This window comes from Patiria miniata, unplaced genomic scaffold (genome assembly GCF_015706575.1).
Source record: "Patiria miniata isolate m_02_andy unplaced genomic scaffold, ASM1570657v1 HiC_scaffold_13, whole genome shotgun sequence".
Classification (NCBI taxonomy): domain Eukaryota; kingdom Metazoa; phylum Echinodermata; class Asteroidea; order Valvatida; family Asterinidae; genus Patiria; species Patiria miniata.
Genome location: NW_024037051.1, coordinates 1,711,367 through 1,855,545, shown reverse-complemented (window position 1 = coordinate 1,855,545; position 144,179 = coordinate 1,711,367). Strand labels below are relative to the sequence as shown.

At 41.2% G+C, this 144,179-nt stretch overlaps 4 protein-coding genes and 1 pseudogene across 6 annotated transcripts; 3 read left to right on the top strand and 2 right to left on the bottom strand.

Moving 5' to 3' along the window:
• The first annotated feature begins 26,563 nt into the window (after nucleotides 1-26,563).
• LOC119719612 lies at nucleotides 26,564-40,512 on the top strand (annotated as a pseudogene).
• Nucleotides 40,513-56,802: 16,290 nt separating this feature from the next.
• LOC119719604 (rRNA-processing protein FCF1 homolog) lies at nucleotides 56,803-68,624 on the bottom strand. The gene is made up of 6 exons (XM_038189088.1): nucleotides 68,577-68,624; nucleotides 64,574-64,641; nucleotides 63,045-63,274; nucleotides 60,778-60,938; nucleotides 60,236-60,330; nucleotides 56,803-58,701 (listed from the first exon to the last, which is right to left on the bottom strand). Exons 1-6 carry the CDS (start codon nucleotides 68,577-68,579, stop codon nucleotides 58,653-58,655), a joined length of 606 nt encoding a protein of 201 aa, XP_038045016.1. The 5' UTR covers nucleotides 68,580-68,624; the 3' UTR covers nucleotides 56,803-58,652.
• A 401-nt stretch (nucleotides 68,625-69,025) lies between these two features.
• On the top strand, nucleotides 69,026-121,433 carry LOC119719582 (apoptosis-resistant E3 ubiquitin protein ligase 1-like). Of its 3 annotated transcripts, XM_038189061.1 has the most exons (19): nucleotides 69,026-69,075; nucleotides 73,425-73,586; nucleotides 77,817-78,033; nucleotides 79,258-79,472; nucleotides 95,839-96,059; nucleotides 98,510-98,738; nucleotides 99,921-100,105; nucleotides 101,136-101,310; nucleotides 101,898-102,106; nucleotides 103,674-103,815; nucleotides 104,582-104,703; nucleotides 105,184-105,259; nucleotides 106,486-106,595; nucleotides 108,476-108,658; nucleotides 109,587-109,712; nucleotides 112,069-112,198; nucleotides 114,089-114,234; nucleotides 118,651-118,826; nucleotides 120,712-121,433. In XM_038189061.1, exons 2-19 carry the CDS (start codon nucleotides 73,427-73,429, stop codon nucleotides 120,812-120,814), a joined length of 2,925 nt encoding a protein of 974 aa, XP_038044989.1. In that variant the 5' UTR covers nucleotides 69,026-69,075; nucleotides 73,425-73,426; the 3' UTR covers nucleotides 120,815-121,433. The 3 variants fall into 3 exon arrangements, with proteins under 3 accessions (XP_038044989.1, XP_038045006.1, XP_038044997.1); XM_038189078.1 differs by lacking the exons at nucleotides 69,026-69,075; nucleotides 73,425-73,586; nucleotides 77,817-78,033; nucleotides 79,258-79,472 and adding exons at nucleotides 92,485-92,502; nucleotides 93,178-93,344; XM_038189069.1 differs by lacking the exons at nucleotides 69,026-69,075; nucleotides 73,425-73,586; nucleotides 77,817-78,033; nucleotides 79,258-79,472 and adding an exon at nucleotides 93,083-93,344.
• Nucleotides 121,434-127,742: 6,309 nt separating this feature from the next.
• Nucleotides 127,743-129,827, bottom strand: LOC119721475 (neutral and basic amino acid transport protein rBAT-like). The gene has a single exon (XM_038191555.1). The coding sequence runs from the start codon at nucleotides 129,825-129,827 to the stop codon at nucleotides 128,064-128,066; it is 1,764 nt and encodes a 587-aa protein (XP_038047483.1). The 3' UTR covers nucleotides 127,743-128,063.
• A 604-nt stretch (nucleotides 129,828-130,431) lies between these two features.
• LOC119721474 (alpha-glucosidase-like) lies at nucleotides 130,432-132,198 on the top strand. The gene has a single exon (XM_038191554.1). The coding sequence runs from the start codon at nucleotides 130,432-130,434 to the stop codon at nucleotides 132,196-132,198; it is 1,767 nt and encodes a 588-aa protein (XP_038047482.1).
• The last annotated feature ends 11,981 nt before the right edge of the window (nucleotides 132,199-144,179 follow it).

Genomic DNA, 144,179 nt, shown 5'->3' with positions numbered 1-144,179 from the left:
GAGCCACGGCATATCAATAAAGGTACGGTAAACTAGATGTGATATGAGGCACCACTATGGGGTCGCGGCGGGGGGGGGGGGCACTTGCACCCGCTCCTACCAGGAAAAGCACTCAAAAAAGGAGAAACAAAAGGAGTCATTTTAATGTTAATTCAATGTATATTTAACGACGCCGAGTGATGTCTAGTACCCCTTCTCGATTTTTTCCACGGCCGGCCGGGTGCTTTCTCCCTTCGCTTCTGGCGAGTGATTTGCCCCACTCTAGGGAAAAAAATCCTGGCGACACCCATGGGTAATACCCCTGCATCTTCTAGGGTTGCTATAATTATGCTGAGCTTTGAGTAAAATTGGATGTTAACATAACACAGAGACTGATTTTCTGAATTTAGTATTCATATTTTTCTTTTCCGCGTAATTTCTTCGAACGGTGGGAGACACCGATCATTAGGGAGATATTTTCACGTCTCCTTAATGTCACAGCCCCCTTTAGATGATTTTTTTTCCTGTCACAATTAGGTTATTTTTGTTGCTCGTGGTCCAATTAGTAAACATACCGAAATTCGTGGAAAAAGGACAAGGGAATATTGGGTTAGGGCACATTTTGGTTTGAAAAATTTGCACAAGTCTATGGGGATGTCTCCCAAATGTCCAATCCAGGGTAATTATTAATATATATAATAATATTATTATTAATTATTATTATTATTATTTTTTTTTTTGGGGGGGGGGGTGAAAGGGGCTTTTAGACAGGGTTGGCGGTAATCAAACATTTTGTTTTTCTTGGGTCGGTAGCCCAAAATAGGGTCGGTCGGAAATGAGAACCAAAGGATAAAAACGGGACGCCCTTATCGGGATCTGAGGAACCAGACCTCAACCGAACTCACAAACGCAACAAAGGGCCGGGGGGGGGGGGTAAGGGGGTATTTACCCCCAAATATTTTGTAAAGACTGCCATTTTCCATTCAAATGCCCTTTTTTTCGCCAGCCCTTCCCCAAAAAATAATTTGTAAAGAGTGCCTTTTTTTTTTAAGAAGGACCCTTTTTCTGAACAAGTGCCCCCCCCCCCCCGCTTTTTGATTTTATGGAGGCCAAAAGTGCGGAGAAAACAACGTGTCTACTTTTCATCACGGATGTGCAAGTGCCCTTTTCAACTTTTTTTAACCCCCCCCCCAATACAAATGACCGTGCTACGCCACTACACATAAACTGTTAATCAATTGCGACTACAAAAATGTAGGTGTTTAAGTCACTATTCAAACGCAGTCGATCAATATTTAACCACCCAAAAATCTTGCGAAAGTCGGTTAACAAGTCTAGTACCATGCTCTTGATATTCTCCTTCACTTTTTTTTTTCAATCATGAATGCTGGGAAAATATTTTAAATTAGGCATATTTTTTCGTGAAAAGGTCTTCACTGTAAACAAACGAGATCCGAGAAACTTCTTGTTTTCGATCAATATACAGTGATTACAACCAAAATAATATTGATACCAAAATAACATCAATGGCAAACTGTACAGATAATCAGTGATCCTCGAATCGCTCAGCGATGCAAAATAATTAGCAGCCCTCATTACGTATGCAAATAACCCTCAGAATCCATGGGGCGCATTGGAAAAGTGCGGCTGAAACAGTACATGGGCCCTCAGACTTCACCCGTGACACAATCATTAAAAAATGATCGATGATGGAGGATTATTAAATTCATATGTTGAATATTATTGGCAAGAAATGAGGCGGAAAGCCTGCAGTGCGCGTGTGTTCCTTTGTGTATATTAATGTATTATAAATGACAACAAAGCACATGCAAAAAGGCTTTCAGTGGTTACGCATTTGGTGAGAATAATATATTCAGGGTGAGTATAAAAAAAAAACCCCGGAACCCAAATGTTGGGACCATTGTTTTAGTGAAGATCTGCATGTAGCAGTTTCAAAATCATATAAAAGCCCAATCATAAGCTTTCTTTTTGTACAAGAATTATTTAAAGGTATAGTCCATCATTTGTAATTTGTGCATTTTGTTCGTTTAAAGCAACAAAAGTACTCAAGATCTAAAGAAGGGTGCTAAACAACTAACCTGATGCAGTTTCAGCTCAGCTTTAGCTGTATATTTCGAGAAAAACAGCATTCTAAGATCTCAATTTCAAATCAAAAGTTGCTGAATCATGTTTTGAATTGTTTTGAATTGCAACTATACGCGACGTCGCGCACTGATCCGACGAATTATAACAACCGCGCGCGCGTGTGCGTCGTTCGAATACTTGTGCGCGCTTCGCTGAATAACAAAACGAACTACTAATTTAAATTTTCCTACGGTGCTTCTTAAGAATCACCGTTGGAAATGCCTTCTTTCGTTGATTACTTCAAAATGACAGCTTCCCAGAAAGAATAATTTCACAGGGAGTTTAGTCCCCTTACTATCTTTCAACCAAGTTAGTTTTTCAACAATAATTACGCCAGTTACTTTTCGGATGGCTGCAAATGATGGACTCTACCTTTAAATCACTCGTGTACTTTTCAAATTAAGGAGTTTTAAACACAACCGCCGTTTTAAGGTTCTGTCCACGGATCACAAACAAGTTCAGTGTTCTTTCAGCGAAAACAAATCACATATAGGAATGTGTGTAAATTGTTTTCGTTTTGCTGAAAGATACACCACCTTTTTTTATGATCCGTGGACAGAACTTTAAAACGGTGGTTGTATTTAAAACTCCGTAACTTGAAAAGTACATGAGTGATTTGACTGAGTCTTGTACTAAGGCCAAAAGAAAAAGTCTCTGGTTTCTGGTATGGAGCTTGCCCCAAAAGTGGTGCGGCGACGCGGCTTTTTTTTTTGTACCTGTTTTTTTTTTTTTTTTGGGCTTCAAATGTCGGCTGATGACTGCAAATGGTGCCCGACTAAACTTAGTGCAAATATATGGGAGTCCAGAGAGGCCACATAAAGCTTATTCTCGATCATAACCCCATCTAAAAACACGTTAAAATTGTGCAGCAGCAGAATTCCAGTCAAACCAGTCAGTTTGGCGGTTTGGAGACATCATCTTGTATTGAAAAAAAACTTTTTCATTTTGCCGACGCGCATGGCTACGGCGATGCGCGCGCATACCAGAAACCGGAGACTTTTTTTTTTGGGCCTAAAAGAAAGCTTTTGAATTGGACTTTCATATTTTAGATTTTGAAAGTGCTACATGAAGAACTTCACTAAAACAATGGTCCCGCCATTTGGGTTTCGTTTCTTTTTTTACTCACCCTGTATATTATCCTCGATAACTGAGTATACGCGACGGCAGCATGGGTGATCTTTTTCCGGACAATAATTCTCCGCGACATATTCAAACGGTCAACTTAAAACTTCGAATGAAAATCAACCCTTATACAGAGGTGATGTCATTATTATTAGATATAAGTCATTGTTATTAGATATAAATCAATACAACTATGACTTAATAATAAGTCATAAATATGAGATATAAGTTATAATTATGATTAACAATTACTAAGTCGTAATTATGAGATATATATCATAATTATGGCTTAATACTAAGCCATTATTATAAGATTTAAGACATCACTTTGACTTAATAATAAGTCATAATTATGACTTATTTTTTATTTTTTAGTTTGTATTATGCCCTTTAACGCTTCCGTACTGAGGGCTGATTGTGGAGGTTTTTATAGCGGCGTCTTGGCCAACCAAATTGCAATCCCCACTATCAACGTCTGAAGACTTTGATGAGAATGTAAAAATGCACATCTTCAATTTGATGAGGAGAGTCGGCTAGACTGTCGACATAGGCGTAGCCAGCGGGATAGGGGGGGGGGGGGTAAGGGGGTATTTAAACCCTCCCCCCTCCCAATTTTGTTTGTTCTTTTGTAAAGACTGCCCTTTTCCATTCAAATGCCCTTCTTTTCACCTGGGCTCCCCCGGGCCCCTCAATATTTGTAAATAGTGCCCTTCTTTTGTTAACAAGTGTCCTTTTTCGAACAAAAAAAGTCATGCCTCTTTGTGCCATTGGCCATTACAGGTTTTGAACAGCGCCCCCATCGATAGATGGCACCAGCCCCCCCCCCCTAAAAATAACCTTGCTACGCCCCTGGTCGAGAAATAATTTCGACACTTTTGTTTAGGTTTACGATTATACAATATATTATTAGTTACATTTTGTGAACTGTATTATTTTCCCAGCGACCATCTTTTATATGTCAATGTATCGTTCCAAGACCGGTAATTTTCACGAATATAAAACTGGATGGGCCATGAATTCAGTGACCGGTAAAAGCTGCATAGACATCAAAGAGTTTCAAGAAGTCATACAGGCAGGGCATATACCTATACGGCAACGGCCACCTTTCGGCCGGTTTTTTTTGGGGGGGGGGCTGTACAGGGCGACTCAAGAAAGGAAACCAAATGGCAGGACCTTTTTCTTAATAAAGTTCTGCATGTAACACTATCCAAATCTAGGATATGAAAGCCTGATTAATAAGGTTTTTTTTAGTACAAGAATTATTCATATCACTCATGTACTTTTCAAGTTATGTGGAAGTTTGTGAACACAAACACCGTTTTAAAGTTCTGTCCACTGATCACAAAAAAAGATGTGTTCTTTCAGCGAAACGAAAACAATTCTCACACATACTATGTGAATTGTTTTCGTTTTGCTGAACACTTACCTTCCTTCCTTTTTTTTGTATTCTAGATGCTCTGTGGTGCGATCTGAAGCATTTTCTGACCACTTTAACCAATTTTCTTTTTGAGGAAAAGATGGTGGTGTACGCAGTGCTTGTCTTTATTGCGACGTCACAAAATTGGGGTGTTTTTGGGTTTTTTTATGGGGGGGGGGGTCTATTGCCCCCGTTGCCCCCTCCCTGGATCCGCCCTGGTACCGATGAGGAAATAATCATTATAATAACGGCTATCATCATGGTGGCCACGTTGGATTTCTCTAGAATGATGCCAATTTGGCATCATCCAGTTTTTGAGTCAGCAGGTGTTAAAAGCCTAAAATCCATTTGAAAGAAAAGCTTTGACGGTAAAACTTGGTTATTGTCGGATCCGACAACTGGCAAGCATTGCTTGCTGGTACCGTACTCCTGTCAGAACCAGCTTAGGCCTATATAGCAGCTATTTTGGAAGCCGTATTAAAAGGAGGGAAACATGGATTCACTGACGGATCAACAAATCCACTTTGTTTCGGCCGTGTTATGTGTGAGCAAATTATTATACATGTATAGTTATTATGTAATGACAGCTATCTTGGTGCACGTGCCTAGTTATGTTGGATATCTAAATTTCTCCAAAGATACCAACTTGGCATCATCAAGAGGGCGTTCGCATTCTCGGGAACGCTAAGACTTCTGAGGTTAATTTCCCTTCAACCAGACCTTTGAAATAGGATAAGTAAACATTTAATCCAATACATAAAATATTCATGGGATTTCAGCAGTGTTGTAGTCGAGACCGGATAGTCCGAGACGGAGACCAAGACCGAGACCTGAAGTTGCGAGACCGAGACCGAGACCAAGACCAACCCCTTCAAGGCGGACCGAGACCGAGACCGAAATGGTCCGAGACCGAGACCGAGACCGAGATAATAAATAACATTAATCTAAATAAAAAAAAAAAAGTCACTACTTACAGCTGAACAGTCTGTCCTTGAGATGATGATGTTGATGGGGATGTGAAGGAAGTGATTGAAAGTTAGGAATCACTTGTATCTGCTTAATTGTGTCATGCGAGTGCTCTTCATGTTTGCTTCATACCATAAACTACAACATGGCAACAGAATTTGTTATTGTCACAATCAATTAAAAAAAGGGAAACAACCTAATTTAAAGAAGGGGAAAACCTAATTTGATGAACTTCATATATTGTTGCCACTTTTTTTAAAAGCATATTTTTTTAAATATAATATTGTTTAACTACTATAAAGTTTTAATCTGATGAAGAAACTCTAACTTAGGAGTACGGCAATTTGTACTAGTTTTTTGCGATGTTGAAACTTGACAAAAGTAAAAAGTTAAAGGTGGATGTTTCATCTGTTATAGGAACTAAACTAAACTGTTACAGGACCCAAAACTCCACAGCCACCCCTTGGTTTCAGCAATGACTACTAACGGATATTTAAAAGCAGCTTTAATTTTACATTGGACCTCCTTGTAAACCTGATTCAAAAAAAATTTGGAGCAAGAAAATATTGATTTATTTTTTTAAATTTCAGTCATAGAATATAGACTTGTACATGTAGACCCAAAAATTGAGAGGTGGTCGCCAGAGAGGCCTGGCTTAGGCTGAAATGTAATGCCACTTTATTTGTGCATAATGTCAATACCATGTTCAAATGTTCAAATTCTTCAGTAATGTACTTCCTCCAACTCTGCATAATCTTTTTCAGTTAAACAGATCTGTTCACAGTCATAATACCCGGTCTTCTTCTAAAGTTCACATTCCACTGGTTAAAACCACTCTCTCTCAACATTTTATTACGTTCTCAGGTCCTAAAAACTGGAATAGTCTTCCCTTACCACTTTCTGAATGTAAATCACTCGCTCTTTTCAAACACAAACTGAAGTCTTTGTTAATCCACCAGTCACCTCACTAATGCCCCACTTACTTTACTTTTCTGATCTTGGTTTATTATTTTTTTCTTATTGAATCATTCTTTTCTTATTTTAGTTGTCGTACACGTATACACACTGTTTGTGTTCTTGTTATAGGTGTTGTTATGTTTATTCGTTTATTGTGAAGCTGTTACTTTGTTTTGTTTTTTTTGTAAACAGGCTGTTCCTTGACAAGCCCCGCTTTTTTGGAACGTGCCTCCACATCTATATTTATTGTACTTTTCTTTATGATCATGTAGAAATAATGTTACTTTGAATTGAATTGAATTGAACTATTGAAGATTGATGAACCATATTTGCCTGATCTATCTTCTGTTAATCTGCCCGCTGTCATCATCGCCATTAACCTATTTGAGAATGAGGCCGACACAATAGAAGGGCCGCTTTGTGTCACTCTTGGTTATTGTGATGGCCGTAAACAGCATTTAGCGATTAATGGAACAAAAGTCTTCTCGACTAGCTCATGCAAACGCAACTGACATTTAGAAAGGAGACGAGGCAGGCAATTAGACTCTATTTTTGTGTGACTATGGCAGTAGCTCAATTTGTGTTTATCACAAATGAAAAGATGAATACATGGCAAGTCAAAAATAAAGTGACAGTATGATAAAAAATAATGGCACTCTCCATATTTGTAAAAGAAATATATAATTGGGATAAAGAACATGTTATTGAGTAGTAACTCTGAAAATTTGCATTCTCTATTCCCAAGTCGTGCCTATCTTAATAAAGAGATCACAAAATTCAGCTGTCCACCACTAATAGCAATTTAACGGTCTACGAATTGATGAATATCCATTAATAAATATAATGGGGAAAAAAACGTTTTCCCGCCTCCACGAATAAAGTAAAAATTGAAAAGGAAAATAGAAAAAAAATCACCAATATTTCTGGGGAAAAAGAGTTGAATTATTTCCCATATTCAAAACAAAAAATCTGACGGTAAAAATAATGCTTCAATCTTGATTCATAAGATTTTAATCTCAGTTGTATTTGGAATCAATGAGGATTGCTATGAAGTGCTTGTTTCAACAAACCATCCCACAATAAAAACAAGAAACAAGAAAAGGAGCAATGGTTGTTGGACTATATGCCTCACTCACTAGAAAGTGAAGAGAGACATGTCTATCAGCATAACACTGCAGTCACATTTGCCCTCAACTGATTCCCTACTTAATCCTAAACTGGGGCCGGGGCAAAATCCGCCCCCTCACTTTTTGGCTGGTCTCGACTCGAGACCAGCCAAAATATCGAGACCAAAGAGGACCGAGACCGAGACCAAGACCGAGACCACAGCTCCCGAGACCGAGACCGAGACCGAGACCAGCAAAAAGTGGTCTCGAGACCGAGACCGAGACCGGTCTCGAGACCTACAACGCTGGATTTCAGGCCGTAATATGCATTATTATGAAATCTTTTGAAGCATTTATTGGTTACTTTGTATTTCAGCAATATTACATGTATATTTTAGGACATATTGATAGGTACTGCCAACCCGTGGTTGGCAAAATTGGCCAAAACAAACAAATTAACCATGGGTTCATTACAAATCCCAGTTGGTGATAGCGCCCTCTTGTGTTGTTGATTGATCACCCAACAACGTCTTGAAGCAAGGCTAGTACGTACCTATACCCGGATATCCGGCCTGTCTGTATTGTTGTTGTACTAGTAGAACTTGAACTTATGAATTCGCCAATCCATTTATTTCTGAAAAGATCAAAGAAGTTCAAGTGAAAACCAAGGCCTGTCCGTCTAAAGGAAAGGCTGAGAGAGCTAGAGCCTCACCGTAGCGGTTCGTAGATTTTTCATTTCTGATTTATTTTTGATTTAAACTAGATAAAAATTACCAGGCTGATCTTGGCACGAAAATCGGGCCGGATTTTCGGCTGGCCGGATTTTCGGCTAGGCACTATTTTTACGGCGGCGAGCCGCCGTGAAGATTACCACTACGGTGGCCCTAAACAGCCATTGCAAATAAACTTTAGGAGAAAACGAATTATAAAGGAAGTTCAACTTCTTATCACGGTGGATTGCCTTAAATAACTGAAACTGTTGTTTATTCGACTCTAAAGTAAATCGTAATGAAAACTGAGGCAATTTATTTTCAGAATTGGGAATGTTAATGTTATAAATTTTAACGTTACTGAATAAAGGTTCTGCCTTATAGCCGAAAAGAGGGCGCTATATCCGCCAGACTGCCACTTAAGTAGTGGTGCGTTGCGGGAAGGACCGGGTCCCAGGCATGAGAATCCTATTTAAACAGGAAATCCTATTTGTTTTTTTGCCGAAATGTCCCGGGGGTGCCTCATTTTCACATTTTTCTTTCCTTTTTTTCATAAAAATTAATGCTCAAACGGCCCCGCCGCAATTTTCTTTTCCCAAACTACATGGTTGTTTAGCGCCCTCTACGATACTTTTATGACACGTACGTACGCAGGTATTATTAAATGTAAAATGATTCTGTACCCTCCTCAATGCCAGCAATTTCCCGTTCCAATTGCATACACGGGTTGAGGGACATCCAAAGTGTATTCTATTCGCGCCCCGAATAAATCAGTATTAAAACAGAGTCAGCCCAATGAAATTAACCATACAATTGATAATTACGATACAAAAGATCGGTTTTTGCAAAGAAAATACGGATATCCCATTTTGAAATGATTTTGTACCACCCTAAATGTCCGAAATGTCCCGTTCCAATTGCATACACGGGTTGAGGGACTCTCAAAGTGTATTCTATTCGCGCCCCGAATAAATCGGTATTGAAACATAGTCAGCCCAATTAAATTAATCCGACGATTGTTAATTACGATACAAAAGACCGGTTTTTGCAAAGAAAATACGGATATCCCATTTTGAAATGATTTTATACCATCCTAAATGTCCGAAATGTCCCGTTCCAATTGCATACACGGGTTAAGGGACATCCAAAGTGTATTCTATTCGCGCCACGAATAAATCAGTATTGAAACAGAGTCAGCCCAATTGAATTTATCCAACGATTGATAATTACGATACAAAAGACCGGTTTTTGCAAAGAAAATACGGATATCCCATTTTGAAATGATTTTGTACCATCCTAAATGTCCGAAATGTCCCGTTCCAATTGCATACACGGGTTGAGGGACATCCCAAGGGTATTCTATTCGCGCCCCGAATAAATCGGTATTGAAACAGAGTCAGCCCAATTAAATTAATCCGACGATTGATAATTAACATACAAAATAGCCGTTTTACAACGAAAATACGGATATCCTAATTTGAAATGATTTTGTACCATCCTAAATGTCCGAAATGTCCCGTTCCAATTGCATACACGGGTTAAGGGACATCCAAAGTGTATTCTATTCGCGCCCCGAATAAATCGGTATTGAAACAGAGTCAGCCTAATTAAATTAATCCGACGAATGTTAACTACGATACAAAAGACCGGTTTTTGCAAAGAAAATACGAATATCCCATTTTGAAATGATTTTGTACCATCCTAAATGTCCGAAATGTCCCGTTCCAATTGCATACACAGGTTGAGGGACATCCAAAGTGTATTCTATTCGCGCCCCGAATAAATCGGTGTTGAAACAGAGTCAGCCCAATTAAATTAATCCGACGATTGTTAATTACGATACAAAAGACCGGTTTTTGCAAAGAAAATACGGATATCCCATTTTGAAATGATTTTGTACCATCCTAAATGTCCGAAATGTTCCGTTCCAATTGCATACGCGGGTTAAAAGACATCCAAAGTGTATTCTATTCGCGCCCCGAATAAATCGGTATTGAAACAGAGTCAGCCCAAATAAATTAACCCAACGATTGATAATTAACGTATAAAACAGCCGTTTTCCTAAGAAAATACGGATATCCCATTTTGAAATGATTTTGTACCATCCTAAATGTCCGAAATGTCCCGTTCCAATTGCATACACGGGTTAAAGGACATCCAAAGTGTATTCTATTCGCGCCCCGAATAAATCGGTATTGAAACAGAGTCAGCCCAATTAAATTAATCCAACGATTGTTAATTACGATACAAAAGACCGGTTTTTGCAAAGAAAATACGGACATCCCATTTTGAAATGATTTTGTACCATCCTAAATGTCCGAAATGTACCGTTCCACTTGCATACACGGGTTAAGGGACTCTCAAAGTGTATTCTATTCGCGCCCCGAATAAATCGGTATTGAAACAGAGTCAGCCCAATTAAATTAATCCAACGATTGATAATTAACATACAAAATAGCCGTTTTACAACGAAAATACGGATATCCCAATTTGAAATGATTTTGTACCATCCTAAATGTCCGAAATGTTCCGTTCAAAATGCATACGCGGGTTAAAAGACATTCAAAGTATATTCTATTCGCGCCCCGAATAAATCGGTATTGAAACAGAGTCAGCCCAAATAAATTAACCCAACGATTGATAATTAACGTATAAAACAGCCGTTTTCCTAAGAAAATACGGATATCCCATTTTGAAATGATTTTGTACCATCCTAAATGTCCGAAATGTCCCGTTCCAATAGCATACACGGGTTAAAGGACATCCAAAGTGTATTCTATTCGCGCCCCGAATAAATCGGTATTGAAACAGAGTCAGCCCAATTAAATTAATCCAACGATTGTTAATTACGATACAAAAGACCGGTTTTTGCAAAGAAAATACGGATATCCCATTTTGAAATGATTTTGTACCATCCTAAATGTCCGAAATGTTCCGTTCAAAATGCATACGCGGGTTTAAAGGACATTCAAAGTGTATTCTATTCGCGCCCCGAATAAATCGGTATTGAAACAGAGTCAGCCCAATTAAATTAATCCAACGATTGATAATTAACGTATAAAACAGCCGTTTTCCTAAGAAAATACGGATATCCCATTTTGAAATGATTTTGTACCATCCTAAATGTCCGAAATGTCCCGTTCCAATTGCATACACGGGTTAAGGGACTCTCAAAGTGTATTCTATTCGCGCCCCGAATAAATCAGTATTAAAACAGAGTCAGCCCAATGAAATTAACCATACAATTGATAATTACGATACAAAAGATCGGTTTTTGCAAAGAAAATACGGATATCCCATTTTGAAATGATTTTGTACCACCCTAAATGTCCGAAATGTCCCGTTCCAATTGCATACACGGGTTGAGGGACTCTCAAAGTGTATTCTATTCGCGCCCCGAATAAATCGGTATTGAAACAGAGTCAGCCCAATTAAATTAATCCAACGATTGTTAATTACGATACAAAAGACCGGTTTTTGCAAAGAAAATACGGATATCCCATTTTGAAATGATTTTGTACCATCCTAAATGTCCGAAATGTTCCGTTCAAAATGCATACGCGGGTTTAAAGGACATTCAAAGTGTATTCTATTCGCGCCCCGAATAAATCGGTATTGAAACAGAGTCAGCCCAATTAAATTAATCCAACGATTGATAATTAACGTATAAAACAGCCGTTTTCCTAAGAAAATACGGATATCCCATTTTGAAATGATTTTGTACCATCCTAAATGTCCGAAATGTCCCGTTCCAATTGCATACACGGGTTAAGGGACTCTCAAAGTGTATTCTATTCGCGCCCCGAATAAATCAGTATTAAAACAGAGTCAGCCCAATGAAATTAACCATACAATTGATAATTACGATACAAAAGATCGGTTTTTGCAAAGAAAATACGGATATCCCATTTTGAAATGATTTTGTACCACCCTAAATGTCCGAAATGTCCCGTTCCAATTGCATACACGGGTTGAGGGACTCTCAAAGTGTATTCTATTCGCGCCCCGAATAAATCGGTATTGAAACATAGTCAGCCCAATTAAATTAATCCGACGATTGTTAATTACGATACAAAAGACCGGTTTTTGCAAAGAAAATACGGATATCCCATTTTGAAATGATTTTATACCATCCTAAATGTCCGAAATGTCCCGTTCCAATTGCATACACGGGTTAAGGGACATCCAAAGTGTATTCTATTCGCGCCACGAATAAATCAGTATTGAAACAGAGTCAGCCCAATTGAATTTATCCAACGATTGATAATTACGATACAAAAGACCGGTTTTTGCAAAGAAAATACGGACATCCCATTTTGAAATGATTTTGTACCATCCTAAATGTCCGAAATGTACCGTTCCACTTGCATACACGGGTTAAGGGACTCTCAAAGTGTATTCTATTCGCGCCCCGAATAAATCGGTATTGAAACAGAGTCAGCCCAATTAAATTAATCCAACGATTGATAATTAACATACAAAATAGCCGTTTTACAACGAAAATACGGATATCCCAATTTGAAATGATTTTGTACCATCCTAAATGTCCGAAATGTTCCGTTCAAAATGCATACGCGGGTTAAAAGACATTCAAAGTATATTCTATTCGCGCCCCGAATAAATCGGTATTGAAACAGAGTCAGCCCAAATAAATTAACCCAACGATTGATAATTAACGTATAAAACAGCCGTTTTCCTAAGAAAATACGGATATCCCATTTTGAAATGATTTTGTACCATCCTAAATGTCCGAAATGTCCCGTTCCAATAGCATACACGGGTTAAAGGACATCCAAAGTGTATTCTATTCGCGCCCCGAATAAATCGGTATTGAAACAGAGTCAGCCCAATTAAATTAATCCAACGATTGTTAATTACGATACAAAAGACCGGTTTTTGCAAAGAAAATACGGATATCCCATTTTGAAATGATTTTGTACCATCCTAAATGTCCGAAATGTTCCGTTCAAAATGCATACGCGGGTTTAAAGGACATTCAAAGTGTATTCTATTCGCGCCCCGAATAAATCGGTATTGAAACAGAGTCAGCCCAATTAAATTAATCCAACGATTGATAATTAACGTATAAAACAGCCGTTTTCCTAAGAAAATACGGATATCCCATTTTGAAATGATTTTGTACCATCCTAAATGTCCGAAATGTCCCGTTCCAATTGCATACACGGGTTAAGGGACTCTCAAAGTGTATTCTATTCGCGCCCCGAATAAATCAGTATTAAAACAGAGTCAGCCCAATGAAATTAACCATACAATTGATAATTACGATACAAAAGATCGGTTTTTGCAAAGAAAATACGGATATCCCATTTTGAAATGATTTTGTACCACCCTAAATGTCCGAAATGTCCCGTTCCAATTGCATACACGGGTTGAGGGACTCTCAAAGTGTATTCTATTCGCGCCCCGAATAAATCGGTATTGAAACAGAGTCAGCCCAATTAAATTAATCCAACGATTGTTAATTACGATACAAAAGACCGGTTTTTGCAAAGAAAATACGGATATCCCATTTTGAAATGATTTTGTACCATCCTAAATGTCCGAAATGTTCCGTTCAAAATGCATACGCGGGTTTAAAGGACATTCAAAGTGTATTCTATTCGCGCCCCGAATAAATCGGTATTGAAACAGAGTCAGCCCAATTAAATTAATCCAACGATTGATAATTAACGTATAAAACAGCCGTTTTCCTAAGAAAATACGGATATCCCATTTTGAAATGATTTTGTACCATCCTAAATGTCCGAAATGTCCCGTTCCAATTGCATACACGGGTTAAGGGACTCTCAAAGTGTATTCTATTCGCGCCCCGAATAAATCAGTATTAAAACAGAGTCAGCCCAATGAAATTAACCATACAATTGATAATTACGATACAAAAGATCGGTTTTTGCAAAGAAAATACGGATATCCCATTTTGAAATGATTTTGTACCACCCTAAATGTCCGAAATGTCCCGTTCCAATTGCATACACGGGTTGAGGGACTCTCAAAGTGTATTCTATTCGCGCCCCGAATAAATCGGTATTGAAACATAGTCAGCCCAATTAAATTAATCCGACGATTGTTAATTACGATACAAAAGACCGGTTTTTGCAAAGAAAATACGGATATCCCATTTTGAAATGATTTTATACCATCCTAAATGTCCGAAATGTCCCGTTCCAATTGCATACACGGGTTAAGGGACATCCAAAGTGTATTCTATTCGCGCCACGAATAAATCAGTATTGAAACAGAGTCAGCCCAATTGAATTTATCCAACGATTGATAATTACGATACAAAAGACCGGTTTTTGCAAAGAAAATACGGATATCCCATTTTGAAATGATTTTGTACCATCCTAAATGTCCGAAATGTCCCGTTCCAATTGCATACACGGGTTGAGGGACATCCCAAGGGTATTCTATTCGCGCCCCGAATAAATCGGTATTGAAACAGAGTCAGCCCAATTAAATTAATCCGACGATTGATAATTAACATACAAAATAGCCGTTTTACAACGAAAAAACGGATATCCTAATTTGAAATGATTTTGTACCATCCTAAATGTCCGAAATGTCCCGTTCCAATTGCATACACGGGTTAAGGGACATCCAAAGTGTATTCTATTCGCGCCCCGAATAAATCGGTATTGAAACAGAGTCAGCCTAATTAAATTAATCCGACGAATGTTAACTACGATACAAAAGACCGGTTTTTGCAAAGAAAATACGAATATCCCATTTTGAAATGATTTTGTACCATCCTAAATGTCCGAAATGTCCCGTTCCAATTGCATACACAGGTTGAGGGACATCCAAAGTGTATTCTATTCGCGCCCCGAATAAATCGGTGTTGAAACAGAGTCAGCCCAATTAAATTAATCCGACGATTGTTAATTACGATACAAAAGACCGGTTTTTGCAAAGAAAATACGGATATCCCATTTTGAAATGATTTTGTACCATCCTAAATGTCCGAAATGTCCCGTTCCAATTGCATACACGGGTTAAGGGACATCCAAAGTGTATTCTATTCGCGCCCCGAATAAATCGGTATTGAAACAGAGTCAGCCTAATTAAATTAATCCGACGAATGTTAACTACGATACAAAAGACCGGTTTTTGCAAAGAAAATACGGATATCCCATCTTGAAATGATTTTGTACCATCCTAAATGTCCGAAATGTTCCGTTCCAATTGCATACGCGGGTTAAAAGACATCCAAAGTGTATTCTATTCGCGCCCCGAATAAATCGGTATTGAAACAGAGTCAGCCCAAATAAATTAACCCAACGATTGATAATTAACGTATAAAACAGCCGTTTTCCTAAGAAAATACGGATATCCCATTTTGAAATGATTTTGTACCATCCTAAATGTCCGAAATGTCCCGTTCCAATTGCATACACGGGTTAAAGGACATCCAAAGTGTATTCTATTCGCGCCCCGAATAAATCGGTATTGAAACAGAGTCAGCCCAATTAAATTAATCCGACGAATGTTAACTACGATTCAAAAGACCGGTTTTTGCAAAGAAAATACGAATATCCCATTTTTAAATGATTTTGTACCATCCTAAATGTCCGAAATGTCCCATTCCAATTGCATACACAGGTTGAGGGACATCCAAAGTGTATGCTATTCGCGCCCCGAATAAATCGGTATTGAAACAGAGTCAGCCCAATTAAATTAATCCGACGATTGTTAATTACGATACAAAAGACCGGTTTTTGCAAAGAAAATACGGATATCCCATTTTGAAATGATTTTGTACCATCCTAAATGTCCGAAATGTCCCGTTCCAATTGCATACACGGGTTAAGGGACATCTAAAGTGTATTCTATTCGCGCCCCGAATAAATCGGTATTGAAACAGAGTCAGCCTAATTAAATTAATCCGACGAATGTTAACTACGATACAAAAGACCGGTTTTTGCAAAGAAAATACGAATATCCCATTTTGAAATGATTTTGTACCATCCTAAATGTCCAAAATGTCCCATTCCAATTGCATACACAGGTTGAGGGACATCCAAAGTGTATGCTATTCGCGCCCCGAATAAATCGGTATTGAAACAGAGTCAGCCCAATTAAATTAATCCGACGATTGTTAATTACGATACAAAAGACCGGTTTTTCCTAAGAAAATACGGATATCCCATTTTGAAATGATTTTGTACCATCCTAAATGTCCGAAATGTCCCGTTCCAATTGAATACACGGGTTAAAGGACATCCAAAGTGTATTCTATTCGCGCGCCGAATAAATCGGTATTGAAACAGAGTCAGCCCAATTAAATTAATCCAACGATTGATAATTACGATACAAAAGACCGGTTTTTGCAAAGAAAATACGGACATCCCGTTTTGAAATGATTTTGTACCATCCTAAATGTCCAAAATGTCCCGTTCCAATTGCATACACAGGTTGAGGGACATCCAAAGTGTATTCTATTCGCGCCCGAATAAATCGGTATTGAAACAGAGTCAGCCCAATTAAATTAATCCGAAAATTGTTAATTACGATACAAAAGACCGGTTTTTGCAAAGAAAATACGGATATCCCATTTTGAAACGATTTTGTACCATCCTAAATGTCCGAAATGTCCCGTTCCAATTGCATACACGGGTTGAAGGACATCCAAAGTGTATTCTATTCGCGCCCCGAATAAATCGGTATTGAAACAGAGTCAGCCCAATTAAATTAATCCATCGATTGATAATTACGATACAAAAGACCGGTTTTTGCAACGAAAATACGGATATCCCAATTTGAAATGATTTTGTACCATCCTAAATGTCCGAAATGTCCCGTTCCACTTGCCTACACGGGTTAAAGGATTCTCAAAGTGTATTCAGTTTCTATTCGCGCCCCGAATAAATCGGTATTGAAACAGAGTCAGCCCAATTAAATTAATCCGACGATTGATAATTAACGTACAAAATAGCCGTTTTACAACGAAAATACGGATATCCCATTTTGAAATGATTTTGTACTTTCCTAAATGTCCCAAATGTCCCGTTCCAATTGCACACACGGGTTAAGGGACATCCAAAGTGTATTCTATTCGCGCCCCGAATAACGCGGTATTGAAACAGTGTCAGCCCAATTAAATTAATCCGACGATTTGATAATTACGAAACAAAACAGCCATTTTCAAAAGAAGATACGGCTATCCAATTTTGAAATGATTTTGTACTTTCCCAAATGGCCGAAAAGTCCCGTTCCAATTGCATACAGGGTTAAAGGACATCCAAAGTGTATTCTATTCGCGCCCAGAATAAATAAGTATTGAAACAGTGTCAGCCCAATTAAATTAACCCGACAATATTATTGATATAAATTAACATATAAAACACCGGTTTTCCAAAGAAAATACGGATATCCCATTTTAAAATGATTTGCCTTCAAAGGGATAATCGAAAAATATTTCATATAAAGCGCCCCGAGAAAATCTGTTGATTGAAAAACCCAGCCCAATTTTTTTTTCTAATGCAGTTGGAGGAATTGGGCAGCCTTGTATAAGGACACACTGCAGACCTCACACCGGGAAACACTGTTCTATCAATCAACATGCAGATAAGATAATTGACCTCACAAATAAGTCCCCAGCGGCCAGCCTGGCCACTGCCTGCCACATGGTAGTAAAATTAATGGTTCCCGTGTGGATGGCCTGCTCGAGCTGAGGCGTATGTATCAGCCCATAGATCAGCCACCAGCCAATCCATATACAAGTAGTCTGGTTTCGCCCTATGGTATGGAGCGATTGTGTGCTGAAATATAGGTGGACAGTTTTTTTGGAACACAATACATACGGAGTATTAGTGTTTCCTTCCTAGGGTATACCACACTAATCCACAAACTGTCCCTGATTATGTTTTAATAAATCATGCTGAACAAGGCAAGGGCAAATTCACCAAAATGTTCCCTACTGTTCAGACATATTTCAGTACGATAATTTTATCTGCACGCTCATCAAAGTGTCAGGTTTATTTGGAGTGAGGAATGGCATTCATAATTATATTACAAGATAAGCGCCGGGGGGGGTGATTTTATCTATACTCATCAAAGTGTCGGGTTTATTTGGTATGGTGTGATGAATGCCATTTCACATACAAGATAATGAAAAGCGTATACGTGTATGTTTCTGTAATGTAAGTGATTTTATTTTCCATATTGAGCAACATGCAATTTTTAAAGTTGGCATATAATTGTAATTTCATTGATCTTATGGGTAAGATTGAAATACGAAATCTAGTAATTTACACCGCTATTGGTATTTACCCACATGAGTGAATTTGTCCATGTCCATGATTTGACCACACTGTAATGAAGTCAAACCCTATTTCTATCGACTATGTGCAACCTCTTCAACTATTAAAAGTGCAGGGGATGCATTTTGTTGTTCTGATAAACAAGATGGGAAATTGGACTGGGGTATATATATTTCGACTGACTTCTGATGCAGCTTATAAAAAATCAAATGGTCGAGGCCGATTGATGAATGACGGAACTTTCACGTTTAATCATTACATTTTGGTATCTTTCATTTGCTATCCGCTCCGTGCACAAGTACCCCATTAACCAGCCTCGACTCCAGGGGCGCGTGCTCGTTCCTTACAAACAACATGGCGCTGCAAGATCGTACCCACGGGGCACGAGGTTGCCCATTAACGGCCAGAAACTTAGGAGAGTTGGGGGTGATCTAGACTGGTTCCCTATCCATCCACTGCGTATTTCGAATGTCTCCAAAGTTATTGGAGGCAGAGATTAGTCTCAGAGACCCTTGCAAGTTGAATTCGAATGTATTCGCGCGCCGACGACGCCTGACGCTCTTGCGAAGACACGGTTGCTATAGCTTTTGCACACTCAGGAAGTCGTGCGTACTTTGCGCACGAACCAGTACATACAGTACGCGCACGCTGTGTCCCCCGTCCACGGAGGTCTCAAAAGAGGTAAAAACGCGACCTCTTTTAGTCGCGCACGGAGCCCATACTGGTGCTTCTTGGATTAATAAATTCAAGGTCATCCAACCCTTACATATTTTAAAAACAAATGGATATCAAAAACGGTAAAAGTAAAAGGGTGACAGAAGAGGAATTTTTGTCATTAACGATGGAACAAATTCATTCCAATTAAATCTAAAGCCGGAAATCCGTATTTCTGATGAAAAAATGTTTGTTTTGCCCGAATTTTAGCCTCGGTATGAAATTAATTGGGCTCGGAGACTGTTTCAATACCAATTTATTCGGGCGCTTATAAAATAAACTTTGAAAGTCATTTCACCCTCCTATCCATTCAGATCTGAATTCTTTTGTAATTAACGATGGAACAAAATCGTTTGAAAATACGGCTTTCCGTTTCAATCAATGTCAATGGATGGCAAAAAGCCTGATCTCCGTCTTATAATTAAATTAATTGGGCGGTGCTTTTTAACGAACAGATTTTCTCGGTGCGCTTATAAAATCTTTGTTGATCATCTCTTTGAAGGAGTGTTTAAACAAAAAATAGAATTTCTGTCATTAACGATGGAACAAATTCATTCCAAAGCCGGAAATCGGTATTTCTGATGAAAAATGGTTTTTGTTTTTTTTTGCCTGAATTTTGCCTAGGTATGAAATTAATTGGGCTGAAACTAATTCATCACCAATTAATTCGGGGCGCTTATAAAATAGACTTTGGAAGTCACTTTACCGATGTATCGAATTAGATCTGGAAATTTATGACATTTACGATCGAACAAAATCGTTTGAATATACGGTTTCCGTCTTACTTTTATCCCAATGGTGGGCCGCGTGCGCCTTTGATCACGGGGAGAAAGGGCTCAACGGTCGGCCGGCGCACAGCGGTCCGCGCCTGCTAGCGCCGGCCGGGCTGTCCCTGGGACAATTGGCCGCCGTACTCGGTCTTCCCTTCACCGCATTACAAACAACGAGTTGTGGGCAAAAAGCCTGCTCTCCGTCTCAAAATTTAATTAATTTGGCTAGGCTTTTGGAACGGGACATTTCGGACATTAAGGATGGTACAAAATCATTTCAAAATGGGATATCCGTATTTTCTTTGGAAAACCGGTCTTTTGTAACGTAATTATCAATTGTCGGATTAATTTAATTGGGCTGACTCTGTTTCAATACCAATTTATTCGGGGCGCAAAAAGAGTACACTTTAGATGTCCCTTAACCCGTGTATGCAATTTGAATCGGACTTTTGGGACATTTAGGGTGGTACAAAATCATTTCAAATTGGGATATCCGTATTTTCGTTGGAAAACGGCTGTTTTGTGCGTTAATTTTCAATCGTCGGATTAATTTCATTGGGCTGACTCTGTTTTAATACCAATTTATTCGGGGCGCGAATAGAATACACTTTGGATGTCCCTTAACCCGTGCATGCAATTGAAACGGGAAATTTCGGACATTCAATACGGTACAAAATCATTTACAAATGGGATATCCGTATTTTCTTTGCAAAAACCGGTCTTTTGTATCGTAATTATCAATCGTCGGATTAATTTTATTGGACTGACTTTGTTTCAATACCGATTTATTCGGGGCGCGAATAGAATACACTTTGGATGTTCCTCAACCCGTTTATGCAATGGAACGGGACATTTCGGACATTTAGGATGGTACAAAATCATTTCAAAATGGGATATCCGTATTTTCTTTGGAAAACGGCTATTTTGTACGTTAATTATCAATCGTCGGATTAATTATAATTGGGCTGACTCTGTTTCAAACCGATTTATTCGGGGCGCGAATAGAATACAGTTTTGATGTCCCTCAACCCATGTATGTAATTGGAACGGGACATTTCGGACATTTAGGATAGTACAAAATCTTTTCAAAATGGGATATCCGTATTTTCTTTGGAAAACGGCTGTTTTATACGTTAATTATCAATCGTTGGATTAATTTAATTGGGCTGACTCTGTTTTAATACCAATTTATTCGGGGCGCGAATAGAATACACTTAAGATGTCCCTTTACCCGTGTATGCAATTGGAACGGGACATTTCGGACATTCAATTCGGTACAAAATCATTTAAAAATGGGATATCCGTATTTTCTTTGCAAAAACCGGTCTTTTGTATCGTAATTATCAATTGTCGGATTAACTTAATTGGGCTGCATCTGTTTCAATACCGATTTATTCGGGGCGCGAATAGAATACACTTTGAGAGTCCCTCAACCCGTGTATGCAATTGGAACGGGACATTTCGGACATTTAGGATGGTACAAAATCATTTCAAAATGGGATATCCGTATTTTCTTTGCAAAAGCCGGTCTTTTGTATCGTAATTATCAATTGTCTGATTAACTTAATTGGGCTGCATCTGTTTCAATACCGATTTATTCGGGGCGCGAATAGAATACACTTTGAGAGTCCCTCAACCCGTGTATGCAATTGGAACGGGACATTTCGGACATTTAGGATGGTACAAAATCATTTCAAAATGGGATATCCGTATTTTCTTTGCAAAAGCCGGTCTTTTGTATCGTAATTATCAATTGTCTGATTAATTTAATTGGGCTGACTCTATTTCAATACCGATTTATTCGGGGCGCGAATAGAATACAATTTGGATGTCTCTTAACCCGTGTATGCAATTGGAACGGGACATTTCGGACATTTAGGATGGTACAAAATCATTTCAAATTGGGATATCCGTATTTTCGTTGGAAAACGGCTGTTTTGTGCGTTAATTTTCAATTGTCTGATTAATTTAATTGGGCTGACTCTGTTTCAATACCGATTTATTCGGGGCGCGAATAGAATACACTTTGAGAGTCCCTCAACCCGTGTATGCAATTGGAATGGGACATTTCGGACATTTAGGATGGTACAAAATCATTTCAAAATGGGATATCCGTATTTTCTTTGCAAAAACCGGTCTTTTGTATCGTAATTATCAATTGTCTGATTAATTTAATTGGGCTGACTCTGTTTCAATACCGATTTATTCGGGGCGCGAATAGAATACACTTTGGATGTCCCTTAACCCGTGTATGCAATTGGAATGGGACATTTCGGACATTTAGGATGGTACAAAATCATTTCAAAATGGGATATCCGTATTTTCTTTGGAAAACGGCTGTTTTATACGTTAATTATCAATCGTTGGATTAATTATAATTGGGCTGACTCTGTTTCAATACCGATTTATTCGGGGCGCGAATAGACTACAATTTGGATGTCCCTTAACCCGTGTATGCAATTGGAACGGGGCATTTCGGACATTTAGGATGGTACAAAATCATTTCAAAATGGGATATCCGTATTTTCTTTGGAAAACGGCTGTTTTATACGTTAATTATCAATCGTTGGATTAATTATAATTGGGCTGACTCTGTTTCAATACCGATTTATTCGGGGCGCGAATAAAATACAATTTGGATGTCTCTTAACCCGTGTATGCAATTGGAACGGGACATTTCGGACATTTAGGATGGTACAAAATCATTTCAAAATGGGATATCCGTATTTTCTTTGCAAAAACCGGTCTTTTCTATCGTAATTATCAATCGTTGGATTAATTTAATTCGGCTGACTCTGTTTCAATACCGATTTATTCGGGGCGCGAATAGAAAACACTTTGGATGTCCTTCAACCCGTGTATGCAATTTAAACGGGATATTTCGGACATTTAGAATGGTACAAAATCATTTCAAAATGGGATATCCGTATTTTCTTTGCAAAAACCGGTCTTTTCTATCGTAATTATCAATCGTTGGATTAATTTAATTAGGCTGACTCTGTTTCAATACCGATTTATTCGGGGCGCGAATAGAATACACTTTGGATGTCCTTCAACCCGTGTATGCAATTGGAACGGGACATTTCGGACATTTAGAATGGTACAAAATCATTTCAAAATGGGATATCCGTATTTTCTTTGCAAAAACCGGTCTTTTCTATCGTAATTATCAATCGTTGGATTAATTTAATTCGGCTGACTCTGTTTCAATACCGATTTATTCGGGGCGCGAATAGAATACACTTTGGATGTCCTTTAATCCGTGTATGCAATTGGAACGGGACATTTCGGACATTTAGGATGGTACAAAATCATTTTAAATTGGGATATCGGAATTTTCGTTGTAAAACGGCTATTTTGTACGTTAATTATCAATCGTTGGATTAATTTAATTGGGCTGACTATGTTTCAATACCGATTTATTCGGGGCGCGAATAGAATACACTTTGAGAGTCCCTTAACCCGTGTATGCAATTTAAACGGGATTTTTCGGACATTGAGGATGGTACAAAATCATTTCAAAATGGGATATCTGTATTTTCTTTGGAAAACGGCTGTTTTATACGTTAATTATCAATCGTTGGATTAATTATAATTGGGCTGACTCTGTTTCAATACCGATTTATTCGGGGCGCGAATAGAATACAATTTGGATGTCCCTTAACCCGTGTATGCAATTGGAACGGGGCATTTCGGACATTTAAGATGGTACAAAATCATTTCAAAATGGGATATCCGTATTTTCTTTGGAAAACGGCTGTTTTATACGTTAATTATCAATCGTTGGATTAATTTAATTGGGCTGACTCTGTTTCAATACCGATTTCTTCGGGGCGCGAATAGAATACAATTTGGATGTCTCTTAACCCGTGTATGCAATTGGAACGGGACATTTCGGACATTTTCGATGGTACAAAATCATTTCAAAATGGGATATCCGTATTTTCTTTGCAAAAACCGGTCTTCTGTATCGTAGTTAACATTCGTCGGATTAATTTAATTGGGCTGACTCTGTTTCAATACCGATTTATTCGGGGCGCGAATAGAATACACTTTGGATGTCCTTCAACCCGTGTATGCAATTGGAACGGGACATTTCGGACATTTAGAATGGTACAAAATCATTTCAAAATGGGATATCCGTATTTTCTTTGCAAAAACCGGTCTTTTCTATCGTAATTATCAATCGTTGGATTAATTTAATTCGGCTGACTCTGTTTCAATACCGATTTATTCGGGGCGCGAATAGAATACACTTTGGATGTCCTTTAATCCGTGTATGCAATTGGAACGGGACATTTCGGACATTTAGGATGGTACAAAATCATTTTAAATTGGGATATCGGAATTTTCGTTGTAAAACGGCTATTTTGTACGTTAATTATCAATCGTTGGATTAATTTAATTGGGCTGACTATGTTTCAATACCGATTTATTCGGGGCGCGAATAGAATACACTTTGAGAGTCCCTTAACCCGTGTATGCAATTTAAACGGGATTTTTCGGACATTGAGGATGGTACAAAATCATTTCAAAATGGGATATCTGTATTTTCTTTGGAAAACGGCTGTTTTATACGTTAATTATCAATCGTTGGATTAATTTAATTGGGCTGACTCTGTTTCAATACCGATTTATTCGGGGCGCGAATAGAATACACTTTGGATGTCCCTCAACCCGTGTATGCATCTGGAACGGGACATTTCGGACATTTAGGATGGTACAAAATCATTTCAAAATGGGATATCCGTAGTTTCTTTGCAAAAACCGGTCTTTCGTATCGTAATTATCAATTGTATGATTAATTTCATTTGGCTGACTCTGTTTCACTACCGATTTATTCGGGGCGCGAAAAGAATACCCTTTGGATATCCCTCAACCCGTGTATGCAAATGGAACTGGAAATTTCTGGCACTGAGGAGGGTACAGAATCATTTTACATTTAATAATACCTGCGTACGTACGTGTCATAAAAGTATCGTAGAGGGCGCTAAACAACCATGTAGTTTGGGAAAAGAAAATTGCGGCGGGGCCGTTTGAGCATTAATTTTTTGTAAGAAAAATGTGAAATGAGGCACCCCTGGGACATTTTGGCAAAAAACAAATAGGAATTCCTGTTTAAACAGGATTCTCATGCCTGGGACCCGGTCCTTCCCGCAACGCACCACTACTTAAGTGGCAGTCTGGCGGATATAGCGCCCTCTTTTCGGCTATAAGGCAGAACCTTTATTCAGTAACGTTAAAATTTATAACATTAACATTCCTAATTCTGAAAATAAATTGCCACAGTTTTCATTACGATTTACTTTAGAGTCGAATAAACAACAGTTTCAGTTAAGTGCTACGCTTTCATGCAATGCCGCACACAAGCATACCACAAAAGTTTTTTTCCCACAGACAATTGAAGACTGGAACGCGCTCCCAAACGAACTTATCCATCAAACATCATCATCCCAATTTAAGACATCGACAGCCCTAGGAAAACATCTTTCATCACAACCTTAATTTCACGCTTGCACAGTACCGGCGTGAAGTCTAACTGGATGATGATGCCTAGCGGCGATATCCAGTCAAGTTTCTGAGATTCTGAGATTCTAAGGTAATCCACCGTGATAAGAAGTTGAACTTCCTTTATAATTCGTTTTCTCCTAAGGTTTATTTGCAATGGCTGTTTAGGGCCACCGTAGTGGTAATCTTCACGGCGGCGCGCCGCCGTAAAAATAGTGCCTAGCCGAAAATCCGGCCAGCCGAAAATCCGGCCGGATTTTCGTGCCAAGATCAGCCTGGTATAAAAATTATGTTTGCAAAATGCAAATGCCCATGTTTTTGTTTGCAGCTACAGCTAGCAATGGCTAGGGGGCCTGCAGCTACAGCTAGCAATGGCTAGGGGGCCTAGCTATTTTACAAAGCTTTGTAGGAACGAAGTGGCTATCGTTACGGCAGCCGTTGTTTAGCGCCCTCTACGATACTTTTTTGATACGCACGCAGGTATACAATTATTTGTTTCCTAGCTGGAGTTACCCAGCCCTGAGTTTTATCATTGGGTTGTCATCTAGGGCTGGAGCGAGTTTTTCTCGTAACTTGTAGTATAGGGTTTACCACTCGCATCACAGCTTTGGTACTGGAACCGCAACCAATAGTGCATGAAACAGTCATCGGGTTTTACGCTTCCGCGTGACGTCATGCGCCAACAGCCAGCGCAGCCGGCAAAACCGAGTAGTTGACAGCGATCGCTCTCTGTGCCTGTTATTCGACCGCCATTCATTGTACACAATTTTTTTTGTGCACAAACCAATTGCAGTCCTGGCCATGCCTGAAAGGTTGTCAGGTTAGCGGTTATTCCTCCTGTTTTCACTGCAATTGTAGGCTGAATCTTCATCGTGGATCGTTTTTTACTTCAAGGACCTGTGTAATGGTTATTCCAGGCAAGTTTGGGGTGAGTTGCAGTTGCAATTAGTGTGTAACGGGGACAAAATTGAACATTTTCCAAAATGTTTTGCCTATACTACAAGTTACGAGAAAAACTCGCTCCAGCCCTAGATGACAACCCAATGATAAAACTCAGGGCTGGGTAACTCCAGCTATTTGTTTCCCCACATTTTAGCGAGCAGTGCAACAGTTCAGTCGATAGAGGGTAGGATTTTGCACCGCGAGGTTGCGGGTTTGCATCTCAGTTTTTTTTTCAATTTTTTTTCCTTTTCTAACCTGAGGCTTTGGAAGATTTTTTTTTAAAGGGAAAATAAAGTCCGAATTTCATAACGTTCAAATTCACTTTTTTCCTTCTAATTTTATATTTTCTTATAAAAGTTTTATAAAAGTTGCAGTACTACCGTAACGATAGAAAATTGGAAATGCGTTACGGCTGCCGTAACAATAGCCACTGCGTTGTAGGAAAGTAGGCTAGTCCGAGTAACTCGGACCCAACTTATCGCCTTTTTAAAATTCGGACATGGTCTGGCGTAGTCCCATAAATGTGACTGAAATACTTGACTACCTCCATATATATGGAAGTAGACCCGTGAACGTGGCGTTATATAGCCACGTTCACGGGTCCAATATGGAGGTAGTCAAGTATTTCAGTCACATTTATGGACTAGGTCTGGCGATAGGGTCCAAGCTAATCCGTATAGGCCTTGACCCAAAAACCCAACGTTGCCCAACAAAAACATCAGATTTCACCTTCAAAATGGCCTACAAATTACTAGATACACCACCTGAGGTACAAGTAGACATCGATGATTAAGATGGTTGTACTGAAGTTTACTTACGATCTGGATGAAAAGTGAAATTTCCCGTTCAATTCCGAGAGCTCCCTTCGTGATCGTGAACACGTTAAATTTCCGACTTGTGTTAATGTTTGAATGACGTGATGTGGTCTTCATGCCCAGCGTATATTTAAGGTCCCTGTATCCCGAGTGCGATTCCGTTACCGAGTGCGATGCATCGATTATGATAATGAGTAGACTGGATCTCATTTGTAAACACAAGTACATGTACATTTCGAACGATAATAGGGAGTCGGGAACTAGGGCAGCTTTTAAGGGCGGAAACCAGTTCAAGCTAGTTCCCAACTCCCTTTTGCCATTCAAAATGCACTTGTGTTTACAAACGTGATCCAGTCTACTTATTATCATAATCGATGCATCGCGTGCGCTCGGTAACGGAATCGCACTCAGGATACGGGGACCATCGAATGAACGCTGGGCATGAAGACCACATCGCAATTCAAACAGAATCGGAAATTTAATGTGTTCATGATCGCGAGGGGAGTTCATGGAATAGAACGGGAAATTTCACTTTTCATCCAGATCGTAAGTAAACTTCAGTACAACCATCTTATTTATAGATGTCTACTTGTACCTCAGGCGGCGTATCTAGTAATTTGGAGGCCGTTTTGAGGGTAAATCTGATGTTTTTGTTGGGCAATGTTGGGTTTTTGGGTCAATGACAGAATTGTGTTGCTCGGCATATAAAATTATAAGGATAAGCTTGGACCCTACAATCGCCAGACCATGTCCGAATATTAAAGAGGCGATAAGTTGGGTTACTCGGACTACCTCTAAAGAGGGTGAGTAGGCCCTATGCTTCTAAAGCAAAAACAAACTACAAACTAAGCCTAAATGTGAAAATCAAAATTTGACAACGTTCTAGCTAGGGCCTACATGTTTTTGTACATGTATGTTCCAAGTGTGGTCTTTATTACGGAGGTAGTCCAGTAAATTGGCCACATTTATGGGGCTAGGTCAGTACATACACATAAAGCAGTAAAAGGGTGAATAAAAGTGAATCCCGTTAACACTTAGGCCTATAGCCCATATTACTAAGGGAATAAATGTGTGCTTCGGAGGTTTTTATCACTCTGTTTAAGGCCACTTAGAGTCTGGGTGCTGGCGAGGGTAATTATCAGCACCCAGACTCTAAGTGGTCTTAAACAGAGTGATAAATACCGACGGAGCACATATTTATTCCCATTCATAAATACCTTTTCGGTAAGAAAAAATCATATAATTTGTTCAAAACATCCCGATTTTGTTCAACAAATTCACTTTATGCTGTTTGAAACATCCCTCTTGCAAAATAATGGAGTGTTCAGCTGGCGAGTAAGATGTAAACAACCCTTTTATGGAGATTGACGCGCGCGTATCATGTTCTGCGCGATGTCGCGCAGAACGCACCTGGCGCGTTGCGTTTTGAATTTAGAACTATAAAATTCTGACTCCCTGGTAGTGTTGCGCATGCCTACGTGAGGATTGTGAACGTTCAACCAATGAAACGATAAGAGGCACTGGATTTTTAGGAGTCCACATTTTATTGTGACACTGGAAAAGTGTTTAAGACCAGCTAGCCATGTCTTTATCATCCGTTTAAGACCGGCCACGTGACGGGCTCTCGACCGATAGGAATGCGTAAACTGTCTTAGGTATTTATGAATAATGCATAAATGTCGCTCGAATTTTTTATTTTTTTTTACTGGACATGAAAACTCATCTATTCTCTCCATGTATTCTGTAACTTTGTCTTCTTGAGTTGTCCATAGTCGTGCATTGTAACTTGTGAAAATGGGCGCAATAAATCATGTTATTATTATTATTATTCTTATTATTATTATTATTACGCACAGGTGTTATAAATGGAGATGGCCACTCAGGATACAAAGCCTGACATAACACCTAGTGACATCAAGGCTAATGAGGACAGTAGCCGTGGTGAAATCTGGACCGTTAAGACACCAGACACCTCATCTCCATCTGGGGGGACCCCAGCATACAGAGAAAACTCAGGGGCATCTTCAGAAACAACACTGTCTACGACGAGATCTGCCGACGACTCAGGGAGCACGGGGTGTACCGGACGCCGGCCCAGTGCCGGAACAAGACTAAGAACTTGCGCAAGGGTTTCCGGGAGCTCAAGCTGCGCAACGGCAGCAACTGCAGCAAGTCCGTCACTCGGCAGTCCGGTCTTTTCTTCGAACAGCTGGAGAGGGTCTGGGGCCAGGATTTCCACAACAACCCTGGAGAGTTTGAGGGACAAGAGGAATCACTGCTGCCCATAGAGTACAGAGATGGTGATGAGAATGGCAGGCTGTATGACGGCTGTAGTGCTGGTAAATTTGACTATAACATGTTGCCCAAAACAGATATAATTCTGTAGCTTTCTGAGGTCAATTCAATTGTGTTGCATCCAAACTGTAGAATTGGTCAACTATTGATCCCAACAAATAGCAAGGATGGGACAGTGGTTTGAGTGCTATAGTTGGGGCATAATATGGATAACGAGGCTCCGCCTCGCCCGCTACTTGGGGGAGGCGGTTTTTCCGCCTGGAGGCGAGAGGCAGTGAACCTACTTGTATCATGTCTGGCTGTGTTCACAATGTTTTACCCAAACTGTCCCAAGAGGGTTTCTACATACTATTTTCAAAATAATGAAGCTTGCTGATGCATGACCAAATGTGTGCATCCAAGATATCAATGGAAAGCTTACACCCACATTTTATGATATTTATGGTAAACAGTTTATTGTTTGTTCATATCATCCCTTTGTTTTGGGGGTACTTTTTTATGGACACATAATTTTAATAAAGACTTTATTAGGCCAAAAAAAAAAAAAGTGTCCGGTTTCTGGTATGCGTGCGCGTCGCCGTAGCCATGCGCGTCGGCAAAATGAAAAAGTTTTTTTCAATGAAAGATGATGTCTCAAAACCGCCAAACTCACTGGTTTGACTGGAATCCTGCTGCTGCACAATTTTAACGTGATTTTAGATTGGGTTATGGTCGAGAATAAGCTTTATGTGGCCTCTCTGGACTCCCATATATTTGCACTAAGTTTAGTCGGGCACCATTTGCAGTCATCAGCCGACATTTGAAGCAAAACAATCAGGTAAAAAAAAAAAAAGCCGCGTCGCCGCACCACTTTTTGGGAAAGCTCCATACCAGAAACCAGAGACTTTTTTTGGCCTTAGTGAACATTTGTTCAGGGGAATGCACTGCATGAGTGCATGTGATACTAAAAACAAAACCCTGTTTCATTAAATTTACATTGCCATACGTAAAATGAATAACACCCTCAAACCCACCAGATCCTTCAAAATGCACTCGGAGGTTTTAGAGGATTTTGCAGGATTGAGGAAGTTGGAGCCCAATCACAATTATTTCACACTGGGATTGATGCCATTGTTTTCTGGCGTAGTGGAGGATTTTGTAGGATTCAGGAAGATTCTTTGCAAATATCCCTATATCATTCTCAACACTGTCAAGTTAATCCTGTAAACTCCTCTACAAACCTTTTGATGGTTTTTGAAAGATCTGGAACGGTCTTTTGAAAGAGCTTAGGGTTCATGTTCTTACAGCTGATGATTTGTTCCTCCAAGATGGTGCCAATTTGAGCGACAATGAGCCTAGGGAGTACGAGCCTCAGGATGCTGCACACGGACATGATCCAAGCAACATGGCATCCCACATCTACTCCCCTCGACCCGACAGCGGCTGCATGGACAGGGACAGGGTTGGGCCTGGCTCGATTAGTCTGGTCGCCCTGCAGCAACTCAACCACGAGAACATGGAGAGGATGCGGGACACTGTCCTGGAGCTGAATCGAACCTTCTTAGAGCAGCAGGCGGCCGCTGAGGAGAGGCGAGAAAGGATGAGCAAAGAACACGAGATCCAGCTGTTCGAGGTGAGTAGCCTGGATGTCACACAGGTAGAGACGTTACGTTAGTTCAAATCACTAGAAAGCTCACAAGTAACAGGGAATGAATAATAACAAGTCAGCCAGCCATGGCTGACTCAGTACTTGAGTGGTAAGATGTGCACTGGTGGGCAGGTCTTGGGTCCAAGTCTCGACTAAGCTCCAAGTCTCCAGTAGGCTGACTTGTCAGCCAGCCATGCTGGCTCAGTACTTGAGTGGTAAGATGTGCACTGGTGGGCGGGTCTTGGGTCCAAGTCTCGACTAAGCTCCAAGTCTCAAGTAAGCTGACTTGTCAGCCAGCCATGCTGGCTCAGTACGTGAGTGGTAAGATGTGCACTGGTGGGCGGGTCTTGGGTCCAAGTCTCGACTAAGCTCCAAGTCTCAAGTAAGCTGACTTGTCAGCCAGCCATGCTGGCTCAGTACGTGAGTGGCAAGATGTGCACTGGTTGGCGGGTCTTGGGTCCAAGTCTCGAGCAAGCTTGTGAATGCTAGATCTTTGACAGCACTGAGTATACAGTCCTTATGAAATTACATCTAGGTATTGCATTACTGTGGAACGTCGCTACACTGAACATCGCAAACCGAACATTCGGCTATACTAAACATCGTCCCTGGCTCTCGATTTTTTTTGCACAAAACTTACCGAACATTGTTTTGTTGAAAAATATCAGTGGAACTAGAAGACTGACAAGTGGCTATTATTTCCCCAAGGAATAGAAGGGGAAAGCCACCCTTTGCTGTAGGTAGTAGTAAACTCAAAAACTGTGTAATTACATGATTCAATAGTCAGCACATGTTCAAAGTCGTGTTTCAGTATCTACCAGGGCGTGCAGGTGCAAGTGAAGTTCTGAAGGGCGCTATTTATTGTGAGTATCAGAGCACTAACAGCTTAAAATTGCTATACCGAACGATCATTATTACAAACAATTTCTGTGGATCCCGGGATGTTTGTTATAGCGGTGTTCCACTGTAATAATACACATGCACTTTTTTATCATTGCTCTTTCTGCTCCAGATGTTCTTAAAAACCTCAGGGAGAACGTCCGAACCACGAAGTGTATATCCAGTCCAACTATCTCATACAGACACGCAGCAGCGCTTGAAGCATGCCCAGTCATCACAGGGAAATATGCAGTCAGCACACCACAACCAAACCCAATCCCCGTCAGCTAGTAGGCTGCTGAGAGTTGTGGAGAACCAGGTAATATTTCAAAGTTTGTATAGAAGTTCAGGGCCTATTTGCACAGATGCACGGTCGTAGAAAGCAGACGTGAAAATGTGGTATTATTATTAAAAGATTTAAAGGATTTTAAAGCCAAAACTTGAGCTTAATTTTCTCCTGGAAGCTTGTGCGAAAACTGGACTTTTGTCCAAAAGTGTGGCATTTGACAAACAAAACTTCAACAATTTTGGTGATTCGCAATGCTGCGTGCCTCCAAGAGTTTGCCACAGAGAGTTCAATTTGCCCAGTGCATTGTGGGAGTTGGTTGACAAATTCGCAGCGCGGGACATTTGAAATTGTTAGTTTTTCCGGTCAGTAGTTTCGTAAGCGTATGATTCGAGTAGGTGTGTTTGCCGTTTTCTTTCCTTTTTATCAATACGACGGGAGAGGCAGCAAAACGCCATGCCCCAATGTATAACAAATAAGCTCAAGTTGTCTACTGACACTCATTCAAGTGGGCCGTGTTTTGTCGACCGTAAACTTGAAAAAATTGACTCTCCATGGCAAACTCTTGGTGGTACACTGCATTATGAATCCCCTGAGTTAACAGAACATCACAGACATATTTCAATCATATCCTCAAACTGGTTCATATTTCTTGAATATTTGAATACAAAAAATGCCACTCGGATATTCAAGTCATGATCGAATATTCGAATATGGAATGCATTCAGCACGGCATTCTCAGAATCACATACCAACAGAGACAGTTACTTCACAGTCACATAACGTATTTAGACATTTCTCCCAGGTTGTAGTCTCTATCAAACATGGTTCCAATGCTTTGCTTCATACTAGGAGCATGTCAGAGGAGAAAAAGTACCCGCACCTACCAAGGAGCTGTCTTCCTCTTCATCCGTCTCGGCATCATCATCATCATCATCATCAGTCAGCGCACCGCCGGCCTGTAGCTCCTCACTGAGCTGCCTAGCCCTCAGGCTGCATCCTGGGGAGGACATCAAGGAATCGTTGAGGAGGCTGGTGGAGGAGAGAGGCATCCAGGCTGCTTGCATCCTGTCCTGTGTTGGCAGTGTGAGGCGTGCAGAGCTGAGGCTGGCAGACTCCAAGACGGTGAGGTTCTATATGAGGTTCTGAACCTCACAATAAATCTTTCATGGAGGATGGCAATTTAAAGACTGAGATCTGCTAGTGCGTCGTTGGCTAAATGACCTTGAGAAATTGACGTAGATGTCAACAGGTTAAGGAAAACGGTACTGCACGTTATTCTGAGATAGTGGATATTTTGCCGGAGCTAATGCCGGCAAGCTAACGTTTACTAAAGGTTTGCCGGCGGCAATCCATATCAACAGAGGGCGCTGTACTCTCTGAGATAGGGCTGAATTATCAGATATATTAAATTACCACCAACGGTTGTGTAGCACTCTTGGTCTAGTGGATAAGCAACGGATCTCATGAGCGGGAAGACCGGGTTTGATCCCGATCCCCGCTGGCAACATTTCTGAGGTTTTTTCCCATCCCCAAAAAATAAGAATATTCTTCTTTTATTATTTAAACATGTCTCAAACATTTTATTGCAGAGTATTAAATTTTCTCTTTCAGATTTGTGGCTCTGGAGGATTTTTTTTAAAGGGAAATAAAGTCCGAAATTGTAAAATGGTCTGATTCCCATCTTGTGAATACGAAGTTACAACGATAATGTTGGCATGGAGCCAGACTAAAATTAGTCACTGGGAAATGTCTAAGTACTAAAAAACAGTAACTGCGCATGTTCAGTGCATATCCGGCAAGCTAACGTTTACTAAAGGTTTGCCGTCTCCGGCTAAATATCCACTGCCTTGTTCTAACTGGCTGCTGATCCAGATTTGTGGTTGTCCTAAATTGACATAGTCCTTATTAAAGTAATATAAAGAAGATGTAGCAGAATGGCTGATGTTTGGCCAAATAAAAAAAAAAGAAATTTGAGTTAATATTGCTTATGGCCCAAGTAAACTTCTTTTCACTTAATTGATTTCTATTTCTGGATCTAGGGATCCAAATGGAATGGGGTAAAAAGGAGTGGATTGAGAAATAGTCAGGCTTTAATGTAATATATAATTTCATTGAAGACAAAAACATTACACAGTTTTAATTATATGTTTTCTGAATGTTGCACTTTTTTTGGCACACACTGTAGTACAGTATGTATTGGAAGCATTTTAAACGTATATCCTGTGGGTTCCGTGCATGACAGTAGAGGGCGCTTTTTTACCGCTTTTTTTATGCTGTGTGTGCATACTGGTTGATGCACGTATAGTGTGAAATACTCACGGCTAATTTTATTCTGAAATATGCACAAAGCCATATAGCATTTTGCGCGAGCATCAGGCGTTTTCAGTAATGCATTCAGTTGTCTCTGCCGGCAGTCTCTCCCAACTCTCCCTTTCTTTCCATTGAGGGGGAACTTTCGCACGGAGCCGATACTTGTATATTACATTACTGTCCAATATATTGCAATACTGCAAACGACAGACCCATTTGAAAGTTTTCAAAGAATCCTTGCTTTTTGTCATACATGTATCAACCCTCCCCTAGTCTATGTAACAGACCCTGGCCCTGGCAAAGCCGACCATGGTCTATTACACGCATACAGATTCGGCGATTAATTATGCAACTTGACTGCGTATGACCTCGCAAAACAGACCAATCAGCAGGCGCCTTCTATACAGGCGTAATTCGATCTACCCACTTGCGTAAACATCACGCTCACGATGAGTAGCATTTTTTTACAGGTTGTGCATGTATTACAACTTAAAAACGCGGCATCGACATTGACCAATCACAGTCTTAGTCCTGATTTCAGAATGAAATGACATCACGCATGCTTAGAATTATCAGACGTTATACAGGAGACTTGGCTCCATGGACTACCCCCACCCCACCAGCCAAAACAAAATGAATGAAAGAATACCTGACAGGTGTACATGTAATTGACCTATCGCCGTTTGCGAGTTAGCCACGCCCCTAAGACAACCCTATGGAGTTTTTGTACACTAACTTTTGTTTGTCTCAGATTTTGCGCGTTTCGCATCTATTTGTATATCATGTAAATTGGACAATATTTCACAAGCTGCGTTGATGTGATTCTATTGCAATTCAACCGCGATAGGTCAATACTGCTAAAGCAAATCACATGAACAGGTTTAGACCTTTACATAAGAAAAGTAAAATTCAGGAGAGGTAGTCATGGCATAATCAGCTTTTTAAACACCCTTTAATTTTGCTAAAGTTCCAGAAATAAAAAACGTTTCATGCTGAAAATATATTTGTTTTCAAAATGTATGTGATTTTCAGGTGGTGAAGCTGACTAGTAATCATGAGATTGTGTCACTGGTAGGGACAGTCTCTACTGCTGGTATGCACCTACATGCTTCTCTTGCCGATGAGGAGGGAAAGGTATGTTGTAGGCTCACTACAATTGTTACCGCCGCCAAGGAGTTGTGTTATACCATGGTAATAGATTGTGATTTTTATTGGTCGAGAACCAAGCACGTGATGTGCAGCAAAAACCTGTACTGTGTCAGGGGCGCACTTCTCGGTACATGAGTGATGTGCCACAAGGGGTACATCACCTTGATCGTCCCCACTGTTCAAAGCTTTGTTTCCACCGCCTTGTATAATAGAATTTGCCTGGGTAAGAGGCTTCAGACAGCGCGCACAGGCGTGAATGCATGTCGGAGGGACACACACGCATTATGCCGGATGGATGCACAAAGACCATAGTCGCAGCTGTGATTGGTGCGTAACAGGGTAGGGATTAATGGATTGGTCTATTCTGGGAAAAGGTAACTTAATTTGTGCTCCTGTGCAGTTTAAAAACATTCTTGGAGAAATTCACGGATCTTTCCAAAATAATACTTCCGCGATTTACTGCACGGTAACTGGAGGAAACCCACAATTTCAGACGGTTGCAATCTATTACCGTGGTATAACAAAACAAGTGTTGCCTGCCGTGATTGGGGTCCATGGGTTTTGTACACCCTCGGGTGTACAAAACACCATGGACCCCTTTACAACAGGCAACAATTGAAAAATGTTATCACCGGATTTGTTTAGTTTGTTGGTTGATTGTTTGGTTTGTCTGTTAAAGCTATAGTCCATCATTTGTAATTAGTGCATTTTCTTCGTTTGAAGCAACAAAAGTGTGCAAAATCTAATGAAGGATACTGAACAACTTACTAGATGAAGTTTCAGCTCAGCTTCAGCTTCAGCTTCATATTCCGAATTTAAAATCAAAAGTTGCTAAATCATGTTTCGAATTGTTTTGAATTGCAGCTTTACGCGATGTCGCGCACTGATCCGACGAATTATAGCAACCGCGCGCGCGTGTGTGTCGTTCCAATGCTTGTGCCCGCTGCGCCAAATAACAAAACGAACAACTAATTTAAATTTTCCTACGGTGCTTCTTAAGAAGCACCGTTGGAAATGCCTTCTTTCGTTGATTTCTTCAAAATGAGAGCTTGCCAGAAAGGATAATTTCACAGGGAGTTTAGTCCCCTTACTATCTTTCAACCAGTATGTTTTTCAACAATAATTACACCAGTTACTTTTTTGGATAGCTGCAAATGATGGACTCAGGCTTTAACAGGTTAACTCAAAAAGTTATGGACGGATTTACATTAATCTTTTTTAGGGGTGGTTCTTGGTGCAAGTACAAATCGATTACATTGGGAAGTGATCCTTATCTGGGTCTGGATCGAGGATTTTTTTAAAAGGATTCTTCACCATTTATTATCTTTTTGGTGTACTGACAATACAGCGGGGAATTGTTTAGCCTCGGTGGTGGTTTACGCTCTCTGAGCGCTTTCTGCTTGATGTAATCAATTTTGGCAGAAATCACTTTGTGGAAGTGAAGGCTTCCTTTCAAAAAGCAGAACATGTCCAAAAAAAATCTCAAGTTAAAGGTAGGGTAGATCATTAATTTTTTTTCATTTGAAGCAAAAAAAGTGCTCAAAATCTAAAGACACGTGCTTAACAACTAGCCTGATGGAGTTTTAGCTCAGGGAAAGCTGTATGTTCTGAGAAAACAGTATTCTAGGATCTGGATTTCACTCAAAAGTTGCCGAGTCATTTTTTTTTTAACTGTGCCCGAAATCAGCATCCGGGACACGTTCTGCAGCTATGCGAAGTCACGCACTGAACCGCCGAATAATAGCAATGTCAAGGCTTGCACTCACCATTCAAGGATTTGCCAAATTACAAACCAATAACTAATAGAAATTTCCAAAAATGCATCGGTTGACACATCTTTGGAAATTGCCCGTGGCAGGCTAGGTCTCTGTGGTCTTTATTTTTCACACCTCGAGGATGAAATAGCATTTCATTTACCTCAACAAAGCTGCAAATTTTCATTCTCAAGTTGGGTAAGGACTAGCCCCATATCCTTGGCCTATTTACTGGACTACCTCTGTAAGTAAAGGCCACACTACCAGATTTACTGCCGCATGCCCGGTAGCGCCCTCTACCGTTGATGTCTTTGGCTGTGCTTGCCAGCACGCGCACACGCTATATACCAACTGCACATAGACGAAAATAATCCAAAGCCGGTCTTGGGCCAAGACTACGGGGCATGCTGCGTGCCGCGTGACTGACAGGTGAACGATCCCTGTATATTGAGCGAGAGCATTGTTCAGTTGGAACATGGCGCAATTGAGTTCCACACAAACGGAAGCCAAAAAGGATCTGGAAATGACATGAGAGTTGAACACTTGCGTATTATTTTTTTATTAACAAGTTGAGTGTTTTTTTTAAAGCAGAAATCAACTACATTGTATGTATGCAGCCAGAATGCGAAAATAAATTTGGTACCAAGTGCTAACGTTGTGAGTAAAGCTGATAGTGTGGCCTTTATTTACGGAGGTAGTCCGGTAAATAGGCCACATTTATGGGGCTAGGTAAGGACATGCTATATGTGTCTGCTTTCATGAGTTTTTCACATTGTCTTTTATCCTTTGCCTTCCAGGTTATAGGTGGGCACGTCATGGGGACAATGGAAGTTTTCACCACCGCCGAGATCTTGCTTGGGCAACTTCCCAACGTCGTCTTCAAGAGGGAAATGGACCAACAGACAGGGTATCGGGAACTGGTAGTGGAACCAAACAGAGAAAGAACATAGCATTCGGATTTTTCATGAATTTTTTCTTATAACATTTGGAGGCAGGCTTTCCTTCTGAAGTGTTAACAAAACAATACAAACGGGAAAAACCAAAATTTGAAGGGAAAGTACATGGTTTTGGGGGCAAATACTTCCCTCTCCCGCACCCCAAGTTTTGACCAGGTGGCATGGGCCAAAGAACCGTCCATCGTTATTTTGTGCAAAAAAAAAAATCGTTATCCTTTTGTCAACAGAAGTTCCGAACCATGTGGCAGAAATTGGGCTTAATTCTGGGAAAGTTTTGATTGTCTCATTTTTTTTTAATATTAATTAAGTTTTATGAACACTCAAAATCTCTTTCCTATGCCTTGTTATTGCCTTTATATGTTTATTTTTCAGTAAATGTCCAACAAAGATTTTATACATTTTAATATTGGTTCACCAACGTTATCTTGTAAAAGCAATGTATGCATGGTGCATACTCACTGCTGTGGGGAGCGTGTACATTTACAACCTGACTGGGTGGTTATTTGAAGATATGCAAACCACGAGATCGACTTGGCCGGACATGCCGGAAGCTGATGTTGGTCTTTACTCACGAGTCGGCCACATTAAATTGAAAGCGAGATTACTTCTTCATTTTTTTTGAATTTGCGAATAGAAAGGAAAGCAATGAAGTAAAGTTAGTTACAAATCAATACTAGTATGCTCTGATGAATAATTGAAACTTTTGTTAAACACATTTAAAGTGAGGCTAGGAACACTTAAGTAGTCTGGCACCATCCCATTCAACAGTTTACAATTTATAAAATACATTCAGGGAACATGATCAAAAATGGCTTCCTATTGAATAAGGTCTATATAAAACCACGATCAGTATCTTGTATAGTGGAATGATTTTGTTACTAAACAACTTGGGCAAAAAAAAAAAGGATTGGGTCTCTGGTCAGACCAGAGTTCCGGAATTGATGCGGCGGCGTGGTTTTTTTTTTTTTTGCCTTTTTTTTGTTGTTGTTGGAAGCTTGGATCGTACAGACAAGATGGGTACTATTTTGCTTTTGTTGTGTCCTCATATACATTGGGGACCTCCATATTTTACCTTGGTGCCCTCCATCATTTGCCTTGGTGCAATTTCCCCATTCCTTGGTACAAAAATTTGAGGAGGTGCGGCAATAGAGGGCGCTGCTGTAGCTAGCTCGGACAATTTGAAGAAAAAAAAAGGTTGACGCGCATGATTAAAATCTGACCAGAGACCGACTTATTATTTTCTTTGGCCTACGTAGAAAGCATTCCAGTTAGTCTTTAATTAAATAGTTCTTTGTACAGAAGAGTTGTTGACCATTATAAGTAAATTTCATTTTTCTGTGTGCTGTTACAAATGCGTAGAGTGTTAAAACATGAATATAACAATGGCCATTAGTCAGTTAGTAAAATAAATTTATTTCATAATGAGAATAAAAAAGTAATAGAGACAGACTATTGGGTTTTTTATATACTTGCATGCACAATAATTAATGTGCCATTATTTTCAAGTTATGAATGTAGATTTATATATTTTTCCCCCCATTTTGCCCGAAAGCATTTACCATGTGTATTAGGTTGTATTACGATGGGGTTGTATATTGGGTGTTATCTATGGAAACAATTTTCATTTTTTAACAAATTCTAGCAAAAACTGTGATACTGTCTTGTAAAACAGGAAGGGCTGGAAGTCTGCAACACTTCATAACAGTTTGAAATTTTGCCTTCAGATTAATTCAGTGGTCATTTCTCCGATCTTTGGCTGAAAGAAATAGGATGTAATTTATGTGGACATATTAAACCAGAACAACCATGGAGGCCAAGGTGACCAAGAGGTCCTTAGACGTGTTGTTAAACTCTATGCCTAGGCTGGTCCCCCCCCCCCCCCCCTCCCCACACCACAAAATATGGGGACAGATAGCTATGCAGGGTGGACAAAAAAAACCTCGAAACTGAGATATTATTGCTAATTGGAACAGAAGTAGGGCACATGTGAATCAAAGGGAGATATCCTCTGTTAGTGTTGAATCTCCTCTTTAAAATGACACCCTGGTCATGTCCTTACATTCACGGTTGACTGAGCAGTGACAATTTTATGAAACGTTCTATTTAGAGACTTGCGCCACTTTCCTTGGTGAAATCTCTCTTTTTTATGGCAACCATAGCCTTCCACTCTGTGACAAACTTATGACACAACAAAAACCGCAATTATGAAAAGTGGCGCAATTATCTAAATAGCGAATGTGATGACATGATCAGGGTGTCATTTTCAAGAGGAGATTCAACCCTAACAGAGGATATCTCCCTTTGATTCACATGTGCCCTACTTGTGTTCCAATTAGCAATAATATCTCGGTTGCTTTTCCTTTTTTGTGATCCACCCTGTATGATACGGTTCCCATTTAAATCGGTCACAATACAGGGCGAGTAAAAAACAAAGCGGAACCCAAACACCCACAAATATATTTCATATCTAAAAAAAAAAAAAAGTAGTACCAAGAATGATAATGACTGGAAAGCCAATTTCATTAGCTTCTTTAGATGATAAAAATTACCAAAATTGCTCAATCAGTTCTAAAAAAATATCCTCATTTAAACGCGGTGACCCTAAAACCTGTTTAAAAAAAAAAAACATTATTGTGTATTCTGACTGTCTGGAGCAACAACAAAAATGACACAGAATACTTGTTCCAACAACTGTCAACATCAGTATTTTTAAAAACCCTGGTTACTTTAGGCAAACAATATGATTTATGCAATCCCCCTTTTTTTATAAAGACGGTCCTTCAAATGGACTTTGTTGAATATTTTTAACTTTTAAACTGAGTTTTTATCACTGGTGATGCTTGAAGACGATTGTGACAACGATTCTTGAAATCGCATGTTTGGACGAAAGATGTTTAAGGGTTATTGTGTTTAAATGGTGATGATCTCTGAAAGTATTGTGCAATTTCAGTAATTTTTTTCATCCAAAAATAGCTTATCTAATTGGCTTTCAAGTCAATTTTTATTTTTGGTGCTACATATTTTTTTTAAATATGAAATTTAATTTTGGGGTTTGGGTTCCGCTTTTTGTTTTACTGCCCATGTAGGAGCAATAGACTGTAAAAGTTTGCTAACTCATTAAAAGTACAGTCTAACGGAGAGACATGAGTACTTAATCTGTAGCTATGCTGCTATTTTGATACATAATCCTGATATCTTTGGAATCCATGAATTTGAGCCCATTATCAGCAGACGAAAATCGCAATAATGTCTGCTATGTCCATTTCAAAATTCTGCTAGATTCAACCAAAAACTGCTAAATCACCTAAAATTACACAAAATACATTAAAAACCTTTTATATACAGATGTTATAAAATGTCCTTATTACGGCAAAATGTGTTCTTTTTAGAACATCAACGTTTGTGAACAAAAAGCATGTCAAATCCAGAACATGTGTGAATTATATGCGCCATCCAGTCAGTACCCATGTTCAAGGTTTTCTTTGAAATAATTTAAGCTTGTTCAAAACAAAACTAATTTTTCTGTTAGGATCACCATTTTTCATAATTCTGCTAGAACATCTGCCAGATTTCCATTCTGCTAGATGTTCTGCTATTATTTTATTCCCAAACGATCTGCCAGAAAACAAGTCATGCCCAGAGAAATGCCTTCAGTGTGCATGCGCACCGAGCGCCCTGCCACGTCCACGCGCAACACACGCGCGGTGTACGTGCGCGCGCGTGCGCGTGCCTGTATCTGCTGCATAGGCCAAGTTCGGGCAGGGACCATTAGTCGACTAGTGGTTGATTTGTGACGTACCTTACGCCTGCGCACTGATAGCAACGTGCGAACGTTACGTCTCTAGTCAAACGCTGGTCAAAATGTCATCGCAAAACTTGGAGCATGCATGTACTATGTACGTACATGTACGTGAAGCTTGTTGTGTGCACGTCGCACGTGATTGCTTCGCACATGTATCAAAGATCTATCCTGTGTTACATCGTAATTCAATCGTTTCGATATTTCATCGCAACATGGTCAAAAGATTGTCACCGAGCGCCAGAGAGCGCATCACTTCTCTGCATTCCTCCGGGGCTAGCCTGAAAGATATCATGCAGGCCCTCAGACAGTTTAGCCATTCCTATTGGTCGAGAGCCCGTCACGTGGCCGGTCTTAAACGGATGATAAAGACATGGCTAGCTGGTCTTAAACTCTTTTCCAGTGTCACAATAAAATGTGGACTCCTAAAAATCCAGTACCTCTTTTGCTAGAGGGATGCTTCAAAAAGCATGAAGTGAACTTGTTGAACAAAATCGGGATTTTTTGAACGAATTATTTGATTTTTTGTTACGGATAAGGTATTTATGAATGGGAATAAATATGTGCTCGGGTAATTATCAGCACCCAGACTCTAGTCTGGGTGCTGATAATTACCCTCGCCTCCGGCTCGGGTAATTATCAGCACCCAGACTCTAAGCGGTATTAAACGAGTGATAAAAACCTCCGGAGCACACATTTATTCCCTTATTAAAGTTAAGGTTTTCAAGGTCAATTTCCGACTGTTGTTAAATTACAAACAGGCATTCCAAATTCGTAAAGTTTTACAATAAAATTCAATTTTTTTACGTTTTATGATATCTCATGTTCTCACATAATTTCTAACTTGTTTGAATGTTACTGCAGCATTCTTCTTAGCAGAAAGAATTGGTTCCAGACACTTCTGTCATTTCTTGGAGGGACGAAATACCAATTTTATTTCTACTCCGCCGACATGAGACAAGGCCTCATGCTTCGAATGCGTTGTGTACGTACATATGTATACCTTTCTATCACGTTTGTACTGACATTGAGCGCCATTTTGTATGGGCTACCACGAGTGCATAAATTGAAGGCGTTGTTGGCAACACTATGTTTTCCAAAAACGTCCTCATTACACCCTCATTACATAAGAAAAAAGCATGTTTAGGAAGTGTTTTGTTGTGTTTGTTGATAATTTTCTGTTTTCAACAAAAAAATATTATTGTTACTATTAATAACTATTCTTCATTGTTGCAGTGTTGGGCTTTCCATAGTTTGGCAACCCGTGATAGAATACAATGTAATACATTTTCTACAAAAAAAAATTCTGACCTCTGACCCTCATAGTACTGGGCAGAAGTCCCCTAAAAAAAGCAACCTGTACGTGACGGGTCGCGCTTTGGGTCTATTCCCTAAGAAAATTTATATATAAAAAAACACATCCATATCTCTACATTATGATACATGTACAATGTAGTTCAAAAAATGTTTATAGACTTTCGATTCACGCGAAAGGTCCAGCTTGCACGATCCAGGTGAATTAAAAAAATATATTGGGATATATTGGGGTATTTAGTCAAATCTGACTGGAGCTGATAACAATCAAACTTGCATCAAAGCTTACAGTGATGAGCATCGAAGATGTATTTCATCGAGTATAGAGAAACATTGGTAACTTATATTCTTACCCCGAAAGCCCGCGCTTATAATTGCCACCTTCGTGTTTTTCTCCAACTCAAATAATGAAAACTCCTAAGAATCCTGCTTCGTTAAAAAGGCAAAATAGGCCTACACAACCAATCCCAACCATTTACCTCATTTGACAGAATCGGCATGGTTTCGGTTTCAATTACAGCAGAAACTTCAATCATATTTTACTCAAATTTGTTTTTCATAGAAATATATTCAAAATAATGTGACCCCCCCCCCTTCTCTGACCCCCCCCCCGGTCCCCCCCCCCCGGTCCCCCCCCCCCCCCCAAAAAAAAGATAATAATATCCGCCTGTGCACAGAATTGTGTCGGAGCCAACTGGTTTTACGGGTGTATTTCTACACTATTCTGTAATGTTGATCAGCGTCGGATTAGAACAACGCCCCCACTGAAAGTATGGTACGAGCCCCCCCCCCCCCATCCCCCACCCCCAAACAACCCCCCTATTCTGAGATTTTACGAAGGCCAAGCGTCCGAAGAAAAATACCTGTCTACATTTCACAGGGTTCGAAATTAGCGGTAGCCCGCTAGCCAAATGCTAGTCAAAACAGCGGCGGGGCTAGTCAAACTATTCCTGAACTAGCTTGGCTGGCGAGTGAAAAATTATTGGGATACGGCAAAGGTGAACATACAGGAAGAAATAAATCATTAAATTCAGAAAGAAAACCCTATAAATCTGTGTCTAATTTTATCAACTGTTTTAAAGGGTTAAATTATTAGATCTGTTAATCAAAAACACTGACAAAATTGCCTCAGAATTGAGCCTGAAAATACGCCATTTTGTAGTTGAGATTAGAAAAAAAATGCGGGCTAGTGAAAATGCCCGCGGGCTAGTTAAGAGTCCGTTTCAGTAGCCCGGCTGGCTAGTAAACAAAAGAAGTTAAGGTCGAACCCTGCATTTCAGCATTTTTGCTGATGAACACCCCCCCCCCCCCCGCCCTGCACAATGCCTGGATCCACTTGTCTTGAAGCATGTTGTTAAGGCCCCCAAAAAAAGTCTCCGGTTTCTGGTATGCGCGCGCGTCGCCGTAGCCTTGCGCGTCGGCAAAATGAAAAAGTTTTTTTTTCAATACAAGATGATGTCTCAAAACCGCCAAACTCACTGGTTTGACTGGAATCCTGCTGCTGCACAATTTTAACGTGTTTTTAGATGGGGTTATGATCGAGAATAAGCTTTATGTCCTGATGGACTCCCATATATTTGCACTAAGTTTAGTCGGGCACCATTTGCAGTCATCAGCCGACATTTGAAGCCCCCCCCCCCCCAAAAAAAAAAAAACAGGTAAAAAAAAAAAAAAAAGCCGCGTCGCCGCACCACTTTTGGGGCAAGCTCCATACCAGAAACCGGAGACTTTTTTTTTTGGCCTAATGTTCAAACCAAAGATCCTATGCGCCCTGTAGCTTCAAAGGGTTCGTCGTCGAAAGCCCATGCAAGATAACGGAACGGCGAAAGGTCCTCAAGCAAGCTGTATACAAGGTCAGGAGTGGATGATGTTTCGGACTCGTATGTCACTGCACTAGTCGCATCCGCGACGGAAGTGAGTATGTAAACACCGGCATGCATCTTCGGGAATTGGGGAACCTATAGTCCTCTAATGCAGAAACAAGCTCACATATTACACCCAGCTCGTTTTTATACTCATGACCCTTTCCTTCTTTTGTTCCCTTTTGTTTGTATACTTTTTCTCGACAGCTCCCATTTAGTTTGTACACGCGAATTCTCCCGAGGACCTGCTGGGCCTCGGGCCCATTGAAATCGCACACACCCAATAATTGTCCCAAGTCCTCAGTCTGGATAGATAACCAACCCCAAAAAACCAGCCCTTTCATGGCGCAAACATAATAGTCCATAAAGAAATTTAAACAAAATGACATATGAAAATTAGGCTTATTATTTCCTCCCTCGCCGTCAATGTATCGGACTTTATGACCCCTCCCCCTCACTTTGACAAAGCAACCGAGATAAACAACTAAACTTAAAATTGTTGTATGCTTTTTGGATGTGGTACCTTGAAAAATAGATTGTCAAATTGAATTGATAATTTTCTAGCATTACTAAAGTTATGAGCATTCCAATGAGACATCGCACGAAACAAATCGGCCCACGACAACAGACCAATCAATTAATTAATTTCAACTCAGAATTAAGAGCTGGACGCTCATTCGCTCTGAATAATGTGCGCAGTTTCTGAACTTGAGCCGCGCCATTTAGAACCGCTTTTTAAAACTGTATAAAAGCCTGCCAAAAACAAACAAGCAAGTGTATTTGCTACAGGACATTATATTCCTTTAAAAGTCGTCAGGTACAGAAAACTGAAATTTGGAAAAAGCACGTAAATACCAACTTTAACCAACAAATAAAGCAAAGCTGCGAAGTTCATTCGGTGAAGGATCGTTGCAAACGTGTGGCTATTTTCACATGATCAGTCCTATGGTTTTGTGAAAATGGTCCGAGGTGACTCACGTTTTGAATCGAAGTATTTCAGAGATGTATTTTTCCGTGTTGGAAGGGGGCTGAAGGGCATGCAGGCACAGTCGACTAGGCTCGGTATTGGCAGTAGCAATTTATACAGCGTGGGGGAGGGGGTGACGTGCCCCCAGCGGATGTCTGTGCCCACCAGATGCCCCCATTCAAAATCTTTAATTGAACAAACATAATATGTTATGCATGTGTATAGGCTTATACACCCCCCCCCCCTTAAAAATGTACGCACCCCCAGAAGCGTTACCCTATGGGGCCACTGACTCTATAAGTAACCACTTTCAAGTGTGATACAGAACTTCAAATTTGTTTGAATGTTATTTTGATATAAAAATAGACTTTCGTTGTTTCATGCGAAAGGTCCAGCACGATAGTGTGATCTGTACTCGGAAACTATCATGGCATTAAGACTAGAATTGAAAACAATCAAATTTGTATCAAAACTCGCATGATAAGCATTGGGAAGGTTTTTTTTTTCATCGATACATTTGTAACTTTGTATTCGTACTTTGAATTGGTAGCTTTGATTTTTGTGGTACAAGTATTGACGTATACATGGCATCTTGAAATTTTTGCAGGGGCTTCATTTAACGCGTGCCACACTTTCAAGTGGCCTCTTGAACTCGGTACTTTGAAGTCAGGGAGGCCTTGGCTTTCTGATCCGTATTCAGCAAAGGATTATCACTTAGATCACTTCCTAATTGAAATCGGTAACTTTGATTTTAACGACCATTGTGGACTTTAAGCGGAAGTGGGGAAGGGGCATCTTCAACTTTACATTATGGCTTTGTTTCCTGCGTGCCACTCTCTGAATGGTTATCTTCCAATTCATTAGCTGCCGTATCATTCACCGTGGGGATGCATCCTTAAGTCGAAATTCGGTACTTTGGAGTCAGTGAGCGGCCGTGGCTTTCCTCACACGAAAGAGGGTCTCATGATTCAACGGTCCAAGGATTATCACTAACACTGAAATCGGTAACTTTGATTTTGGAGCCTATTGTATTGTCCTATACTCAGGCGGGGCATCTTCAACAGCGTGCGGGCTTTGTTTACCGCGTGCCACACTGTGAATTATTCTCCAACTCGTTGGCAGGCATCATCTTTGTCACGGGCTCATTTGAATTCGGTGCTTTCGAGTCAGCTAGGCCTTGGCTTTCCGTGCATCAAACAGGTTTTGTATTCATCAATTCCAAGAAGTTTGACGAATCAACATGTAGCAATAAATTCCTTTTGTGAATTGTGTTTGAAAAAAACACACATGCACATAGGGGTGTACATGTACTCGTTTCCAACTGATATATTTACTGTCTGTGGCATCGATACAAAATTAAATCTACATGTATAAGGCCAAAAAAGGAAAGTCTCCGGTTTCTGGTATGGAGCTTGCCCAAAAAGTGGTGCGGCGACGCGGCTTTTTTTTTTCTTACCTGACTTTTTTGCTTCAAATGTCGGCTGATGACTGCAAATGGTGCCCGACTAAACTTAGTGCAAAATGTACGGGAGTCCAGAGAGTCCACATAAAGCTTATTCTCGATCATACCCCCCATCTAAAAACACGTTAAAATTGTGCTGCAGCAGGATTCCAGTCAAACCAGTGAGTTTGGCGGTTTTGAGACATCATCTTTTATTGAAAAAAAAACTTTTTCATTTTGTCGACGCGCATGGCTACGGCGACGCGCGCGCATACCAGAAACCGGCCTAAGATAATTATGAATCACGATTCATCAAAAGTTCTATTGACCGACTATATATACTTTTGAACGACTTCAGGTCTAGTCAATGGAAAAGTTAATAAGTCTGAAACCAAACTCTATTTGGGGGATATGTCAGTCACTCTCATGCATTCGAATCAGTCAAGATTCTGGAACGATATACATCCCTACATGTCTGAAACGGGTGATATAACTCTCAACTCTCAAGACAAAATTATTGCTATATTGCAAACTCCCTATCATTTTTCTGACCTCGGTGTGACATTGGCCTAAACCCCACGTGTAATTAGGTTTACTCAAAAGATACAACAGTGAGCACGACAAAACGTAAATCACATCGAAATGCGTTTACCAAAATGCGCAACTACCCATTCAAAGATAGTGGTGAATGCATTTTCCCAAATCTATAGGCATATGCGTTGAACTGAGTGTTTAGTGATAGTAAAAACAATTTATTAGGGCCAATTTTTTGGGATAGCTTTCACTGTCATATTAATTTCTTGTTTACAGAAAGAATCCATATTTCCCTCTTGAACCTACTACGATGGAGTTGTATATTAGGTATAATCTACGAAAATAATTTTCATTTTTATAAAATAACAAATGTTGGAAGAGTTTATGAAAGTCTGAAATTTTGCTTCCAGATTAAGGACTTTAGTGTAGGGACTTTTTCCAGATCTTCAGCTGAAGGAAATTTGATGTAAATAGGTGTACACCAAAGGCGGATCGGGGGGGGGGGGGTGGGATGGGCCAACGGGGGCCATGCCCCCCCCCCCCCCCAAAAAAAAAAAAGAAGAAGAAGAAGAAGAAGAAGAAACCAATTTTTTGTTTTAAAGGGAAAATACAACATTTGCAAACATCAAAAAATAAAACTACCAAATCATTTTGAAATACCTTGCTGGACTGTTAGTGAATGACAGTGTAAAGCATCCTGTAAAATCATGGCACCTTGTATACTGTCATTTTCAAGAAAAGCAAATGATGTATATTCCCTTTAAGTGGCGTCGCACTGCGTACACCACCATCTTTTCCTCCAAAAGATTTGGTTAAAGTGGTCAGAAATAGCCCCCGATCGCACCACAGAGCATCAAGAATCCATAATTTTTCGGGCCCCGAACCCCACACCGTATTTTTGGGACCCACTTTTGGGAGACCAAACATTTTTTTGGCCCCGCTCCCCCCCCCCCCCAAAAAAAAGGTGTTTTCGATTCGCCCTTGGTGCACACGAACACAACATTTTTCGATTAAGATAATTAAGAGCACATCCATGACAAGGTGGCCCAAGTCACTGTCCTGAGAAACCTTTGATGTGCGCATGCACCTCGCGCACGCGCATGGTATCCTTTACCCACCTCAGCTTCACCAAGGCCGCTCATCATGCGCGTGTGTATAAAAGCAAGTTGCAAACCTTTCTTTCGACATTGCGTCCTGAGAGCTCATTCGTTCAACATGGTCAAAAGATTGTCACCGAGCGCCAGAGAGCGCATCACTTCTCTGCATACCTCCGGGGCTAGCCAGAAAGACATCATGCAGGCCCTCAGTGAGGATGGCCTCACCGTCAGCTGGCGTAACTTGCGTCTATTCCTGAAGCAATTCAAGCCAGCGGGTTCGTCGTCGGTCGAGAGTCCAAGAACGGGAGGCCGTGCCAAGTTTCCGCCGTGGTTGAGGCAGATGATCCACGAGCTATACCTGGACGACAACGGGCTGACAACCAACAAGGTTCGGGAGATCTTAGACAAGATCTTCGGACTGGATGTTTCCGAGTCGTACGTCAGTCGCATCCGACAGAAGTGTGGGTGGAAGCGTCGCCCTCTCCGATTCATCAAGGTCAAGACGGAGCAGCCCTGCAATCCAGCCGAGATCGAGAGTGAAGATCGCCCTACTACAGGCTCCTGAATCGTCTGCAACCCAAGACAAAACAAACCAACCGGTCCTTTTAAGGACCAACACATTTCCCAAAAAGAGATTGATCTAGCATGGTCGAAAGTTCAAATAAAAAAACAAAACATGTTATGAAAAATAAATACATTTATAATTATGCTTACCCCAATTAAATTATTTCCTCCCCTTTTGTCAACATTTCTATTGTATCGGACTTGAAAAAACTCAATTGTGGGCCTTGGCTTTCGGATCCGTATTCAGAAAAGGAGTATCACTTAGATCATTTTAACCGGTAACTTTGATTTTGGCGACGGAAGCGGAGAAGGGACATCATTAACTTTACAGGGGCTTTGTTTTCGGCGTGCCACACTCTGAATGGTTGTCCTCCAATTCATCTGCTGCCGTATCATTCACAGTGGGGATGTTCCTTGAAATTCGGTAAACATGTATTTTGGGGTCATGAAGCGGCGGTGGCTTTCCTCACACGAAACAGGGTCTCCGATTCCCCGGTCGAAGGATTATCAAGGAATATTACTGAAGATCACTTCATATTTGAAATCGGTAACTTTGATTTTGGTGCCTATTGTATGGTCCTATACACAGGCGGGGCATCTTCAACAGCGTGCAGGCTTTGTTTACTTTTACCGCGTGCGGCCACACTGTGAATTATTTCTAACTCGTTGGCAGGCATCAATGATCTATTGTCACGGGCTCCTTTGCATTCAGTGTTTTCGAGTCAGCTATAGGCCTTGGCTTTCCGTGCACCAAACAGGTTTTGTATTCATTGGAGGATGATCACCTTCACATCAAAAACAACGCCTGGATCAATTCCAAGAAGTTTGAGGAAACAACCTGTAGCAATAAATTCCTTTTGTGAATTATGTTTGAGAAAACCACACACATGAACTCGTTTTTACAAATTTATTTTGGTCTTGTAACTATGACTACAACTTTTGGTTGAATTAAAGTTATAGTCCATCATTTGTAATTTGTGCATTTTGTTCGTTTGAAGCAACAAAAGTGCTCAAAATCTAAATAAGGGTACTGAACAACTAACCTGCTAAAGTTTCAGCTCAACTTCAGCTGTATATTCTGAGAAAAACAGCAAATCAAAAGTTGCAGAATCATGTTTTGAACTGCGCCTGAATTCAGCGTCCGAGACACGTTCTCGTTGAGCCGAATGCAGCTACGCGAAGTCGCGCACTGATCTGACGAGTTATAGCAACCGGGGGTACGTGTGCGTCGTGCATGCCAATGCTTGCACGCGCTTCGCCGAATAACAAAACGAACTACTGTACTAATTTAAATTTTCCTACGGTGCGTCTTAAGAAGCACCGTTGGAAAGGCCTTCTTTCGTTGATTACTTCAAAATGACAGCTTGCCGGAAAGAATAATTTCACAGGGAGTTTAGATCTCTTACTATCTTTCAACCAAGTTTGTTTTTCAACAATAATTACGCCAGCTACTTTTCGGATAGCTGCAAATGATGGACTATAGCTTTAAACATAAATTCTAAACCAAACAATTGGTTATAGAACAACCCAAATTTGGGTAATTGCAGCAGTTTTCACCCTTTTTGGGGTAAAATTAACCCAGGAAATTTTTCAATGCATAACCAAACGAGATACAACTGTATTTGACTTTTGCAAAAATGCGCGTCTAGTCACTCAAAGATAGTGGTGAATGCATGTTCCCAAAATAGGCCTATGCGTTGTACTTGAGTGTTTAGTGCCGGATAGTAACAAAAATGTGAGGGCTAATTTCTTGGCAGAGCTTAAGTTTTCACTGTAGTTCGGTCACTAAATTGATCAGGCTGTTACTACCAGTTCAGAAGAAGGCATTAGGCGAAGTAAAAAAAAAACATGTTTCTCGTCCGGGGTTTTTGAAAAAAGGGAGGAAGCGGGGCCTTTTATTTTTTATTTTTTTCAAGATGGCCGCCATTTTAAAATTTCCTGCAACCGTTGGTGTTCCACTGTTCAAAGACACTTTTAAAAATGAAAGACAAGTTGGACAAGAGAACTGAACATATTTACAGTGTCATTTAGAGTTGTATTGGTATTTATTTTCCGATGAATTTGTGGACTTTTTCGGTGTTTTTTTTACTACATTTTTCAAAAATAAAAAATAATAAAAAAATCCAGGCGGACTCCAAAAAGGAAGCGGGCGGGGACGAGAAACATGGTTTTTTTTTTACTTCGTCTTACAGATTATTAATTTCGCTGACTTTAACTCACATACAAATCCCTTCTTTAGAAGACATGGGTCCCTCATGACCAATCTACCTGTAATACTTTCCCGTCTTCATTTAAAAGTATCATTACCCACAATCGTGACATTCATTCTCACTTTACTCGTCAAGCCTCCAATTTTCATATGCGTTATACTAGTACTTCTCTTGCAACACAGTCAAATATATATGAGGGACCCAAGCTTTGGAATTCGCCAAATGATCAACCACAAACTTCTAAAAATCTGTCTGTATTTTAAACGCATATTTAACTCCACTTTGTTGGAATCCTATTTCTAAATTGATGTTTCAATTTGTTTATATACCTGTACATTGCGGACCTGTTGTAGTCGTAGTTGTATCAGTCATAATTTGTTTGTTCCCGTCCGTTGTAAGTTTAAGAGTATTTCGTGTATAATTTTCATGATGCATGTGCATTGAGACTGGTCATTCATATTCTGGTGTACGGGCCCGATTTCGAGTACTGGCCCTATAATTGTTTTCTTCCAAAACTAAACAAATCAAATAAAAATATATAAGCACACGCATGCTCAGGTGCCCATTTCTTACAAGCTTTGCCTCTTTATGGGCCTCTCCACAGTATCTTCGACTTTATTCAAAATGTTCTTTTGCTATTCTCTAAAATTCACATTGTCATTGTCACTTATATTTTTTGGTACTGGGGAAATAAACTGAACTGAACTGTCATATTCGTTTCTTTTTCACGGCAAGAATCCACATTTCCCTCTTGAACCTAATGGAAATAATGTTCACTTTTATAAATTCTAGCTAGCAAAAATGTTGGAACAGTTTAAATCAAAGTTTAAAATTTTGCTTCCAGATTGAGGACTTTAGTGTACCCCTATACCCGATCTTCAGCAGAAAGAAATTGGAAGTAAACCGGTGTACACGAACATTACCCGAACATTTTCGATTAAAATACAATTAAGAGCACATCCATAACAAGGTGGCCAGAGTCACTGTCCAGAGATGCTTTCGATGTGCGCACGCACACCGCGCATGCGCATAGTAAGTACCCGCCTCAGCGTCACAAAGGCCGCTCATCATGCGCGTGTGTATAAAAGCAAGTTGCAAACCTCTTCAAACATTATTGCGTCCTGAGAGCTCATTCGTTCAACATGGTCAAAAGATTGTCACCGAGCGCCAGAGAGCGCATCACTTCTCTGCATTCCTCCGGGGCTAGCCAGAAAGATATCATGCAGGCCCTCAGTGAGGATGGCCTCACCGTCAGCTGGCGTAACTTGCGTCTATTCCTGAAGCAATTCAAGCTAGCGGGGTCGTCGTCGGTCGAGAATCCAAGAACGGGAGGCCGTGCCAAGTTTCCGCCGTGGTTGAGGCAGATGATCCACGAGCTATACCTGGACGACAACGGGCTGACAACCAACAAGGTTCGGGAGATCTTAGACAAGATCTTCGGACTGGATGTCTCCGAGTCGTACGTCAGTCGCATCCGACAGAAGTGTGGGTGGAAGCGTCGCCCTTTCCGATTCATCAAGGTCAAGACGGAGCAGACCGGCAATCCAGCCGAGATCGAGAGTGAAGATCGTCCTACAGGCTCCTGAATCGTCTGCAACCCAAGACGAAACAAACCAACCGGTCCTTTTAAGGACCACCACATTTTCCAAAGAGAGATTGATCCAGCATGGTCAAAAGTTTAAATTGAAAAAAAAATTAAAATTGATATGAAAGATAAATGCACTTTTATATCATTTTTCATTCCCGTCAGCATTTCTAATTTATTGATTGTATCAATTATTTAGTCATTACTTTTGCCAATTTAACAAGTAGGCCTGTCAATAAAGCAAGGCGGTTGTTTCCGCAACTATCAAAAGGCATAAACGTCCAACGTTTGCAGGTACATGTATAGGGATTAGTATAAAATGAACGGGGGGTGGGAAGAGTGGGGATCAAACCAATTAAGGCCCAGTCCAATTTCCACATCAGTCCATACATTAAAAAACCCATAATTCAGAGTACATGTAAACAGTGGCGTAGCCACCGGGGGGGCGACCCCCCCCCCCCATTACCCCCCCCCCCCCACCTGAGATTTTGAGTTTCTAAAAAAATTATCATTGATCTAAATCTAAATAGTCGCGAATGATCCACATGATGACCACTGAGAAACGACCCTTCGACCGGCGACCGCGGACCAGTAAGCTGACAACCGGCATTGCCTCAGATAGCACCACAGAGCATTAAGAATCCAAAATTTTAGCAGAATCCAAAACCCCACGCCTATAGCTCTGAATTCTGGTAGCTGATTCAATGACTCCAACCTCGAAAACAATGTTCACAAAATTTTCTTATGCCTTTAGCTGAGAAAACCTCGAAAATTATGTTTAAATTATTATCTTTTGTGCTAAGATAATTATTGGTTAAAGTGGTAAAAAAATTGCCTCAGATCACACCACAGAGCATCGAGAATCCAATTTTTTTCGGGGCCCTTAAGCGGGCCCCGAACCCCACGCCTATAGCTCAGAATACCGATAGCTGATTCAATGACTCCAACCTCGAAAACGATGTTCAAATAATTATCTTATGCTAAGAAAATATTAGTTAAAGCATGGAGGAAAGTGGTAAGAAATTGCTTCAGATCACACCACAGAACATCTAGAATCCAATTTTTTTTCCGGGGCCCTTAAGCTTAAGCGGGCATTCTTCGTTGTAAAAATGCGAAAGGTCCAGCACGATCCAGACTTGCATCAAAACTCAGTGATGAGCATCTTGAAGTTTTTCATCGATACATTGGTAACTTCTTATTCTTATACGAAACCACCGGATTCGTTGTCCAGCTCCGTCTTCGTCTCCAACCTAAGAATCGTGCTACGTTCACAAAAATTATTGGCCTCTTTTTGATAGAATTTGGTGTCACTTATAGCATGGAGAAAGGAAAACAGATAGCGTAAGATGGACCGATATTGTACAGGAATGTGTCAAGTCACAGGGAGAAAAGTCTTTAAGATTGAGCCTATAGTCGATATGATCGATGTAGACGAAGCCAAGAAATCGTCCCCTCCCACCTCCCCCCCCCCTCTCAACGTGTGCCCCAAAAGTTGTTTTCCAAAACATGAAAGGGCCTTTCGTTATGCCAAGCGGCTTTTTTGAATTCGGTACTAGTTTGAAGCATGTTTGGAGGCAGTGATGAGGCCTTGGCTTTCTGATCCGTATTCAGCGAAGGATTATCACTTAGATCACTTCCTATTTGAAATCGGTAACTTTGATTTTGGCGATCATTGTGGTTTATCCATGGAGCTAAGCGGTAGTGGGGAAGGGGCGTCTTCAACTTAACATGGGCTTTGTTTACTTGGTACCACACTTTCTGAATGGTTGTCCTGCAATTCATTATAGCCGTACCATTCACCGTGTTCAATGGGTTCCTTTGAATTCGGTACTTCGTGGAGTCAGTGACACCTTATTAGTGGCGAAGCTGGGGGGAGGGGGTGCAGCGTGGCAGATTGCATCGCGATAGAGATTTTTAAAGCAAAATCGGGACGCTGGTAGAAGCGAAATCGGGACGGTGAAAATGGCTCAATTAAACGGGACGAAAGTTTTATTTTGCAAGGGGCGAACAAAAATCCCGGCTACGCGCCTGTTGGCTTCCCTCCACCAAAAATGATCTGGATTCCCCAATGGATTATACTCAGGTCATCCCTGTTGGAAATCGGTAACTTTGATTTTCGTAACAAGGGGCGCATGTTCAACTTTGTGCGGGCTTTGTATACTGCGTGCTTCACGATCGTGCACAGGCGTCTTTGAAATCCGTGCTTTGGAATACCAGTCGGTGAGGCCTATAGGCTTTCCTTGCACCAAATAAGTCTATTGATTGCAAAGGATTACCACCTTCGGATTACATAGCAATGCTTAGATCACTTTTTTCCCAAGAAGTTTGAGGTAACCACCTGTGGCAATAAATCCCTTTTGTGAATTGTAAGGTTCTGAGAAGAAAAGAAAAACATACGCGATTCCAACTGGCGTTCCAGAGTGGCGTCGATACAAAATTATCAAAAAATTTGAATTTGAACGAAACATCAAAGTTCTGTTTGAAGCGGGACCGACTTGACTACATCGACAGTTGTTGGAACAACTTGAGGTCTAGTCAATAGGGGAAAAACTTTGACAGTAAATAAAGTTTGCCAGTCTGAATCCAAACTCAATTTGGATCTAAGATTCTGGAGCGCCAGTCTCTCAACTCTCAAGAGAAAATTACTGCCACATAAATCATGCCATAGCCGTGATTGTTACATTTATCTATCAATTTCTTTGCCACATTAAGAATCCACCCAGAATAAAACAAAACAGGTACATCATACAATGTCAATGCATATGTGCAATTTATTGCATATGTGCATTTGAGACATCTGGTTATGTGAAATGGTTCAAGGCTTTGCAAATGAAAGTGAAAACTACATGTACTGAATTGAGGATGTATTTCATAGCCCTGGGATGTATTTCATAGCCTTAGTTCCATCAGTTTCAGTCCTATATCAATATATACACTTATGTACATGATGTATGGGTAACATTATAAGTTATCCTGAGAGCGCGAGTGGAACACGGAATAATGTAGTGCGTATATGGGACACAGACGCACAACATTTTCCGTGTTCCACAAGCGCGAGCGTGATAACGAATTTATCTTCAAGCAAACTTGACGCGCAGTAAAGTTGTACCATCGCTTTACACGAACCTTTTAGTGGTTTAGCGCAGGCAGCTGGAATGTCGCTTGCATCTTGGAATAGCGCAATACGCAGGGTTCGATATGGACCGTGCAATACAGCCTCATATCACACTGTTGTTGCCATGGATCGTCCAATCAGGATTGACGATTCAAGTTTACTTGAAGATAAAATATTATAACACCCAACCCGTAGATTCTGTATCTTGATTGGCAGAGAGAGAGCCACATGGTATTCGCTATTTTTGCTATGTGCACAGCAACAAAAGTACACTGTACATACACAGCAACCAAAGTACTATACGCCTACCACATGTACAATGTATATGCATAGTAACCAGTACTGTGTGCAAGTGCATACGGGTGACCCGGTTGCGCGTGTTCCCAAGCGCTAATCCAACAGAGCACGGGTTCAAACATTCTGTGAAAGGGTGATGTGGAAAGGCTCAAGTGAATTTTTAACTACTTTCGTGTTGAAATAGAAGTACATTTGAATTGTATTTAGATTAACTTAATCTGTTATCCCTTAAAATCAAGCAGAATCTGTGGGCGAGGTGTTGTAAAACAAATATCGACTGCTTAACTAATGGAAGTAAAACTTGCCTCCTTCGGTGATCCATGGAGCATTCTATTTTCTCTCGGCTTTGCCTCGGGAAAAACAAATACTCCATGGATCACTTCAGAGGGATAGCTATACTTTACCACTCGAAGCAGTCAATTCAGTCGAAGACCTTTATAACAAGGTCCTTGAGGCTTTACAAATTATTTTGTTATAACAGGTACCTTGTATTATCAGTAATGGAAAAAAAAAGCCAAACACAGATTTGGGGCCTAACATTTTCCTTGTTATAAGCAGGATGTTGTATTAACAGTGCTCTTCTTGCAGGGTTCGACTGTAATATTTTGTGAACTATGGTATTGTATGCTGGCTGATAAGGGGATAAATAAGGGCTTATTTGGCATGTTCATGCTGTTGAAATTCATTTCTCCTGGTTAAGAAATATAAATGTAACATGAAGAATGAAGTGAGGTGCATACTCTGCTGCTATTCTTTTCAACACAAAGTTTGATCATACTTCCATTATCATCTGCCTTAATACAAGTTCATGTACATGTATATGATGAAAGTTGTAAGTCTTTTTTTTTAAGGAGTTGACTGCAGTTGACGGCAACACATACATGTAGTTGGCCGCTTGTGAGCCCATGCTTACAAAACTATTAAAACTGTACTGCCCTCAATGTGCATATCTGTCATCCGCATACAATCCTTGACGCTTCCATAACAGCATTCCTTGACAACTGACCGGCTAGCACTTACAGCCTTGGTTGGTCCCAAATGTAGGCATGTAGGAATATACATGAAGATCGATCATGCAGTTGGTCTCCTTATAAGATGTTTCTTGCCGAAGACACTCCAACCAGATGGTACACTGGACCAGCATGACATGGCATGTATTTGGTGGCCCCGGTTGGTATCACAATTTAGGTGCTCCAAAGGCATCAGGCATCCGCTCAATAGTGTATCTGTGAAGGATAGGGTGAAATTCATATCAGAGGAGTTATTGACTAATTCCTTTGAAGTATCACATTGTATTGTCAGTACCATTTAAGACTTCTGACCCTGAAACAAAACTGGGGAATTTTAAGGGTGCAACAGTTGTTCAAGGAGTAAGAAAGTGTGCATTACATGTATTTTAGAGTCAATGGAGTGAAATCTCTCCCCATTCCCCCCTTTTTTTTTGGGGGGGGGGGGGGGAATGGAGGCAACTATTACAAAGCGTGGGCTGCCCTTAACTATTCTTGGACCAAGCCTACTTTTATCTAGGGTCCGAAGAGAAAGGAATATATTTCCATTCAACTGATTGTGAGAGTGTTTTAATAAAAATGTCTCAGGTTGATGTCCTAGAAGGAACTACTTATTTTAGATCTCATAGACTGGTGTTCCAGAGTTACACCAAATCAAATCATTCACACGATTTGAAATTAGAAATTTGAAAAAGTTTACAATTGATACAGTTAACCCTTACTCTCTGAGGGTAGTTTACTGCATGTCATTTGGTTATGCCAATGCCCTCCAGCTGCAGTTTATTGGAGGATACTTCTATGTAGCAGTGAAGGCTCCAATTGGCAGGAGTTGGAGGCCCTGGAGGGTGCCTGATACTGACCAGCTGGGGGCACTCACTTTGTTATCAGAGGACTCTCATTGTTCTCTGTGGCATGTATTGGAATGCCTGTCCAGTTACCCTTGAAATGACATGGCAGATATTGGAGGGCCATGCAAAAAACATAGGAGATTTTCTTGAGGCACATATTGGCATGCATTGGAGGGTCAAGTAGGGTAAGGGTTAAAATCAACTATGTCAAAAGATCGACTGTTGCAGTGGTATTCCATAGATTAGTCAGTAAAAATGTATGCATAGAGTTCATCTGTCTGAAAATGTGAGAGGCGTTCTGGCAAAAAGGAGACAGAACTGGACCCAGCCCGTAGTGGAAAAAAATGAAGAAAAACAACCCTATATGGGAGTGATTTTCTTTTTTTATTTTTCAGATTTATTGATATTTTTGATCTTTGATATGTCTACTACATGTACATGTATATTAAAGAAATAGTTAACAAATCGTGGAATAAAGGTGTTGTTAGTAGGAAAAACAATTAGCATATTTCATATTTTTCTCAACTACAAAACTTGAATCTTCACAGGCCCTTTTCTCAGTAATTTACTTTCTTGACATGTCGATAAACAGCCAGAATCAGCAATAAACAGCCAACTGATATACAGCCATAACTTGTCAACTGACTTTCCAATTGAAGTGCAACAAACAGTATTGTAAGGAGAATTTTACTCTCTTTCCTATTACATGTACCTGCAAATCCTCATTTGGACCTCTGCCAAGTTCTGTCTCATTTTGCCAGAATATATATAATCTATTTGGGTCAATCAAAGTTGCTCGTGTAACTGTTTAGTCCGGCCCAGCTTTTGAACGCCAGTCTGAAGCGGGTGGTAAACCTTTCAGAAAAGTAACTGATACTGCAAGGTTTGGACGTTACTGCACCCACCTTTTCTGTGAGAGGAACATGATGGGCACTCCTGGGATTTTTCGTATTCTCCTCTTGAGATCTCGGTCACAGGTCGCAACAATGTAACACTTGTGCTGTAAAACAACAAAAAGACGATGAATAATAAAACTGGGTCTGTGTGAAACATGTCTATAACATTCTGCTAAAAAAAAAAAAAAAAACAGTACTGAGAATTGCAGCTGTGGAGTTGTTGTTCTGAAAATTTGCAATTAAGAATGTCTTCACACTGTGATTCTTTTCACATTTTCATTATTTGTAAATTGCCATAGAATGTTGACATTTAATCTGTAAAATGCTGTCATCCTGACATAAAGTATAAGGATCGCATCAACTCAAAATGCTTCTTCAGAACTCCATAGATGAGTGTTTTTGTAACCCCAAAAGGAGAGTCTATTTTCCACTGACTGAGTCACTGACTGACTGACCAACTGAATCACCGAGTAAAAAGAATGTCTTTAACTGAGATCTATGGGTCAAGCTTTACTGGGAAAACCTAGTCTTAATTTTTGTTTTTAGCATACCTGTGTTACTCTCTGTACAAGGCAGTCATCGGCATACGTCCCCTGATGCAAACAGGGTAATCGTTCAAATCTCTCATCTTTCACCGTCCGCAGAGCGACGTTGTATTTCCTGCCTAGTTTCTCAATCTCAGCCATCACACAGTCTGTTATGCATGGGATACCTGCAACGGACACAAGTATAAAAACTGTATGAAAATCCAGGCGAAAGATGATGCACAACCATATAATGTATATCACAATGTTCTTGAAAATGATCCAGAATGGGTTCCATGCGCCAACCAAAGAGGGCGCCCTTTTACCTAGCAATGACGTCCCATGGGTGGGACATTTAGCTGGTTGACGAGAACCGTTCCTTGTGTATGACGCATGTACACCAGGGGATTTGTACTATGTACACGCAGTGGTACGGCCGCGCGTCACGGCAAAATTGCAGTCAGGCAAGATGGCTTCGATCGGTCATCCCCAACTGTACTTTCTTTGCCGGTGAGGGGGTACTTGTGAACGGAGCGGATAGGGGCAGAATGTGGCAGAATGCAGGTGTGTAATCTATTTGCAAACAAAATGCGGACAAACTGGTAAATTGGGGGCAGTATTTGAAAAAAAAGCGCCAGTTTTTTCCAACTCTGGTCAGCCGACCAGCGTTGGAAATTGATACAAAAATACAGGCTTTTCTTGAAAATGACAGCACACCACGTGCCATGATTTTACAGGTTGCTTTCGACTGTCATTCACTAACAGTCCAGTAAGGTACTTCACAATAATTTGGTAGTTGTGTTTTTTGATGTTGGCAAATGTTGTATATTCCCTTTAAGTAGGTGTATACCTCTGAAAACACTGTGCACACAGGGTGTTACAACTGATAATGTCACCAAACGGATAATGTCACATAAATTAACCGATACTGTATCACTAACTGATAATGTAACACAAAATTGACCGATAGTGTAGTAAAATGTACTACACTATCAGTCAATTGTTGTTACATTATCAGTTCTAACCGATAACGTAACAAAAATTGACTGATAGTGTAGTAACATTTACTACAGTATCCGTCATTTTTTGTTACATTATCTGTTAGTGATACAATATCGGTCAATTTGTGTGACATTATCGGTTAGTGATACGTTATCAGTTAGTTACCGGTACTACATAATCAGTTGTAACACAGGGCTAATAACGTTGGGAAGGCTTGGTGCTTTGATCGCTACACAATGTGCAAGCGGGTCACTCCACTAGGTCAATAGTTTGCAGCAGTGACTTTTTAAATTATCAAATCAGATAGACTGATCATATCAAATAGATTTCGTATAAGAATCAGTAATGAACCAGTTTAGTATTTGGACTGCGTGTGTACATACATGTACGTATGTTTATCAATATTTGAATATTTTCCTTAAGGGATAAAGATTTTGCCGTATGCTTGCAAAATCATTACTGATGCCAACAAATTGCAAAAAAGTTCTTGCTGTGAAGTAGTGCCCTCAGTTTTTAAAGAGGGTGCTGTATATCCTCCATATACTTGTGTGCATTATCTGGTGCCTTTATAAGCAAAAATTGTGAAATCGTGCACATGCGCAATTTGACAACCAGACTGGCTCACTGCAATACTATGAATTCATAAATACCTCAGACAGTTTAGCTATTTCTATTGGTCGAGAGCCCGTCACGTGGCCGGTATTAAACGGATGATAAAGACATGGCTAGCTGGGCTTAAACACTTTTCCAGTGTCACAATAAAATGTGGACTCCTAAAAATCCAGTGCCTCTTATCGTTTCATTGGTTGAATGTTCACAATCCTCACGTAGGCATGCGCAAAACTACCAGGGAGTCAGAATTTTATAGTTCTAAATTCAAAACGCAACGCGCCAGGTGCATTCTGCGCGACATCGCGCAGAACATGATATGCGCGCGTCAATCTCCATCAAAGGGTTGTTTACATCTTACTCGCCAGCTGAACACTCCATTATTTTGCAAGAGGGATGTTTCAAAAAGCATAAAGTGAATTTGTTGAACAAAATCGGGATGTTTTGGACGAATTATATGATTTTTTTTTACCGAAAAGGTATTTATGAATGGGAATAAATATGTGCTCCGTCGGTATTTATCACTCTGTTTAAGACCACTAGAGTCTGGGTGCTGATAATTACCCTCGCCTCCGGCTCGGGTAATTATCAGCACCCAGACTCTAAGTGGTCTTAAACAGAGTGATAAAAACCTCCGGAGCACACATTTATTCCCTTATTAAAAAACTAAAATCATCACTTGCATTTTGCATAGAGGCAGTCCATCATTCCCTGGACCAGGTCAATTTTGTTCTTGATGGAGAAATTGACAAAGTTGGTATCCACCAGCACGTAGTACGGCGGTCCCAACTGTGTGTTGTACTTGAAGAAGAGCGCCGAGGAGTACTGGGGGACCTCCCGTTCCTTGATCTTTGCCTCTTTATCTTGCTTCCATTTGGGCGGTGCTTTCTTCTTCTGTCTGTCCTTGTCCTGTCTGGAGATTGTTAGAAGAGAGAAGAGGTTACTCTAGTGGTGTGATATATATTCAGATTTTAAGACAAGATAAGTTTGGGGTAGCACCATGTGAAAAAAACTATTTTGTGAGTATGTGTGGTTCTTCACATGGCGCTACCGTAAACTCATATTGTCTTAGTATCTTTCCACCATGCAAACCTTCAAATTTCAAATTCAGATTTGTTAAAATTTGGTTTGAATTGCACTATTTGGTTTCAATTTTAGAAACTGGATATTCGAAACCAACCTTTAATAAAATTATGCCTTCCATTTTTTGTGACACAAGCTAAAGAAAACACCTGGAACATCCCCCAATTTGCTCCATGGTCTGTGATTGTAACAACATTCACTTGCTAGTGGTCTTCTTGGTATATGAATAGCCTACTTATTTGACTTATCAGAGAGTTCCCACCCATTTGTTCATTATTACACAGCTCTGGAGTGTTTTTGTCAAGGCCCAGTGGACATTGAATCTTGCAAACTGTACCCAGTCATTAGGAGGGCATTACGGCACCTCGCTCATCACTTTTTGTGGGCTGAACATGAACTTCTGTGAAATCAGATAACCGATATCCAGTTTGAAGAAAATTAGGATAACCGGGTTTTTAAATCTTCAATTTCTCCCACCAGTAGGTTACTGCCTATGCATTTTTTGTATGCCAGTAACCTTCCTTTACCCTCAAAGAGTATATACATGTACCTCTAATGCTAGTTCATTTAGTTATGAGTTTTTGCAGGATATTTAACTCCCCATGTGAATGGTTAGACCCCACCCCCATTTTTAAGTTAGTATACAATATGAGACAATGAGGCTGTGGGTGTGTTTACTGTTGGCCAGGTCACTTTTGAGAAATTCTCGCCAATATTTCTTTCAACATATATACCCTGTTTACAAGCAGGTTGGCTAATTATAAGCTAATTATAAGAGGGATGCCCCTGTTTCACTAAATTATACCAAAGCGACTTCAATTTAAATTTTGCGGATAACTTTATAACACATTTCACTCACTCAGGAAATTACAAAGGAGCATTTACGTGTAGACCCCAGTCACTGGCTCCCACAAATCCAGTCATAGTTTAATCACTAGTCAATTCAAAAGTTCAGTCACACATAAATAGCCATGTTAACACTGGCTGACATGGCTGAACAATAACAAAGGAATGCCTTCGCAGTAGTTCATTGAAAAAGTTAGTGACTTGTACTTGTGAATACAAGAACTTGTGATAGATTTGTTAGGACTTGTGATGGATTCAACAAACAACACAAGCAGATACTTACATTCTGGCATCACGCAAAGATATCATTCGTTTCATGGCAGCATATTTCTTGGTTCTTTTGTCCTTCCCCTGAAATACATGAACATAAAACACATGATCATTTAAAAACAAGAGAAGAATATAATAATTTAAGAGGCTAATCATCTTTTAATACACGAGCTGATATGCTGAATTGCGAAGGACGCGGCCACAACGTGGTCGGGCCGCTGGCACGTAAAGGCGCCTATGGCTGCCAGCCACATCGACCCATATATGACCACGGAGCACAGCCCGAGATCGAAAGTGTTTGATTTTTCCGGAGGGAGGAAAACCGGTGGGCCCGGAGAAAAACCCTTGTGGCACAGGAGAGAACCAACGCACAACTCTTCTCACATCTGATCCGCGGCAAGGATTCGAACCATGGTCACCTTGGTGAGAGGCGAGCGCTTTAAGCACAAGCCACCCATGCCAGCCCTAAAAGTGTGCTAGAATGCTATGAAGGTGATGATAATTTACATTTGTGTTGTTCACACAAGCATGGATGATCTTGTAGAATGGTCTTTGGAATAATTAAATACAATAAAACCAATGATAGCAAAATAATTTTGCACATGCTATTTTAATTAAGTGAAATAATTTTGATATTCCATTCACGTACATAATACATAAACTTCAAAGAAAATGTCAAATTCATTTTCCCTTTTTAAAATATCCTCTAGCAGTACCTTGAGTTGAGTGTTGGATACCTGGAGGAGCAGAGGCCCAGACCACAAGTAGATTGTGTGAGGAATTATTAAGACATGGAAGCATGTCATGGATGAGTGATTGGGACAGATGTGCATAATTATTGTTGGGCTTATGAAGGCGCCAATTCTATAGTCCCATTCTGTGAGGAAGCACGAACATTTTATATTAGACACAGAATAGGGCTAAAAAGGGCGCTAAACTTTGCACCCACAACTTGCCTTCATGCCTACACTCAGCCTGGTGCTCCTAGGAGCTAGGCTAAGGAAGGACGGTTATACAAGCATGACAAGTGATAGGGAGTCCAGCGTTTTTCGTTTATGTTGAGAAACTTGTCAAAAATTGGCTATCAACGGAACGAGACTTGCAAGACAGATTTAATGGCATTAACCCTCCGACGCAGAAAGCACATTTACTAACACGCTTACAGTAAGGGGTCCCTCCGGGGACCCAGATATTTAGCGCCTTGGTTCGAGGCTACACAACACAGTATCTATATGTATACAATCTCGACATGTCTGTAGACTATAAATAAGGAGGTCATTGACAGGAAACAGATGTTGTATACATAGTCTGTGGTCAAGTCGTGCACTTGGCTACCCGCAAGTGACTTTGTTTTGTGCACGTGTATATGGGCAGCCCAGGTTGTCAGGCTCAGATATGCCTGACCCGGGGTCACACACTAAAGGTGACTGCATATATCCGTAGTGGGTGTCTCTGGCTAGGATTAGATGGAAGATCACCAGAATTGGTTGGAAATTTTTTTTTTAATTAAGGTAATTAACCAAATTGGGTCCCCAAAAGGGCTAGTTTCTGCGTCGGAGGGTTAAAAGTAGCTCCGTAGTGCAGCCCTTGTGTTTCGGAGTTTAATATGCCACTTTAATGAGGTGAATTTTGGGTGTCGGTGTCTGTAAGAGTGGCGGCCGAGTGTGCCAAACATGCTGACATCGTTTTCAACAGCATTGTGTTAAGCGAGGTCCAATCTGTCTACGTACAAATGTACTATTGCGTACCACCATTTGTTGACATTTTATTCCGAGAAATATTTCAGTAATACTTGTGAATTAAAATCTAGATCTAGACAATGATAGACTTCTTTTTCTTTTGTTATACGATAACTTATTTCATGTTTTGGAAGATTCAAAATTCTAATGTAATTATCATCATTTGAAGACTGCTACTTTTGCGGGGTTACAGATATAGGCCTAGGTGTTTTCATTGGACTCCCAGTGATGATAGGGAGTCCGGCGTTTTTCGTTTTTTGGAGAAACTTGTCGCAAATTAGCTATCAACAGAACGAGATTTGCAAGACAAATTTAATGGCATTAAAATTAGCTCCAAAGCCTAGGCTCTTGTGTATAAATAACCCTCCCAAGTGCCAATGTCCACCCCCCTCCCGTTTCACTCCCGTTTTTAGCCGGCTGTTACGGCAGGCTGTGTGATCGCATCGCGGTGTGGGCCTAGACATGGCTCGGACATGTCGGACAATCGTGCGTTGTTTAATGAGGGAAAAAAAAAAATCATAACTTTTTTTGTAATGAGAGATAAAAAGATGATTCAGAAATCAAACTACTGTTTATTTAATAAGGATTCCTATGATATTAAACACTTTGATAAGTTTGGAGTTTTGTGGGGAAATTTAGAGGTGTTAAAATAATATTTTGACACAAAAAAATACAGGTTTGTTTTCATTGAATTTTGCCATTTAAATTGTTGTATCTCCGAAACGCAAGCTCGTATGAAAATGATTTAACTGTTGTTGATTTTGTCGTGTGATTCTCTTTCCAGTGATACCAAATTTTCTAGGGTTCTAAAATAAAATTCAAAAAGTGCTCAACTCCCTAACACAAACCTTCCTCACCCGACCCTGGCCAGCACAGTGACCGTTTTAGCCCATTTTCCGCTAACTTTGACAGATTTTTTGTATTGTTAAAAAAATGAGTTTGACAGAATAGATTTTTTTTGACAGATTTCTATCAGAATTATTTCAGCAAGAATGGTTATTTGACAGAAAAACATAGCAAATTTGAAAAAAAGGTACAAGTCACTTGTTTAAAAAAGCTTCAATCTTTTCAAACAAACCCTTGCAAAATAGGACAGGTTGCCTTGTCTATGTGCTGAGGTTCACTGGGAACCGGATTTTGTCGTGATGCAACCTCATATTGACTGACATTTACGCAATTTCATATAACACCATTAATCCATTATATGAGTGACTATATGAGTGACTATGAGTGACTATTTAGATTGTTTAAATGTAATCTTAACCTTAATTTAGGCAATATTACAACATCTGCCATGTCTGCATGTGATTTTAAGTGTTTTTTTTATGGTAGTGTATATTTTGCCGGAGGTAACGCCGGCAAACTAACGTTTACTAAAGCTTTGCCGGCTGCAATCCATATCAACAGAGGGCGCTGTACTCTTTAAGATAGGGCTGAATTATAATATGTATTAAATTCCCACCAAAGTTGTGTAGCACAGTCGGTGCAGTGGTTAAGCAATAGCCCTAAGTGAGTGGGATGTCCCGAGTTCGAATCCTGACCCCCGCCACAATTTTAAGGTTTTTTTTTTTTCCCCCAAATAAATAAGAATATTCTTCTTTTATTATTTTAATATGTCTTAAACATTTTATTGCAGAGTAGGCCTATTACTTTTTCTTTTTCAGATTTGTGGCTCTGGAGGATTTTTTTTAAAGGGAAATAAAGTCCGAAATTATAAAATGGTCTGATTCCCATCTTGTTAATACAAAAATACAACAATAATATTGGCATGGAGCCAGACTAAAATTTGTCACCGGAAAAATGTTTTAACAATTTAAGTACAAAAAAACAGTAACTGCGCATGTTCAGTGCATATCCGGCAAACTAACGTTTACTGAAGGTTTGCCGTCTCCGGCAAAATATCCACTGCCTTTTTTTATAGTGTATTTCGAGTAATTCATGGAAATTTGGCAGATTTTGACAAATTTGACAGAATTTTTGAAGTGCATTTGGCAGAATTTGGCCATGACCTTACGGTCACCCTGCTGGCCAGCCACCGCTACAAAAAAATCACCGCACTTCGCGCACGTGGACATGGTGGATTGGTGGTTGGGCCTTGGGGTTCAGTATTCAGACTTTCAGTAACTAAAATTAGCTGTTCGTTTGGTGATTGTTCGATTGTATTGTTCGTCATGTTTGTTTGTTCTTTCGAAGTCGATTTTTTAGTTTCACCATGTTTACTAATGTAATCCACTGATTATGTTTTAGAAAACAATTTTCCACCTAGTAAGTTCTTACCATCTTCGATGTCCCCTCGATGTCTGATGCTACGTTTATTGACAGCGAATATGCATGATCATTTCCTGGACTCAGTAAGGCAGTTTTGTACAACTAATAATCATATAATAGAGGTACCTGACTATTTAACATATTTCCTTTTTTTTCGGTACCATAAAGTATCGATACTAACACAATATAATTTCGAAAAGACATAAAAATCATAATATCTTTCTTGAAAATGAAACAATGATCATTTTAACAAATTCTAGATTCAAAGGGAAATTATTGGGCACAGTATACAACACTATTTGTAGTACGGTTATTTTGTAAAATGGGACAATATTGCAATGTTCAAGCCCTAAACAGTTAGGTTCGATCTACAATAAAACGCATCGAAAGTGAGAAATCGAGAACGAAGAATCGATACCACAATCTAGATAAACATTAAAAATCATCGACAATTTTTTTATCTGGCACGGCGGGGACGTACATGGCATAATTCACTTAAAAATTGCAGGTTTGTGCTCTGTATGTGTTGTACTGATATTGATTATGAATTAATGAAGAGTTATGGACTCAAAACCTGATTGAAATGGCGAAGCTGAGTTTATTTATAAAGAAAGCGTGATGCCTGAAAAAATGACCAGCGTAGCCGTGGCGTGACGGCTTGCATGGCTTGTGCGCACACCACGTACCGTGTGTGAAGGGTTTCGATCCAACTCGGACCCAAACCAACTCGGACCCAAGCCAACTCGGACCCATGCCAACTCGGACCCACTACCAACTCGGACCCATGCCAACTCGGACCCACTACCAACTCGGACCCACGACCAACTCGGACCCACTACCAACTCGGACCTACAACCAACTCGGACCCACTACCAACTCGGACCCATGCATGACCAACTCGGACCCATCGTTTTCAATCATTCGACATCGTTTTCAATCATTCATTTCATAAAGTTTGTCCACTTCTCATCTGTTATTACAGTGATGCTGTTTAGTATACATTTTCATTGTAATTGTAAGGTAAATTATCTCATATCTGTATTGCAGCAGTATAACATTTTTGTTAAGCTAAGCACGTTTAGTTTTATGACGTTCAAAACGATAAGCGTTTAAGCAACAGTATTACTGTACACATCATAAAATAGCGCTCCACACAGCTGCAATACAAGAAAACAACAAAACTAAAAGCCCCATTCTGCCCAATATAATTACAGAATATCTTCACTATATAAGCACTAACATTAAGATCACCTATAAATATAATCTCTGAAACTAATGATTGAGTCATTGCTGGGTCCGAGTTGGTCGTGCTTGGGTCCGAGTTGGTAGTGGGTCCGAGTTGGTGGTGGGTCCGAGTTGGTCGCAGGTCCGAGTTGGTCGTGGGTCCGAGTTGGTAGTGGGTCCGAGTTGGTAGTGGGTCCGAGTTGGTGTGGGTCCGAGTTGGCATGGGTCCGAGTTGGCATGGGTCCGACTTGGTTTGGGTCCGAGTTGACCTGATACCGTGTGAAGCTAAGCTGAATCAGTGGAATACAGGTCAACTCGTACGCGAACCAACTCGTACGCGACCAACTCGTACGCGGGTCAATTCGTACGCGAACCGACTCGTACGCGGACCAACTCGTATGCGGACCGACTCGTACGCGGACCAACTCGTACGCGGACCAACTCGTACGCGTGAGGTTAGACGATTGGTTTAGCTCACATGGACAGATGAAATTAGGTTCGGTACGGTAGGTCGGCATAATTTTACCTTTTCTGAAAGGTTGAGATTTTCAAATTAAATGTAGTTGATTTTTGAATCCGCCAGTGCTACTTACATTCGCGATTTTTTAGAGAAGAATTCTGCGTTTGTTTGTTTTTTTACAAGTTCGCTCGATTGATTGGGAAGTTGTCTTCGCGATAACCAGTATGATTGGTTCCCGCCGCACCGCGCACTGTATAAAGAATGCATGATTGAATCGCTGTAACCTGTGTATGCCGCGGTACAACTGCTGGTTGGTTAGACAAGTAAAATGACAAGAAAACACCGATATTTGCGAGGTCTATTGTATAAAAAGGAGCTACTATAAAAAAAGGAATATAGCATCACGCATGCTTATACAATTCCTTCCTCCATGGTTGTACGGACAGTGTCCGCCAGTTTTTTGCTTGGGTCAGATAGTTTTTTAGTCCTAATTATTATATATCCAAATAATATTTTGTAAAAAAAGAAAAAATGGGGAGTTGATTTTTATTTTTTGTTAAAATCAGAATTTTATATAATTTCACCGGAAATGCGAGGTTTCTTGGGTCAAATGCGATTTTCTTGGGTCAGAAAATTAATTTTTTGCTTGGGTCCGATAATTTTTTTAGTCCTAATTATTATGTCTCCAAATTATATTTTGTAAAATAAAACAATCAGTTACTTTATTATCATCATTCACGGGTTCACTCCCAATCACACACAACGGTCACACATTGACTCCGGACTACCCGTCACACTATTCCCAAATTCTTCCCAACCATGCCAACCCAATCCTCGAAACCACTCCTAAAACGGCCCGCGTACGAGTTGGTTCGCGTACGAGTTGGTTCGCGTACGAGTTGGTTCGCGTACGAGTTGGCTCGCGTACGAGTTGGCTCGCGTACGAGTTGGTTCGCGTACGAGTTGTCTCGCATACGAGTTGACCAATCCGCGTACGAGTTGACTCGCGTACGAGTTGGTTCACGTACGAGTTGACCTGTTTCCAATCAGTGAATGCCACCCCCACGCGTTGACCATGCATGGTCAGATGGTTGGCAATGTGGTTCAGCAGTACAGTACGGTCCTACTAAAGCGCGTCAACAAGCGTCAACAAGTTTTAGTAGTCGTTAAGTGCGCGTCAACAAATTTTGTATAGGCTTTTGAACAATAAAAACAGCTTTATATGGTAGAAAAAGCAATAATGAACATCTTCTGCATATCAATTAAAGTTAAAATTACTTAAAAAGTGGTTTTCCAGCACGAAATCTACGACAGGTTTTTCGGTTTAGTATTGGCCGCCATCTTGTTTGAGATTTACATACTACGCATGCGTGGAGTGTACCATTCACGCATAGGGGTTTCTTTATACGTTACGCTTAGCGAAACCTCGTTTGGTTTTTGCATTGGGATTTTTTGGCAGACATTGTGAACAGTGTCAGTCGGCATATTTTTCAAATAATTAGCCAGGTACCGTGACCAAGTTTTGCATAATTTATAATTGAAAAAAAAAATAGTTTTCCTAATTCCTAAGCGTAACGTATAAAGAAACCCCTATGCGTGAATGGTACACTCCACGCATGCGTAGTATGTAGATCTTAAACAAGATGGCGGCCAATACTAAACCGAAAAACCCGTCGTAGATTTCGCGCTGGAAAACCACTTTTTAAGTAATTTTAACTTTAATTGATATGCAGAAGATGTTCATTATTGCTTTTTCTACCATATAAAGCTGTTTTTATTGTTCAAAGGCCTATACAAAATTTGTTGACGCGCACTTAACGACTACTAAAACTTGTTGACGCTTGTTGACGCTTGTTAACGCTTGTTGACGCTTGTTGACGCGCTTTAGTAGGACCCGTACAGTATGTGGGCGGTGTTCAGTGCAGTGATAGAGCGCTGACATCTCCAAATGTTTTTTTAAAAAAAGGCGATTCGTAGAGTCCTACTCGTCCTAGTTACTCGGACTAGGCTAGACCTACTCCTAGAACTATGATGCTCCACGCGGAGCATCATAGTTCTAGGAGTAGGCTACACCTACTGCTAACCATAGAGCAAGGTCATACGACAGACCACATCCCAAATGTCAAAAAAGGAGTTCTAGTGCCCCAGTTAGTGGGTCTAGGGCTAGGCCTCATTTCACTGATTTAGGAAAGCTTCAAAGAACAATGTGAAGAATGTTGCAACCTGACGCCTCTTGTTGTTTTTTTATCATATAATCTCAATAAAAGTAAAACTTTAAAAGTCAGTCATTGCAAAAATGTTGAAAGACGTGAATGTGGGACTGAGAAACATACATTTCAGATTTTATTGCGTCTGGATACATTCTTTCCCTGAGTAATAAGCCTTATCGCAAATACTGCTCTAATGAATTTGCACAATACCTAGAGCACTGTGGGAAGGAAGGAGGGGCAATATCTGTGCCTTTTCTCTTCCCATAGATGTCATTCATTGTGTATGAGTGTTGTGCAAATTCATTCTAACGGTATTGGCTTATCATGCTTATACTATAGCCTGACTTTTCAATCCCAGCCTGGTGGTACGCTTCTGGGAATATTGACTAGTACTTAGGAAAATTAATGTGTAAAAAGTTAGACCCCATAACATAAAATATTACTAGTTTATCATATAAATTAGGCCCTATTATTGAATAATAAATATTGATTGGGGGGGGGGGGGTCAGACTGAATGCAGTAATCAGGTAGTTTAGGACACCTCAATTTTTTACAAGTTCTGTTCACAAATCAACTTAAGCTACATGTAGCTGATGATCAACATGGTATCTTACTAATTCTTAGCGAATTTGGGACTCTCAATACTGTGTATGTGTCAGAAATGTGATTGTTGTTTTACACATTATGTACATACCGGTATAACATGTATAATGGAATATAATTAACTGAAATTTTTAAAAGACCTCTTGTATCGAGATGCCATTGATGAAGACAGGTTTTGTGACTTAAATCAAAGATGCCTTCTCATGCATAACACAGAGAAATAAAGACTTGCCCCCATTGAGGGCGCCCTATGCAAGGGCTCTGTTGGTATTGAAAAACATATAAATTCATGCCTGTGAACTACATGTACACGTTATGTACACTGTCGTGTAAATCATGTCCTCTGTGTTTTCTATTTAGAAATGGCAAGCAAGACCAATTGGTGGCCTTGCTGTGTGAGTGTCATACTCCTTGCCGTGGTCTTGGGATTAGCGGCTGTCCATTGGCAAAAACAAAGTGAATTTAACACCTTCATTGAAGAACATGGCTTGATGCAGCACGGATCTGTATTCTCCAATGCCGGTAGGTATATGTACATCATCTATAGACCTACTTTAAAGCAACAGTCCATCATTTGCAGCCATCCGAAAAAGTAACTGGCGTATTATTGTTGAAAAACATACTTGGTTGAAAGATAGTACATGTAAGTGGACTAAACTCCCTGTGAAATTAATCTTTCTGGCAAGCTATCATTTTGAAGTAATCAACGAAAGAAGGCCTTTCCAACAGTGCGTCTTAAGATGCACCGTAGGAAAATTTAAATTAGTAGTTCGTTTTGTTATTCGGCGCAGCCCGCGCAAGCATTGGCACGACGCACAGGCGCGTGCGGTTGCTATAATTCGTCGGAACAGTGCGCGACATCGCATATAGCTGCAATTCAAAACATGATTCAGAAACTTTTGATTTGAAATTGAGATCCTAGCACATGTAGAATGCTGTTTTTCTCGGAATATTTTCTAGCAGAAAATCGGAAATTGCGTTAACGACCAAACCAAATTTGCAAATTTCTACTAGCAGAAAATTGGAAATTGCATTCATGAAGAAAACCAAATTTCGGAATTTAAACTAGCAGAAAAAAAAATGGTATGACCATTTGATACCCAACAAAATTGGAATCATTGGCATGTGTTTCCGTTTTCCGGAACTCCTGTGTCGGAAGTAGGGTGTACATGTAGAATGAATCATAACTTCATGTATAACTGATGCTGCTTTGTGCGTCTGTGGGCTGGTCGATTGATTGTGATAATAGGTGTACCAACATTATGGTTCTGTGTTACTATGGCGTTCTTTGATGAACGTCTTCAATGCAATAGAGATGTGTTTGATGATCTTTGTCAATGTTAAAAAAAAACACCAAAATTCTGCTGATGAGGGTTTCTTACCCAAAATCAGTTATGGAGTAGCCCAAAAAATCTAATCCCATTTCCCGCTAACAAATGCCACCTTGCATGCGCGGATCTGGGGGGAAGGGGGGAGGGTGGAGGGAGGGTATCCCCCCAGCTCTGCCAAAAAAACATTTTCATAGAAATTCATTAAATATAATGCGGAACCCCCCCCCCCCCCTGCTCTGACAACCACCCCCCCCCCCCCCAAAATTAAACTGGTAATAGTTCCGCCTTCATAATCAGCGGGTTTGAACAGTGCCCCATTGAAAGTATGGTACGAGCCCCCCTCCCCCCTCCCCCTTGGCCAAGTGTCCGGACAAGAAACCTGTCTACATTTCAGTAATGATTTGCTGACAAACCCGTCCCCTCCACCCCTGCCTTGATTGAATTTAAATAGTAAAACAAAATTGAAATTTGGTTTATGGTATCAAAAGTTCAGTTTTCTGCTAGTGGAAATTCGGAAATTTGGTTTGGTCGTAAATGCAATTTCCGATTTTCTGCTCATAGAAATTCGAAAATTTGGTTTGTACACTTTTTGACCGCCTGTGTACAAGAAACTATAAAATCCAAATATTTGATAATTAATAGCTATAAGCAAAACAGTGTGAAGTAAATTTGTATAGACTGGACGCATGGCCGTTGTAGACCAATGAAATTATAGTATCGAGGACACGGTGTAACAAGAAGACGGTTATTATCTTATTTACTCTTTAACATTAGGTCTTATCATCATTAAAATGTGTAATTGCTTGCTGATAATACAATTATTTTCCCCTGCACAATGCAAGTCATCTATGGCGTCACAGATCTGACAGATTGGACTGTAGGCCTACTGCATTCTTTTTAAAAGTTCTTCCGCAAATTGATCTTTGAACTAATCAGTCAATCTTCATAATTATTGCCAGTGTTGTATCGGGGGGGGGGGGGGGGGGGGGGCAGTGCCTCACTACAGCTACTTCTTAATACCCAACCTATAACAACCCCCTCCAAACAAACAAACAAACAAAATATGGGGCCACAAAAACTCCAAATATGACTGGTTATTGGCCTTTGCCTGATATTGACACTAAGGGAACTAGATTCATCTACACTTTATACTTTTTTTTTAAGAGATGCTTAGGCCTACTCAAAAGCAGCTTCCGAATTTGAATTCATTGTATTATAAATCCTGGCAATGAGTCAGATATGCATACACAGTTGCATTGCATGCCTCTGGCAAAACAAATGGGGCCGTGGCAGTATGGCACACTTGACACATAGAGAATTGGTACATAATAATGTATTGCATAATTCAAAGCAAAGACCATAGTTGGCATGATTGGGGATTTTTACTTTGTCTTTGTTACTTTATTTTACTGGTGCATTAACACATTTGTTGTTAGTTCACATTTGATTCCCAAACAAAAAAGGCAGATAGTGTACAAATATGTTGACAATGCATACGTAATCTGATTGATAGAAACGTGATTGATTATTATTTTTTTTTTTGAATAGTTTTGATGTTTTAATATTTTTTTCAAAAAGTTGGTTTGAACTTTAAGTGACTCCTACAAGTTTATTTCACGAGAGAAAAATAATCCCCATTCCTGCAATTACAATGTATGCAGAACACATATAAATTATGCGTACAGGTATGAATTATAAATGCAGCTTTGACAGCATGTCAAGCATATATTCTTAGCACTATCTGATTATGCAATAGGTATACATGTAGTGTAATTCATGCCCTGATCTTCTCTAATTGGATACAGTCAATGACAATGTAACCTAATTACAGTGTATACATGTACATGTTGTATACTGCACAACAAATTATCAGTGCAGCCTGGCATGCCTAATACATGTATGTGGATACTCATGTTTTATGTGTGTACTGACTTGCACTTGTACACAGTACAGCATGTGCACACAAGCACATAACCATGATAACGGTGGGCCTGTACATTGACACTGGGTCTAATGTACAGCCTGTCCCCCCAAAAATGCTGCAAGCAGAAATGGGCTCTGTGTCCTTGGAATATTGAACAATGTTTCATGATGCTTAGGCCTGGGATGTTCAGCTTTCAAATGCTATTTGCTTTATCAATTTTGCTTTTGCCAAACCAGAGATATGGTCAGTTCAACACAAACACTCAAAAATCAATTTGTGCCGCTTTCTACATTGTTAGGCCTAATAATGACATGACAAGACATGGCACCTGTTCAAATCCGACTTCAATTGGGGGTCGCAATTCCAGAAGATATGTTTTTTCATGATGATTTGGAGAGTGTGTTACAAATAATGAAAAGAACATTATAATATGAACATGATGAATAACAAAAGTGTTTCCTCACCCATTCATTACTAATTGTTTTTTCTGCACGAATACATACATAATACTGGCAATACTGCTGTTTATAGTATCAACTTATGGAAAGTGGCACAAATTGAAAATTGAGTGTCTGTGTTCAACTGACCATATCTCTGGTTTGGCAAAAGCAAAATTGATGAAACAATTAGCAATAGCATTTGAAAGCTGAATATCCCAGGTTTAACATTATATTTAAGCATCATGAAACATTTTTCAGTATTCCAAGGACACAGAGCCCGTTTCTGCTTGCAACATTTTTTTTGGGGGGGGGGGGGACAGACTGAATTTGTGTACCTCTTGTGAATTGCAGGAAAAAATGGTGATCTCATTCTTAGCTTGAGATCCAACTTGTATGTTAAATACATGTATGTCCCTTGTCAGTTTGATATTACCAACGTGACAATAATGAGCACCCAATGGGACATGATTGTATAAAAAAGTGTGTATTTCAGGATTCCCTCAAACTGGGACCTGCATGAAGATACAAACATTTAAATGTAATCTTCTTGCCATGTTTTATGGGTAATACAAAATTGTGAACAGGTGAATGAGTGCAGTGGATCAGAAATACAAAATAACAAAAATATATTAAAATGAAATTTAATTGTGTTAGATTTGTGTGTGGACCTGATTATTTAATATTCAAATTACATCTCCATCACATGGTTAATAAATCTTTAATTCTAATATTCAATTTTTTTAAATTTTATTTCTTCAATGGATCATGTTCAAGTTAACATCTTCAAAGTTGAAAGATTGTAAAATTGTGTAAGCAGATGAAGATGTTGAATATTTTACTCAACTCCGATGTTGCCCTCAAATCGTTTCACATTTTCAACTGTTTTGTGTGTGTGTTTTTTTTGTACAATGTAATTGACTTTACACGTTTACATCTTCAAAATTGAGAGAGAGTTAAAGTGACGTGCTGAATCTTTAAAAAAAACACTCTACTCTGACATGTCTGATATCGTCGTCTCAGGAATGTTTCTTGTCTGAATTGACCTTTCCTGTGACAGGGATCAACTACCTGGAGCAGTTTGCCTCGCCGAGTCTGTTGGAGCACAAAGCCTTCAAGGAGATCTCCCCGGCGGAGAGAAAGGAAATCTACGGAGTCTCGGAGAAGCTGGCCTCCTCCCTGCTCCTCCTCCAGTGGCTGGAGTCACGGCAACTGCAGCATCACCATGGCGATGTTCAGATATGGCTGGATGAGCACAAACAGCAAGAGTATCACTGGTAATGCATACCATACACATCCGTTCAGAAATGATTATTTATGATGATTTTTACATGTATGACGCTTGTTTTGAAGGAGCTAATGGACAAAAACGTGTTTGCTTGAGTAAGTCTATCTTTCTTTGATTGCTGGGATTATATACAAATAAACCTGAACAGAAATTGAATGGGTGAGTTGGAGGTTAAAACATTTGATGGAAATTGTGTTTTATTACCCATTGTTGAAGTATGCTCCATACTTAAATGTATTTCATCGCGAAAGGAGCAAATATATTTCTTTGTTTTATTTTCATCGTTGTTGATAACGTTAATATAGAGGCGATAGGGCCTACACTGTGCTGTGTACATACTACATTATATTGCCTTGAATCTGATCATGTTTCTATCACACAGTCTGTGTTCATTTGCCCCTCTTGCATACACTTATTGTGGATTTGTGCACATGAATTGTGCAAACATGTTTGTGAGTTTTTCATTGATTGAATGATTTATGTGTACACAGGGTACATGTGGGTTTAGCACAGGGGACGTTTTGTTGCATCTTTTACAAAATATAAATATTTGTTTGACCTGTGGTGCATACGTGTAGCTGTGTTTGAGTCATAGCACCCTCTGCTTCGCCTCAGGTGCTATGCACCCCTCGGATGTTAAAAGCGTCATGTCCCATATCACAGCAGTCAACAATTACCGGTATTAAATATTTTCAATACGCGGTATATTGTAACGCTTTGTTTGTTTCACAGAATTTACCTATCACGTGTATTGCCCTTGACAGAATAAGACCAGTCAGGAAAACAAAATAAACCCAAAAATTGGGATTTTGCAAATGTTGTAGCTCCTTTACGATGTGTCCTGAAGTCACATTTTTCCATAAAATGTTACTTGCATGCTCTATCCGCTCCATGCGCGAACAAGAGAAGGCTTCTTTTAAAACCACTTTTGAAAGCTCCATGGATGGGACACAACACGTACATGCGAACTGGTTCGCACGCTTATAGCGCAAATACGCATGACTAATTTTATTCTAAATGTGGACAAAGCAACAGTGTCTTTGCGTGAGCATCAGGCAGCATCAGCAGTGTCTCTCCCATTGGTCTCCCCCAACTCTCCCTTTCTTACCAATGAGGGAAAAGATACTTTTAGTTATAAGGGTGTAGCTGTCCTTTTGAAAGGTGCAAAGCAAACTTAAGGAACAAGTCTTTCCTCTTTTCCTTATTCTCAAAGGAGTGTCAAGTTTGGCTATGCCGGTGTGAGACAGCTTGCCATGCTCACACAGGAAGAGACCACAACATTGGTCACATACTTGAAGACAACTGAGTTTGAAACCTACTTGCTGAGGGAAGGCATTAAGGAACTCGCAGGTGATGACAACTGGAAGAGACTGATCTTAAATCCAACCTTCTCCAGTCTACAGAAAATGAAGGAGTTTTTCATTTTTGGTAAGTAGATGCAGGCTAGGTGTTTGTAATCCGTTTATTTACAGACTAATTTGTTTTTGCATTGGCCATAACAGTAAACTGTTTTTACTTATGCTAAGAAATTTCAGAATTTCAAATCCAACATGTTATTGCTTTCAGTGCACAAATTCTGTGTTTATTTTGTACTTAACAAAAGTAAAAACAAGTTAGTGTTCTTGTAGTTTGAGACATTTAAGAATTTGAAATCCAACATGTTAGGCCGAGTAAAAAAAAAACATAGTTTCTCGTCCGGGTTTTTGAAAAATAGGAGGAATAGGGGCTTTTTATTTTTTATTTTTTATTTTTTTCAAAATGGCCGCCATTTTAAAATTTCCTGCAACCGTTGGTGTTTCCACTGTTCAGACACTTTTAAAATGAAAGACAAGTTGGACAAGAGAACTGAACATATTTACATTGTCCTTTAGAGTTGTATTGGTCTACCAAGAACAGTTTCAGATGCATTTGCTTAAACCGCCAAAAGTCGTGATTCATTTTGGATGAGTGATTTTACAGATAAAATCAAGCACCAAATGTCAACTCTCAAATCCTAAAAGACTGAGTAAACGCCAAGCTATTAAGAATGTGGGTTTGGGTTTTTTTCTTCTCATAAACATATGAAGATTGATTGCAAATATTTTAGGCAATGTTTTTATTCTATATATTAATTGGTCAGTTTATTTTTGCTGGAATGAGCTGAGTGACCGCTACTACTGTAGCTAGTGACAGAAAACATCGGCCGCGCGAGCGAATTCTTTTAACACATGCTCCAGCGTGAGCTAATCTCATACCGGTTGCATTCTGGCTTCAAAGTCAGCATTTACCGCATACAGTACGGTAGACAGATTCCGGTTGAATTTTCAAACGGCTGTAGTCTAAAACTATCAATAGACATACATGTAAATATACATAGTCTGGTTCCCTAGACCTGACAATTATTCCTGACGCTCACGTCTCAGCCTCGACTCCATGGGCGCCATAGAGTTATAATATAACTCTATGATGGGCGCGTAGATTCATCAGGAATAGTCAGAATCTTTTGGTCTGGGAACCAAGTGGGTGAGTTTTGTTGTGAACTCGCCATGCTCGCACTGTCGCAGGGGTAGCGATCACACGTCGATATTATGTGGTGTACAAAGTGACCGACAGAGTCTATACTGAAAACTTCGACTCACATATTTCGCAAGTATTTATTTTCCGATGATTTTGTGGACTTTTTCAGTGTTTTTACTGCATTTTTTCAAAAATAAAAAATAATAAAAAAATCTAGGCGGCCTCCAAAAAGAAAGCGGGCGGGGACGAGAAACTTGTTTTGTTTTAACTTTGCCTTATTGCTTTCAGTGCACAAATTCTGTGTTTATCTTGTATAAACCTGTGCACATGGTGAAAAGTCAGGCTTAAAGTCAGCAAGCTTTCATTTTAAACAAATTGGTCCACAACAAGTACATGTAAATGAACTAGGAGCATCCTGCTCCCTATTCCAATAGTATCATTCAAACCTGCTTTTAGTTGACCCTGGATCAGAGGTCATGAGAACAATGACTTGCTGGCCAATCTCTGACTCTGTATGTTGTAACCAAGTAACACCAATTCAGAATGCCATCTCAGAGTTGCTCAGTATCAAACAGTATTTAGTAGCCAACATGTGGATTGGGTATTCATTCCCTAGCTGATTCTGTGGCTTTTCCTTGGAATGTCATTCCAAGATTTTCGTCCAACCTTTTAAACCTTTTTTCCCCTAGAAAAAAAAGTTCAAAGACTTTCATAGGCGTCCTGGCCTTGAGTTTTTTTTTCCCCAAACGACATCCTAATGGGGTGTACACTACGACGTTTGGGGTGTACACTATGGCGAACCCTAGCCCGACTGCGTCTGGCCGTACAGTACTATCGCAAGCTCTGTAGTACGGCCAGCCGCCCAATGCTTCCACAGAGACTGAATTTTTTTGGCCGCTGATGTAGCGATTTTGCTACAGATTTCGATCGAGATTATCTTTTCATCCAGGACACAAATTTCCAAAGTTCAGGTTCTTAGTCGTAGAGCAACTCATACCTTTTTGAAAAAACGTTCTTTGGTCTCAATATTTTCATCCATCTGGCCAAAAGACGACTTTCAGTCATCATCTTCCACAAATATCGTCCCGAAAATGCTCCCCAATGCGATTTCAAAAAGGCGGCCGCGCTGTAATGTATGCATTATGCGAGCGCGCTTGGGCAAGATAATGAATATGCATCATAGTTTATGACGTTTGTCGGACACTCAGCGCGGCTGGCCATACGAACACGAGGTCATGAACTTAAATAATGCATATTCATTATCTTGCCCAAGCGCCTTCGCATAATGCATACATTACAACGCGGCCGCCAATTTTGGATTCTAGATGCTCTGTGGTGCAATCTGAGGCGATTCCAGGCCAGTTCCCCCGATTTTTTTAGCATTCAAAAATTACCTTTTCAACCTAAAGCAGACTTCTCTCAGATCAAATGCCACCTTTTTGTAAAATTAGGGTTTTTGTACGCGATTTTATGGGTGGTGCCGGTGCCGTGCGATCGTCATCTTTATTTTCATGTTGCGTTTTGTTTTTGTCATCGTCATTCCCCCCCCCCCCCCAATTTCCCTCTATTTATGAACTACTACCTGTATGTTCTTAATGTCGCCAACTAGTTTGGTAAGTCAAATAAATTAAAAGTGGATTTTGTTCTATTAGGGAACCGGGCCCATACACGATCGCCATTTGTAACTTTTGACAATCGGCATGATCGGAACACATGCATGTGCACGCGTGGTTTGCCCTCGAGCTCATTTGCCTCGTACAAGAACATCAATGCGTATTATATTGTGTACCGTATGGAACGCCAAAGAGGCATTTAATGTGATCATCGAATCGGTGATACACTTTTGCAATCGGTGATGCATATTCATGATCGGTGATGGACTTTCGCGATCGGTGATGGACTTTTACTGGTGATGCATATTCACGATCGGTGATGGACTTTCGCAATCGGTGATGGACTTTCACTGGTGATGCATATTCACGATCGGTGATGGACTTTCGCAATCGGTGATGGACTTTTACTGGTGATGCATATTCACGATCGGTGATGGACTTTCGCGATCGGTGATGGACTTTTACTGGTGATGCATTTTCACGATCGGTGATGAACTTTCGCGATCGGTGATGGACTTTCACTGGTGATGCATATTCACGATCGGTGATGGACTTACGCGATCGGTGATGGACTTTTACTGGTGATGCATATTCACGATCGGTGATGGACTTTCGCAATCGGTGATGGACTTTTACTGGTGATGCATATTCACGAGTGGCGATGGCCTTTCGCAATCGGTGATGGACTTTTGCGATCGGTGATGGACTTTTACTGGTGATGCATATTCACGATCGGTGATGGACTTTCGCGATCGGTGATGGACTTTCACTGGTGATGCATATTCACGAGTGGCGATGGCCTTTCGCAATCGGTGATGGACTTTTGCTGGTGATGCATATTCACGATCGGTGATGGACTTTCGCGACCGGTGATCAACTTTGCAATCGGTGATGGACTTTTGCAATCGGTGATGGACTTTTGCGACCGATGATCAACGACCCATCACCGATTGCAAAATCCATCATCGATCGCCAAAGTGCATCAGTTATTGAACGTGCATGCCGCTGTGGCTTAGGGTTTCTCGTGTTGCCCCTGACGGTGATATTTGTTTACGGTGTTTTTGTGTTTGAAAGTGTCTTTCTCATATGTGAACTGCATTTTTTTTTAAATTAATGTGCGTAAAATGTTTGTTGTTGGTGTATGCTGCTGTGGCTTTGGGCTTTGGTGCTGCCCATATTGCAACCGGTAAATGCCCAATCGATGGTATCCGGAATAAAAACAGTCCACTGTGGATGTGGCATAAACACAATGATTTGTTTTTATCCAATAAATGGTAAAAAGTTTTTTGCATCTGATGATTGATGGGTGGGCCATCTGAGACAGCATATGGCGGGGTTATTGGGGGGCCTGACCAGGCATCCAGGGGGCACAGGAATGCAATCACATCATCATCATCATCATCATATATCCATCTAATAGCCAATCTTGGTGTAGATATGTGGGGCCCTCTGGTCACTTAAGCACACTTAAGCGAGCACATGATGGACAGTACACAGAGGAACTTTCCTTGCAAATGTTTTTCCACCACCACCCCTTACATCCGCCAGTTATAGTGCTCCAAGGTTTCAAGAGACTATACAAATTACAAGGATTAAAATGTTCGCAATTTTTAGGATACAGACAGCCTGCTCCTCATATTTATGGGGCAAATGGAACCATTCAATCCCTTGTTTTTCTATTTTGTTAGGCTAATTTGATACTTGCCGTAGCGATCTCACTGTGTCACGAGGCTTTGATGCTTTCCTGACTGAATGTACATCTGTGGGAAGCTATTTTTTGTTATTCAAGTTTAATTTGCATTTGTTGTCATTTATTGCCACATATATCTCATTTTCATATAGGCCTACATGTATTTCATTTATTGTCAAGCATATTGTGTATGCCGTGGCTTTGAGTTTCTTGTGTTGCCCACTACTGGTCGGGCCTGGTGTTGCCCCTAAATTGTGTTAATACGGTTATATGTTTTATAATATGTCCGTTCTCACTTGCGAACTCCATTTTTTGTAATGTCCGTGAAATGTTTGCAGTTAGTGTACATGTACATGTATGCCGCTGTGGATTTGGGCCTTTGGTGTTGCCATATTCACATATTCACATAACCATAACAATTAACAATTCAAACGGTATATGCCATATCACAGGTATCCGGAATAAAACACTCCTCTGTGAATGTGGCATGAACAGAATGATTTGTTTTATAATAGGCCTATACCCTTCGGGAGACACTTTAGCGTCACACACTTAGAGGCAAAATATTATCGTCGCAAATAGACTCGATTGCTCGTGGTCGAATTAGTAAAAATTACCCGGCGAATCAAGGTAAAATTGGAGTTACGGGTCATTAAAGTTGGGGGGAAAATGTGTGCACTAGTTTATGGGAATGTTCCCCAAATAGCCAATTATGGGTTATTATAAGTTATTATTTTGTATCATTATTATTAACATTATTATTATTTGGGTTGATTATCACCATCAAGCAGCTCAGAAGCTGAATTGCACAGTGATTTACAGTAAAAATTAATTAAAAATAAACACATTTCACGAGAAATCGAAACACATACAAAATGCACAACAATCCATTATTCTCAAAAACATATATACTCGGATAATAGCAATTAAAATTGTATACATTTGAAAATCCTATGTTGAACTATTGATGAGTCTGGGCTATTTCGAAATCTCTTGGATGAACTGGGATACTCCTTGAGTGTTCTACTCGATCTAAGATTCATAGTGTGCCAACTTTTTGATTGAGGAAACCACTCATTAAATTTGCCTGATTTAAAAGCACATAGAGCAAAGTTTGTACACATAGTGGTTCTTCTATCATAAAGGTGATCCAGAGATAGAGTAATACGGCAAACTCTTTTGGATCGACTAAATTAGATTGGTCTGTTTGAGTGTAATGCTTGAGTGCCAAACCGGCGATGCGTTTGCTAGGACTGGTCTAACATAGGGTAACAAGTTCTTTGAGTAAAACCAGTTTCTTTCAGTTTCCTGAACATGAATAATTTTCTATTAGCTTTACCAATCATCTCAGCAATGTGTTTCTCATGTCCTTAAATTTGAGTCCGAGTATTTTTTTACCAATACAGTACCGCCCAGAATTTACCATGGCACAATGCCCGTTTATCGGGACCTATTGGTTGCCGGGCATTGGGGGTCCCGAACCCTTTCTTAGAATTCCTAACCACATGCCCACACTCTCCTAAACCACAAGCCCCGATGCCCGCACTCTCCTAAACCACAAGCCCCGATGCCCGCACGTCGGCATGCTTGTGAAATGATCAGGTACACAAACACAATGCCCGCGACACATTTCTTCGGGACACATAGAACACGATGCCCGCACTGAATTGAAATAAAACACAGCTCTATGATTGAACGGTGAGCCCTGCATGGCCCGTGCTCTTCTTCCACTCTTGAGAAAGGGGTGTGAAAATCTGGTCAAAAGGAATATCCCTCCTTTTTATAGTTAACAAGTACACAAGTTTTACAAGTAAACTCTTTGCGCAGTTCTGTTCACAAAAGCGATCTCTATTGTGAAATTTGTTTTGAGTTTATATTACTCGTAAGGATCGTCATCACACGCGCGGATCCAGATGGGGGCACACCCGGCCCGTGCCCCCCCCCCCCCTTTCGCAACTGTTTTTTCCCTACGAGTCGTCTTAGGGCGGGCGGGCATTAAATACATCCCTTTGAGAACATGGCTATCTTTTTCGTTTTGGAGGAGTCATTATGGCGGGCGGACGGGCGGTCATCAAATCAATCGCTTTGAACATAACTATCATACATAATTATCAACAAAAATATACAGTGTATAAGTTTTGAAGGTCGCCTGTCAATCATTGTCTCAAAATTTCCTTCAAAGCAAGAATACTTTCAAAGCAAGAATATATTTTTATAAGACACTTTTCTATTTCCCGGCTGGAATAGGGGGCACATTTAATACAGCACTTGCATTTAATGCTTCATGTCCAAATATATTCCAAAATATGTTCTAGAGTAGAACATGTACCGGTACACGAAATAATGTAGGCCATGTTTTGTTTTTAATAAATGAAGAATAAAATCGTCATCCCCCTTTTTTTTATTTTCCCGGCCTCAGAGAGAGATTTACGTCTGGAGAGATTTACGTCTAAAATATTTTTTTTAAAGCAAAATGATTTTAAAAAAAACCTAGCCCGTTAAAGTTTGCACTCTAAGTTAATTCTTTTGTAGATTCCAGGGGAAATTTAATACGAATTATGCTCGTTTTTTCTTATTTTAAATGAATATGATCAGGATTAACAACATCCCTCAAACAATAACGTCAAAATATATTCCAAAATATATTCTATAGTAAATCATTTTTACAAAATAATGTAGGTCATGCTTTTTATTTTTGAAATACACGAAGAATTAATCGTCCTCCATTTAATATTTTCCCGGCCGCGGATAGAGAGAGACATCATATAAATAGGGGTTATTTTAATACGATTTAGTATATCTTATTCTCTCGGTTTATTTTTAAAGTAAAACGATTTCAAACACCCTAGCCCATTAAGTTCTGAACTCTCAGTTAATTCTTTTGTAGATTCCAGGGGAAATTTTAATACGAATTATGCTTAGTTTTTCCTAATTTTAAAAGGTATACGAACAAGATTATCAACAGCGCTTTGACTTCAAACTTAATTTCAAAATGTATTCCGAAATAATTATATTCTAGAGTAACATTTACAAAAATAATGTAGGCCATGCAGTTTTATTTTTAAATAAGCGAAGAATAAAATCGTACTACGAAAAAAAGACATCGGGAGCCCTACATTTAATGAATTATTTGGACTTGGAATATCATCCCCCAATCGTTTATCTATGTGCATGTACACAACACGGAGGTGAAATTTCACGTAAATTCAGTTTCCCACATTTTTCGCATGAAGTTTTCCCCTGTCTCTGAGAAAAAAATGCCCAAATAAAATCTCAGCTCCGGAAAGCCTTTCCAGAGAATGATTGATAGCCGCATTGTTCAAATTGATACAATGCCACTCTAGTTGTTACAAAGCATATACATTTGGGTTCAGAAGTAGGCCACCGAACTTTAAGGCCTTTGAGAACTTGCCGCCAGCAATTGGAAGATTCTTAGATGATAAACAGTGATGATGGTATCTCAGCCAATGAAATGAGCCGGTTCCCGGCAAATAAATATGCCATTGGTTGCTTTCATCACTGACCGTCTGAGCCACAGGTGCATGGCTGCATGCCCATCACATTCCAACCTGGTTGCTTAGAAATACTGTTGCTAGGAGGCTCCCCTGTGATGCCTGGGACTGCCGTAATATTATCCATCAGACCATGATCAGACCAACACGGAGTCTAGTTTCAACAATGCCGCACTGCACTAGTTGCCCGCGGGTCGACGTACCTCGTGGTCCTGAAGTTTGCGTTGATTTGGCAAACTTCTCAGTCAGTAGCCGTGTCGCAATATGAACAAGGTTTACTCCTCTCGCACGATCGTCCCGCATTACGTCTTTTTATATTGAGCATCCAGTCTAGTCCCCCCCCCCCCCCAAAAAAAAAAATATTAACAAGTTTTACTCCTCTTGCCTGACCGCATGATTTATTTTTATATTGAGAATGCAGTCCCCCAAAATATTAACAAGTTTTACTCCTCTCGCCCGAGCGCATTAATTATTTTTATTTCAAGCATCCAGTCCCCCAAAACATATTAACAAGTTTTACTCCATTCGCCCGACTGCATTATTTCTTTTTATATTGAGCATCCAGTCTAGTCCCACAAGAATATTAACAAGTTGTACTCCTCTATCCCGACCGCATTATTCCTCTCGCCCGACAGCATTATTTCTTTTTATGTTGAGCATGCAGTCCCCCCAAAAATATTCAAAAGTTTTACTCCTCTCGCCCGACCGCATTATTTCTTTTTATGTTGAGCATGCAGTCCCCCCAAAAATATTTAAAAGTTTTACTCCTCTCGCCCGACCGCATTATTTCTTTTTATATTGAGCATGCAGTCCCCCAAAAATATGAACAAGTTTTACTCCTCTCGCCCGACCGCATTATTTCTTTTTATGTTGAGCATGCAGTCCCCCCAAAAATATTAACAAGTTTTACTCCTCTCGCCCGACCGCATTATTTCTTTTTATATTGAGCATGCAGTCCCCCAAAAATATTTAAAAGTTTTACTCCTCTCGCCCGACCGCATTATTTCTTTTTATGTTGAGCATGCAGTCCCCCCAAAAATATTTAAAAGTTTTACTCCTCTCGCCCGACCGCATTATTTCTTTTTATGTTGAGCATGCAGTCCCCCCAAAAATATTCAAAAGTTTTACTCCTCTCACCCGACCGCATTATTTCTTTTTATGTTGAGCATGCAGTCCCCCCAAAAGTATTAAAAAGTTTTACTCCTCTCGCCCGACCGCATTATTTCTTTTTATGTTGAGCATGCAGTCCCCCCAAAAATATTTAAAAGTTTTACTCCTCTCGCCCGACCGCATTATTTCTTTTTATGTTGAGCATGTAGTCCCCCAAAAATATTCAAAAGTTTTACTCCTCTCGCCCGACCGCATTATTTCTTTTTATGTTGAGCATGCAGTCCCCCAAAAAATATTTAAAAGTTTTACTCCTCTCGCCCGATCGCATTATTTCTTTTTATGTTGAGCATGCAGTCCCCCCAAAAATATTCAAAAGTTTTACTCCTCTCACCCGACCGCATTATTTCTTTTTATGTTGAGCATGCAGTCCCCCCAAAAATATTTAAAAGTTTTACTCCTCTCGCCCGACCGCATTATTTCTTTTTATGTTGAGCATGCAGTCCCCCGAAAAAATATTAAAAAGTTTTACTCCTCTCGCCCGACCGCATTATTTCTTTTTATGTTGAGCATGCAGTCCCCCCAAAATATTTAAAAGTTTTACTCCTCTCGCCCAACCGCATTATTTCTTTTTATGTTTTTTTTTCGGCTCTTCGTTTTCTGTCGGCTTTTTGTGTACGTCGTGTGTGTATGGGTGAATTTCCCGACGTCGGCTTCCAGGCCTCTTGTTTTGTTATGGCGCGGTTTACACGTTGCCCGTTTCAGAAGGTAGTTTGTTGACTGCTAGGGATTATTGTCTGTGGTTTACACGATGCCCTTTTGCTGTATGCTCGGGGATTATTGTCTGTGGTTTACACGATGCCCTCTATTAATGACCGAATTCTAAGGAAGGGGGATTGGGCAAAGGGCATGCGGGACCATGATCGCAAACAGCGGGCAAAGGGACTTTGGTGTGGGCATTTGGGAATGGTAAATTCTGGGCGGTACTGTACGTGATAAAAGGTTCTGCATAATATGACGATTGATGTGTGGGTCATTGGAGACAGCATTATGGCGGGGTTATTGAGGGGTCTGAGCAGGCGTCCAGGGGGCACAGGAATGCAATCACATCATCATCATCATCATCATCATAAATCCATCTAATAGCCAATGTTGGTATAGATATGTGGGGCCTCTGGTCACTTAAGCACACTTAAGCGAGCACATGATGGACAGTACACAGAGGAACTTTCCTTGCAAATGTTTTTCCACCACCACCCCTTACATCCGCCAGTTATAGTGCTCCAAGGTTTCAAGAGACTATATCAATTACAAGGATTAAAATGTTCGCAATTTTTAGGATACAGACAGCCTGCTCCTCATATTTATGGGGCAAATGAAACCATTCAATCCCTTGTTTTTCTATTTTGTTAGGCTAATTTGATACTTGCCGTAGCGCTCTCAAGTGTCACGAGGCTATGATGTGGGAAGTTATTTTTTTGTAATTCAAGTATGATTTTCATTTGTTGTTATTATTGCCACATATCTCATGTTCATGTATTTCATTTATTGTCAAGCATATTGTGTATGTCGTGGCTTTGAGTCTCCGCTGTTGCCCACTACGGTTTGGTGTTGCCGTTATTAATATAACCATAACAATTGATAAGTCGACCGGTTTTCCCTATCATTGGTAATGTGGCTATAAAACACCGTGATTTGTGCGTCGCCAGAATTTTTTGGCAGAGGGGCAAAACATTTTTCTCCCCGAAATACCTGGATTTTTCCAGCATATTCACGATTTATCATTTTTCGAGGGTGGGCATTTTTCAAACAATATTACTTCGCGCCCCTTTTTCTGTCTTCTTCCCCCATCTTTTTTTTTTTTTTTTTTTTTTTTTTGGGGGGGGGGGGGGGCTTTTCCGGGGGGGGGGGGGAGCGCTCCCGTGCTCCCCCATTGTGACGCCCATGGGTGATGGTCTTTCACGATCGGTAATCAACCTTGCATGGACTTTTGCTATCGGTGCAGAGTGTTTTTTTTATATTATCAAAGTAAGTGGGTGAAAATATCCCAGCCAACCCCCCCCCCCCCCAAAAAAAAACCCCACTTTCTTCAACTTAAATATGCTGTGATTTCTGGGCGACGGAGGCTGCCGGCGTCATGGGCAGACTAAGCTTTGTTTAGGTTATCGGTACATAGGTAACTGTTGCGGTTGTACTCCTATTGGACAATTTTAGTGTGTTTTTATTTATACATTATTCAATATTTTCCTTTGATAACTCCGATGTTTAAAAAGACTGTGCACACCGGTGAATAATTTATTATTCATTAGTTAAAGAATAATGTAACCAATTGGGTTGAATAGCGAATGTCTGTTCTGTTTGTGCACTATACAATTGACAAGGCCACTTAAGACAAGCTCGAAAAGATCTCGGAAGTTGCGGCTCGATTGTAGACCGTTGTAGCCTATACATCATGTACATGATGTAAAGGTATATGTTCTTAAAATTGAAAAGGATTCCATTATTTTGCTGAACGTCAGTTGGTGCATGGAACGCGTTTGCATGTGGAACACCCAATTTGTGAGCCCCCATGTAAAAACGATTGACCTCGATCGTGCCCCAATTCCACGACTGCAAAAAAAAATGGTAGCTGGTAAGTGGAGACCTGAAGCACGTGTTATTGCGAGGGCTAAAGGGACAAGGTGATTGATTGCCAAAGAAGACATGGCTGGCACAAACCATAGAGCTAGCTCTATTTCCCACAGTGGTCTTAGCAGATTGAGTACCATGCTGCATTACAAAAATGTACACATCGAATCATTGCTCTTTGAAAAAACAATGATAATATTTTCTAATCTTAAAAATGATTAAATTCTAAATTTAATTCTTATCAAACACACACACCATGGTTCGAAAATTACATCGGTTACGCGGAAGTAAAATTTATCAGATTTTCGCGAAAGGTATTAAAAAAAACAGAAGAGCAAAATAAAGGCTCTGCGCATTTGCAATTAAATTTAAATTGCTCCAGAGCAAGGAACATACATGTAGATAAGTATAATACGTGCAAATGATTACGACGCAACACACAGATGCGACGGTCGCGAAAGTCCATCACCGTTTCGGTGATCACATTAAATGCCTCTTTGGCGTTCCTGTTTCGCCAAAAGTGGCATTTAATCGGTGATGGACTTTCGCGATCGGTGATGATCTTTCGCGATCGGTGATCAAAGCTGCGATGACCAGTCGTTGAGTAAAAGTCCATCACCGATTGCGAAAGTCCATCACCGTTTCGGTGATCACATTAAATGCCTCTTTGGCGTTCCTGTTTCGCCAAAAGTGGCATTTAATCGGTGATGGACTTTCGCGATCGGTGATGATCTTTCGCGATCGGTGATCAAAGCTGCGATGACCAGTCGTTGAGTAAAAGTCCATCACCGATTGCGAAAGTCCATCACCGATCGTGAATATGCATCACCAGTAAAAGTCCATCACCGATCGCGAAAGTCCATCACCGATCGTGAATATGCATCACCAGTAAAAGTCCATCACCGATCGCGAAAGTCCATCACCGATCGCGAAAGTCCATCACCGATCGTGAATATGCATCACCAGTAAAAGTCCATCACCGATCGCGAAAGTCCATCACCGATCGTGAATATGCATCACCGATTGCAAAAGTCCATCACCGATTCGATGATCACATTAAATGCCTCTTTGGCGTTCCATAGTACCGCGCGTGCAAGCACTGAGAAAAAGAAAGTCGGTTGGCTGCACGTAAGATCTGCCGTACGTACTCCTGCTGGTGTGTGTGTGTACTAATACAGATATATTTTTTTTGCGGTGGGGTTGTCGCTACTTAATTTGAAGTATCGGCACACTCCGGAACTGGGGATTAAGTTGTCACATCGTACTTACGTACGTACAGTGCATGGGGAATCGCTGGTGTTTGGCCACGGCCGGCCGTGCGTGTGATCATTAAGCGAGATTTTAAGACAACCCCGATCGGGCTGGGATGACATCGAAATACATTGTCAATGTGTGGAAAAACAACTGAAATCAAGGATTGTAGTGATTTTAATAGGCTGATGGATGTTTTTGCAAAAAGGGCACGACGGCCAAGGTAAATATGGGGCAAGGCAAAACTGGCCGTGAAGACGGGGATTTTTTTGTGGGGCACCTCGGCCAGTGAGAAGGCAACGACGGCACTGGCCGTCGCGTCGTGGCCGTCGTTTCAAGCCCTGCAATTTACTGGGAAGCAAACGAAACATTTTATTATATTATAAGGCTATCTACAACTGAAGTTCATGGAATACAACATCCAACAAAAGTTAGCCTTAACCCCGAAGTCTAGGGTTTAAAACATCCTTTAATCAAAGCCTATTAAAAACGATGCCAATGCCCGCTGCAAATTCCGCGAACGTATTTAACAGTAACACGCACGTCGCCAGGCCTGCAGTCCAAGCACGTGTGTACGTATATCGTACTGTACATGTACATGTACAGTACGTAGGTCGTGTAGCATTATTTTGCATGGGACAATGGTACATCTTGTTACCAGACGATCCCCGAATAATATGATGATAGAGGAGAACGGAATAGTCAGAACCAGACTAAACTGCATCGATCATATGACTCATAGAGAATTGAGTTATGATCTGCGCGCATCGCAAACATAGGTTCAGCGGGAAGTCATTCAATTTTATTCGAAAATGAAGTGGTTATTCTTGTTTCTAAATTCTTTTAGTTGTAAATGTACACTGTAGAGTCAAAAAATTTAAACCTGGCAGCAGGATGTTAAAGCTTGGCGGGGACTTCTTAAACATGGTGGGCGCCGCAGACACAATGGCAGAAAGCATGGCGGGGCGCCAGGTTTGTTCTACATGTTGGAGAACACTGCGCAGTACGTATCATAAAATTAAAAGCATTGTAGAGGGCACTCAACAACGATGTAATCCGGAGATGTTTTGGGAAAAAATAATTTTGTGTTCAGGCCGAATGCTGAATAATACTGATGTTGTGTACTTGGGGTAACTTTACAACTCGATAATTGACACGGAGACTTTGATAACTTAGGGAAAGGGTAGCTGGAGTTACCCAGCCCTGAGTTTTATCATTGGGTTGTTAGTATTAGGGCTGGAGCGAATTTTTCTCGTAACTTGTAGTATAGGCAAACATTTTTGGAAAATGTTCAATTTTGTCCCCGTTACACACTAATTGCAACTGCAACTCACCCCAAACTTGCCTGGAATAACCATTACACAGGTCCTTGAAGTAAAAAACGATCCACGATGAAGATTCAGCCTACAATTGCAGTGAAAACAGGAGGAATAACCGCTAACTTGACAACCTTGCTGGATTGGCCAGGACCGCAATTGGTTTGTGCACAAAAAAAATTGTGTACAATGAATGGCGGTCGATTAACAGGCACAGAGAGTGATCGCTGTCAACTACTCATTTTTGCCGGCTGCGCCGGCTGTTGGCGCATGACGTCACGCGGAAGCGTAACACCCGATGACTGTTTCATGCACTAATATAAGGTTTACCACTCGCATCACAGCTTTGGTACTGGAACCGCAACCAATAGTGCATGAAACAGTCATCGGGTGTTACGCTTCCGCGTGACGTCATGCGCCAACAGCCAGCGCAGCCGGCAAAACCGAGTAGTTGACAGCGATCGCTCTCTGTGCCTGTTAATCGACCGCCATTCATTGTACACAATTTTTTTTGTGCACAAACCAATTGCGGTCCTGGCCAATCCAGCAAGGTTGTCAAGTTAGCGGTTATTCCTCCTGTTTTCACTGCAATTGTAGGCTGAATCTTCATCGTGGATCGTTTTTTACTTCAAGGACCTGTGTAATGGTTATTCCAGGCAAGTTTGGGGTGAGTTGCAGTTGCAATTAGTGTGTAACGGGGACAAAATTGAACATTTTCCAAAAATGTTTGCCTATACTACAAGTTACGAGAAAAATTCGCTCCAGCCCTAATAGACAACCCAATGATAAAACTCAGGGCTGGGTAACTCCAGCTAGGGAAAGGGCCGAAAGTGGCCAAACATGTCACTCGAAACTATCACTTGAACAAGAGAGGGAAAGTACTGGAACTTTCCTAGCCCCATAAATGTGGCCTATTTACTGGACTGCCTCCATAAACATAGGCCACACATCCACATGTACAAAAACATGTCGCACTTTGCCAAATTTTGAATTTCACATTTAGGCTTAGTTTGTAGGATTTTTTTGCTTTAGAAGCATACTCAACCTCTAAAATTATAGGCTAGTCAGAAAGTGCTGTCTTTTTCAGATGTCTAATTTTTGTGAAATTTCATGTTGAAATTTTGATACGCAAACGTGTAAAAATGAATCTGGAAATTTCACGAAAAATGTACATCTGAAAAAGGCAGCACTTTCTGATTAGCCTATAAAGAGGGTGAGTATGCTTCTAAAGCAAAAAAAACCTACAAACTAATCCTAAATGCGAAAATCAAAATTTGGCAAAGTGCGACACGTTTTTGTACATGTGGATGTGTGGCCTATGTTTACGGAGGCAGTCCAGTAAATAGGCCACATTTATGGGGCTAGAACTTTCCATACAGATCTATGCGCGCATGCATGTGCATAGACTAGAAGTTCATTAATAGTCTACTAGTGTTAATTCGGAGTAATTGCAGAATACCCTGCCACGCGAAAATTACCCCCTAAAAATAAATGGCTACGCAGTCGGAAAATGTTGCAGAAATGTCCAAAGTACATGTAGATGTCGGGAAGTGGATACGCGGATACAATTTACGGGGTGGATTTGAGCTCTGGAGGGTCTAAAGAGGGCGCTATTTCCCTGTATTATTTTTGAGAACGAAGCATCCATATATCCATGTTGGAAAATAACGAAGGCAGAGACAACGTGATTTGAATGGGGAGCAGGGGAAAAACGTCTAAGTCCAAAGTAGGTGCCGGGAAGTGGATACGCGGATACGGGGTGGCGCACGCGTGTGGTTTTGGGGGAAAACGTCTTAAGTCCAAAGTAGGTGCCGGGAAGTGGATACGCGGATACGGGGATACGGGGTGGCACACGAGTGTGGTTTTGGTTGAGCATCCAAGCGTGACTCCGTATCCGCGTATCCGGATACGAGGTGGGATAGGTGAGTGGCGGGGTATTCTGCAATTGTGCCATTAATTCAAGTCCATACACAACACAACTGATCAAGTCTACTACGAATCTTTCTTCTAAACAACAACTCACTAGGGGATTTCCCTGTTGTACTCTGGGGAGTAATACTATATGTTATCAAGAGTTTTTTGAGTCTAATTTCAAGTGAGCAACCACTTGTTTTCTTCAGTCCTCTTTTCACTGTTTGCACTGCTCTTTCAACTGAGTATGTTATTAACTCCTCTGATCAGATCGTCTGCTCATCCTGACCATGCCCCTGGGTCTCCTCAGCTTCTGGGTCTGGGGTAACTACCAGCTAGCCCGGGGAATCCCCCAACAGCAGGGGCGGGAAAGGCCGTCGTCCATCCTCAACTACATCACAGGCAGTCTGCTGGACGTCAACTGCTGTAAAGTGGAGTGGGGCTGGGTGGAGCCGGCCGTGGTTGGCGAAACGATGAGCTTTATGATCAAGGTAAGGCCGCGTCTGAATTACTTGGCTATGGCTGGGATTAACACACGTGTCTATGGGAAGTGGCTGTAGCCACTACCATAGGCGCGTGTGTAATTTCACTTGGCTACGGCTGGGAATAACACACAGGTCTATGGGAAGTGGCTGTAGCCGCTACCATAGGCGCGTGTGTAATTTCAATTACTTGGCTACGGCTGGGAATAACACACAGGTCTATGGGAAGTGGCTGTAGCCGCTACCATAGGCGCGTGTGTAATTTCTATTACTTGGCTACGGCTGGGAATAACACACAGGTCTGTGGGAAGTGGCTGCAGCCGCTACCATAGGCGTGTGTGTAATTTCTATTACTTGGCTACGGCTAGAAATAACACACAGGTCAATGGGAAGTGGCTGGAGCGGCTACCATAGGCGCGTGTGTAATTTCAGTTACTTGGCTACGGCTAGAAATAACACACAGGTCAATGGGAAGTGGCTGTAGCCGCTACCATAGGCGCGTGTGTAATTTCAATTACTTGGCTACGGCTGGGAATAACACACAGGTCTATGGGAAGTGGTTGTAGCCGCTACCATAGGCGTGTGTGTAATTTCTATTACTTGGCTACGGCTGGGAATAACACACAGGTCTATGGGAAGTGGTTGCAGCCGCTACCATAGGCACATGTGTAATTTCAATTACTTGGCTACGGCTAGAAATAACACACAGGTCAATGGGAAGTGGCTGTAGCCGCTACCATAGGCGCGTGTGTAATTTCAATTACTTGGCTACGGCTGGGAATAACACACAGGTCTATGGGAAGTGGTTGTAGCCGCTACCATAGGCGTATGTGTAATTTCTATTACTTGGCTACGGCTGGGAATAACACACAGGTCTATGGGAAGTGGCTGCAGCCGCTACCATAGGCACATGTGTAATTTCAGTTACTTGGCTACGGCTAGAAATAACACACAGGTCTATGGGGAGTGGCTGTAGCCGCTACCATAGGCGCCTGTGTAATTTCAATTACTTGGCTACGGCTAGAAATAACTCACAGGTCCATGGGAAGTGGCTGTAGCCGCTACCATAGGCGTGTGTGTAATTTCCAGCCGTAGCCACGTGAGAGCTCTGTGGGGAGAACAATCTGTATGCAGGCAGTGATTCCACACGAAGAGCAGAGTATGTACAATTACTTGTTTCTAAATGTGCACTAACCTGCTTCTTCTTTGTGTGGTGTCAGACGTACAGTAGTAACGCATCCGAGTCCTACCTAACTCTTGCTTTGAAACCATGTGAGGGGGTTCTCGTGCACCAAGACCATAAGGACTACATGTATACACAAGTACAGAGATTCCTGATTGACAAACACTTGATCGCCATTTGCCATTGTGCATTCAGCACCCATGCAAAGACGCTAGAGTTTCTACACAATCAGATTAAAAAAGTCAATGCACACATGTAGATTGTTCAACACAGTGGAGCTGTGATGAGTGATCGCTCTGCACCATCTTCTGTTTCAGTACTGTTTCTTTTAAAGTGCACTTTTACTAATTCAGTGGATGATGGCATTTTGCATGGGGACTTATGAATTTCAATGGCAGGAATTTGGTATAAGGCTCACCTAGCAAACTCCAGACAATCTCAAGGAGGCCTCAGGTCGACCTGCGATTTCCTTGCGCCACGACGGAGCCGTCGGCATCAAGCAGAAATGTTACGCTAAGGTCACAAAACTGAGAAATCGTGTGATTCTTATGGAACAAGCTGCATCTCGACACAAAATAATCGCAACCATGCTCACGTCACCCAGGACGCGATCACGATTCCTCGGCATAGACGTGATTATGTGACATCTTCAAAATAGCGTTGCGCGTGTTGATAACAATCAAACGGTCTGCCACGGACACGTCTGTTCATTCGGTTATTTGTGCCATACGCTGATTGGTTACACAGTGAAATAAGTTGATCCGGATGTGAACACGACGTCATAACTTCACACAGGGCGACTGCAATTGATTCCCACCTGTCGGAACACATTCCGTCAAGGCGCAAGAGTTGAAATGTTCTACTCTTTTAAGACTGTTCATTGTTTTGTAATGCCAACTGATGCCAATTGTCTTAATATTGTCACCGTTACACTCAGGTCGCACAAAATCAGCAACTGATACGTTCCCAACAGTCATACTTCAGGTGCAGCTTGATCCTGAAAAGTCTTTGGTCACTTGATCACTGTTCTGTGTCGTCGCAAGGTCAACCTGAGGGTGGCCTTAAGTTCTCCCCCCCCCCCCCCAGGCTTGCTAAAGATTTTGAGAACACAGTGCTGCATGAAACTGCAACTCTTTTGGTGTAGGGCAAATTTTGTATGGACCTTGGACCTTGGTACCCTGTAACCACCTATGAAAGGTCTTAATATCTTGCTTGATATTCTCACTTCTCAAATTCTTGTTTACTCGTATTTTGTTGAAAATCCCTTTTCTGGCAGTTTTTCCAACGGAATCGGAGGCCCTACATCATCAACCGAGACAACAGCCTTCCCGTCATCGTGGAGATCACGGCAAGCCAGCAACGCGTCGCCTGCTCGTTAGAGTACGGCACCATGAACGAAGTCAAAGCTTCATTCACAGTCCGTCGGGCGGGGTTGTACACAATCACCGTCCGCCTGGGTCAGATGAACATCAGGGGAAGCCCCTACAGAATGAATTTCTTGCCAGGTAAGAGATAGTTATCGTTTGAATACAATATGATTTTTGAACAATGAAATTGACTGGAGTGGAGTTTGAACCTGCGACATCTTGATTGCCGTTCCGGTGCTCTACCAACTGAGCTATCCAGCTCTATGTTGGCAGTTCCTCATTTTGTCAGTGTCTTTGCTCGGTCGGTTTTGTGGTTCATTTTGAAGAAAATAAATACGATATGGTTTGAGGGGGAAGTGATCTGAAATTACTGGTCCTAAAGTTTTGGCTGATTTGGTTTGCATATCAGCAAGAAGTAACATCAGCCAATACTGAGATATTCAGTCAATACTTTCCAAAAAGAAACCATGTTTTATTTGTTTTGTCACACATCGTGCATTATCTTCATTAATTATCAATCGTTGATACAAATCTGTGGTCAATCCCTCCCACAGAATTCTTTCAATAACCCTAACTCCCTAAACTCTTTTGCCCAGAACTAGCCTGACTCCTTCAATATCCTCCAATGGCACGAAGGTAAAATCTCTTTAAGCACCCAAATCCTTCAAAATCATCCCTGTTTGTTGCTGGCGGTCCCTGCCTGGATCCATCGAATTCCTCCACTGGGTTTGCTGCCATGTTATTACATAGTTGGATTTCAATGCTCTTATGAGTTCATTAGCCTGAGTGTTGTTTGAAGCTTTGCATTTTGGATTGGTCTGTAGGTTTACGGGAACAGCATGGACAAATCTCTTTCTTTTTTTCCCCTTCTTTTTTATTTGTGACAAAGTGTTGGCTCTGAAGAGAGCTGTTGTTCTCACTACTGGCTCTCTTCATTGTCCAAGGTGAACCGGCAAACTTACATCAATCAATCAATCAATTAATTTGTTTTGCTCCAACCACAGGCTGTGTAGTTATTGAAGGGAGGCTTGCTTCTGAGCCACAAAAATTCTCAAAATTCATGTTTCCCCGCCGCCTTTATAAACTCGTCTCGGTTGAGGTCGGATGATGATGCCACAGCTTACTCTAGAAGCGTTCCAATGCGGTTTCCAGGCTGTTTGTAGGAATTGGCCTTGAATATAGCTGTTTGGTGTGGCGCTGGTTCGATAGGCGTATCAGGTGTGCAGTGAACTTGCGGCGTTGTACCGTCACAGATTCCCAATTTATTAGCCTGTGTTATTTATTGAAATCCTCCGTTGTCTCGTTGTGTATTACCCACAGGTCCAGTGGATCCCTCAAAATCAGCCTTTGTGCGGCACAGTTCCACCATGGTGGTGACTAGGGGTAAGATGTGTCCGCTGTTAATTGAGCCTCGGGACAGGTTTGGGAATCCCTGCTTCACTCATCTGGATGCAGACAGGGGCAACAGGACCTATAATGATGACTACTGCCTACAGGTCACAGAGGTATGTGATGAGTGTTGAAGTTGAGTCCATCACAAGTCAGGTCACGGGTAAATCACTAGTCGCTTCACAAGTCCAGTAAGAAGTACATGTACATAGAACTGGTATCAGATGAATGCCTTTGTTGTTGTTCATTTGAATAGCTTACAACTTGACCTGAGACGGGGGGACTTGTGCGTAATGTGTGATTGACTTGTGAGAACTTGTGGAGACTTGTGAGGACTTGTGCGGACTTGTGATTGACTTGTGATTGACTTGTGAAGACTTGTGAAGACTTGTGATGGACTTGTGATTGACTTGTGATGGACTTGTGATGGACTTGTGATTGACTTGTGGGGACTTGTGAAGACTTGTGAAGACTTGTGATGGACTTGTGATTGACTTGTGGGGACTTGTGATTGACTTGTGATTGACTTGTGATTGACTTGTGAAGACTTGTGAAGACTTGTGATGGACTTGTGATTGACTTGTGGGGACTTGTAAGGACTTGTGATGGACTTGTGAAGACTTGTGATGGACTTGTAAAGACTTGTAAAGACTTGTGAGGACTTGTGAAGACTTGTGAAGGACTCGACTACAACACTGGAGATAAACATGGGCATTGCTGGAGGGGATTTGGGGAGAGGAATGTGACCCAGCCCCCTCCTCCCCCCAACTCCATTTGACATTTTTCTGTCGGAAAAATCATCTTTTTTTTGGTCGGCCAGATTTTGCTCCTTGGGCAAAATAGGCCACCACTAACAGAATGAAATTGCTCAGACAAAATCAATTTCAACAGCCACATGCACAACGATAGAATGAACTGACATTACGAAAGTTGTTAGGACGAAAATGGGAAATGGTCAGTGAGTGCGCAACGCCCGAGCAGACTTTCGCACTAAAGGTGTTCAGTTCCATCCACCTTTAAAACATCTTGGGGTTTTCTTTTGTCATAATGTACACCTTGGTTTGGCAACACCTGTGCCGATACCATTTGCGACAAAATGGTGAACCTACCTTGAGTAATTTTTTTTATTGATTTTACTAAACGCAGATTGGCAGTGATAGGTTTGACAGTGTCAGGCCACATTATGAGGTCAAGCCAAGCCAAGACAGTAGGCAGCTGGCTCTCCGTGTACGGATGGAATCCACTGGCTGCTACAAGGCCTTGGCTACATATAGAACGGAAAAGTTAAGCAACGGAGAGTTTAATATTCTTGTGCTATCTGGTGAGTGCATTTCACTTGAATTTATTGTAGGCCTTTTTTTAAATACTTGGATTACGGATTTTTGGGTCTTTTGGGATTTTTTTGGTTTTTGGATTTGGATTTTTTGTTGTTCTCTTGTTTGTTTTAAAATGCTTGTTGCCTTGCTCTGAGTCAGCACCCTGTGCTGGATATCCACTAGATTGAGTTTGCACAGTAGCTTGCAGATGCAGGCTCAGAAGACCTATTTGTTCTCAAAGGCAATGTCAACATAATTGTGAACTTATTTCTGACTTTATAATGCGCTGCATAATTGCTGGTCAGGGTTGGACATTTTATGGAAAGCGCCATCAGCGCCCATCTGTGGTGGATACCGATGGTGGATACCGATGCGTTACAAGTCTTCTTCATTCATTCATGTAAAAGGCTTAGTTACCATCTTCTGGACTCCCTGATTTGAGTGTCAAATTTTTTTTTTTTCAAACCCAGTTTTGGGTAAGAACACTTGATACCATTATGTAGTTAACTCTAACTTTGGACTCACAGTGCATCTTTCTACATTTGCACCACTCCCCAAAATCAACCATATGTAAATCCTTTTGTCGCAACAGAAAATGACTTTGAAAAAGTCAAGAAAAATCTGGACAAGAAGAGCACGGAAGGCTACGAGGCAACGCTTCTGTCCCACAACCACTCCAAACAACGACGACCAAAGAAGGTTTATTGTTACATCTCACCGAAACAGCTGACTGTCAAAGAGTTCTACCTCCGCATTATTCCCAAGAGGCTGCAGACGTTCAGGGTCTGTCCAGCTACTAAAGTGAGTTAGACAAATTTTGTGATGTAATCAAGAATTGAATTGTTAGGCCCCATGTTCTGCGTTCCATATCCTTCAAAATCCTCTATGAACATGATGAAACATGAAAGGTTAAAGAGCCTATGCAATGTAATTTATTTAATGCAATCCTTGAAAAAGCACCTCTGCGTCCTATTTAACCTGATTATCAATTTTCAGTTTGCCATTTCCAGGGGTATTTTGGTCCCTTTTTCATCCCCCTGACTGTAAGCCGGGAGGGGGATATTGCGATAGCGTATTCCTTCTGTGTGTATGTCTGTATGCGTGATCTGATACACCGTGCCCTCTGGAGACGTGTGTACAACAGGGAACAAAAGATTGTATACGTCTCCACAGGACAATTTCTATAGATGAATACGTCTCCACAAGACTTTCACGAAATAGATGTGTGCTAGTCCATTATTAACTTTAGGGCAAAACAGTTTTGAATAATCTATTGTTTGAATATTCAATTTTGAATTGAACTTATCAAGTTAAACATGCATCAGCCTAAACTGGCCGCCAAACGGGATTTGTGTGCGCCTGCGCTTGTCAAAAATGGACAAAGAGCTAATTAAGACATCATAAAGAACAGGTAGTGGAATGGCAGATATTTGACCGATTTTAAAAAGGAAATTTGAGCTAATATTACTTGTGGGAGCTCTCACATCATACCCTTTCAACAAAAGTGTGGCATCTGACAAACAATGAAACCACACATCTCCTGAAGACCGCTCACATTTTTCGAATATTTGATTTTATAAAATGCTCTTCGGTTGATGATTGAATATTCGAATATTTGGTATACTCGGCACAGCCCTTCCACACTTCTTAAAGAATCTCCCATTAATATACTCCATGTAATAATGGACTAGCACACATCTGCATGAAATAATAATTATAACTAAACTCCCCTAACATGAAACCTTGATATTGTCTTCAAATTAACTACACCCAATTCCTAAGCTCCAGAACATTTTGCTGAAAAATACAAAAGGTGTGCTGTGTCGTATTTTTTTACTGTGAGTACATTCTATTTTTGTGAAAGAATTTGACAGTCTGCATTTAAAGGCTCAAAATAGATTGTGCTTCTAAATTTGTTTTGACAGTTTTACCATCTTCATCAATGTGAAGTCAAAAATGAAAAGCTTGCAATACATCCCTGTGATATACAAGTTGCTAGAACAGAAGGCAATAGCTTGGGATGATCTGAATAAAATGTGTTTGAAAAAAATGGCCTAATGGGCTCTGTGCACAGACTATAGAGGGTGCTTGTTGACCACATTTAAGAGCACAGTGGATGGGACACACCACGTGCACATACTGGTTCGCGCGCCTATAATGTAAAATACGCATGACCAATTTTATTCTGAATATTCACAAAGCCATAGTGTCTTTGTGTGAGCATCAGGCCTCGTCAGCAATGCCTTCGAAGTCTCTCCAAGTGGTCTCCCCCGACTCCTCCTTTCTTGCCGTTAAGGGGGTCCATGTGTACGGAGCCCATACAGTTGCGATTCAAGCATGCAGTAAAGGCTCACAATTTCATTTGCAGTTCAATTTTACCGCGGACCACTCAGAGCAAGACGTGCCTGCATTTAGCATTGAGGACGGCTGTCAACCGCCCATGCAGCTCGCGTCCAAGCACAGGGACATCATGGCCGCTACCTTCACCAAATTCCTGCTCACAAATATCGGTAAGCCAGTCAACTGTAAAAGAGCCACTTCAATAAGACATGACAATAAGGTTTAGGCAAACTTAAATAATGTTATTTGCTAATAAATAGGTTTTGTCACCGACATAAAATTCATGAGCATCGTATACATGTACCGGTACATGTACATATCGAAATTCCAAAAGCATTGCCAATTGCAAATGTGCCAAAATATTTACGATAAATCAGAGTGAAACATGACACATGTATTTGTAACATTACCTGCTCTAGAAAAAAAATTAACTTCATGATTTCAGAAAAATAATGAAAAAGTACTCGGCGGCATCAAAATAGGGAAAGCATTATTCCTTAACCTTTTGTCATCTGATGAACTATAGTTGGGTAGTTGTTCAAAATTATTTTGGTGACTACGTGTCAGCATTTCTAACCATGACTGAATCGTATGTCATAGTTTTTGTAGTCATAATAATAAAATATAGTGCCTATATAGCGCTTTATACCAAGGTATAAAGGTACAATTATTACCCCTGTTCATCAGGCCATGAGACCAGTTTCTGCAGCAGCTCAAGATCAGCGCAATCTGGTCTCTACCTTCACAGGTACCCATTTATACTCCTGGGTGGAGAGAGGCGATTGTAGTAAAGTGTCTTGCCCAAGAACACAAGCACCATGCTCCCCGTCCGGGTTCGAACCCACGTACTGCGGCAAGTGAGTGAGAACACCATTGGACCACAGCGCTCCACAATGCTGACTTGTAATTTTGTTTTACATTTTTATCAATAATAAGGAGGGTCAGAGACATTTCAGGACAAGCAGAGATGTTTCCATCGGGAGGTGGTCAATCTTAGACCGCGGAAGTATCATTCAGTCCTCAACTTGAACATTGACAGGCACAGTCTCCTTGAGAGCGTAAGTGTTAATGTAACACCAAGAGAACGTTGTTTTTGGGGGCCATCTGTCAATCAGGGTAGGTGGATTCTGAAACCAGGGGGATTCTGACAACCACGGGAAGGGGATTCTGTCTCCTCTCCCCCCCCCCCCCCCCCCCCCCCACCTCCACCTTCTGATATCAAGAACACAATGACTGACTGTCAGCATGCTTAACCCAAACCCATCTCAACCCTCCAAAATCCTCTTTGTGGTTTTGTCCCAAAGTACATTGCACTTTGCACGAGGACACAGAAACCCCTCGAGATTTCAAAGGCAGTGTTACATGTATAAACATGTACAGATATTTTTAATTAAATTAATTTAATGCAAAATTAATAGAACTTTCTGGTGTACACACTCCATCGAGAAGAAGCCAACAATCGAAAAAGAAATGTGAGTATGGGTACTTTGATTGAAGTAAGATCACTAAGAGTGTACTTTTCATTTTGTCATCCTCAGTCTATGAAAGCAACGAAGCCATATTCAACATCCGATTGGTGCAAGAAATTTGAGATCAACTTCTTAGGAGAAGAGGGTAAGAAGAGGAAATTAAAAAAACAACATAATTTTGTCTGTTGTCTGTTCTTTTCAGTAGGATTGCGAGTCGGCATAACGTAAGTCGTGCTCAAAGGAAGTTGTCCACTAGTTAGGCCATCAGCCTGGGATTTGGTCAGTATCAAATCAGGGCATAAATGATTATAGTGCGCATGCGTAAGGTATACTGCCCCTAGAGTGGTAACAAGCATTTTGATGGACATTTTGAAAAAAAGGTGATAATTAACACCCAAAAAGCTGCCACCGCTGCTATGCGATCACATATTTCCCAACTCTGGAGGTGTCTACCTTGCCAAAAATTGCTATGACGATTATTCCCCTCATTTGATACTGGTGGCCAAAATTTTGGACTGAGGCTGATGGCCTAAGTACCCTTGGCTGGTTTTTCTAACATGATACACGCACACAAATTCTTTATTTTATTTTTCTATATTCATTAACTAACCCTGCCAGATGCAACACAGTGCATCAGGTGGAAAAGAACTGGTGCACTTTGATGCATTCAGCTACCAACACCAGTGCATGAATGGCCAGCTCTGAAACAATGAGAGCTAATCCCATTGAACAATGCAACAATTGTATCCTGCTGCCTGCAGTGACCACAGACTCTGAGGCAGTGTGGCCTTGAGACTTTTCCCCTGATGGATCTTGCTACATTTGGCAGGCTTGTCACTTAGTCAAGTATTGCATGTTGCTACGTTTGGCAGGGTTCTAGCAAACATACCCTGGAGGATTAGGGTTAATACATTTCTAACCTATATTGTGTATTGGCGCATTACTATAAAGCGCAAAGGGTGTATTATGTGTGTGTTCACAAGTTGTTCGCTACGTCCCGCGAAGCTGCTAATCGCCCACGAAGCGGGCGACTCACCCGCGAAGCGGGGGCGACAGGGGGAGAAGCCACCTCCCAGCAACAGCAGTCGAGGCGTCGCCTCATTTTGCTATATTCTGTAATATGTTTTCTATCTTTTGTAAGAAGAGGAAGAGGATGTACTAGCAATACTAATTTTCAGCCCAAAATACACATTTCCATCTGTTGGGGATTAATATTCTTGCCTTCATGTCTATAGTTGAAACAATGGTAAAAATTACAAATCTGAGTGATTTAACTTTTTGAGAGTTGGAAGGGTTGGTTCATCGGTCCAGTCATCTGTTCATGTGCCTAAGTGATTAATAAAAACCGAGGAACGTTTTGACTTTGTTCAGGTCAAGATTGGGGTGGTCTGGGCAGAGAGTGGACGGAGTTGGTCTGTACGGCGCTCTTTTCCCCGGAGAATAAGTTCTTCAGGAGGTTTCGGGACAACAACCAAGGGCTGGTGAGTGTCTCTAGCACACAGGGAATATTTGAATGATAAAAACACTATGGTCATCTCATTAAATATCTAGGTTAAGTGTTGCAACAAGTTTATCCGCATTAGACCTATTGTTTCGGATATTAGCTGCAGGATTTTGAGCAACTTCCCCAGAATCTTCCCATAATGAAGTTATCAGCATTGTTTACACATTGATAACTTTGTTATGGAAAGATTCCATTTTTGTATTTTCACGAAGACAGAAACAAATTTACGGCTGATTTTCATCATTCAAATATTGTCTAAAACTTGGGAAAAATTGGTGAGGGATATTATGGACGCCATGCACGAACAGTAGATGGTGCATCGTCACCACTCAAAATGTCTCCTTTGCAGGACACACTATAATCGCGAGGACAATGCTTTGTGTTTCCCTTTGTCCATTCAATATAAAACCCTTCCATAGACTAAGCACACACACTCAAGATCGAGGACCGTTTTTGACAACAGAGGAACGCTCGAGGACAACAAAGAATCTGTTGTTCTTCCTTTGTCTGTCCTTCGGGTGTATGTAGTGCATGTACACATTGGTTCGTGTGCATAGCAAGAAGCACACACGACTAATTTTAGTCTTAATGTGCATAGACCTGTATCTTCACGTGAGCGGCGGGCATACGGCAGCAATGTGTATAAAGATATAGTCCATCATTTGCAATTTGTGCATTTTGTCCGTTTGAAGCAACACAAGTGCTCAAAATCAACAACTAACCTGATGAAGTTTCAGCTCAGCTTCAGCTGTATATTCCGAGAAAACAGCATTATAGGATCTCAATTTCAAATCAAAAGTTGCTGAACCATGTTTTGAATTGTTTTGAATTGCAGCTATACGCGATGTCGCGCACTGATCCGACGAATTATAGCAACCGGGGGCGCCTGTGCGTCGTGCCAATGCTTGCACGCGCTGTGCCGAATAACAAAACGAACTACTAATTTAAATTTTCCTACACCGTTGGAAAGGCCTTCTTTCGTTGATTACTTCAAAATGACAGCTTGCCAGAAAGAATAATTTCACAGGGAGTTTAGTCCACTTACTATCTTTCAACCAAGTATGTTTTTCAACAATAATACGCCGGTTACTTTTTCGAATGGCTGCAAATGATGGACTATCACTTGATTGACTTTGACTGAACTGACAACTTGGCACAGAGTGTATGTTTCCATAGGCGGGATAGTGGAGTTCCCTGATGAGGACTTCAATGTTTCCCCGACTTTCCTCTTGCAGTGTTGCCAAAACTCTTTGTTAACAATTTTCAAATTCATTCAGTTAAAACCTGGTACTTGAATCTTAATTATGCGTCCTATTGAACTCTTGTGAACAACCCTAGTGTCACAAAATTCAAAAACTGTGGCGTCCAGAAATTTGGCACAAAATTGGCTGAGAGGTCCCTAACATGCTTCACTTCAACAAATCTCAGAAATTCCAAAGTGAACATTTAATAATTTCTTTAAAGTTGATATATGCTGATAATCGTTAGAATCTCCACTGCCATATCCAAATACAGATTTGTCAGAAAATCACCTTCTTATACTTGGATGCAATTTTAAAGGGTTCATTGTGTACTTCAAAAGAAAACCCGAAAATGACATCATATTAAAATATCTCTCTTAAGTTTGTAACGCGTAGGCAAACTCAAAGTTTGTGAACAAGAATGTATGAGCTTGATGAAATAACACTTCATATGAAATTTGACGTTTGTTCAAGTGTTTATTCAAGCAAGGCAAAAGAGGCAAAAACTAAAGGGGCGTCACGTTGTGGGCTGCATTACGTTTGGAAACATCAACAATACCTGTGCACGGAGTCTTTAGCCAAGTTCCTGTTTTTTATGTTTCCTTTCACTCATCAGGTTCACCCTAATCCAGACAGACCACCTCACTTGTGCAAGGCTAAATTCTATGAGTTTGCGGGCAAGATGGTTGGCAAGTGCCTGTACGAGTCGTCGCTTGGCAGCGCCACCAGGCAACTCGTTAAGGCCAGGTTCTCACGGTCATTTCTCGCTCAGTTAATTGGACTCAGGGTGTCCCATAAGGTAAGTGTACCCGCTGTGGTCAAACAAAATAAACGAGTGAATATTGATTCAAACTGAACTGTTTTAGTATGCTATTAACCCTTACCCTACTAGACCCTCCAACGCATGCCAATTGTGCCTCAAGAAATTCTCCTATGTTTTTTGCATGGCCCTCCAATATCTGCCATATCATTTCAAGGGTAACTGGACAGGCATTCCAATACATGCCACAGAGAACAATGAGAGTCCTCTGATAACAAAGTGAGTGCCCCCAGCTGGTCAGTATCAGGCACCCTCCAGGGCCTCCAACTCCTGCCAATTGGAGCCTTCACTGTCAAGACTTGTTATCTGCCAAATAACTGCAGCTGGAGGGCATTGGCATAACCAACTGACATGCAGTAAACTACCCTCAGAGAGTAAGGGTTAATGGCAGTAATTACAAGGAGTTAAAATCAGACGTTATACGACCATCCAGGCCGATGTATTTGCTTGTTGTCTCAAGTTGGCCATTTTTAGCCGACGTATTGGCTTATTGAGTAAAATTTGATGCGAATGAGAAGAGAATCTTGTTGCAAAACATTTCACTTCCAAATTTGTTGGAGTTAAAATGTGTTTGTTCAAGCTTTTCAAATTTGCAGCGCGAATGCTTGTTATGAATAATTCACATTGGCAATTAGTGTGAACTTTGAAAAGGGATTTCCAAATAAATTGTGCTTTGAAAAACTGTTGTGATGAAAGATATGCATTTTATATATCCCCCAATGTTGCCTGGCAGCAAAGTTTAAACTGAGAGTGCCATATATGTAACAAATGTCATGTGACATTCCCCATCATTCAACAGTCATCATTATACCATTGACTGTTTGTATTCCAGATAGGTTGTATGTGTGGATTTGGGGGGGGGGGGTTGAGAAATTTCAAATTTTAATGTTGGCTGTCTTTCTGTCAGTATTTTGAGACAGATGACCCTGATTTTTACACCACCAAAGTGCGCTTCATATTGGACAATGATGTCAACGATATGGATCTGACATTCTCCGAAGAGGTATACAGCAAAGCTGGCCAACTTGCTCAGGTAGGATAAGGTCTACACAAAAAAATAGTTCTGCTTCCAGTTACATGCATTTCAAAAATATGGTCGGTGGTAGGAAAATCTTTTTATATTTTTGTTTTTGTGCTGATTGAATGGGGGTTCAATCATAACTTAATATGTGTATTTTGGGACTGAATTATTTTCATTTGTACCACGAAAACTATCAAAACTGACCCTCAAAATTGATAAAAGCCTTGCTTGGATTAATGTAAATATATATTTAAGGTCGATGATTCTTAAAAATAACGGAGAATTTAAGTCATGCACACCATTATGCCCAACGCTAGTCACGCTGGCCAATACTAGCCATGTATCGCGCAGTATCGGTGTGCGTGACTACACTGTGTAGTGGGCAACGAACCATAAAATTAGGGTCGGTCGGGTAACTGCAAACAAATGGTTTTGTTTTGGCCCTAATGAAAAACATATAGACCTTATGCGGGCAATAGTTTTGTGTAGCTTTGACTGGTATGAGTAAACATTTTGTGCATATATTATACCTAAATTAAAATACCAAAGAACAGCCTCTGAGATACCTGCAACGCATAAGGTCTATAATAAGGGAATGAATGTGTGCTTGGCCGGTTTAAACACTCTGTTTAAGACCGGTTGGAGTCTGGATGCTGATAATTACTCGAGCCGAAGGCAAGGGTAATTATCAGCATCCAGACTCCCAAATGGTTGTTTAAGACCGGTTCGAGTCTAGAATGATGATAATTACCCGAGCCGAAGGCAAGGGTAATTATCAGCATCCAGACTCCCAACCGGTCGTAAACAGAGTGTTTAATACCGTCCAAGCACATATTTATTCCCATTCATAAATACCTTTCGGTCAAAAAATTAAAACTTTTCTTCCAAAAGGCAAAACAAGTCAAAAATTATATATTTCCAACTTTTTTTTCTTTCTACAATTTTACTTCATGTTTTTTGAAACACCCCTGTAGCTATATTATGGATTTGTCCATGTCGTAAACAACTCCTTGTATACATGGAGATTGGCACACGCGTAACGCGTAATGCGCAATGTGGCGCAGAACGCAGCTGTGCCGGTGTAGTGTGAATTTAGGACTATGAAACATTGACTCACTGGTAGTATTGCGCATGCCAACGTGTGCATTGTGAACGTTCAACCAATAAAACGGTAACTAAAAGGCACCGGATTTCAAAGGCATCAAAATTTTATGTGACACTGGAAAAGTGTTCAAGACGAGGCAGCCGGTCTTTAAAAACCGGCCACGTGACGGGCTCTCGACCAAAATGAATGGGTAAACTGTCTTACGTATTTATGAATGATAAATAATTGCTAAGGTAATATTAATACTAAACCTCCTAATCCTTTAGAATTACCCATCCATGCATAGAGTCCGTAAAGTACAAATGTTAAAAAAATTAGCGTGTTGGTTGATCGACCTTCATCTGAAAATAATGCCACTGCTTCAACAAATTGTTCTCACATTTCTGTTTGCAAAAACGATTAAAACAAATGAAAGGTATACCATGTCTAAATACTCTACCACACGATGCTTTAACTAGCCTTCTGTGTTCATTTTCATGCTTGGAAAATGCCATATGTCTTTGTTGGATTGCCGTTATAAACTCCAAAGTTTGTACTTGCATCAAAACGTTCAGTATGGTAGCATGTTTCAGACAAAATACAATTGTCTTTCTTACCCCAAGTTTAAAAGCAGCGTCCATCGTTTGTAATTTGTGCGTTATGTTCGTTTGAAGCAACAAAAGTGCTCAAAATCTAAAGAAGGGTGCTGAACATGCTGAACAACTAACCTGATGAAGTTTCAGCTCAGTGAATACTGTATATTCCGAGAAAACATTCTAGGAACTCGATTTCAAATCAGAATTTGCTGAGTCATGTTTTGAATTCAGCGTTCGAGACACGTTCTCACTGAGTCAATTGCAGCATGGCGTTGTGGCGCAGTGAATCGACGAATTGGGCGCACTTCTCCAAATAAACAAAACGAACTACTATAAACAAAAATTTCCAAATCGTTGGACAGGCCTTCTTTCATTGATTTCTTCAAAATGACAGCTTGCCAGAAAGAATATTTTCAAAGAGAGTTTAGTCCCATTACTATCTTTAAACCAAGTATGCTTTTCAACAATAATTACGTCAGTTACTTTTTGGATAGCTGCAAACAATGGACTGTACCTTTAAAGAATTCACTTCAGTGATATTTGTTTTAAAGAGGACGACCTTGGAACCAATTTCACGAAGAAAGTATCCTTTCATCTGTGAAATTCTGTGAGCTTCGTAAAAAAAAATTGGGTAAAAATTTTGTACAGAGTTTTGTGAAGTTCGTTTCTTTTTCTTTTTTTCTTTCAGGAGGTGGATTTGATTCCAGGTGGGGCCAGTATCCCCGTAACCAATGACAACAAGATTGAGTATTTGGACAAACTGGCACACCATCGGCTGGCGAACAGCGTACAAGATGAAATAGAAGCGTTTCTCAAAGGTCGGGCATACATGGCAATTAAATTTATGTTTTCAATGAGAGTTGTAAAACTTAGCAGTTATTTTGAATGAAATCTGGTCGCCAGCTTTGTTGTGGGTGGAAAGTGAGGTGGAGAGAGTTAGAACTAGAATCCGCTCCGTTCACATGTACCCCTCACCGGCAAAGCAAGTACAGTTGGGGGTGACCGACTGACGCCATCTTGCCTGACTGCAATTCATTGCCGCGCTGCGTGTGCATAGTACAAATCCCCTGGTGTACGTGTGTCACACACAAGGAACGGTGCGCGTCAACCAGCGAAATGTCCCGCCCATGGGACGTTGTTGCTAGGTAAAAGGGCGCCCTCTTTTGTCGGCGCACGGAGCCCATAGAGATAAGGTCTGGGGAGTGAATGTTGCAATACACAAGCCTGCAATTTTTTCTTGTCACTGGGTATGAACATTGAACAATCATATGCAAATATACACTCTGTGCAAAGTTGTTCTTTCCGTCAGAATCAATCAAGTGACTGTTTTAACCCTCCTATGCAAACATACATGTACATTCTGTGCCAAGTTGTCCTTGCAGTCAAAATCAATCAAGTGACTGTTTTTAACCCTTAAGAATTCCCAGCCCACATAAAGCAGGATTGACTGCCTTGGACTGCTTAAGTAACTTGATACAGCCATGCTTTGACTTGGGGTTAGTGATAAAACAGCTGTGACCACAACTTGCCTGCTTTGTCTGTTGACCCAATTTGACTAGACACAGTGCTTGCTTGAAATATGATCTGACTGCTGGTGACTAGCCGGTGTTAAAAGTATAGCAGGGGTGGTGGAAGTGAATTTTGACTGTCGGTGACCACTTAAATAGTAGGAGGGTAAACAGTTAAGAGCTCCCAGGCTACATAAAGCAGGATTGACTGGCTGTTACTGTTTATGTAACTTGATGCAGCTATGCTTGGACTGTAGGTGATGGAAAGATTTCCATATACGAAGTTCACTAATTTTCCTCTGTATTGACTAACAAGCCCACAGATAGCAATTTCATGTCATCAAAATCAATTTGAGCAGTGAGAAAATACAAGCATTTTCTTAGAAAACACTTACAATTTTTCAGTCCAATCTCATAGGGTTTGTACACAGGGTGTTGAGTGAACTTCGTATATGGAAATCTTTCCTAGGTGATTGATAAACCAGCTGTACATACCATTTGTCTGCTTTTGTCTGATTGAATTTGACTAGTCACCGTGCTTGCTTGAAATAGGATCTGACTGTTGGTGACCAGCCTGTGTTAAAATCACGGCAGGGGAAGATGATATATTTTTTTTGCCTGTCTGTGACTGTTCAGACAGCAGAAGGCTTAATTGGATGTATTTTATCCATTAAAGGGAATATACATCATTTGCTTTTGCTGTAATTTTCAGAAGTGGATGGAATTGGGGGGTTGGAAATATATAGCAAATATAGTTGCACTGACTTTTTTGAGGTTTTGGGTTCGAAAATGCTATAAAAACCAAGAAAAACAATCATTTTCCTGTAGTCTGGTTCCCTGACTCCATTGAAGAAGAAACAGAGCAGTTTACATACATTGGGGAATTGTAAGGTCAGGGAACCAGTCTAGCTGGCTTGTACCTGTTCATAGTGTGTGTAATCGATTGCAAACAAGTGCGATGGTCAATTGGGGCCAGTATTTGAAAAAAAGCCAGTTTTTTCCAACGCTGATCGGCCGATCAGCGTTGGAAATTGGTACAAAAATAGCACTTTTCTTGAAAATGACAGTATACCAGGTGCCATGATTTTACAGGATGCTTTACACTGTAATTCACTAACAGTCCAGCAAGGTATTTCAAAATGATTTGGTAGTTTTATTTTTTGATGTTTGCAAATGTTGTATTTTCCCTTTAACACCTAGGTCTTAACGATCTGATTCCTGACCAGCTACTGAGCATGTTTGATGAGAATGAGCTGGAGTTACTGATGTGTGGTACCTGCGCTTTCAGCGTCACTGACATGCAGAGACATTACATCCCATCAGGCCAAGGGGAACAGTTTACTCAGGTGAGTGACATTGAGTGTAATGAATCAAAACTCGTCCCTACTCAAGACTTGGTTAGGAGCGTGGTACCCAACTTACACTAATGACTAACTGACGTGCAGTAATATTACATCCCATTAGGCCAAGGGGAACAGTTTACTCAGGTGAGTGACTTTGAGTGTTATGTATCAAAACTCACCCCTACTCAAGACTTAGTAAGCAATGTGGTACCCAACTTACACTAATGACTAACTGACGTGCAGTAATATTACATCCCATCAGGCCAAGGGGAACAGTTTACCCTGGTGAGCGACTTTGCGTATAGTGAGCCAAAACTCACCACTACTCATTACTCATCAAGACTCATTAACCCTCACCCCCTAGGACCTTTTGGCTTGGAACTATCCTCAATCCTGCAAAATCCTCTGATTGCCACCATGTAAAAATTAGAATCAGCCTCAATCCTCCAACATCGTCCGTTATTTCTTGAATTTGTTCAGTGGAGGGGTGACCATTGCCTCAATCCTATCCTCCAACAATGACAGAACATACCTGTAATAATAATAATAATTTATTCTTAATATAGCGTTTTACATAAAAATCTCAAAAGGCTTTACGAAATATCAAAACAACATAAAAAGTAAACCAGTTAGTTGAAAGTAGTAGTTAAAAATAATACCTTTTAAAAAGAAATGTCTTAAGCTGTGATTTAAAAATTCCCAATTCATTAATGTTTCTCAAACAAGCTGGAAGTCATTTCCATAGAGTAGGTGCACAGATGGCAAAAGCACGATCACCCTATGCCTTGCTAGACTTTGGACGAACCTTAGGTTAAATAAATGCTGGGTACAGCCTACAAACTCGACATACAATACATCCTCAGAAATCAACTGACAGTTCAGCTTCAATCCTCCAAAATCCTCCAAAATCCTCCAAATGTGCCTGGAGGATTTTGGAGGACTGAGGATAGAGTGTTAGGGTTAAGCAATATGGTGCATCACAAACACTAATGACTAACGGGCAGAAACATTATATCACTTCAGGCCAAGGTGAGGGGTTAACCCAGGTGACCAACTTTGAGTATAGTGAGCCGAAACACATCCCTAAGGCCAAAAAAAATGTCTCCGGTTTCTTGTCTGCGCGCGTTGCCGTAGCCATGCGCGTCAGCAAATTTATTTTAAAAAAATTCAATGTAAGATGATGTCTCAAAACTGCCAAACTGTCACTGGTGGTACAGGAATCCTGCTGCTGCTCAATTTTAACCTGTTTTTAGATGCTGCATCGCTGCACCACTTTTGGGGCAAGCTCCATCCCAGCAACCGGAGACTTTTGCCTTATTACTGGTAGCAGCCTATGACATTTGAGACCATTTCTTATATTTCTTGTCACGAAAGAGAGCACCGAAGCCATCTGTTATAATGCTAATTTGTAACTCATCTGTTAGTTCCGTCGTCCATGAGATCGTCGTCTGTGTTGCATTTGTGGAGATGACCTCTTATTTTTATTTTCGTCCTAGAGGTGGCCAGGCTAAGGCCTCTTTGCACTTGACTAGGGCTGTTCGGAATATACCGAATAGTTGAATGTTCAGTCATCAATCGAATATTCAAATAGCTCATTACCGGTTCAAATATTCAAAAGAAAAAAAACGCAAAGGTGTGACGCTTTATTATTGTCAGGTGGCACTTTTTGTCGACAGTAACTTTTTTGTCGATGGCGGTTCATTGCGCCTCCTCTTTTTAGCATGTTAAAGCCCTTGACAGTTTAACTGCAACACACTACAGCGGCTTATAACAGCGATCGTTGCACGCACACCCACTCTCGAATTTGTATCCTTGTGGAGACATTTCTTTGTTCTCGTGTAGTAAAGTTTTCGATTTTGAAAGTGAAGTTTCAAAATGCTCTTATTTTAACCAAAATTAATTTCCTTGGCTGAAATTCGGACTTAATATCCCTTTTCTAAAACTCTTCCATTTGCGACGGATCGACCCACCTTGGAAATTCCTAGTTTTTGAGTAAAATCCATATATCTATTTCGTGAAAACCTCGTGGAGACCTATTCATCTATAGAAATTGCCCTGTGGAGACTTTACAATGTTTTGTTCCCTATTGTGTGCATGTCTCCACAAGGATACAAATTTGAGCACATTTTAACCTGCACGCTTTATGTGCAACTCTTGACGGGCGCAGTATGCAGTTGCAGCTGGCACATGTAAACTTGATCAGCGGGTTTCAAATATTCTGTCAAACGCAGTTTCAAATAATCGAATACTAAATTATTTGAATATGGACAGCCCTACACCTGACTGACTGACTCACTGACTGACTCACTGGCTTTCCGCCACATGTGGATTAGCCTGGTTGTTGGCTGTAAAAGAGAGCCAAGCAGTGTATAGGATTACCCCGTAATGGGCAAAATTCGGCCCATTGCGTACACCAGGCACATGAAAAGACTTCCAGCGAATAACCATTGCGAATCAATTGAGTAGACGTCTGTGTGCTCGGGGAACAGCTTTAGGCTGGCCTTGTTTTGTTTCTTACATTATTACTCGCCTCTTTGGCAATAGAATTGACAGGAAATGTACCCGACCCTAACATTTTAGTTAACAACCACATTTTTTTCTCAAAATTCTTTATTCGGTTGCCATGAACACACACAATAAAATTCACCAATTTTGTCCTTGGGGGAATTATCATTTTTAAGCTCTTAAAAATGCTGATTTCTGCACTCGAAATGTCCTATGACCCAATTACAGATGCCCAAGTTGGAACAATGCTTAGCCAATACAGGTTAATCCTAAGTTGGTCAGATTCCAATAAGGGCAAGGGAGCATGCCAGCTTCCACAAAACCTGTAAAAATCACGTAGCAAGTTGACCAGAGACTCAGTTATTGCAATTAGTTTAATCAAATTGTAACCGAATTGTTATTAATTTAACCGAATTGATATTCAAGTGTTTATATTTCTGTAAAAAAAGGTTAGTCTGAATAGTTTCATGGCCATTTACTCAGAGGTTTAGGCCACAAAGTCGGTCTCTGGTCAGCGCGCGCGTCGATTTTAATCATGCGCGTCGATCTTTTTTTTTTTTCAAAATGTTCCGCGGTAGCTCCAACAGCGCCCTCTATTTCCGCACCTCCTCAATTTTTTTTACCAAAGAGCACCAAGGAATGGGAAATTGCACCAAGGCAAATGATCGAAAGCACCAAGGCAAATTATGGAGGACACCAATGTACATGAGGACACCAAAAAAGCAAAATAGTACCCACCTTGTCTGTACAATCCAAGCTTGAAGAAGAAAAAAAAAGCCAAAAAAAAAAAAAAAAGCCGCATGGCCGCGTCAATTCCGGAACTTTGGTCTGACCAGAGACCGAATATTTTTTTTTTTGGCCTTACCCCAAGTTTTTTTCTGCTTTGGAATTTTTTTTCTAAAAATGTGTTGGCGGAGGGTATCCTCCTCAGTTCAGGGAGATTACTGAAGAAATTGAAATTAAAAACATCAATCTTAGCATCTGGAAAATAAAAAGTACCGGGCACAGTTATACAATTTTCAACATCCTACAAACTTTAGATTTATAACCTCTTTACATTTATAGAAATGACCAAACACATCCTTCCCATTGAAGTACAATTGAGGCTTAAGCTCAGCACTGGGTTTTAATGCACACTACATAGATGATAGGCAGTATGTCACTTTGGAGTGGTGGTTTTCTGTATACATTTTTGGGGATTTGTGAGTTTTCGCATGGGGGACTTAGGGTGGCCTCATTTTAATTAGGGGCCCTCAATGAGTTTTAACAATACAAAGCTTATTTTGTCAACAATTTCTGAGGGGGTTGGGTTGGGGAGTGCGGGAGCACAAGTGGGGAGAGGGAAATGCTAATTTCAGGGGGGGGGGGGGTGTCTCAATTCCCCTCCCCCATTTCGCCTCTATGAAACGGTACTTGGTGGAAAATTTGAATCAGTTTTTCATTATCTGTTTAGGTCATCTCTTTCTGAAAATTTTGAAGGCAGTAGCCATATGACATGTTGATGATGAGAACAACGATTCTGACAATGACAAGGACGACCGTTTTTAAAATGTTTTACCGGTAATCGTAATAAATTTGGAAAATAATTTTCACTATGTTTGCACCTTTGCCAGTTTATATTTTCTTTAGTTGAAAACTTGCAAGGATCCTTGCCCATTCATTCAAAGGGTAGGATTTAGCTTAGACGTCGGAAATACATGCCTTCATGTAAATACTGCACGTCCCTTTTGTTTCATTAATTCACATATTTCCCCAAGGTTGATTTTGGTTGATATTTTGGGGGGAGATATACATGTGTAGCTTGAGTCCCAATAAACACAGAGCCACCAAAATTTACCTGTTAAATAAAATGCCAGGGTCCTGAGCATCAATTCTTACTGGACCGTCTTCCTGCTTGATTTGTGCTTTCTTCAGATGCTGGATTGGTTTTGGACCGTCGTGGCCAGCTTCACCCAAGAGGAGATGGCTAGACTGCTACAGTTCACCACCGGCTGCTCCCAGCTACCCCCGGGTGGGTTCGCTGAACTCAGCCCCAAGTTTCAGGTCATAGCTGCCCCGACGCACGGCACGCTACCCACAGCACACACATGGTAAGTCACGTTTGTCTATCCCAGACAGCGGTCTCGTAAGGATTTGCGATCAGAGTTGGGGAAATAAACACCGCAACAAAAGAAGGTCCACACTCACTGTAGGGGACATGATTTTGAATATTATTTTGTCTTATGATGACGTCATTTTTTATAGACCTTTTGGTAATTTTGTTAGCTACATTTTGATACCCCGTTGCTACCAAAGACTGTAAATCTTCCAAGATTGACAATGCTTTGTAAAACAATTATGCAGTTTGTAAAGTCACAAATTGAAAGATTATGCGAGGAGAAATTACTAAGCGTTACCACACACATCCGTAATGGGCCCCTATCGACTGCACAGTGCCCGAACAAAGTGCAGGTAATTCAATACATGCGTTCCCATGCATGCAAGCACTGTGTAATCGATATTCCCTGCCGTTCGTTTCGTGCATTGTTTACATTTGACCTATCGCTGTTTGCGAGTTAGCCACGCCCCTTGAGACAACCGTGTAGAATTTTGTACGTTAATTTTGTTTGTTCCGGATTTTGTGCGCTCCGCGTCCATTTTGTATATCATTTCATTGGACAAAATTTCACAGGCTGCGTTGACCCGATTCTACTCTTTAAAATTGCAACTTTTCAAACTGCATTATTTTTCATGAACCGTTGACAATGTTGGATGATTTACAGTCTTTGGTAGCAAACCGGATATCAAAATGTAGCTAACAACATTCCCCATATTCCATATCAATGACTTTATCATAAGACGATCAGATTCAAAATTATGACCCCTCCAGTAAGTGTGTTTATAACCCTTTAGCAGTTGTCTTTCATTGTACTACATTGTAGCTTTACTCCTTGATGTATCCGTGAAACCATAGAGTTCGGGCAGTTTGGGGTGATATTAGGAGTACCAGGAAGGGCGCATTGGGGCAGTAAACAAAGTTAAAGTTTTCGGTTTCTGGTATGGAGCTTGCCCCAAAAGTGGTGCGGTGACGCAGCTTTTTTTTTTCCCACTTTTTTTTTGTACAACACTGTCAGCAAATGTTGCTCGACAATTTTAAATTACATGGGAGCCCAGAAAGGCCGCAAAAAGCTTATACTCGATCGTAACCCCATCCAAAAACATGTTAAAATTGTGCAGCAGCAGGATTCTAGTCAAACCAGTGTGTTTTGGCGGTTTTGAGACATCGTCTTACGTTGAAACAAAAACTTTTCCATTTTGCCGACGCGCATGGCTTCAGCGATGTGCCCGCATACCAGAAACCGGAGCTTTTGCATTTATCCCGAAAGTAACCTAGCGAATTATTACCAAAAATCTTATTTTTTGGCACTGTAGCTATCTAGCCTGGAGACACCTTCAGAACAAAGAAAATTAGAAGATTTTTGAATTATGCTTGCTTTGTATTTGCTTTTTGAAAAGGGGTTCAGGTTATAGGTAAGCATTGGTTGCATTATTAGCAATGTTTGTTTCGCAATGATTCCTCAAATGTGCCCATGTCACTGTAGCTAGCTAGCCTGCTAGAGAAATTTTTTGAGCGAAGACAACAAAGATAATATTCAGATGCAGAGGCTGGAGAAATATCACCTGATATTCTCAGGAAAGCCAAGAAATCAGGTAGGGGCTGAAAACCCAATCAGCCCTTGGCACTGTCAGCTAGCTAGTGTAGAGAAATCTTCTGAGCGAAGACAACAAAGATAATATTCAGATTCAGAGGTTGATGAAATATCTCCAAATATTCACAGGAAAGCCTAGAAATCAGGTATGGACTGAAAACCCAATCAGCTTGCTGGTCTGGCTGGGATTTGTTCTTGGGCTTTTGAAACATGCAGTGAATTTTTTTCAAGGAGCCGATCAAGAAAAAAAAACCTGGTTATAATTGCAAATGAATCATTTCCACAGCTTTAACCAGCTTTGCCTGCCAACGTACGACAGCATTGAGCACCTCCAGAAGGCACTGGTGCTGGCCATCAACGAGGGAGGTGAAGGCTTTGGGTTACTCTGATGAACCTTGGACTTTGAACCTTGACCCTTACCGCCATAACCTCACCAAGGTAACAGTCCTTTCACTGGTCCAGAAGTCCAACAGGTATTTGTTTTGAGCAACTCTGGAACGGGACATTGGAATGGATGAATGGAGGATGGACCAATGAAAATAGGACAGATGCATGAAGAAAGCAAGAGTGCATTTTCCTGTCATGTGAGAAAATCCTTAGAAATCCGGGAATTTCTTTTTGAGATTATTAAATTCAAGGGTGCCTAAAAAAAAACCACCTGCATTCATATCTCAGTGCATACATTTGCTTTTAGGCAAGTCGTTCCTACCCAAGCCTTTTTTTGCTTTGTTTATCCTCAAAATCCTGTTTGCTTTAAGCTGTAGGTTTTTGTTTTTGGCTCAAAGTTAAAAAACAATGTAGCCAATTCCCATATTGAGTGCAATGTGCAGGGTTTGACCTTAACTTATATTTCACTAGCCAGCCGGGCTACTGAAAAAAGATTTTCAACTAACCCACGGTCATTTTCACTAGCCTGCATGTTTTTCTTTTTTAGAGTGTCTCATAAACAACAATGTGCATGCATGTAAAACGTATATCCTGAGGCAATCTTGTCAGTGTTTTTAATAAATAGATCTATTAATTTAACCCTAAACAGTAATAAAATTAGCCACAAAGTGATACAGGTTTGCTTTCTGAATTTAATGATTGATTTCTTCCTGTCCTTTCATCTTTGCCATGGCCCAATAATTTTTTACCCGCCAGCCAGGCTACTTGAGGAATAGTTTGACTAGCCCACCGCTGTTTTGACTAGCATTTGGCTAGCGGGCTACCGCTAAAGTCAAACCCTGATATGGGGCATCATCAGCTTTAACTGCTTTAAGCAGAGAGATTCAAAAATTGTAGAACATATAGAAACAAAAGTGAAGTCTTTGCCTTTCGGAAAGATAGTAAACTGGACTTCAGAGAGTAATAATCATCAGTTCATAATTTAAGCAAAATTGATAAGAAATATATTTTGTTAAACAAAAGCTTAGAACGTGTCAGAAAAGCAGCATGGGTCACGGGATTGTTTTCCTGGAGCTTAGTTTTTTTGGTTTTTTTGTTGCTTAGCCAAAACGTTAATGTAACGTTACAAAAACAGACCGAGGAAGACATAACCCAATGTGAGTACTTACATGTACAAATTATGTAATCGCCATTATGATAGTGAATTTTATTTTGTTTAAATTCAGTTTAAATCACCAAAGTTTGGGAAAATATGAATATTTTAGTGTTGCTGCTTAAGGTCTGTCTGTAGCCATGTACATTTAGTTTTTTTTGTGTGCTGAAAGCCGAAATCCTTAAAAAAAATTCAAAATTGAAAAGGTGCAATCTGTATTTATTATGCTTAATATTCATTTGTTGTTTACATGTTGGATTTTTTTTGTAAGATAATATATGTTTTTGTAAGCCTTGGCAGCGCTATTAGAGACCTGTCACAATTTTATGCAATCCTGCTGTAAAACGATATATTTAATTAAGTAATTTGGTTTTTATATATTTTGAGTTGCTAAACAGAAAAAAGATAGACAACGAAATATCAACTTTATCTTATCCGCAAACATAGAGTGCATTGGTTAGTTACTTAGCCTACCAACGCCGATGATCCTTGTTCTGTTGTACACGGACAGGATATTCTTTAACCGTATCCTGATAGTTCGGGTTTATCACATCATTTTCCTCCAGCGTCTAATACTGAAATTTCATCCTCTGTCTCCTATCAATCTAAATTTTGGAAACAAGGCAGAATATTTGTAATAATCAATGATCGGGATACCCAGGATAGATAAGAAACTAATTAGGTAACGATAAATAGAATGAGGAATCATGTATGTGTAGATTCATGCACAATATAAATAAGTGTCTTTAAAGGACAGACAGTGACTTGTGTTTTTGTAAGCTGCCCAGTTGGGGTGCATCTTGTAATTCACGGAGTGAATTGAAATGCGTAGAACTGTAATTAATGTACATGTAACTTTTACACCATTACAGAAATGCTTGTACAATAGTTTTTTCGCACACAGCATTTTGTACACAGATATTAAGTCAACTCATAAATGCTGTCGTCAAATTTGATAGTATATTTTTATTCAACTCTTTCAAGTTAGTAGGGAAGCCCAAGTAAAACCCATATTCAATCTGAAAATTTGACCAAAACGACAAAAAAAGGTATTTGCACTATTCTGTGATGGCAGCAATTGCAAACCCTGTGGTGCTTGAGTGTGATGGATGTATACTTTCATTCATTCATGAATGTATACAATGTGTATACAATGTGTATACATTGTGTTAAGCGCTTGCAAAGTGCATTTTCTATACCCCTTTGTATTTAAAACCATTCCAATAACAGCCGCAACTCAGGTGTAAGGTCGATTTTGTACGGTGTCTTTGAACATGAATTACAGAAGCTGGCAGTTTCATCCCCAAATTGAATGCACGAATAATCAAACAACGAAAAGGAATATATTGACATGTAAGATGTGCTTAGTGGTTTAAGCGGTGGACAGGCTCCAGCCTTTCATTTTTATTGCCAAGTTGGAAAAGAATGTCACTTGTCACAAGTTGGAAAAGAATGTCATTGTCACAAGTAGCTCAGTTTTTTTGGGGAAAAAAGAGGCACGTATAAATGTATTCGTTGTGTCTTTATGGAAGATGTATGCCTAAAGAAGGCATTTTTTTTTTCGAAACCATGTTCGTACATGACTTACATAGATAGAAACGTAAATGTCAAATGTTTTAAGTGTAGAATGGAAATCGTAAAAGAAAAAGAGGCAGAGATTGCAGTCAGTATCTGAGACATTCAAATTAGTTTAGACAGATTTGTTCTAGAGTTACAAGCTTTAAACCATCTCTTTTTTTAATAACCACTGAAATAGAATCATTCTTCTTCAGAAGAGAACCACGGTACATGTACCGGAAGCAGTAAAATTTAGAACATGTTCCGTGGCTTGAAGAGTTGAAGTTACTGTCATTATATATTGTGCCTGCTTGAAATGTATATTTTTTGAATTTGTTAACTTTTTTTTAATTCTTTCATTAATACTTCACTCTTTACGAGCATCTGCTTATCAACTGTATGCCCAAGTAGTGGACTTTTCAAATGATTTCATCGTGCATGTCTTGTGTTAGGCTATGTGATTTTCAATAGGAATTGCAGTTGGTATCTGTGTGATAAATGTATTGTATTGTTCATATCAATATGTGTTCAGAAAAAAAATGGATTTTATTGATATATGTATTTAGGCAATTGGAGATGAGAGTCCTTTAAATGATTTGCTTTGAAAAATGGTAGGAAACACAAAACGATATCAGTTCTGTTTGTGTTTATGTGTACATGTACAATGTAGTTGCCATTTTGTGTTCCTTACAAGGTAAAATATTGTGCTTTGACTATTTTCTCTTTTGTTTCTTTGTAAAGCAGTTGTATCTTCATTGATCAGACTTATTACTCATTAATTATGAAATAACAATAATCTACATACCTACATGTATTTTGATAACCTTTTCATAAGGCCAAAAAAAAAAAGTCTCCGGTTTCTGGTATGGAGCTTGCCCAAAAAGTGGTGCGGTGACGCGGCTTTTTTTTTTTTTTTTACCTGATTTTTTTGCTTTAAATGTGTGCTGATGACTGCAAATGGTGCCCGACTAAACTTAGTGCAAATATATGGGAGTCCAGAGAGGTCACATAAAGCTTATTCTCGACCATAACCTAATCTAAAAACACGTTAAAATTTTGCAGCAGCAGGATTCCAGTCAAACCAGTGAGTTTGGCGGTTTTGAGACATCATCTTTCATTGAAAAAAAAACTTTTTCATTTTGCCGACGCGCATGGCTACGGCGACGCGCGCGCATACCAGAAACCGGAGACTTTTTTTTTTTGGCCTAAAGTAAGGTTACCTTTTAAAGGGGAACAAGATTTTAATCCACTTCTTTGGAAGGGGTCTACTTATTAACTTATTAAAAATAGCTTTTTTCCCCCTTCTTTTGAATGAGGCGAGTGATAAAGATAAACAATCAGATTTACAAAATATTCTTTGAATGCTTTAAATAATAATTGTGTGCTTGGCCGGTTTAAAACACTATGTTAAGACCGGTTGGAGTCTGGATACTGATAATTACCCAAGCCGAAGGCAAGGGTAATTATCAGCATCCAGACTCCAACCGGTCTTAACATAGTGTTTAATACCGGCCAAGCACATATTTATTCCCATTCATAAATACCTTTTCGGTCAAAAAATCAAAACGTTCAAAAACCTGCAGAACGCAGCTGTGCCGGTGTATTGTGAATTTAGGACTATGAAATACTCCCTCACTGGTAGTGTTGCGCATGCCTGAGGATTGTGAACGTTCAACCAATAAAACGGTAAGAGGCACCGGAATTCATAGGAGTCCAAATTTCATGCGACACTGGAAAAATGTTTAAGACCAGCCAGCCGGTCTTTATCAACTGTTAAAACCGGCCACGTGACTTGCTCTCGACCAACAGGAATGGGTAAACTGGCTTAGGTATTTATGAATCTGTAATTGTTGTCATAATAGATATAAATGAAATCGGTTTTGTAGGGTGCTGTTTTTTCTTTAAGCTACGCCTCAAGGAAGATGAAGATGATGTTGTATCATGTTGTATGTGTAAATCTCAACAGAGTTATACCCTGAATGTTGTGTTGCGTTAAATTCAGTGAAATCACTGTAACCATTCAATTGCAGTATTCATCCGCTGTAATCTCAGTTTTGATGACCATTCAGTGTACCTGTTGTGATTAGAACTGGCGTTATTAAGATGGTGTCTTGGTAAGCTGCAAATAAATCATTTAATGTAAATACAACATGTACATGTAATTCAAAGTGCAATTTTCAATTAACAGTGACATGTTGTTTGTTGGAAAGAAAATGTACTCTACTGTCTTGTGCCATCCTAATTATGGTTTGTGCTTTGTTGCATATAAACTCCTGATCAGGGGCTTGTAGTCAATTAGTGGACCACCTCGGTTCTGTGAAGAGCATGCACAGCAACAAGGGGAACATGGGAGAAAACAAGTGTGGTCAGACATTCTTATTCAAGTGCAGTGCTGTGCGGGGCTCCAAGTACATGTAGAAAGGGGAAGGGTTCATTGGGTGACTTGGGGACCTCATTTTCTGGAGGGGCACTGATGAATATGTCTTGACTTGGGGGAGGGGAGCTGACTCCTTGTGCTCTGTCGGTTACGCTATGGCTTTCGTGCAAGCAAACCATCCCCTGGTTATGGAAACATCATGGAAGGGAGTCTTGGTCCAACTTCCAAGACTGGATTTGGAGGAAAGAATGTTGCATCCTGACGCCACTTTTTGCATCATGTATTAGCTCAATGAAGCTCAGTCATTGCAAAAAATGTTGAAAAGACACGAATCTGTGACTGAGAAACATTTCCAATTTTGTTAGATAATTATTGTGAAAATGCACTCAACTCTCCATAGACTTCGTACCCAGCACAGAGATTGCGTCTGGATACTACATTCTTTCCGATTGAATTTTGCACCCCTAAAAGCAACTGGTTCCGATCATCAATGATAACCACGACCAAGCCACCGCAGTGGTAGGGGGCGCTAGATCTACTACCACTTAAATCATCCGATCTTATTCTTGTTGATAATGCCTTCTAGTCAGGGCCTGGTTGGATTGGAAACGAAATCCAGATGCAGTTCTGGACCAAAGGCCACTACCTGAAACGCAACGCTTTTGTTTTTTTCAGTTGGCTTTTTGCGTTCAAGGTAAACTTTACATGAAGTATACTGGAAGCTACGTTGACCAATACTTGTTTCATGAAGAAATTTAAAAAAGAGGCAGTGTTCACTATTAGGTTTACACGCAAGTTACAGTTAGACCTTTTATTTAAAACAATTTAAGTTTTGCCATATATGCCATCAACTTTTTCCCTTCACCCCACCCACACCAATCTAGACCACCCTAACCCCACACCACAAAGGTTGTGTATACTTTACTATACTAAAACAATTTTGATTGTTTGAGACCCCCCAATAAAAGGCATTTACCCCTCCCTGTAAAGGCTAGCCCTATAAATGTGGCCGATTTACTGGACTACTTCCGTAAATATCGAAAACACCCGAGCCAAAATGTTAACGGAAACTGCTTTCGAGAAACTTCCAACCGGATACGGGGGCGGCCGGTGGAATGTTGCCCTTTATCTCATACCTGACTAATAGGTGCCTAATATGACTAATGAAACAGGGTAGATTTTGGCAGCTGAGATTTATTGGCCACCTCTTTCGCTTGCCTGATGTGGGAACTATGTAAGCTATGCCCTATGCATGTATTATGTTCCCTGTCTTGACAAACTATGATGTCCATCTTTACACACACAGTGCCTGGTTGGAGCAGCAGGTCCATGATGCTTGTGCAAGAAGGTAGGCCGGGATATCCAGCTTAACGCTGGATCGGAGTGTATGAACTCAGAGAGATTGTGGTCGCCTCCTCCGCAGGAGAATGATGATGAATGACGATCAGAACGTCATTCATGCATTTATCCCGGGAGAGTTTCCGAGATCTCAAACCCCTGTACAAAAAAGATCCATATATGCTAAAAAGTTGATTTTTCCTCCCGCAAGATGCTTTTTAAGGTTGTGGATCCTGATGATATACTTGAGTTTATGAGTTAGAAGATTCGTTTTTTCCAATCCAAAAACGTGAAGATGTTACGATATTTTTAGTAGTTACGTTTCACTCCTAAACTAGGAGCTTCGTCAGACTGGCAACCATGTCCAATGCTCAACTGCCTTTTATACCCTTTCTTGGTCGTCACAGAGGGCGTAAGCGGGCGTGGCTTGGACAAGTTGGTCATACAGCTTGTATGCCCCGTCTTCTTTATTGAGAGTGTTCTTTACTGAGTAACATCTTCACGTTTTTGGATTGGAAAAAAAACCGAATCGCCTAACACATGTTTCACCAACAATCCAGATGAACGTATTTAAAAACTTGAGTTTATTTTGTCTCGTACATCCTTTCGACTGATTTCTCATCCTTGGCATCATTGAATCACAATTACTTCAAGCATCCATAATGCTCATTGTAGAATACAGACCTCCCATTCAGTTGTTAATTTCTGCCTAGTGTTTTGTGACCTCATGCTGGCCTTTTCAGCTCAGAACAAAATACCCCTTAAACCCTTTATTTAAAAACCAAAACTGCGACGGAAAGAAAGGAGCAAAATATTCAAATTAAAATCAAATTAGCAACTTGATGACAAGTGCCTCTCCTGCTGCTAGAGAGATTCCATTCATCTCCTGCAGGTTCCCGTTACGATCCATATTGCTACTGACTTCAATGACCCCCGTGTCGCCCTCGGCTTTCAACATCATCTCCTCTAAAGCAGCGGAGTAGTCATCAGTCGACTCAGAAGTACCAGCGTTGACAATGATTAGGAAGGAATTAAGGCCCGGTGTATCAGGTATGCGAAGGAAGGAGAAGATCTTTTCAGTCACGACGACGTACTTGAGGTGGTTGGTTTGGAAGGCGGGCGCGTCTTTCCGGAGTGCTGCTAATTTCGTGTAGAGTGCCAACGCGGAGGTGTTATCTGCCTTTTGGTCAGCAACGTTGATTCCTGAGAGATAGTTCTGGTTGACAGGAAGCCATGTATCTCCGATAGTGGTGCTGAAGCCAGCATGAGATGACCTGTCCCATTGCATTGGAGAACGTTCGGGGTCTCGCGTGTACTCCTTCCAATGGTTGGGGTTGTTTTTGGCAAACGGATCCCGGCTTTCGTTGTAAGTGACCCAGATGTCCCCCATAGCTATCTCATCACCATAGTAGGTTTTGGGAGTTCCGGGGAGAAGGAGCTCAAGAACGTTTAAGGCTCGAGCGTAGTTGGCCCCTATACGATGAGGGATACGAAAATTGTCGTGGTTACAGATGATCCAGTTTGGCCATTTACCCGACGGCAAGTCTTTCATCCAATCATTGACCAGCTCGAATATTTTTGTCCCAGAGAGGTTCTCCCTCTTCAGTTGAGTCAAGACATAGTTGAAGGGAAAATCTGCTTCAGGTCGTTCCGGGGTTCCGTAGTATGGGAGGAGTGCCTTATGAGTATCGTAAGTCTCCGTTGCCATGAAACGGTAGTTTGGTTCCCCGCTGTACTTGTCCAAGACTCTTCGCCACACGTACATTAATTCGTGTACCTCGGGGAGATCAGCCGTTTTGTTGTGGATAAGGCTGTGATACTGGGGTCGCTCGCCTGGTATCGGCGTGTAGTCGGGGTTTATTGGTTCGTCCTCCAGGTCTTCGCTTTCGTAAATGTGTCTGATTGCATCCACCCGAATACCGTCTACGCCTTTTTCTAGCCAGAATTGTAGGACGCCTATTATCTCCAATTGAACAGCGGGATCACGGTGGTTCAGATCCGGCTGCTTTTTGAGGAACTGATGAAGATAGAACTGTTGTCTCTCTGGTACCCACTCCCATACTGTACCTCCTAGCAGACCCACCCAGTTATTCGGAATGCATTTCTCTGGTGGATCAGAACAATTTTTCTTCGGGTCTACCCACACGTAGTAATCTCTGTATCGGTTGGTGCTGTCTTTGTTTTTCTTGCTCTCAACAAACCACGGATGCTGATCGCTGGTGTGATTGGGCACAAAATCCATCACGAGTTTAAGGCCAAGCCGGTGTGCCTTACTGATCAGCTCATCGAAATCAGCCATGGTACCAAATATGGGATCGATATCTTTGAAGTCGGCCACATCATAGCCAAAGTCGGCCATGGGCGACTTGTAGACGGGATTCAACCATACAGTGCCTACCCCAATGTCGTTGAAATACTCCAGACGGGACGTGATACCAGCCAGATCCCCCACACCATCACCGTCTGAGTCCATGAAGGAACGCGGGTAGATCTGGTACACGATCGTGTCCTTCCACCATTCATTCCATCTAAATCCAACAACCGTGTTTGATATAAACACGAACAGAAGAAAAGCGTGCTTTGCTGCCATGATGACTTTCGAGTGAAAACAAAATTATTTTAGTCATCGGTTTATTTTATGCTTCAATGCAGTCATATGTTTACTCGTTCATCGTAAAAGTGTTCATATTCACTTGTTTTTCGGTGTAAACTGATCCATCTGGACGTCAAACTCTAGACGCGGCAACTCTAGACGTGAGGTATCTGGAATTGAAGGCGACCGTCTGGTAAATCCGTTGCGCAGTTTTGGAAGGTTGAACAGCTAATATTATTTACACACGAGCAACCCATCCCAAACATGATCAACGTCTGGGAGACCATCGGGTTCAATCTCCCATGGTAATTCTTTCCGTCATGCGCTCAGAGGGTGATGAGTTAAAGTATCAGTGGTGCGCGCGTGCGTTGTGGTGAAATGATATCGGCAAACATCTGTTCAAATTTCCACAATTGATTGAATTTACGGGACTTTATTCATTTCTAACCACCTCGTGTCTAGAGTTTCGGTTTTGTAGGCCTGAATTGCAAGCCGCGCGCTTCTTAAATGGATCGGTTAAATAACCACATTGAAACCACACACTATATATACCATAGGCCTATACAGGTTTGAGTACAATTATTTTCTACCAAAAGTCACCATGGCAGTCATTCACGCTGTTCTTCTGTTTGTGTTCATTCAGACCTTTCCTGTGGGAGTTACATCAAACGAATGGTGGAAGGGCACGATCGTGTACCAGATCTACCCGCGTTCCTTCATGGACTCAGACGGTGATGGTGTGGGGGATCTGGCTGGTATCACGTCCCGTCTGGAGTACTTCAACGACATTGGGGTAGGCACTGTATGGTTGAATCCCGTGTACAAGTCGCCCATGGCCGACTTTGGCTATGATGTGGACGACTTCAAAGATATTGATCCCATATTTGGTACCATGGCTGATTTCGATGAGCTGATCAGTAAGGCACACCGGCTAGGCCTTAAACTCGTGATGGATTTTGTCCCCAATCACACCAGCGATCAGCATCCATGGTTTATCGAGAGCAAGAAAAACAAAGACAGCACCAACCGATACAGAGATTACTACGTGTGGGTAGACCCGAAAAAAAATTGTTCTGATCCTCCAGAGAAATGCATTCCGAACAACTGGGTGGATCTACTGGGCGGTACGGTGTGGGAGTGGGTACAAGAAAGACAACAGTTCTATCTGCACCAGTTCCTTAACATTCAACCAGACCTTAATTATCGCAATCCCGTCGTACATTTGGAGATGATCAACGTACTACGATTCTGGCTGGAGAAAGGCGTAGACGGATTTCGTGTCGATGCAGTCAGACATATGTACGAAAGCGAAGACCTGCAGGATGAACCAATCAATCCCGATTACTCGTCGATACGGAGCGGACATGTCGCGTATGGCAGCCTTGTTCATAGCAAGACGTTTGATCAACCTGAAGTCCACGACCTTATCTACGAATGGCGAAGAGTCTTGAACGAATACAGCATGCAATCAAACTACCGCTTCTTGACAATTGAAACTAATGACACTCACGAGATACTCCTCCCATACTACGGAACTCCGAGTCGTCCTGAGGCAGATTTTCCTTTCAACTATGGACTGACTGCACTCAGCATGGAGACATTTACTGGGAGCAAAGTTCACCAATTGGTCAATGATTGGATGAAGGACCTACCACATGATAAATGGCCAAACTGGGTAACCGGTAATCATGACTGTTTTCGCGTCGCTGATCGTGTGGGGATCCAGTACGCACGGGCTTTGAACGTCTTGAATCTGCTTCTTCCAGGAACCCCTAAAACCTACTACGGAGAAGAGATAGGTATGATGAATACTTGGGTCCCATTCAGCAAATCACAGGATTCTTATGCAGCCATTGATCCTAGCCACTGGAAGGAGTACACACGAGACCCAGAACGTTCTCCAATGCAATGGGACAGGTCATCTCATGCTGGCTTCAGCACCACTATCGGAGATACATGGCTTCCTGTCAACCAGAACTACCTCTCAGGAATCAACGTTGCTGACCAAAAGGCAGATAACACCTCCGCGTTGGCACTCTACAAGAAATTAGCAGCACTCCGGAAAGACGAGCCCGCCTTCCAAACCAACCACCTCAAGTACGTCGTCGTGACTGAAAAGATCTTCTCCTTCCTTCGCATGCCTGATACACCGGGCCTTGGTTCCTTCCTAGTCATCATCAACGCTGGTACTTCTGAGTCGACTGATGACTACTCCGCAGCTTTGATGGAAGGTCACCAGTTGAAGATGGAAGGAAACATCGGGACCATCACAGTCAGTAGTAACATGGATCGAGACGGGGTGTCTCAAGACATGAGCAAGGTCTCTGTCGCAAAAGGCGAAGCACTCGTTGTCAAATGCTTTTGTTGATTTTAACATGAGTCCAGATCTGAAAAGCGAGGCTCTATCGAACTGTACGTTTATAAAGTCCGTTTTCACAGCTTTAAAGCACGAGAGGCAAATTGACAAATTCTTCTTTTAAGTAATGTTACCTGATTTTATGGCAAATACAGCATTTCATTTTATTATCATCTACTCAATACTTTGTGGTTTTATGATTATATAATTTCACCCGATTGGTTTTTTTTGAGAAGGTAGTAAATCATAGGTCAAGCTATTTAGTTTAACAGAAAATATTGGGTTAAAAAGGCTTTATCTGGTGGCAAGGGTTTAGTCTGTGTGTTTCAGAGCACGGTCAAGTTCCCGACGCACCTAAGTGGGAGTCGAACGTACGTGTTGGCCTCTGCTTTTCTGGAGCTATCATTGGGTCGCTTTTATTAAATTCTTCTTTCGCTCCACGAAGTGACGTATTCTGTGCATAAAGTCAATGGCCGATCCAGCACTTGGATGGTGCACCCAAAAATAGACATAGTTATAACGTCATACATCGGTAATGGGCTGCAATAACCTACTCACATTCACTGCATTATCAAGTGGAGGACACCCCCCCCCTCCCCCGTGACATTTTGATATTTTTTTAAAAGGGAAATCAGCACCTCACATCTGATATACCAATAGTAACTTTCTTCCCTACCGGCGATGCTGGAATACGTACAGTGCCACCTAATGTGTGAAAGTGCTCAAAACTGTCCGATTTTAACACTGTCCCCAATAGTGAGATGGAGCCACTCTCCCTCCACCCCTTACAAAAACTACAAAATTACAAAAACTGTATGCTAAAATTGCCCTTACTGCGTTGCACTGTCACTGTTAGTTCATGCATCTAAAATCTGTTTAGCTTACATATTTGAGTGGGCGTGTCCCTCAGTTACTGCATGGCAATGGTAGATTATGATTAATTGGGCTATTAGCTTTGTGCACTTTTTCAATTGTTTACTATGATTATTGTACTCTCGGTTGATCAAGTCCTATAAAAGGCAGAACGGGATTTATTAAACCCCACTTCTAGAACTTCTATCCTCCTGGCTTGAGGGGAGGTGGGACCAATAGAAGTCGAAGTAGTTTCATGTTTTCAATTTGTTTGGGGTGTGATCCACTACAATCCCCAATCTACTTAGTTTATCCGACCAGTCTACTACAAAGGTCATCCACATCATCCACCTAGTCCACCTCATCCACTTAGTCCACCCAATCCCGCAAGGTAACCTGCCTAGTCTATACCAATCCACAAGGTAACCCACCTAGTCTACCCAGTCCATTAGGTATCCCCACAGTCCACCCATTCCAACCTGTCAACGAGGAAATCCACTCTTCCCCTTTGTAAATTCACTTGCTGGGCCCTACTGTAAAAAACGGGACATCTAATCATCAATAAGAAGTGCATACCGGGGCCATCAACCGCAGGGATTGAACGTCATTGGATATTATTCCAGGGCAGGAACGTTAAAGATATAGTCCATCATTTGTAATTTGTGCATTTTGTTCGTTTGAAGCAACAAAAGTGTTCAAAATCTAATGAAGGAAACTGAGCAACTAACCTGCTGAAGTTTCAGCTCAGCTTCAGCTGATATATTCTGCGAAAAAGCAGCATTCTAGGATCTCAATTTCCAATCAAAAGTTGCTGAACCATGTTTTGAATTGGGCCTGAATTCAGCGTCCGAGACACGTTCTCACTGAGCCGATTGCAGCTATACGCGATCAGGGGCGGATCCAGAAATTTTCGCAGGGGGGGGGGGAGTTTCATCAGCAAAAAAATCTGAAAATGTACGAGGTTTTTTTCTCAGGACACTTGGCCTCCGTAAAATCAAGGGGGGGGGGGCCTAGTACCATATTTCAATAGGGGGCGCTGTTCAAATTCGACCATTATTAGCACTAGATTACAGAATAGTGTACCGTATTTTAAACAGGCAGACGTTATACCAGTATAATTTTTTTTTTGGGGGGGGGGTGTAACAGCAGGGGGGGTTTCGACTTATTTTTTTGGAATTTGTATGGAAATAAAAGACCCCCAAAACCCCCCCTCTGGATCCGCGCCTGGCGATGTCGCGCACTGATCCGACGAATTATAGCAACCGCGCGCGCGTGTGCGTCGTGTCAATGCTTGCGCCCGCGACACGAGCTTCGTATATCGCCGTCTAAAGGTACCTTAACCTGGGAAGTTCTGCACAAACTATACCTTGTTCGGAAGCTTCTGATCAGGCCAACAAGCTGGCAAATGGACAGGTCTTGAAACCAAGTGGTTGAGGAGAAAATTCAAGATATAGCGCATCAATGCCAGTAGTAACAGCAATGCCTGCAAGCGCCCGCGACACGAACTTCGTATATCGCGGTCTAAAGGTACCTTAACCTGGGAAGTTCTGCACAAACTATACCTTGTTCGGAAGCTTGTGATAAGGCCAACAAGCTGGCGAAAGGACACGACTTGAAACCAAGTGATGGTGGAGAAAATTCAAGATATAGCGCATCAATGCCAGGAGTACCCGTATGTGCAGTCAGTCTAACTGCAATGCCTGCAAGCGCCCGCGACACGAACTTCGTATATCGCGGTCTAAAGGTACCTTAACCTGAGAAGTTCTGCACAAACTATACCTTGTTCGGAAGCTTGTGATAAGGCCAACAAGCTGGCGAAAGGACACGTCTTGAAACCAAGTGGTTGCGGAGACAATTTAAGATATAGCGCATCAATGCCAGTAGTACCCCTATGTGCAGTCAGTCTAACTGCAATGCCTGCAAGCGACCGCGACATGAGCTTCGTATATCGCGGTCTAAAGGTACCTTAACCTGGGAAGTTCTGCACGAACTATACCTTGTTCGGAAGCTTGTGATGAGGCCAACAAGCTGGCAAAAGGACAGGTCTTGAAACCCAGTGGTTGCGGTAAAAATGTAAGATATAGCGCATCAATGCCAGTAGTACCCCTATGTGCAGTCAGTCTAACAGCAATGCCTGCAAGCGCCCGCGACACGAACTTCGTATATCGCGGTCTAAAGGTACCTTAACCTGGGAAGTTCTGCACAAACTATACCTTGTTCGGAAGCTTTTGATAAGGCCACCACGCTGGCGAAAGGACACGTCTTGAAACTGCGTGGTGGTGGAGAAAATTTAAGATATAGCGCATCAATGCCAGTAGTACCCCTATGTGCAGTCAGTCTAACAGCAATGCCTGCAAGAGCCCGCGACACGAACTTCGTATATCGCGGTCTAAAGGTACCTTAACCTGGGAAGTTCTGCACAAACTATACCTTGTTCGGAAGCTTGTGATGAGGCCAACAAGCTGGCAAAAGGACAGGTCTTGAAACCCAGTGGTTGCGGTAAAATTTTAAGATATAGCGCATTAATGCCAGTAGTACCCCTATGTGCAGTCAGTCTAACAGCAATGCCTGCAAGCGCCCGCGACACGAACTTCGCATATCACGGTCTAAAGGAACCTTAACCTGAGAAGTTCTGCACAAACTATACCTTGTTCGGAAGCTTGTGATAAGGCCAACAAGCTGGCGAAAGGACACGTCTTGAAACTAAGTGGTTGCGGAGACAATTCAAGATATAGCGCAACAATGCCAGTAGTACCCCTATGTGCAGTCAGCCTAACTGCAATGCCTGCAAGCGCCCGCGACACGAGCTTCGTATATCGCGGTCTAAAGGTACCTTAACCTGGGAAGTTCTGCACAAACTATACCTTGTTCGGAAGCTTGTGATCAGGCAACCACGCTGGCGAAAGGACACGTCTTGAAACCAAGTGGTGGCGGAGACAATTCAAGATGTAGCGCATCAATGCCAGTAGTACCCCTATGTGCTATCAGTCTAACAGCAATGCCTGCAAGCGCCCGCGACACGAACTTCGTATATTGCGGTGTAAAGGTACCTTTACCTTGCAATTTCATCACAAACTATACCTTGTTCAGAAGCTTGTGATGAGGCAAACAAGCTGGCGAAACGACAGGTCTTGAAACCCAGTGGTTGCGGAGACAATTCAAGATATAGCGCATCAATGCCAGTAGTACCCATATGTGCAATCAGTCTAACAGCAATGCCTGCAAGCGCCCGCGACACGAACTTCGTATATTGCGGTCTAAAGGTACCTTAACCTGGGAAGTTCTGCACAAACTATACCTTGTTCGGAAGCTTGTGATAAGGCCAACATGCTGGCGAAAGGACACGTCTTGAAACCAAGTGGTGGTGGAGAAAATTTAAGATATAGAGCATCAATGGCAGGAGTACCCCTATGTGCAGTCAGTCTAACTGCAATGCCTGCAAGCGCCCGCGACACGAGCTTCGTATATCGCGGTCTAAAGGTACCTTAACCTGGGAAGTTCTGCACAAACTATACCTTGTTCGGAAGCTTGTGATAAGGCCACCACGCTGGCGAAAGGACACGTCTTGAAACCGAGTGGTGGTGGAGAAAATTTAAGATATAGCGCATGAATGCCAGTAGTACCCCTATGTGCAGTCAGTCGAACAGCAATGCCTGCAAGCGCCCGCGACACGAACTTCGTATATCGCGGTCTAAAGGTACCTTAACCTGGGAAGTTCTGCACAAACTATACCTTGTTCGGAAGCTTGTGATGAGGCCAACAAGCTGGCAAAAGGACAGGTCTTGAAACCCAGTGGTTGCGGTAAAATTTTAAGATATAGCGCATTAATGCCAGTAGTACCCCTATGTGCAGTCAGTCTAACTGCAATGCCTGCAAGCGCCCGCGACACGAGCTTCGTATATCGCGGTCTAAAGGTACCTTAATCTGGGAAGTTCGGCACAAACTATACCTTGTTCGGAAGCTTGTGATGAGGCAAACAAGCTGGCAAAAGGACACGTCTTGAAAATCAGCGGTTGCGGTAAAAAGTTAAGATATAGCGCATTAATGCCAGTAGTACCCCTATGTGCAGTCAGTCTAACAGCAATGCCTGCAAGCGCCCGCGACACGAACTTCGTATATCGCGGTCTAAAGGTACCTTAACCTGGGAAGTTCGGCACAAACTATACCTTGTTCGGAAGCTTGTGATGAGGCAAACAAGCTGGCAGAAGGACAGGTCTTGAAACTCAGAGGTTGCGGTAAAAAATTAAGATATAGCGCATCAATGCCAGTAGTACCCCTATGTGCATTCAGTCTAACAGCAATGCCTGCAAGCGCCCGAGACACGAACTTCGTATATTGCGGTCTAAAGGTACCTTAACCTGGGAAGTTCTGCACAAACTATACCTTGTTCGGAAGCTTGTGATAAGGCAAACAAGTTGACGAAAGGAAGTGTCTTGAAACTAAGTGGTTGCGGAGACAATTCAAGATATAGCGCATCAATGCCAGTAGTACCCCTATGTGCAGTCAGTCTAACTGCAATGCCTGCAAGCGCCTGCGACACGAGCTTCGTATATCGCGGTCTAAAGGTAACTTAACCTGGGAAGTTCTGCACAAACTATACCTTGTTCGGAAGCTTGTGAAGAGGCCAACGAGCTGGCGAAAGGACACGTCTTGAAACAAAGTGGTTGCGGAGACAATTCAAGATATAGCCCATCAATGCCAGTAGTACCCATATGTGCAGTCAGTCTAACAGCAATGCCTGCAAGCGCCCTCGACACGAACTTCGTATATCGCGGTCTAAAGGTACCTTAACCTGAGAAGTTCTGCACAAACTGTACCTTGTTCGGAAGCTTGTGATAAGGCAAACAAGCTGGCAAATGGACAGGTCTTGAAACCCAGTGGTGGCGGAGAAAATTTAAGATATAGCGCATCAATGCAAGTAGTACCCTTATGTGCAGTCAGTCTAACAGCAATGCCTGCAAGCGCCCTCGACACGAACTTCGTATATCGCGGTCTAAAGGTACCTTAACCTGGGAAGTTCTGCACAAACTGTACCTTGTTCGGAAGCTTGTGATAAGGCCAACAAGCTGGCAAATGGACAGGTCTTGAAACCCAGTGGTGGCGGAGAAAATTTAAGATATAGCGCATCAATGCAAGTAGTACCCCTATGTGCATTCAGTCTACCAGCAATGCCTGCAAGCGCCAGCGACACGAACTTCGTGTATCGCGGTCTAAAGGTACCTTAACCTGGATAGTTCTGCACAAACTATACCTTGTTCGGAAGCTTGTGATGAGGCAAAAAAGCTGGCAAAAGGACAGGTCTTGAAACCAAGTGGTTGCGGTAAAAATTTAAGATATAGCGCATCAATGCCAGTTGTACCCCTATGTGCAGTCAGTCTAACAGCAATGCTTGCAGGCGCCCGCGACACGAACTTCGTATATCGCGGTCTAAAGGTACCTTAACCTGGGAAGTTCTGCACAAACTATACCTTGTTCTGAAGCTTGTGATGAGGCAAACAAGCTGGCAAAAGGGCAGGTCTTGAAACCCAGTGGTTGCGTTGAAAATTTAAGATATAGCGCATCAATGCCAGTAGTACCCCTTTGTGCAGTCAGTCTAACAACAATGCCTGCAAGCGCCCGCGACACGAACTTCGTATATCGCGGTCTAAAGGTACCTTAACCTGGGAAGTTCTGCACAAACTATACCTTGTTCGGAAGCTTGTGATAAGGCCAACAAGCTGGCGAAAGGACACGTCTTGAAACCAAGTGGTTGCGGAAACAATGCAAGATATAGCGCATCAATGCCAGTAGTACCCTTATGTGCAGTCAGTCTAACAGCAATGCCAGCAATCGCCCGCGACACGAACTTCGTATATCGCGGTCTAAAGGTACCTTAACCAGAGAAGTTCTGCACAAACTATACCTTGTTCGGAAGCTTGTGATGAGGCCAACAAGCTGCCAAAAGAACAGGTCTTGAAACTAAGTGGTGGGAGAGACAATTCAAGATATAGCGCATCAATGCCAGTAGTACCCCTATGTGCAGTCAGTCTAACTGCAATGCCTGCAAGCGCCCGCGACACGAGCTTCGTATATCGCGGTCTAAAGGTACCTTAACCTGGGAAGTTCGGCACAAACTATACCTTGTTCGGAAGCTTGTGATGAGGCAAACAAGCTGGCAAAAGGACACGTCTTGAAACCCAGCGGTTGCGGTATAAATTTAAGATATAGCGCATTAATGCCAGTAGTACCCCTATGTGCAGTCAGTCTAACAGCAATGCCTGCAAGCGCCCGCGACACGAACTTCGTATATCGCGGTCTAAAGGTACCTTAACCTGGGAAGTTCGGCACAAACTATACCTTGTTCGGAAGCTTGTGATGAGGCAAACAAGCTGGCAGAAGGACAGGTCTTGAAACTCAGAGGTTGCGGTAAAAATTTAAGATATAGCGCATCAATGCCAGTAGTACCCCTATGTGCATTCAGTCTAACAGCAATGCCTGCAAGCGCCCGAGACACGAACTTCGTATATCGCGGTCTAAAGGTACCTTAACCTGGGAAGTTCTGCACAAACTATACCTTGTTCGGAAGCTTGTGATAAGGCAAACAAGTTGACGAAAGGAAGTGTCTTGAAACTAAGTGGTTGCGGAGACAATTCAAGATATAGCGCATCAATGCCAGTAGTACCCCTATGTGCAGTCAGTCTAACTGCAATGCCTGCAAGCGCCTGCGACACGAGCTTCGTATATCGCGGTCTAAAGGTAACTTAACCTGGGAAGTTCTGCACAAACTATACCTTGTTCGGAAGCTTGTGAAGAGGCCAACGAGCTGGCGAAAGGACACGTCTTGAAACAAAGTGGTTGCGGAGACAATTCAAGATATAGCCCATCAATGCCAGTAGTACCCATATGTGCAGTCAGTCTAACAGCAATGCCTGCAAGCGCCCTCGACACGAACTTCGTATATCGCGGTCTAAAGGTACCTTAACCTGAGAAGTTCTGCACAAACTGTACCTTGTTCGGAAGCTTGTGATAAGGCAAACAAGCTGGCAAATGGACAGGTCTTGAAACCCAGTGGTGGCGGAGAAAATTTAAGATATAGCGCATCAATGCAAGTAGTACCCTTATGTGCAGTCAGTCTAACAGCAATGCCTGCAAGCGCCCTCGACACGAACTTCGTATATCGCGGTCTAAAGGTACCTTAACCTGGGAAGTTCTGCACAAACTGTACCTTGTTCGGAAGCTTGTGATAAGGCCAACAAGCTGGCAAATGGACAGGTCTTGAAACCCAGTGGTGGCGGAGAAAATTTAAGATATAGCGCATCAATGCAAGTAGTACCCCTATGTGCATTCAGTCTACCAGCAATGCCTGCAAGCGCCAGCGACACGAACTTCGTGTATCGCGGTCTAAAGGTACCTTAACCTGGATAGTTCTGCACAAACTATACCTTGTTCGGAAGCTTGTGATGAGGCAAAAAAGCTGGCAAAAGGACAGGTCTTGAAACCAAGTGGTTGCGGTAAAAATTTAAGATATAGCGCATCAATGCCAGTTGTACCCCTATGTGCAGTCAGTCTAACAGCAATGCTTGCAGGCGCCCGCGACACGAACTTCGTATATCGCGGTCTAAAGGTACCTTAACCTGGGAAGTTCTGCACAAACTATACCTTGTTCTGAAGCTTGTGATGAGGCAAACAAGCTGGCAAAAGGGCAGGTCTTGAAACCCAGTGGTTGCGTTGAAAATTTAAGATATAGCGCATCAATGCCAGTAGTACCCCTTTGTGCAGTCAGTCTAACAACAATGCCTGCAAGCGCCCGCGACACGAACTTCGTATATCGCGGTCTAAAGGTACCTTAACCTGGGAAGTTCTGCACAAACTATACCTTGTTCGGAAGCTTGTGATGAGGCCAACAAGCTGGCGAAAGGACACGTCTTGAAACCAAGTGGTTGCGGAAACAATGCAAGATATAGCGCATCAATGCCAGTAGTACCCTTATGTGCAGTCAGTCTAACAGCAATGCCAGCAATCGCCCGCGACACGAACTTCGTATATCGCGGTCTAAAGGTACCTTAACCAGAGAAGTTCTGCACAAACTATACCTTGTTCGGAAGCTTGTGATAATGCCAACAAGCTGGCGAAAGGACACGTCTTGAAACCAAGTGGTGGTGGAGAAAATTTAAGATATATCGCATCAATGCCATTAGTACCCCTATGTGCAGTCAGTCTAACAGCGATGCCTGCAAGCGCCCGCGACACGAACTTCGTATATCGAGGTCTAAAGGTTTCTTAACCTGGGAAGTTCTGCACAAACTATACCTTGTTCGGAAGCTTGTAATGAGGCAAACAAGCTGGCAAAAGGACAGGTCTTGAAACCCAGTGGTTGCGGTGAAAATTTAAGATATAGCACATCAATGCCAGTAGTACCCCTATGTGCAGTCAGTCTAACAGCAATGCCTGCAAGCGCCCGCGACACGAACTTCGTATATCGCGGTCTAAAGGTACCTTAACCTACGAAGTTCTGCACAAACTATGCCTTGTTCGGAAGCTTGTGATGAGGCAAACAAGCTGGCAAAAGGACAGGTCTTGAAACCCAGTGGTTGCGGTAAAAATTTAAGATATAGCGCATTAATGCCAGTAGTACCCCTATGTGCAGTGAGTCTAACAGCAATGCCTGCAAGCGCCCGCGACACGAACTTCATATATCGCGGTCTAAAGGTACCTTAACCTGAGAAGTTCTGCACAAATTATACCTTGTTCGGAAGCTTGTGATAAGGCCAACAAGCTGGCGAAAGGACACGTCTTGAAACCAAGTGGTTGCGGAGACAATTCAAGATATAGCACATCAATGGCAGTAGTACCCCTATGTGCAGTCAGTCTAACTGCAATGCCTGCAAGCGTCCGCGACACGAGCTTCGTATATCGCCGTCTAAAGGTACCTTAACCTGGGAAGTTCGACACAAACTATACCTTGATCGGAAGCTTGTGATCAGGCCACCACGCTGGCGAAAGGACACGTCTTGAAACAAAGTGGTTGCGGAGACAATTCAAGATATAGCCCATCAATGCCAGTAGTACCCATATGTGCAGTCAGTCTAACAGCAATGCCTGCAAGCGCCCTCGACACGAACTTCGTATATCGCGGTCTAAAGGTACCTTAACCTGAGAAGTTCTGCACAAACTGTACCTTGTTCGGAAGCTTGTGATAAGGCAAACAAGCTGGCAAATGGACAGGTCTTGAAACCCAGTGGTGGCGGAGAAAATTTAAGATATAGCGCATCAATGCAAGTAGTACCCTTATGTGCAGTCAGTCTAACAGCAATGCCTGCAAGCGCCCTCGACACGAACTTCGTATATCGCGGTCTAAAGGTACCTTAACCTGGGAAGTTCTGCACAAACTGTACCTTGTTCGGAAGCTTGTGATGAGGCCAACAAGCTGGCAAATGGACAGGTCTTGAAACCCAGTGGTGGCGGAGAAAATTTAAGATATAGCGCATCAATGCAAGTAGTACCCCTATGTGCATTCAGTCTACCAGCAATGCCTGCAAGCGCCAGCGACACGAACTTCGTGTATCGCGGTCTAAAGGTACCTTAACCTGGATAGTTCTGCACAAACTATACCTTGTTCGGAAGCTTGTGATGAGGCAAAAAAGCTGGCGAAAGGACAGGTCTTGAAACCAAGTGGTTGCGGTAAAAATTTAAGATATAGCGCATCAATGCCAGTTGTACCCCTATGTGCAGTCAGTCTAACAGCAATGCTTGCAGGCGCCCGCGACACGAACTTCGTATATCGCGGTCTAAAGGTACCTTAACCTGGGAAGTTCTGCACAAACTATACCTTGTTCTGAAGCTTGTGATGAGGCAAACAAGCTGGCAAAAGGGCAGGTCTTGAAACCCAGTGGTTGCGTTGAAAATTTAAGATATAGCGCATCAATGCCAGTAGTACCCCTTTGTGCAGTCAGTCTAACAACAATGCCTGCAAGCGCCCGCGACACGAACTTCGTATATCGCGGTCTAAAGGTACCTTAACCTGGGAAGTTCTGCACAAACTATACCTTGTTCGGAAGCTTGTGATAAGGCCAACAAGCTGGCGAAAGGACACGTCTTGAAACCAAGTGGTTGCGGAAACAATGCAAGATATAGCGCATCAATGCCAGTAGTACCCTTATGTGCAGTCAGTCTAACAGCAATGCCAGCAATCGCCCGCGACACGAACTTCGTATATCGCGGTCTAAAGGTACCTTAACCAGAGAAGTTCTGCACAAACTATACCTTGTTCGGAAGCTTGTGATAATGCCAACAAGCTGGCGAAAGGACACGTCTTGAAACCAAGTGGTGGTGGAGAAAATTTAAGATATATCGCATCAATGCCATTAGTACCCCTATGTGCAGTCAGTCTAACAGCGATGCCTGCAAGCGCCCGCGACACGAACTTCGTATATCGAGGTCTAAAGGTTTCTTAACCTGGGAAGTTCTGCACAAACTATACCTTGTTCGGAAGCTTGTAATGAGGCAAACAAGCTGGCAAAAGGACAGGTCTTGAAACCCAGTGGTTGCGGTGAAAATTTAAGATATAGCACATCAATGCCAGTAGTACCCCTATGTGCAGTCAGTCTAACAGCAATGCCTGCAAGCGCCCGCGACACGAACTTCGTATATCGCGGTCTAAAGGTACCTTAACCTACGAAGTTCTGCACAAACTATGCCTTGTTCGGAAGCTTGTGATGAGGCAAACAAGCTGGCAAAAGGACAGGTCTTGAAACCCAGTGGTTGCGGTAAAAATTTAAGATATAGCGCATTAATGCCAGTAGTACCCCTATGTGCAGTCAGTCTAACAGCAATGCCTGCAAGCGCCCGCGACACGAACTTCATATATCGCGGTCTAAAGGTACCTTAACCTGAGAAGTTCTGCACAAATTATACCTTGTTCGGAAGCTTGTGATAAGGCCAACAAGCTGGCGAAAGGACACGTCTTGAAACCAAGTGGTTGCGGAGACAATTCAAGATATAGCACATCAATGGCAGTAGTACCCCTATGTGCAGTCAGTCTAACTGCAATGCCTGCAAGCGTCCGCGACACGAGCTTCGTATATCGCCGTCTAAAGGTACCTTAACCTGGGAAGTTCGACACAAACTATACCTTGATCGGAAGCTTGTGATCAGGCCACCAC

What these genes read in the sequence shown, in the direction of transcription:
- LOC119721474 (XM_038191554.1), top strand. Translation starts at nt 130,432, where the DNA reads ATGGCAGTCATTCACGCTGTTCTTCTGTTTGTGTTCATTCAGACCTTT.
- LOC119719582 (XM_038189061.1), top strand. Translation starts at nt 73,427, where the DNA reads ATGGCAAGCAAGACCAATTGGTGGCCTTGCTGTGTGAGTGTCATACTC. An exon ending in CAGAATGAATTTCTTGCCAG is followed by an intron (nt 98,739 to 99,920) that starts GTAAGAGATAGT and finishes TATTACCCACAG; the next exon opens with GTCCAGTGGATCCCTCAAAA. An exon ending in CAACTTCTTAGGAGAAGAGG is followed by an intron (nt 105,260 to 106,485) that starts GTAAGAAGAGGA and finishes GACTTTGTTCAG; the next exon opens with GTCAAGATTGGGGTGGTCTG.
- LOC119721475 (XM_038191555.1), bottom strand. Translation starts at nt 129,827, where the DNA reads ATGGCAGCAAAGCACGCTTTTCTTCTGTTCGTGTTTATATCAAACACG.
- LOC119719604 (XM_038189088.1), bottom strand. An exon ending in GGACTGCCTCTATGCAAAAT is followed by an intron (nt 60,939 to 63,044) that starts GCAAGTGATGAT and finishes TGTCCGTTGCAG; the next exon opens with GTATCCCATGCATAACAGAC. An exon ending in TTGTACAGAGAGTAACACAG is followed by an intron (nt 60,331 to 60,777) that starts GTATGCTAAAAA and finishes GTTGTTTTACAG; the next exon opens with CACAAGTGTTACATTGTTGC.